Genomic DNA, 140,401 nt, shown 5'->3' on the forward strand with positions numbered 1-140,401 from the left:
AGCAGCTCTGGAGATTCCCTTTGGAAGTAGCAGACGGGGAGGGGAGCTGAGCAGCGCGGAGGTGAGTGGGGTGTACCCTCTCATCTGGGTGAGGGTTGTGCTTTTTGCTCCTTGCTCCAACTCCGCCCGCTTGCACACCGGTACCAGCAAACCTCCCGGGGGCCGGCGGCGCGGGGCTCGCCCCCTCTCCTCTGCCGGTGCGCCCGGGCGGGCGGCGTGGGGGGAGCGCCGCGCCCCCTTCCCAGGCGCTATTTTAAGCAGACATTTACTTTCCCAGCCTCTTCTGCGCCTGGATCCCTGCCCGGGGCGGGGAAGAGGGGGGGAATGTGTCTCTTCCCTCCTTCATAAAAGGGCCCGGAGGCGGAGGCCGGGCTCCGGGGGGTTATTTTTGGGAGCAGCTCCTGGGATCCGATGGCCTTCTTAGGGCAGCGCTGACCTTTCTGCCGCCGGGGGAGGAGAGCGAAGCGGGGCGGGCCGGGCCGGGGCAGCGCGGCCGGCTGGGGACCCCCCGTTCCTCCTCCGCGGGGTTCGGCTCCCCGCGCTCGGCTCCATGCCCGCGGCGGGGCCGCGGCGGCGGGACAGGTAGCGGCGAGGCTCGGCTGCCCCTCCTGGGCTGCGGGAGGGGGGGGGCTGGGACCCGCCCTTCTCCCCTCCCTCCAATTTCTCCTTCCTGCCGTTCCCTCGGCCGGGCGAGGCCGGGCGGGAGCGGCCGCTCCCGGAGCCCAGCCCGGTTCCCCCGGGGATGCGGTGGCCGGCCCGGAGCTCAGCCCCTGCGAGAGCTGCCCGGCTGAGGGGGCACCGGCGGGCGCCATGAGCGGCGGCAGGTTTGATTTCGATGATGGAGGCGCCTATTGCGGGGGCTGGGAAGGGGGCAAAGCCCACGGGCACGGCATCTGCACCGGCCCCAAGGGCCAGGGCGAGTACTCGGGCTCCTGGAACTACGGCTTCGAAGTGGTGGGCATATACACGTGGCCCAGCGGCAACACTTACGAAGGCTACTGGTCCCAAGGCAAGAGGCACGGCCTAGGAATCGAGACCAAAGGACGGTGGGTTTACAGAGGCGAGTGGACCCATGGCTTTAAGGGACGGTACGGCGCAAGGCAGAGCATGAGCAGCGGAGCCAAGTATGAGGGTACCTGGAATAACGGCCTGCAGGATGGCTACGGCACCGAGACGTACGCTGACGGAGGTAAGGGTGGCTCTGGAGGGGCTGGGAGGGTGGTGAGCGGTGCGGTACCCAGCCCGCGATGGCCGAGGCTGTGTACTCTCCCCAGCGAAAGGGTGACCTGGTCCTGTACCTGCTAGCGAGGTCTGGACAGGCACGATGGTCTGCAATGAGCCGTTGGGGTGCTCCAGTCAAGAAGCGGGGCTTGGGGTGCAAATGCCTTGTGAACGCGTGTGCGTGCCCTGATCCCTGCCGTCGGGTGCAGCGCGTGCGGCTCGCGGTCCGCAGGCACGAAGGAGGAGCAGCAGGAGCATTGCCCCCGCCATCCCTCCCTCGGGAGCTGCTCTCGAGTGTCCGTGTCGATAGTTAACACCAACCAGCTTGGTTTTGTGTAGTCTGTGGCTCCCAGTTCCCCACGGACTGGTTGTTGCCATTCATTACTGAACCAAACCAGAAACTCCTCACTGGTGCACAGCCGCAGCGAGCCGTCCACTGCCTCACTCAGCAGCGAGTTGTGAATGTTTTCACATCAGATACAAGCCGCCCACAGCATCGTAGCACGCTGTGCCTATGGATTAAACGCTGCTTGCGTGCCTCTGACGGGCTGCCTGGACATCTGCTTTGCTGAACCGTTTTGGTTGAGTTCATCTAAGCTGTTTAGAATACGGTCACACGCCTTTCCCTGAAATAAATCCCTTCAATTACTTGGAAGCTCTCAAGCCCTGCTAGTACACAAATGCACCGCGTAGTCAGATATTTGTCGTGCTCTGTAAGTGCTCAGTCTAATTGTGTTCTTGCATTAGTGGTCATTTTGGGATTAGAAACATTGCAGGAATCTCTGTGCAAGTAATTCTGTAGCTCTTCACTACTGTGATGTTCCAGGCTGTCATATTTAGGATAGCTAAATAGAGAGGGTGATTTGAAATAAATACTCTTCAAAATGTGGGTCAGAATTTCATCTATATTTATCTGGGACAGTTTGTAAAGAAAAGTAAAAGTAGTGGTATAAATCTTCAGAATGAAAAGCATCATATTTATAGAGACTAGAAATAGGGACTAATTCAGGACTGGCTGTCAGGGCTGTGCTTTTACATGCATATTTTTCTGTGAGTTGCCTAGGTACATGGCCAACTTTAAGCCTGGGAATATAGTCTTGAAGTTGACTGATTTTGTTTGTGCCCTTTAAGGTTGTAGGTACAGACACAAACTGATTAATCCCTCCAGGTTCTTAAAGTTCCTCCCCCTCTGCCCCATGGCTGTGGAACGGTTAAATGTTGTGCAGGTGGCGCAGCGGCGGCAGGAGTTCAGGCTAACGCATACGTGTGCACTTGTGCGTTGCAGAAACTTCATGTGCAGCGTAAGATGTGTAGGTTATGAGTAAGCTGTGCTCTGAGGAGTAACGAGCAGCGATCAGATAACTTGGCAACGGCTGCCGTTGGGACTTTCATTATGGAGATGTCAAGGTCTCCTATGAATTTGCACAGCCGCTTCTTCACTGCTTCCTAAAATGCATCTTCTAAGGGTGCAGGGCGACTGGATTTCGAGTTAATGTTGTAGAGAATTTCGAGAGGCAAAACTTGACGTAGAGTTTGGATTTGGTTAGATCTTGGATGGAAGACTTGGGACAGAAGAGGGGGAAAGATGAGCCAAGGTTGTCTCCTGTGAGGATATACAAGATATTGCTTCCGTCAGCATAGTGCTCCCCGGGGTCTTGTCCCGTACCCAGGAATGTGCCGTCTGCGTGATCCCCGGTGCCACCTGAGGCTGGCAGTTTAGCCCTGATCCGTGAAGATGTGCCCTGCCACAGCCACCCTGGGCAGCACTGAGCTGAGCCCCCCAAGACCTGGCCAGACGCAGCTCGCGAGGACTGTGCCGTGGTGTCCAGCGTCCCTCCTTGTGTTGGGCCACTGCATCCCAGCTGGCCTGAGCCGTTCGTTCAACATGTGAGCTTCTCTGATGGCACGGGAACATGTAGAAAGTTGTGTCTAAAGCCACGGTGGGGATCGCCAGCCAGCATCACGTGCGTAGGACTTGCAGGACTCACTCCTGTTTTGTCTCCTCACCTGCACCCAGTAAACATCTGCAAGATCCAGATGTGACCGGGCTAATTGGACCTGTTAATATTTGAATGTGAGGTTGCCAAGATAACCATCTGGAAAGGCTTTGGAAATCTGCTGTCCCTCAAGTAGGGGACGTGATTCCCAAGCCCCCTGGAAGCCAGCCACGTGAGGAAGAGGGCTCTGGGAACATGCGGCTCTTGCCAGGTCCTTAGAAGCTTTAGGTCATGGCTGGGCTGCCTGCAGATTTCAGGGGATGTAGCCGATTCTAACGTTTTAAAATATACTTATATATACACATAAAAACCTTATACTTTAAAATACACTTACAAATCCCTTTTATCTCGTGGCTGGCTGAAGTTGGTGGCTAAATAAAGCCCAAATCTGCAGTGAAGCTTTTGGAAATCATGTGTAGATTTTGGGTGTCTAGTAAGAAGTGGACCCATGGTATGGTTTAGCCCAGGCACTGCGTGGGTTGTTTGCTTTTTCTCTCCACTTCCAAGTGCCCATTCTTCTGAAAACTGTGGGGGACTGATGGCTTAAAGAGCTTGCCTTCTGTAGTGTCAATTGAAATAAGCCGAGGGTTTCAGAGCCCCTGGTGTGGCCAGGCACAGGCAGTGATGCTATGATACATCTCCTTGGGTATCCAAGCTGAATATATGTGCGTGTCTGCTGCTGTCAGCAGGGGAGAGCTCGGAGCCCTTCATAGGGACAGGATGCTGAAGCGGAGGGTGATCGGGGTTGTGGAAGGCATAGCGCGAAGGAACTCATTATGTTGCAGCCTAAGCAATGAGTAAGCACCGAGTTATTTGCCTTCCACCTGTAAGTTTTGTCTCCGCTGCAAGGAAGGTCTAATTTTTTGGAAACTTTTGTGCTTTTGACTCCGAGCGCTTGACCCAGTCAAATCCCACTGCAGAAAAAAAATCTCGCTGCTAATGCAGAATCATGCTGTGTACACAGGATCCTGGCTCAAAACCAGGCGTTGCTAAACAGCGGTTTATATCTGTCTGTGTGGGGAGGGAGCTCACCTGCAATTGAAGCAGCCTAAAACCAACTTATTTTTGACGCTGCCGTTTGGTCTCCAGGGCGCTAAGAGAAACCAGCGGTGTCGATTAACTGCGTGTGGAAACCATTAGACCATTCAGTGATCACGAGACCGTGACAGGGGAATAGAAGTGCGCGTTACTGGGAGAGATGAGACGGGGTGATGTGGAGCAGCGCCGGGTCATTGGGTGCCCGGGGCAGGGCGGGGGCCTGGGCTGGGGCAGGAGCAGCATCTGTGGGAAGCAGGAACAGGCTCTGGGCGAGCCGAGGTGGTGCTGGTTTGTGTCTGCTGCCTCTGTAGCAACGCTTCTGCGTGGCTGAATTTGACCCATGAGAACTAATGCTGTGAATTTTTTTTTCCCTTCTCTCTGGTTGGTTTTTTTTTCCCAACCCGTTTTTTTTTTTTTTTTTTACAACAGAAACCATCAGATAATACTGTTGGCACCAAAAAGAAGTGCTAGGTTTTTGCTGGCTTATCTCGCACGTGGTGCTGTGCATTGATTTAACATCCCTGGCCTCTTACACCAAGTTCTTCTAACGCGTCTGTCATCACAGTATCTGCGTAACAGCAGAGGATCGCAGGGCAGTGATACGGTTTCAGTTGTTTGCATTATTTACCTGGTTGGTTGTAGTATTTACATTCATCGCTAATTACACAAGAGCTTAGAGGCGGGCTGGGAAGGGGAGATGTGAGGCTGCTGACAGCGGGCTCTCGCTGCCGGGCTGGGTGCGCACCAGGAGCTGACGCTGTCGCCTTTGATGCGGTCGGATGTTGTCCCGTCCCGCTGCCAGCTGCTGGCAGGGTAAACAGAGGGTGCCACCCTGGTCTGCGGGGAGCTGGTGTGAGGCGAAGGCTGTAGGGATACCATTTTCATCAATCCCACAATTTAATTCTTCCCACCCTTTGAAGATACCCAGACAGGGCCACCACTTCCCTATTTTACTTGGGGATGGGAGAGGTGATGAAGCAGGTTCCTGGGGGTTGCAGAGGAACCAGCATTTTTCATCATTCCAACAAGAAAAAAGGCAGGCAACAAAGGATTATTGGGGTCCTGTCCCCCAGTTATCGCAGTGGGGTCAGGTGGCTCTGTCCCACCACCCTGGTGAATCAGGGAGGGCTGAGGAGGCAGGGAAGTGGGGCTCTGTCCTATTTTCATCCTAAATAGTGATTTTTTTCTTTTTTTTTTTTTTTTTTCCATGTCCACTGCTTTTTTTTTGCTACAGAACCTCAGAGACGTGAGCATATGGCTTACAGCTTGTAGCTGTGCATCCTGCCTGTCCCCCCTTGCCCAGGCTGCTTTGATATTTGGGGGTAGCGGTGGTTCAGCGACGTGGAGCCCTGCCTGCACTGCAGAGGGGCTTCGCACAGCCCCATTCTCTCTTGAACCGTCTGTGCTGGTACACATTGGTGAGCTGGGGCTCGTCTCCGCTCAAACCTTGCGTGCCCCGACGCGCAGCCGCTGGCTCTGCTCCAGGGGTGGTTTGTGGCTCTGCCCTGGCAGGAAGCCTCAGGCAGGCACTGAATCATGGCGTGACAGGGACACGGCAGTGCCTGCTTGCCCTGACGTTGGGCAGCCATGGACAGTGTGGTGTGTGGGTGCCCTACGTTGAGCCGGGTGGGATTGGCAGGTTTGGTCACACCACGTGCCAGAGGGAAGACGTTGGTTGTGCAGCTGTGGGCTGAAATTAGGCAGCCGAAGCCAGCCTGAAGAGCTGGTGTGAAACCTCTTGGTGAGGGTAGGCACCAAGAAGTGGCACCCCAACCTCTGCTCCCTGCAGACCTGCGGTGCCACATGGCTTTTCCCATCCACGTGGTCCCAACACTGCACGGGGGGGACAGAGGGGGCCGGGGACTCTCTGGAGGGCAGTGGGTGCTCCGACCTGGCCCTTGAAGAGCAATTGAGTCCCCTAAACCTGTGAGGCTTTTCCAGAGTTCTTCTTCCAGGGGGTTGACGCGATGGCACTATCAGCTGCAGCCTGCTGTGTGCGAGGCTGTCCCGTCCTAGGAGGAGGTCTCAATGTCACCCCGATCATGTGTCAGCCCTGCTCGCTAGCTGGGCAGGCAGGGATGGAGCGCCCACTTCACTGGCTGTCAGTGGGGAGGGACGTAGGGGCACTGGGGGGGTCTCCGTAACTTCATTTTGAGCTAGGAAGACTCATCACCATTTTACAGAGTGGGATTTGGGAGCACAGTGAGGAACGTGCCCGGATGCCTGGACATCTCCAGTGATGGTCCTTGGCTCCCCGCTCATGCCCAGACTCCTAACCCGTGCTGCCCACCTTATTTTTCCCAACGGAGATTCAAGCTCTGCCAGGAAACTGGGCGATGGCCCCTTGCTCTGGCAGGCTGCTCCCCACGCCTGGCCACAGCCCTCAGATGCTCTGCGCTACCCGAACCCTCACGTTTATTAGCAGGGGTGACCAAATGTTTGCAGGGAGCCCGAAATCCCGTGTGCCACAGGGTGGGCAGGGGCTGGCGGGGGGCCGCTCACCCCGAGGCAGCAGCTGCTGCCCGCTCGGGCACTTCTTGTCTTTCCTGGCCCCCGGTGCTGTAAGTTAACACCCCACAGGCGGGTCCAAAGAGGATTTCGACGAAACCTGAAGCCTGGGAGGAGAGGTTATGCTGCAGAAGTGGCCTGGGAGACCGTAAAATATGCACTCCCACCATCGCCAAAGAAGGAACGGGATTTGCTCCCTGGGGAGCAGGGTCATCCCTGGTCTCAGTATTGGCATCTGAGGGGGGAGATGAATGCCTTGAAGATAAGTCACCCCCTTCTTTCTCAGCCTGGCCCCGAAGAGCCTGCCTGGGACCCTGGGAGTGTTTGGTCTCCCAAAATTTGGTGCCTCTTGGTAGATCGCTGCTTAATGAAAACCAGGTTTGAGAGATGCCTGTGAAAATGCCTCCAGCGTGGCTGGCCCTTTACTTGCATGAAGCCGCGCCCAGGAGAGTAAAGGAGTGGGGTGGCCTTTCCAAGGGTGTTTCTGTTCCCCCAGCACCCTCTGCCTGCACCCCTGCACTCCGGGAAGGAGGGCTGCCAGCAGCCTCTGCCCCGCAGGGTGCTGGTTTGAGGTGAGGTGGCCCATCCCAGGTCCTGTAATGCCAGCAGCGTTTGGCTGGTTTGGTGGTTTCTGAGGCAACCTTATCTAAAGGGGGAGGAGAGCTGGGCTGGGGAGATGTCCTGTCCCATCCCGCTCAGCGAGGATGCGCTGACCCTTGCAGCCCCCTGTGCTGGCATATGAGCATGGGTGCTGTAGGCGAAGGCTGCCCCACCAGCCCTCCTGCCCTAGGAGCTCTTCTTGCAGGGTGCTTTGATGCTACTAATTTAAGTCTCTTGACATCATGGTGAGAAAAATCAGAGATGTCTCCAGCTCACTCTTCTGGAGCCTGCAAATGTGCAGACCTGGAAGGAGCCTGGAGAGGAGCGGTGTGCTTTTTCCAGTCCTTCAAGGTGTCACTGCCAAGGTTCTGCTGGCTCTTAGCCGGGTCCTGTACCTGGGGTGCAGCCATGGCCATGGTCACCACAGTCCTCTCTGTGTCCCTCATCATATGACACCACGTGCCCTCTTGAGCTGGATCTGGAGGAGCATGGTAGGGCAGTGATTTTTGGGGCAGATCTGAAGGAACCCCACACAGAACTGCTCTGCTCCTCCCTTTTTCACCCATCTCTTGCTTCGTGCAGTGTGGCACAAACCTTGGTGTTGGGACCGTGGAGAAGCTGTATGTCAGTGCCAAGGAGATGCTGCTGCAGGTACAAGGGCAGCCCTGCTACGGCCAGGCATGTGTCCCGGGGGTCTAGGGCTGGTCCTGGCAGCCTGCGAGTGACAAACTGCAGAACGGGCTGGCAGGGACTGTCGTCGAGCTGAGGAGTGCTGGGCCACCACAGCTTGCGTGTCTGCAGGGCTGCTGCCGCCCTCGGCACAGCCCTAACTCCAGGCCTGCGGGGCTGTCTCCTGCTCCCTCGTCCGGATGCAAATCCAGACCGTGTCTGTTGAGTGGCTTTGGGTTTGCACCAGTTCCCCTGGAACCCCAGACCCTTTCCAGTGAGATGTCACCTGCCAGCAGCGGCTCTCGTTCTGGTGTCCTCTGCTCCCTGGGGACTGTGGCTTTTGCGCGTGGGTGAGCACCAGCAGACGTGGGGCTCCTCTCCTCGAGGGAAGGTGGCTACATCCCCTCTATGCCAGCGCTGCCCCACAGCCCACCTTCGTTTGCTGGCTCACCCGGGAGCGAGCTGCCTTTTCACCCCATCCCTCTTCTCTCCCACAGGCACGTACCAGGGCCAGTTCACCAACGGCATGCGGCACGGCTACGGGGTGCGGCAGAGTGTGCCCTACGGCATGGCCTCTGTGGTCCGCTCCCCACTGCGCACCTCCCTCTCCTCCCTGCGGAGCGAGCACAGCAACGGGACCCTGCCCCAGCAGGACTCCCCCGCCGCCAACCCCGAGAGCCTGCCCCTCTCGCCCACCATCACCCGCGGGGGCTTCGCCCTCAGCCTCTACGCGGAGGCGGAGGCCGGCAAGCCCAAGAAGGGGGGGCTCTTCCGCAGGGGCTCCTTGCTGGGGAAGCTGAAGAAGTCCGAGTCCAAGTCGTCCCTGGCCAGCCAGAAGAGCCGCGTCAGCTTCCTCAAGAGTGAGAGCGGGATCAGCTCGGCTGCCAGTGACGCCACCTCCACTGTCAGCCTGGGTGAGGGCGCCGAAGGCGAGGAGTATCCCCCCTTCGAGTCCGACATCGATGCCACCACCACGGAGACCTACATGGGCGAGTGGAAGAACGACAAGCGCGCCGGCTTTGGCGTCAGCGAGCGCTCCAGCGGGCTGAAGTACGAGGGCGAGTGGCTGGATAACCTGCGACATGGCTACGGCTGCACCACGCTGCCCAGCGGCAAGAAGGAGGAGGGCAAGTACCGCCACAATGTCCTCGTCAAGGGCATGAAGAAGCGCGTGATACCCCTCAAGAGCGCCAAGATCCGGCAGAAGGTGGACAGGAGCGTGGAGGGGGCTCAGAGGGCTGCAGCCATCGCCCGGCAGAAGTCAGAGATCGCGGCATCCAGGTAGGTGCTCAGGGCTCCTGCGCGCAGGTCCCCATGGTGGTGGTCCCCATCCCATGTGTCCCTCTGGAGCCGTGCTGCATGCCTCCTCACCGCGCAGCAGCAGTGGGGTCATAAGAGGTTCCCTGCAATTTCTGTTTAATTCTTTTTACAAAAGGCTGGCAGAGCAGGGCTGAGGGCCCTCAGGACAGCCTGGGGGTGTTCAGGACCTGTCCTCCCTCTCACCCCGTCTCCTGTCCACCTGCAACCCTCGTCCAGGGAGGAGCAAATTTGGGCCAGCAGGGATGCTCAGAGGGATGGGGAGCATGAGTCGGTGGGATGGAGAGCACGCTGGTGCTGTGCCAGGCTGCCGGAGCTGCTGTGTCATTGACAGGGCAGGGTGACAAATAGTGGGGTTTGACTGTGGTAAATCCACCGGGCTCGTGAGCAGCCAACGGTACGTGTCCCAGACAAACCAGGTCTGCAGCAGGGCATGACTCTGCCCCAGGACCCCAGTGTGGCTCTGTGGGGAGTTTATGGGGTGCATTAGGGTTGCCGCTTAATTTTAGTGGCTTGGTGTAATGGACTCTCTGGGAGAAGCACTGCTCTGCTGGGATGCTTTGAACTGGGAGGCAGGACCTGCAGCGGGTGCCAAAACAAGGAGAGGGCTGCCTTGGGGAGCCCTGTCTGCCCTCAGCCAAGTTTTATATGAGTGTCTCTGCCATGAGCGAGACTGTGGTCAGAGCCAGGGCGTATGGCTGAGCCCACAGTGGATGGCTGAGCCCAGTGCCGTGCCCCACAGCATAACCCTGCAGCCCGCGATGCTCTAGGATGCTGGGAAAGGAGGAAGCGAGGAAGGCTCAGCTGGATTTGTCTCCTTTTTCCCCCCCCGGTTTGTCCTGGCCAGACCCCGGGGTTGGGTAGGGGGCTGCGGCAGACGGCAGCATGTCTGGGGATGTGTGCGCAGGGGTGTGCACGGGAGGAGCGTGCGAGGGGCTGCTGCGAGCGCGTGGCAGTGTCTTGTTGCACTGGTGTCCCTTGTGCCGGCAGACACACGGGCACCTCTGGGCACTGTGTTGCCACAATACCGCCTGGTATGTTGGGACCAGACAGGTGGGCTCTGCTCAGGATTGACTGTGTTAGGAATTAGCAGGAGAGGAAAGTGCTAATTGCTCCGTTGTCTCTTCCAGGGTTGGAGGAGGGAGGAAATAAGAGGGGCTCTGGGGTCTGCCTGGGAAGGGCAGGGGAAAACCTCCTTCCGCTCGTGTTCCTGCCTGTGTCCGAGCTGTGCTGGCAGCACACTCCTCCTCCCGCAGCGCTCCTGCCAGTCTCGGAGCCAGCCTGGCAGAGACCAGAGATCAAGTGAGATTGGGGCCTTCGCTCCTCTCCTCTTCCTTGGGGAAACATGGTTGTGACAGACCTCGAGGTTTCACTTTGCCTCTCCATCAAATCCTCGCCCCGCACAGGCGTTGCTCAGCTGCTGGGCAGTGGCTGGGACTCCATGGGCGTCCTGCCTTGCTGCTTTTCACTGCTGTTTAATTATCAGCTACTTCATTATCAAGCAGAGATGGGAAATAACAGCAGTGGGGAGGGCGCCTGTTCCCAAACCCCATCCCTCCTCTCCGAGAAACCCTGGCTCTACTCTCCTGGCAGCTGTTTCTGCTCCAAAGTTTTGCAGGGAGTGTAATTGTTTTTTTAGCAAAACCCAGTTGCCTCAGAAACTAGCAGAGGAAAAACCGGCGGGATTGCAAGTGAAACACCGTGCAGGGCCAGCTGGGATAAAAATAACAGACTGGGATGGCATGCGTCCCGCTGGAGCCTCCCCGCGGGGCCGGCTCAGCCCGGCACTTGCTTCACCGTGCCCAGGAAAGCATACAGCCGTGGCGCTGGGTGCCCGTAAATACGGAGGCTGGAGCTGCAAAAGCTGCTCCCCGAGAGCTCAGCCGGTTTACACAAGCCGCTTTTTATTATACACTATTTACACTTTGGATCAAAAGCGGCTCTGCAGTGTTTTCCATCAGGGGCTGGAATGCGCCCGCTGCCCTGACGGGGGACCGCATCCCTCCCAGCGCGGCTGGGGAATAATTTCCTATTAAGGAAACCTTGGAGCCGGAGGAAATAAGACGTTAAAGCCGGTTTCCTCCAGGGAGTCCTCGCCTCACAGACCCTGCGATAGCGGGGCTGTTGTGGCAGGAGAAGAGCACACCTCTTTCCCCGGCAGTGCGATGCCTCTGGTCGCATTCCTGCGACGCTGCCTGCGGCTGAGCTGGACCTGCTGCAAGAGCGGAACTCGGGCTCCTCTATCCTGTAAACTATAGCTCACCGGTTCCATCAGCGTTTATTCCTGGCGGATATTGCTCCGGGCAGAGCCACTCTCTCTACCTGCTGCCTGCTGACTTGTGCTCTCCTTCCTCCTCCTTTCAGCTCAGTTTTAGGGCTAGAAGTAAATATAAATAATTTTGCCTCGTGAGGAGCCTTATGTTAAATATCAGCTCTGCCACTGACTTTTTTGCTGGCCTTGAACCTTGCCTCAGTTTCCACAGCAAAACAGAGAGTTATTGCAGACAGATTGTGAAAATCAGTTATTGTGGTTTATAAAAGGGCTGTTTATAAAAGGGTTTATAAAAGGGTTTATAAAAGTTCATAACTATGAGGTGGCATTTTCTAGATGGAACATTTCTATTACTCCTCAGATGGCAGCGTGTACCTTACCTAAAGAAATGTCTTTGAGACTACATGGATCCTTTTTTTGGGGAAGAGGTGACACATCTGTATATGAGATTATCACTGGGAGCTAATTAGTGGGACCCAGCGGCCAGGCTGTGCAGACGCCCGACGAGCTCTGTGTGCCTGTGCTGTTGCATATGGATGTTTGAGTTTCACTTGCTTCTGGCATGTGGGGAACCCCTTGCAGAGCTGAACTGCTCTTATCTCCTGCTGCTGTCTGGAGGTGAAACATCAGGAGAAGACCAGATTTCATGCTTTTGCACCATAAAAGGCTCTTAAAGGCATAGAAATCTTGAGGAAAACAAGCCCAAGCGCTGGAAGCTGCCTCGGCCAGTTGCACCGCAGGAATCCCACGCACGGGCAGGAGGCTGCCAGCGGTGTTGATGGGCGCCCTGCCTGTGATCTGCCCTGCAAAGACGGGTGGCGAGCAGTGACAGTTGGGGTCGATGGTCAGCAGACCTTCCTCATCCTGCTCTCTGCTGTGAGGGCATCCAAGGGACGGGGCTGCTTTGCAGCTCCTGTCCCCTCTGCCCGAGCGACACTCCCGAATCTGCCCAAATGGGCAATCCAGCCGCTTTCCCCATTGTGCAAGAGGCTGAGGACAGAGCTGTCATCACCACGCTGCTGGCTGAGGGAATAGCACTTTTTTTTAAATTATTTTTTTCATTATTTTAGCGAGAATCATTTGGCATGGGGTCACGCTGTAACGTGGCTGTTCCTGCATTGCCAGGTGAAGGCATGTCTCTCCAGCCTCCCTCTTTCCCACCCTCTGTCTCATTTGGGGACTCCTTTGGAAAAATGTTGGAGTGGATGGAAAAGGCAGTGAGATTTTTGGGATCGCAGCTGGGACGTCATCTCCCCGGTGCTTAAGTAGACAAGCTGGCTCGAGGACAGGCAGCAGGTCTGTCCCCCGCCAGCCCCTGTGAGGAGGGGAGAGCTGCCACCAAGCCATGAGCAAACCAGTTAAAAACCATCCCAAGGTGTGTAACGGCTGCCCTGGAGTTTTCTGGACACGGAGGTTGGTGTTAAGCAGGGTGCTCTGCACCCCTGGGTGCTTGGGGAGCAGCAGCACCCAGGGGTGCTGCCTGTGCATATGCGCTCGCCTATCACATGGAGAGCATGGTCCCACTGAAAGCAGGGAGGAGGATTGTGGAAATGTTTACCTTTCATCTCTTCAGAACACATTAAAATAAAATAAGAAGCAAGAGGTAGGGCAGGACGGGCTGCAGGGCAAACTTTTGATTTTTTGAAAGCTGTGCGTTCAGTAGCCAGGCAGCTCGTACAGGTGATTTCCTTTTCACTGGTGCCTTTGATGGACAAAATGAGTGTAAATACTGTAAATCCCACCTCCATCCTGCTGCAACAGTGTCTGCCGTGGTCTGCCTCTGCACAGGGTTGTGCTTCCCAGTGACTTGGACCAAAACTAATGGAGGGATTTGGCCATGCGTCCTGCAAGGCACGGGTCTGGTCACACTCTGAGATCGTTTGACAGGCGTATCTGCCGTTAATAACGCCTCAGGGTATATCTGCCAGATGGGATCAATAGGAAAGCAAGGTGTAAGAGGCAAGAATGGCTGCTGTGCTCCAGCTGTTTGTCTTCACGTGCCGACCCTGAAGCCTCTGTGCAGTTGGGTGTTTTATGCCTGGAGGGTACAACTGAAAATGAATACGTTTTGAATGTGGTTTGGGTTTTAATGTAGTATCTATAGAGGTCCTGCAATACTGCTGCTTGGCTAGGTACCTGTAAGGATTTCTAAACTGCCTTCTGTTAGGCATTCATTCCTGTTAACGAAGGGTATATACATCGCGGTGGGCCTGGGCTGTGTTAAAGCAGTGTAGGGCTGCGGTGAGCGCACAGAAACCACATCGGTGCAGCCTCTGCGGCAGCGCTGTGTGGGCATCATTCATAGCGTGAGCTGTTGCCTTGTCTTGAAGCCTAAGCTGTTTTTCTGTCTTTAGTGCATGTCTTAACTCTCCCTTCAAATAACAAGAGTGCTTGACGGCTCCCGTATCGCTTTCCGAACCTCCTCTGCCCGGCCGCATTCCCGGCAGCACTGCCGATCTCCCTGTGCTCAGCATTTCCAGCCGGCGTGGCCAGGCGGCAGCGAGCGTCTCCTCGGGGAACGCGGGTGTATGGTGCAAATGACGTCCTGAAATTGCTGGAGTCAGCAGAGCCTCCTGACTAAATAAGGGCAGGCAGAGCAGGGCTTTATCAGCGCTGCCCGAGCACGACAGCTGAGAGCTGAGGCCTGCGGCAGCCCACGCTGCTGGAGCTCGGCTGCGCGCTTCCACCGATAAGGTGCTTTATTTCGCATGACTCTGCCTGGCGAGCCGCCCTGCCCTCCCTCCCCGGCAGTCTCGGGGGTTTATGCCACCAGTGGGGAAGGTGGGCAACCAAAGTGATGTCTTCCCCGTGCACCTCTTTGGTGAGGCACGGCGTTTGTCCAGAGCTGGTCCGGTGAACATGGTGGCCTCGGTCATCCTGAGGCCGACAGTGCAGCTCAGCTTCTCTTAGGCCAGGTAGGGCCTGGGATTTTCAGGTCTGTTGCACCCCTGTGCCCAGACTCGGAGTTTGCCCTGAAAGAGATTTAGGATTTTTTTTTTTTAAATACCCTTTGCTTTCTGCTTTCCTTGGGTTTTTAAAAAGCCAGAGGCGTGGGCATTCCCAGACTTTCAGGTCTGAAGCCGGAGGGCAGGATGCTCATGGCCACCCGAGGAGAGCGGGTAGCGGTGGTTCAAGGCAGTCCCTGCCAGGTGAGCTTCTCGCTTGGGAGAACAGCTGATCCTCATCCTCCTCTGCTGTCCCAGCTCCACAATCTCCTTGCTTCAGTACTACACACCCTGATGTGACAGATGGACATGTAACAAGGAGGCAGCAGGCAGGAGGTGGGCAGAGCTTGTCCTGGCCCCGGGTGGGACATCGTCTGCAATTTACCTCCGAGTGGGAGCTGCCAGGGAGGGACACGGGATTTGGGAGCAGCATTTCTGCAGCTGTATGATCGGAGACCAAAGATGCCACAGCCTGACCTCTCAGGGGACTTAAAAGATAGGTGGGTGCAGGTGAAGCAGGGGACAGGACTACCCCAGCTTCATTAAAATCCCCCCACAGGGGGAATAAGCATCTCGGTGTGTCCACAGGCAGGGCTCGAAGAGAGCCAGCACACACGTGGGCAGGGAGAAATGTGGGCAGCCGGGCAGCTCCTGCCATAGCTGGGTGCCAGGACACAGTGGTGAGGCGATGCTCCTTGGTCCTGCTCTCCCAGCAAAGTCGTTTCTCACAGAGCTCGGTGTGTTTATAAAGAGGATAATCTTGTTTCATTCGTTCTCGATTAATAGAAACTCAGTTGCTGGCATCTGTTTCTGCACCGCCCGAACCCCGGGGCTGGGACTCTCACACTTCCTGCGTGATGCTAGTGCCAGCAGTGCTCCTCCTTCCTATGAAACCAGACGAATAAAGATGTTTCCCCCTTGCAGCTCCTGAGCAGGCGTGTTCTCCTCCACGTGGCTTATCAGCACAAACTGAGGTCAGTATCCAGGAGAACCATCCGTGGGGATGGCAAGGGGAAACCTGCCTGGCCTGTGCCACCATGGCCAGGACCGCTTCAGCTCGGGTTTTCCCCAAAGCTGTTGGAGCAAGAACACCCTCAGCTGCCTTGTGCCATGGCGTTGTGTTGTCACCGCATGTGGTTTGGTTAGGAGGAATACTTCCACCCGAGCCTCCCCGCACCCTGGATCAGGAGCTCGGGGACTTTGTGACAGTTGCACCTTGAAGATGGGAGAGAGCCAGGCCTTGGTTTTTACAGCCTTGTGATCAGGACTGAGCAGGGCTGGTTTGGGCTTGGTTGGGCCATGTTTTTGTGGTTTTGCTGCCCCAGCACACCAGTCTCCAGCTCTGCGGAAGTATTGCCTGTTTCAAACCACTGCCTGGCCCTCGTCCCACCCCAAAAGGCCCTTGGGCTCACCCCTCCTTCTAGCTCACCCTCACTGTCCTGGCTGCTGGAGCCGGGCAGGGAACAGGCCGCTGTTTGGGTGAGCTGCTGTCTGTTCCTGGTCCCGCGCAGCCATGGGGACGGGAAGCCCCAGGGTTAGGGTCCAGCACCAGGATCAGACACCTGCCCCTGTGGGACCCGCACGATGTGTCCCCTCCGTGTGCAGGGCTTTGCACACTGGAGGGATTTGGTGCTGTGACATGAGTGGTGGCGTGCCGCCTTCACCCCTTTCTTCCAGCCCTTTCCCGGAACGGCTTCATCTCCAGCCCAGGCTGGCTGCGGCTCCGGCACTGACACATTTTTGGCCCACTGTCCTTGTTACGCTGAGATGCGTTTTGACTCCAGAGGAGAGTGCGCACGGCTTTATCTGTTTTCCAGCCACCTCGCATGAATTTCCTTAGGCACTTTCATGCCCTATTAGGGTAAGAAGGAGCATGGACTTTCAGTAGCTGCAAGGAAAAAGCGTCTACTGGGCAGCAAAAGGCTTTCTCCAGGGCTTCCCAGATCTTTGGGGTTGAAGCAAGCGGGGCTGTGGCTTGCAGGGATCCCTGAGGAGCAGTAGAGTCGGGATGGCAGGACGTCAGTCCCAGCGATGGGTATGGCTCAGATAGCCGGCCAGGCAGGGAAAGTGGAATTAATGGGCTCTTCAGTCTGACCTTGTGGGAAATCCTTATCTCAACAGCTTACAGACACAGAAAGGGAAAAATGAAGTGTGACTTTAATCTGCAAAAAAGACTGTAGAAAATGGTAGTTTCTTGTTCAGTTCATCTGCTGGAGCAGGAAGGCTTTGACTCTCATCCAAGTGCTTGAAATCAGCTGGCAGGGAGCTAGACTATAAAATCATCTGATTCAGTCAGGCTTTGCTGAGAGGTTATCGTCATTTCAGTGGAATGTGAAATAGGCTTATCTTGAAAAAGAAAAAGTATTTCAGTAAAATGTCCAATTTAAATATAAAGCCTGAGATACAGAAACCCTCCCTACTTCTGGAGAAGGTGCATTTTTTTTCAGCTTATCCTAGTGCCAAGCCAGAGCTCTTTGGCTTTCTGAGTCCGAGTTTTTGCCGTTTTGCTCCTACGAGCCCTGCTGAGCCTTCAGCGAGCACCAGGGCGGACCTGGTGTCCCATTCGCCTGGGCGCCCTCGGCAGCCTTGGGTGCAGACGTAGGGGACGCGGGTGCTGCAGCCCGGGCGGCAAGCTGGCAGCCCTCGCAGCTCCCTGTCCCTCTCTTGTTTCTCCTGGACCTCAGATCTGTGAATGTCAACTCGAGACACCTATGGCGCTGGGAGAAAAATGCTTCTGCCTTAAATTTTGATGAATAATTGGGCTTCTGACCAAATGCAATATTTTGAGAAATCTGCCTGCTTTCATTTTCTCAAAAAAAAAACATTTCCTGCTTTTCTTTTTTGACTGGGGGAAAAAAAAATCATCACAAAACAGATACTGCAGTTCCTCACTCTTTCTATTTGGATTACTGAAATCTGAAAAATATTTGAGTTAGGAGTTGCTAAAATTTTTGGTTGAAAAAACTGACAATCTTAGAAAGAAAACACATTACTTTCTGACCCGTTTTAGTGCTGGCGGGGCTGGCAATCGGGTAAAACATGCTCGGATTGTGAATGCTGTCCATTTGGCAGACCTTGGGGCTGGACAGGAGCTCCTGGGTCAGACTGGGCTCCCTCAAAACAAATGACTGCTGCAGCCCTGGTGTTTTTGTGGAAGTGGGAATTCATTCCTCTGGGCAGGGCAGGGAGGCAGGAGCACGTGGGGGAAGAAGGCTGGAAGACCCTGATGGCGCTGTGCTGTAAAGGAATTTTGATGCACTTAGCGGTGGGATAACCTGGCTGCTTTGGTCTTGCTGTGGTGGCTGAGGGTCCCCAGAGCGTTAGCTGAGCTTTGTTGTAAAGGTGTGGTGGAAGCTGGAAAAAATCAGTGGTTTTAGTGCATAGTCCAAGGCTGTGCTGCTCTGGGACCCTCACTCCTCTGGGCTCTGCTTGATCTGCACCCAGGGCAGCACGGTGGAGAGTGGACCTGAGAACCAGGGGGAGGAGGAGGGAGAGTCCAGTGGGGCAGCTGCAAATCCCCCTTTTTTTTTTCCCCGAAGATATCTCTGTGGATGCTCTCATGAGCTGCTCCCAGCCTGGCTGTACCAGCAGGATGGGCTCTGGCAGGGCGATTTGCTGCCTGTCCTACCTGCCTGGGGCCGATGTGGCAGCCCTGGGGCCATGCTGCTGTACCGGTGGCCCTTTGAGCTGGCAGGCTCTGGCTTGCATCGCTCCATTTAGAGCTGGCTCCAGGCAGCTGCTGGCTGGCATCCGAGCGCTGCGGGGCAAATGGAGAGCAGCTGCAGTCTGCGCTGGCCCCACTGGCTCGTTGCAGGCCACGGGCTACCATGCGGGCTGGCATGGCCAAGCCCTGCCGGCTAGCTGCGCACCCACCCCGCTCAGCAAGCAGGGCAATCAAGGCGACAGAGATTGATTGACCACACCTCCCATACACAGGACCAGCGTGCGTAGGTTGTCGTCTTACTGCAGACAGCTGCAGATCTGTCTGCTGTAAGATTAATATCACTTTAACTGTTCCGAGGGGAAGTATCCCTTGGTGAAAGATGCAAGTGGCTCTGAGCTATTTAGAGCTGAGGATAACATTTCGGTATTTTAAAAATTCACCAAGTAATCATAAAGGTTAATGCTTGCTGAGCTCATTAGGTGGCAGGGAGCTCTGCCAGGCCTGTGCTCCTGAAGCACTGCACGGAAAAGGATGCTTTGCTCCCGGCTGAATGGCCTGTTTGTGCCCTTTCTGTGGAAGGAAGGAGAAAAGGTCCAACTTATCCGGCTAAGTAGCCTGGGCATGTACAGAGTGCCACTACTTCTGTGTAAGTGCTGGTACGGTGAGTGAAAAGCCTGGGGCATCCTGTCAGCTGGCTGCAAGGAAGATCAGGCTGGAGGGCAGAGATGCTCTGCAAGGTCAGGATGGTTTCTCTTTTTGGATTTCTTTTACAGTGATATGGAGGTGTTTCCTTTAGGAGCCAGTTTGTCTTGATTTATGGTTAATTCACAATTGAGATCACACCTTGCAGATGCAGAGTCTGTAATATAAGCCAGCAAAGACTCATGGCCCCCAGGGATGTCAGAGTCTAAATTTGAGTGGGTACGTGCACACGAGTGATGGAGCAAAAAGAGCAAAAGCACGGTAAAAGGTACAGCTGTCTTCCAGGGCAGGACACTCGTGGGGTGGGACACACAGATGGGTTTGAATGTGGACAGGGAAAGTGTCGCAAGCAGTGAACTGAAAAGGGATTTGGTTATGGGCAAACGAGGGTAGCAGAGCTTTGCTGTTATCTCCATGCACATGGAGGCAGAGGCACAAAGGAGATGGATTGGGACTGAGCAGGGAGAAAAGGATGCTCCAGCTGTAGAGGTGACACAAGTCCAGAGATGATCTGGAAAACGAAGAAGCTGGAAAGTGTCTGTCCTGGTCAGGTCATAGAATTATAGAACGGTTTGCGTTGGAAGGGACCTTTAAAGGTCATCTAGTCCGACCTCAGCACAGGTCTGTGTTGGTCAGGTCTGTGTGTCCTCGCCCTTCATGATTTGAACACAGAAAGGACCATGTTGCCATCAGTAAAAGCACTTCTGCAGCTTTCCCTTTCAAGTGCTGCAAACATTCCTGCCAAGATTAACCGTTATCTTAAGTTTCTTCAGAAGGACAAAATTATTTCTGCTAGATACTGGAGCAGGAATTTGGCTGGGGGTGGAAAAGCCAGTTTCCAGGAGAGGGGACTTTAACAGAAGTCTTCCTTCCTAGAGCTGACTGATGAATTTTAATTGCTTAATAACCTTTTTCTTTGCAGCTTATTATATTGAGAATGGCAAGAAAAAGGTGCTCAGTTGATCCTTCCTCAGGGTTTGCTGAATCAATGGGATGAGGCAGACCCTGGAGAAGGAAGGACGGTGCTGGACGGGTCTGTCTTTCCCTTAATAAGCAAATGTGCAAAAGCTTGGGCAGAGAGCTGAGCTCTTCCCCTATTTCTGGCTGCAAGGTCATCGCTGCACCTGCAGGCGCCCCAGCCCTGTCTGGTATTTGCAGTATTTTCTGCTAATTCCAATCTCATTTACAGTCTAATCCAATGTGGATGTGCAAAACCGCATAAACTGTCCAAAGAGACGGGCATGCTGGCTCAGCTTTGGGTCTCACCTGTTAGCGCGGTGCTCAGCTGCGGCTCGCGTATCCACAGGGGATTTCAGTAGCAGTCGGAGGAATGATTCGGGCAGTGTTTCTGGGAGACGGCCAGGCAGGACAGGAGTGGTGCTCTGTCCTGCACTGGTACAAAAACAATTAGAGTATTAGAGCCCTGCCAGAGGAGCAAATAAAATAGCAGAGGCATTTAACCCTCCTTCTCCCACCCGTCCAGCCAGGGTATGAAGCCTCCCTGCCCAGGGCGGTCCCAGAGCAGACACTGTGACCCAACTGGTGCTGCTGGGAGGCAGCAGGGCTGGGGTGGGGGCTGCAGACGTTGCCTGCAGACCTGCCCTCGGCTCAGCGTGGGACTGCTGCTCCTCCTTGCAAAGAATTCACCGGAGCTATTTTTAATGGTGCTGCCTGGGGAGATGGCTCAGGGTGAAATTGGGAAGCGCTCATCCCGGACGGTATTGCCTTGCTTGGGACAGGGAGTGCTGGTATTGGTTTGTAAAGGACCCTCTTTGTGTTTGTTGCCCTCGGCTGGGCATGTTTAACGTTCATGGTTTGTTTCTGGCGCTGCTTTGAAAAAAGGCTTTTGAATTTTGCTACTGGGTGCTATGAAATCTGTGGGCCTCTGCTTCAGTTTCATCCCAAGAATTTTTCCTTCTTATGTATTTCCCTATTATATATTTCATGTCTGAGGTTCAAAGATCACCTTCTAGCCTCCCTCAAACCCCCTGCGCTTTTTTTCTCCACCACTGCACCTGGCAAACCCCAGGCCCTGGGCTGGGAGAGGTTTTTGTGCTGCCGGTTGCGTGCGCGGAGCTCTCCCAGGGTGGTTGGTATTTGTCTCGTGCTTTGCAGCCAGGGCCAAGTTTTTCTCGCCATCGAGCACACAGGCACTGGTAGCCCTGTGGATAAATAATTAATTCATAAATACTCTAGGCAAGTTAGATGTTGTTGTTATGGTGGGGCCCTTTCTTCCAGGCTGTGCTTTGTCACAGTTTTACTAAACCCTCAGCGTAGTTTTTTGGAGGGTGCGAGCAGCAGTGCCTTCCCTTCGTGCGCCAGGGACACGTGGCACAGCCAGAGGAGCTGGGGAGGACAACTTCAAACACCATGCTGTGTCTCTAAGACAGATGTTCATCATCTGGCCACTGCTGTAATAAGTGATCTCAGTGATGGTGGGACCCAGTGGGGTCCAGGCTGCTGGCCAGAGGAGAGCAGTGCTCTGCCTTGCACCGTGGCATCCCTGGGACACTGGCAGGGCCAACACGTGGTGTGCCAGTGTTGCCAGATTTGAGGCTGCCACTGCGTTGGTCTCAGCCCTCCCATATCAAGCACTTGTGGGCAACTTTGCAAGCAGGGGTCGGGTATGTCCCACTGGGGGATCCCAAAGTCAGCTTGGTGTCACAGCTCTGTGCGTGGAGCTTGTTGTAAAGCCCTGGTACCCTTGGGGCCATGATGGCCTGCAGTGGTGGCTCAGCCCAGCCAGCTCAGCTCCTCAGCACCCACAGCATCCTTGCTGCAGCCTCTGCAAGCCATGTTGGGGTCTTCCTGGCGTCACCACCTCTTTACCCCACACAGCAGCCCCTCCAGCATCTCTGGACGAAAGGAGATCTCCATCAGGAGATGAGTGTAATTGGGAGCTGTCTTGTCACCCCCAGACTGTCCCCTTGCATTGGCCTCAGTCGCTGGAGGAGAGCTGAGCATGTGGGAGCCGCCTGCACCCATCAGCATGAGTCTGGGTATGTCCCTATTAGCAGAGGGAGCAGACCCCACATCCAGTCCAATTCCAGACTACTTTTTTGGAAGTCACCTTTAGGAAAGATTGCCAAGAGCTGCCTGCTGCTCCCGCAGCTGTGGCCAGCTGGCTGGTTGTGTGGCTGGGAAGCGGCCGGGATAGCCTCTGCCTGGCTCAGCAAGCAGCTGAAAGGGAGGATTTTATCTCTGTATGGTGAATCCCGTCCTCTGAGAGCAGCAGGACAAAGCCAGGGCTCGGAGCATGTCCTGCCGGGGTGAAGAGCTGGATCTTTGCTGTGCAAGCTTCTTCTCGGGGCTGGCGCCGGGCAGGCTGTGTGCCCCACGCACAGCGTGCTCAGTCCACTCTAATCCCCCAGGCATGGAAAGCATAGAAACATCCCCCTTGGCCTCTGCCAGATTATAGTGGAATTAATCATGCTGATTATATGCTACTAAAAAAGGAGGTGCTTTCTCTGTTCAGAGCTGCCTTAGACCTCCTGCTTGCAAGCAGCAGCTTAAAATTGCTGTTTTCTGCCTCATCATATCCTGTCTCTGTGTTTTTCGGGAGCTGTTATAATTTTGAATAAAAAGACCAAGAATGACAGCAATCCCAGGCAGCTCGGCCTGCAGAGAACATGGGGAGATAACGTGTGAGTGTGGGCAGGGAGGTGAATCATGGCTCCAGTGGAGTGGGATGTCATCCCAGGGAGAGACAGGCTGGGCCACAGCAGCTCCGCACCCTCTTCTCTGTCGCAGGGCCCTGAACAGCATTTTCAGCTCCCCATCAAGTCACACTGTTGCCTGTATCAGTTGGGATTAATGCCCTACACCTAATTATTTCCCTGCAGCAGCTCGTAATGGGGGGTGTGTGTGTATATATCTATATTTTCTGCCTTTCAAGGGTCTCAGAACAGCATTTCTATCCCCTTTTCATTGCACCTGTTGAGTATTCAGACTAAAGCTAGCCTTGTCTGCATACTGCGTCTCAGTTTAATGGGAAGGAATTAATCCTGATTTCATGACTGATAGTCCAAGACTTCCTCTGAAGCATTTTCACTGCAGAGATGAGAACTATGTCCTTCCTCATTTTTTTGTCCTAAAACATGACCAGATACCAACCTGAGTCTGCAAAGGGCTCATCAGACACTGTAAGACCACATTAAAGGTGGTAATTCATAGTGAATTGGTGTTTGAAGGCTGATAACTGCTTATCTAACTGGCCACACAAAAAGATGTGGTTTTGCCTGCGCAGCTCCGTTACATGCGGCAAGGGAGATATGGGGAGCCTCGGCAAATGTGATAGTGAGAGCGTGGGGAAAGCAGCTCTCCGTAAGCCCCGGGTGGAACAAAGCAGCTGAACATACGGTGCTTCACCCTCCCTTATTTTTAAGGTGTGACTTTGCTGTTTGAAGTCAGCTCCTTCCCAGACTGTGAGCAGCTGGGCTATAAACCCAGCCCTGCTTTTAGCATAAAGATCGCAGGGCCCTGAGTGTGAGGCATGCGAGGAATATGACAGCCGGCCAGCGAAATAACTCTGATCGCCCTGTAGGCACATGGAGCAAGGAGGAGATGTGCAGGGAAGGAGTGGAGAGGACTCCAAGCTGCGAGGGAGTGAATAGCTCTGCCTTTCCTAGCACCGGTGAGAGCAGCGCCCTGTGCTGCGGCGAGTAAAGTTGCCCCTTGGATGAACTGTGCTGTTTGCTGGAGAGCTATGGGAGAAACATTTGGGGTAAAACGTGTCCGGCACGCTGGGCAGGGGCACGCTGGCAAGGTGCAGCAGCTCAGGGCTGGTGACAGCACAGCAGTGTTTAGCCATCATGTTACTGTCCCTTTATGCTCCAAAGATGCCTGCAACAATGCTGTAGGCATTCCTGTGAGCTACGTTTTCAGTGCTTTGCAGCACGGCGGCAAGCCCACGTGAACGTGCTTGTGTTTGCAAATACACCTGCCCTCTTTCCTCACGGGGCTAAGTGCAACCTTCGCACCTTAGCCTTGAGCATCTTTGCCCCTTGTTGAAAATCTGGTCTTTTCTCCTCGAGTGTGGGGGTTTTGAGTCGTTTTGGGCAGGCTCTGAGTGCTACGTTTAGGCCAGATGGGCTGATTTGATTTTGTTCCTGGACAGGGTCCAGGCTGATCTCGGCTCGGACAGTGCTCACGGCTGTCCTCTCTTCTCTCCGCAGGACAGCTCACGCCAAAGCCAAGGCTGAAGCGTCTGAGCAGGCGGCTCAAGCAGCTAACAACGAGTCGGGCATAGCCAGGATGATGGCCAGAGAGCTCTCCCCAGACTTCTACCAGCCAGGTGAGACCAGAGGCATCTTTCAAGAGGGATTTTGCAATTTCCTTGGGGAATCTGTTCAAGTGCTTCACTCGCTTTATAACTCTGCAAGTTGCCCTCCTGTCTATCCTAAATCCTCTTTTGCACAAGTTCAACCCCAGATCCTTGTAGTGGGTGATGTGCTGTCCTCCTTACACTGGTTACCATAGCCTGGAGGAAAAGCCCACAACCCCTCAGCCTCCCCTTGTGTTTCTCCACACACTGAAGCCCTCCAAGCACCAGGCAGAGCAGATAGCGAGCTCGGGTCTATGTGCAGTGCTACTGTAGATACATCCCTCTTGGCTTTTTCTCGGAACAGCTTTGCACATTGACTCACAAACCCACATCATGTGGGGTCCCACACCGCACCAGGGTGCGATCAGACTCTGCTAATTAGGTGCTGTAATAGCCTGTAAGAAATTTGCTGATGCAGAATACTACTTCCTTGTTTCTGTATGTATTTGTTAGCATCACTGCTGATTATTTGGCAGGGAGAACACTTGGGAGGTTCCTTCTGTGAGACCAAGCACTGAGGATTAGTAGATAGGAAGTGTAATATGAGAAGCAGTATTGTAACTGCCATTACCTTTCCCTAGGCGGAGTTAGCTAGAGATAGGTTCTTCCTGGAAAGCTTTCCCTTCCAGAGAGGGAAGGTACTAGCAGAGCAGAAAACAAGGATCCATTTGCCTACATCTTCATCCTATCTTTCTTCTTATCTGGCTGTGTTACCTGGAAGAAGTGCCCCACAGCTGCCAAGGCAGGATTGCAAGGGACTGTCACAGTGGCAAAACTGAGGGTAGGAGCCAAACGTCAGCACCTGCTCAGCAAAACCTGTTGCCATCTCCTGCTCTGATTTTGGTGCCGCCAGGTCTCTGGTACTACACCCTGGCACAGGGCATACAGTGGGGAAGGGGAACAGCTCATACCCGGCGCTTGGCTGGGGAGAGTCATGCTGACAGATTTACCTATATTCCCTGTACTCCCACCTTGCCCTGCACCTGGAGAGACTGTGCTGGAGGGCTGTCTGTTCCTCCCCGCAGCCCAGCGAGGTCCGTCACAGCTGGCTTTGAGTGGGGAAACACCACAGCGCCCAGGCATGGGCATGAGCCAGCATGTGGCACTTCATTTAACAATAACTAAACGTCACTTGATCCTGACATAAGCCCCGGAGCTGCCACTTACAGCTCCGCATTCACCCTTTGCACACTGGGATATTTATAGCTCAGAGGCAAAGGAAACTGGAATTCCTGATGGGAGCTTTTTGACATCCAGCTAGATTATTTTTTCCACCCATGGCAATTGAATGAGACAACTGAAACAGTCTCTGCAAAATGCCTGAAACAGCCTGTCCTCCACTCCTGGTTCCTTGGGTGCTGAATCCTCTTGCTGCTTTTACATAATGGCTTTGCTTGGGTCCTGGCCTCTCTCGATGGCCTTGTAAACTCTTGATGCATGTTCTTCTTCTATGATTCTTTTAAATCTCTAAATTCCTGAAGTGCACAACAAGGTCTCTTCTTGCATGGTTGCACTGTCCAGGAGCAAACAGACAAAAGTCCACCCTTGGATTTTGCTAGGTGTCGGAGCTGCGGATCGCACAGTCAGGAGAACCTGGCAGTGTTCAGCAGCTGCATTTCTCCCTGCTATCCCTGGGTTTGGCACAGGGCAGTCTTGCTCAGCAAGCCTTACCTCTCTAACAAGTATTTAGCCCTGGATTTCGTTTACAATATCAACCCTAATAGCTTAGAGGAGAGGGATGTAAGCCAAAGCCCTTGCTGAAATGTTGTGCTGAAGGTCGGGAGGTGAGGAGGATCTGGGGCTGTGCGATGCACTCCAGGCAGTTGGGTTTTTCTGGTGTGAATTATTCAGGAGGAGAAGAAAGCAGCAGGAGAGAGCAAGGAGCCTGGAGCTGCAGGCAGCCTATTTTGAGGAGTCTGAACAACTGTTGAAATGGCTTCCAAATAATCCACTTGCAGCCAGAAATAAATGGCCCTGAATGGGTCAGTTGCCTGCTGAGTGACAGGAGTGTGCAGGCAGGGCAGAGCAGCTAAAATCAGTGCCCTCTTCCTCCCCACCGTCCCCTCCGAGCGGAGGCGTTGCCTGCGTGGGCAGGAGGTGGAAGCACGCAAATCACACCACTGATTTATTAGAGGGAAAGGAGCACCAATCCCAATTTCCCAACCAGGCTCAATTCTGCATTAGTCCTTGGGGTGGAGGAGACGAGGGGAGAAATTGTGAGGTAGCTGGGGATGGTGGTGTTCCAGGGCCTGTGCTGTTCAGGAGCACTGAGCAAGCCCTGTACGTCTGAACCCTCAGCGTCACTTGGATTCAGCAGAATGAGCCCAAAGCCACTCTCTAAAGCAGGTGCGGTGATGTGCGGGGACCCTTGTCCCAGCACAGGTCCCAGCATGCGGAGCACTGTGCAGGGTTGTTATTCCAAAAGATATTCCCCATTGTTCAGTGGTGGATTTTGCTCAGCCAGCCACCCAGCACAGTGGTTATCTTCGGTGCCAGGCTCTGGCTGACTTCCCCAGACCCTAGCTGGGCTGCAGTTTGCTTGGCAGACAGGACATAGGGTTAACAAGAAGGAAAGATTTATTGATAGGTGAATAATAGAAGCAAGGGATGCCTTGCTAGGAGCTGACAAGTCAGCACGGGGAAGTTGGATGGGAGCCGGATCCTCTTTAGCCCCGAGGTAACCCGTCTGTGTGACTGCCAAAAGCTGGGCTGCAGGTTTTTACAGTTTCTTTACCCTCATCTGGAGCTCCCCACCTGCTCTTTGGGCTCTTCCTGGCCAGAGAGCACACATTGGGGCTCCTGGGGGAAATCTCTCCTGGAAGCAGGCTCTGGTTTGGGAGCAGCTCCTCTCGCAGCTCCAGGGACTCCTCTTGCAGTTGTCTGCAAACCCGTCAGGGCTGGGGACGTGGCTGTTAATGGTGCCATGGTGCAGCTAGGACAACCTGCCGTCCCTCCAGAACAGCTCCTCACACTAATCCCTCTCTCCGCAGGCCCCGAGTACCAGAAGCGGAAGCTGATGCAGGAGATCATGGAGAACGCCGAGCACGCTGTCAACATGGAGGAGGAGGCACCACGGCCCGAGGCTGCTCCGCCACCCCCCACGCCCCCCGAGAGCCCCCAGCTCCATGAGCAGGACGAGGCCCGCCGCCGTGCCAGCCCGGCCCCCAGCCCTGCCGCCACCCCTCCTGAGGCCAAGCGGGCCAAGGCAGCCCCTCGCCAGGATGGCGCCCTCCATCCAGGCAGCTGGGCCGAGGCGGGTGGCCGGGCGGGAGGCAGCAGCCCCGTGCCCCCTGAGGGTGAGGGCCGGCCAGCCTCACGGGGCTGGGGCCGTCCTGCCGAGCAGATGGAGATCGGGCCGCTGCAGAGGATGGCACACGAGCCCGACGTCGAGCTCATCAAGGGCTACCACAGCTACGCCGTCCGGACCTCCTCGGTCTCCCCCACCATGGACTATGAGGAGGAGCAGCTCCCCGAGCCCGAGCCGCCCTCCCCTGAGCCCCGCGGGGACCCCCAGCACCGGGGGGGCACCCCGGCCCCGCTGCAGGAGCGGGAGGAGAAGCCACTGGCCAGGGTGGAAGCCAAGCCAGAGCTGCCCCGGCCCAAGGAGCCAAAGCAGCGCCTCAGCCCCGAGCACAGGGCCGTGGGCCGGGCTGAGCCCACCGCCGACAAGAAGACTGAGGCCAGGGCGCCGGGGCGGACGGAGCCCAAGGCTGGGGCCAAGCGGGGCCCAGCCCCAGTGGCAACGGTGGCAGCAGCAAAGGAGGCGGAGGAGTGCGAAGAGGTGACGTGAGGGCAGCCTTGGAGCCATCTTTGCTTTTTTTTTTGGCTTATTGTTCCCCTAGAGGTCGGAAAGGGCCCAGAGGGATGCAGAGCCCACGGCCTGGGGGCTACAGCGGGCGCTGAGAGGTGTCCAGAGGCTCTTTTCCAGATCCCAAAGCCCGCTGCAGGAGGGCCTTGGTTTCCCCTCTCCTGCCACTTTGTTAGTCCACCCTGCCCCAGCTACCCAGGCTGGTGTCCATAACCCTGTTATTTTAACTTCTTCTTTGTGCCAGGGTAGATATGCTTTTCCTGTTTCAAAATCTGAGGAGAACAGGCTTTTTCTGATTCATTTTTCAACTTTACAAACATGGGTGCTGTGGGTGGAGAGAGGAGTTGGCGGGGAGCAGCTTGACATGGACCTGCCAGTCTCAGTGCCTGTGGTCAGTGTCCCCTTTAATCTGCTTTAGCCTTAGAGGCAGCCTGGTTTAGCCTCCTTAGAAGGAGTTTGCAGAGGAGAAATAGGAATAAGGATTGATAGATATTCAACCAACCTGAAATTCAGGGTTTTTATTAAATGCCAGATTTTTGTGCTTTGGGAGGGGGCGATTCCGGTGGTTTTGAGTAGCAGAATCAAGCTGTATCTGTCTCCTCACCTGGAATTGTGGTGTGTAATACTCTGTTCTGGGTTTTCCTTTCAGGGACCTAACACAATCGTGATCTGCATGGTCATCTTACTGAACATTGGTCTGGCCATCCTATTTGTACATTTTTTGACATGATGTGCCCCTTGGACAAGGTAAGACAAGCAATGAGATTTTATCCTCAATTTTTAGACTTCACTGTGGACAGTTTAGGGTTGACTGGCTTTACTGCTGACACTGAGGGATGCCTGGGTGATGGAAATGCATGGACGTTTATTCAATACATGCAATTGCCTTGCGTTGAGCGTTGAGATTCTCAGTTACCCCTTGTCTGTTCCAAGAGTATTTGTGCAGTAATTTCAGGGGATAGTTCTTGAGTCTTTTCATAAAACCATTTCCTCAGATTTAAAAAATTGAACTGTGTTGACTGGATACAGTCCCGCAGTATAGTTTTGCTTTCCCAGTTGGAGGGACATGATTCATGGAGACTTTCCCGTGCAAGAATGTGTGATGTTAAATTTGAAATTTGTTTTCTGCAAGAAACACTTTCAATTTGCTGTTCCGTGGCTGCTGCTGCCAGGTAACTCGTGCTTTGCAGTATTTCTTGGCACTCAGCCCAGCAAGAGGCAGGAGCACAAAGAGAATGTGAAACTGAAATTTGCAGCTCTGATTGCACCCGTGCTAGTTCTGCAGCTGTTGTTATGTAGCTGTGTTACTAAAGGTAGATACGAGCTGAGATGCGTATCTGACTAAGGTTAAACTGGAGCTCGCTCTGGTCTTCCAGTTGAATTGGGATGAGGATTTGTGTTTGGATTTGGTGGCAACAAAATTTTGTGAGGTTTCTTGTGCCTGTGGGTTCCTGCACACAGGAATGTGTCATGGGTTTGCACAAGATTTCTGTTGCCTTGGGCTCAAATATTGCAAAAAAAAAAAAAACAACCATCAAGGCTGAACCTGACCCTTGGGCCTCACGTGAAGATAATGTGAGAGGCTTCTCCCAAGCCCCCGTGAGGGTATCAGGCTGCCTTCCCAGTGCCTCCTGGGGATAAAACTGCTCCTCTGGGCACTGTTTTCTGCTTGATATTAGTCCTCACTCAGCTTGCACAGGTGAAAGCCTTGCAGCCAGCCATGATTACATGTTGGTTGTGTGGTTTGCTCCCCCCTGACTCTCCCGTTCATCTCTGTTTGGGACAGGCATTGCTGCTGATGGAGACCACAGACCTTAGTGGGGATTAAATCTCAGCCACCTGGAAACACCTAAGAGATCCCAAGGTTGCACTGCAAACGTGAACTTTAAACAAAAGTGCCTGAAGATCAGTTCAGTCTCCCTGCTCCCAGGCTGTGACTGGCCTCTGCAATCTACCAAGGAAAAGCCAGGGTTTCTGCAATTCAACCTCCTTCTCTTCTTTGTATAAAATAGCGGTTGCCTTAAATTGTTCTCACCAAAGCCATCAACTGTCCTGTCATGCCAGGGATGAGGGATTTATCTGTAGCTGTAGGAAAATGAGTGAGAAGGTCTCATCCATGCACACTGATGTTTTGTAACTTCCTTGGTTGACCTGGTGTCAGAGATTTCCCAAAGAATAGTGGAGATGAAGCAATACACAGCAACTGAAATGACTCATGAGAGCTGCGCCGTGGCTACGGGTGGACAACATCACCCTCCATGCTCGGAAGTCATCCCAAAGGGACAAACAAAAAGTCTTTCCTTTCCCTGTTGTCTGGAGTTGTTTTCCGCATATGGAGGACTGAGAGGGGGAGCAAGTTGAAATTGGGCTTGTTGAAGTGTAACCAGAGTCCTGCCCATGCCTGCCGACGCGCCACAGATGGGGGCTTTGGGGTGGGGTGCAAGGGACTGGCTGATCCGAGGCTGTTCATGCGTGCGGGGGGTGCTGTGGGTGGAAATGGTGCCTCTTTTGGGACCAGGCACCATCTGGACGCTCGCCTGCCACCAGCAGTGCTCTGCACAGAAACATCTTGCTGTGGGAGACTTTCCACTGTAACGGCAAAGGAAGTAGGTGTGCTGAATTTGTCCCTTTCCCCCTTTTTTTTCTAACAAAATGGTGCGAGTTACAATGAAAAGGAGGTACTTACTGAAAAATACCCCCATACGCCTGCAGGTTCCTCCCCTTGGTGCGCTGGGCTGCAGGGGGGCTCCTGGGCTCTCTCATTGCAAAAGAGTGAACAGACTTTCCAGGCAGAGGATGCAGGGTGGCTGTCGTGGAAGAGGTTACGTTATTTCTGGAAGGAAAAAGGTGCAGAGACCTGAGTGACTCCAATGTGTTTGAGTGTTAGGCTCAAAAATACGCAGCAGCCAGACTTTCAGCAGTGATAGAGTACGGAGGGGCAATTCTAGCTGTTGTTCTTGTGTGCGAGGCTTAGAGGCCTGAGCGGTTTGCACTGAATATTCCCAAAGCTGCGACAGAGAGTGACCTTTGGAAGGAGATGTTTCCACCATGATCTGCTCTGATCCTTAGCAGTGCGAGCTTAGAAAGTCAGCACAGATGAAGTTACAGTTTAGTGTGAGGCTGAGCGCTTGGATATATTTCTTCCTTCTTTTAAGAGCAATATGTATTTTCTATCCCTTTTTAAGATAACCGGAAATGTTATTTACAGTTGGTTGTGCACCTCTGTGTATCCTGAAGTCCCACAGCACAGGACTGGGTGGGAAACCCCGAGGGACTGGAAAGAATGGGAAAAAGATGGTTAAGGAAAAAAAACAGATGCCCAGTCTGCTCCAAAGGTCAATCTGAAAGGATTTCAGAGGCAGGGTGGCAGACAGGCAGAGGTTTACACTGACTGGAGACACAGGGCAAAACCTGCCTATTTTATCTGCTCTAATTATGGCGTAAGAGAGTGAGAATAATTCAGTACTTTTCTTTGTGAACCAAGTTTATTTTTTAACCTTATTAAGCTCAGGAACGTTGCCACAGTAGCAAATACGTGGTGTTAACTGTGGGAGAAGTGAATGTGATCCCTTCCTAAAAGCCATCTGGCTGTACCAGTCCTGAGAAAGCTGTGCAGCATCATCTACACTTCCACAGAGCATAGTTTAGTAGCAATTTGCTTCTTTCTTTTTTTCTTAAGTATAAATGTATTGCAAACCCCAGGCTCTGCTGCCTTTGACGTTTTATCTCTGTTTGCTGGCGCTCACTTGCCAGCTCTGCAGTTTTGATATGCCAACTGCTTTTATTAACCACCAAGACAATTTCCGTTGAGAGACCTGAGGGGCTTTTATTTATCACTAAGCACAAAAATTGATCTTTTTCAACAGTGCTAAGGTACTTTCCCCCCCCGCCTCAATTTTTTATGCATGTGATGTGCACTCAATAATGTGCTTTCCTCCTAGTAATCTTCTGAGAAAAGTAGGTAGATTTGCTTTTATGTGACGTATAAGTATATCCATATTGCGCTGAGGTATGGATATATACACGTATATATATAGCCCCTTAGGGATTTCGTTTTCTTAGATGCAAAAATTACAGATTTACCTCAAACTGCATGCTTTCAAAACTGACTAGGATATTGTGTTATACTTTTCAGGTCTTACAAAGATGCAGATACATTTCACTCTTCACACAAAAATACCTTCATCACAAATTTTGCAAGCTGTTTACTACAACCTGTGTACTACTGTCTGGAGTTTTGTCGGTTGTTCTGCTGGATTACGTGCAATAATAAACAGTTATCTGCTCACTGTATCCATGTGGATCTTTGCAGGGGAGGCTCCAGGCTTCTTTCCACCTTGACACATTCACTCCAGTCTTAAAGGAGAGTTCATCAACAGGTGGTGCAGAATTTCACAGGTGGCATCTGGATGGTTTTTAGCATTTTCCCAATATCTATTTCAAAATCTTGGATTTTTTTGTTGATGGGGGGTACTTTGCAAAGAGAACTGTTTTCACTAATTCCTTTTTTAAAGTTTGGTACCAGATGTTTGAGGACACCTCCAGGTCTCCAAGCAAGCTCTGTGTGCTACCATCACGCTGACCCCTTCCAGAGGTTGCACGAGGCAGGGAGGAAAGGCGGGCTCGCTGGCCCAAAGCCTGCCTGGGCGATGCAGAGGGCTGCTGACAGGTCCCTTCGTAGCCTCCTGACCCCAGGGCTGCTGCCAAGTTTCTTCCAAGCTGTGAGTCACTGCCTGCACCTCCAGCACCACGTTCCTGGGTTTGGAGAGGACTGATTCTCCTCTGGCCTGTCCTCTCGCTCAGCCTCTCAAAATGGCCAAAGTGAGAGGAAAGCCAGGCGGGAGGGACAGGGAAATGGCAGCTGGGGGAAGAGTGAGTTACAGAAGAGGATGGGAGAACGGCCCAGCACCAGCCAGGGGCAGCAAGGCCTGGGGGCCTGAGGAATCCAGAGTAGCTGAAACCTTAAATCCCTTTTCTATTTCTGGAGTGTCTCACATGAGCAAAGCTGGGCTCTGCAGAGGGGCTGGTGGGACGCAGGCTCAGCCTCCACAGGCAACAGGGCCTCCTCTGATTTCTGTGGGACACAAGGGGTCTCATGGCAGAAGATTTCATGTTCTAGTAGGGACTTAAGGAGCTGAGTTTGGTGAAATGATGGCTTTACTCTCCTCTGGGTTTGTTTTGCTTCTGATATGGGAGGAACCAGCAGTGCCTCATTCATCCAGTCTCTGGGAGGAGGCTGGGGGCAGCAGTGTAACCAGAGCCCTTTGCACCTCATAAATCTCAGGCTGATGAATGGAGCAGATCTTTGGCCCGTGTGTGGCAGAGGCAGCAGGCCGAGGGGGTGGGTCTGCTGCTAAAGCAATGATGTATTGCTTCAAAAATATTAATAAAGGCAAAATGAAAAGCCTACCCCTTCCCCAGGGTAGTGGGAACAGTGCTGGGTCTGCCTCAGGAGCTGCTGGTTTCAGAGGTAACATCCCCCACACTGCTGCCGGCCGAGGGTCCCTGGGTGTGGGCAGGGAGGTGTCTGATATGTGAGAAGCAGAATAAAGACACTGGCCTGATCCTGTGACCGAAGGGCAGCAGCCTTGGTCTCCATCGGTGGGAGGGAAGGTGCAATTTGAGCCCCGGTGTCCTTTGAGCATGACCTGCCCAGGCGTCCCAGGGACGGCCACGCTTGCCATCCACCATCCTTGAGGGGCATCAAGGCTCGCGGGAGCAACCCCCTCTCTTGGCCTTCATCTTTGCACAAGAGGAAGGGCCAGAGCTGGGGCCAAGGCAGCCCCAACAGTGAGTGGGTGCTGGGAAGTGGAGAGCGGCTACTGTGCTCCTTTCTGGGCCAGAAGCTGGGAACAGGGCTGGCTCCACGCTGCCACCTTTGCTCCAAGACCCTTCCTGGAGGAAGCCAAAGTGAGTCCCAGGAGCATTAACGCATCAGGGAGTAGCCACTGTTAGCGACTCCAGCAAAAATGTTTTCTCTTACCTGGTCACAGCTTAGACCCCAGCCCAGGCTCCGAAGGCACTGGCTTTCCCCTCCTGCCTGGCCAAGCCAAGGGCACATCTTACCCGGCTTGGGACCAGCAGCAAGGGGCCCCTGGTAGCCACTAGCTCCTGTCCCCTTCTGCCAGAAGCACTCGCACTGCATGGCTGGAAAAAGTAGTGTTTATTTTATTTCCTCTGAGCAGCCACCCACGCTGTGCCCGTGAGGAGGCAGCAGCCAGCATGGGAGGACAACGGGCCCTCACTGACCATCCCAAAATCCTATTAGCACTGGGACCACCCCAGGACCTTCTCCTTGAGAGGGGAAAGCTTGTAAAAGCTTCGCAGCTCATGGTTCAGGCGTTCTCTTTTGGAGGAGCAGCGAGTGGCCCGCAGGTGCGCTTACAGCATCCCCTGTCTCTATAGAAACAGCACACTTGGAGCACAATTCAGGAGGTGGTTATTAAAGAAAATTCAGCAATTATAAAACACAGATTTTACTTAATAATTCTGCTCATCACCCACGGCACAGGGGACCTGTGGCACTGCAGTCACTTTCCCTCCCCCAGGCAGTAGCTGGGGAAGTGCCCCTGATCTGGAGCATGGGTGATGCCGTCAGTGTCCTCCCGTTTAACCGCTGGCAGGGCAGAAATGTGCAGGGCCGGTCAACTGCTAAACAGAGGGTTTTTCAGTAAATGAGAGTCAGTCCTGCAGGACTGGTGAGCTTCAATCCACTGTGCATCACAGTGTGCTCCCCAGAATGGATCCCTTGGTTTGAAGAGTGATGAGGAGCAACTCCCGAGTGAGCAGAGAGGAGGCAGGTCCCAGGGCAGCACTGGCCAAAGAGCCAGTGGGAAACATGGATTGCAAAATAAACAAATAACTGCTGGGTGATTACATTAATACTGCTGTAGGGCTCTCCCCCAGGCTTTATTAGCAGCTCTGTAATTGAGGCCTGCTTGAACTAATTAGTTCAAAGAAGCAGCCAGAGGCCAGACCAGATTGAAAAGGGGTTGTTATCAAATTCATTCCCTAATGAGTGGTCCACCCTCTCTTGTGGCTCTGAAAAATGTAAGCAGTTGTTCAGTATTCTCTCCAGTGACGCGAGCATTACTAATTTAACGGTACCACTGTTTTAGTTTTAGTAATGTGTTCTTTGCAGGATTGTACCACAGAGCCAAAGCCGAGCTCTAATAGCCTGCTCTGGTTGCTGGGGAATGCTGGGTGCCCTTGTGGTCTTTTCCTCCCTTTTTTAGGGAACTGCTGGTGTTTTGTGGGTCACTCTCTAAATTGGCTCCTGGGACACCGGCCAGGATGGCAGGGAGAGGCTCTCCCAAAGAGCCACCACATGGCCTCACTCTCCTCTGGCGCAGGCTGGCATGGATGCCCAATTTCCACCCCCTCCACCCAAAATACCTTTTCCACCACCTGAATCTAGAGGTAAGGTAAGAAGACAGCCTGACTGGGGCTTAAACTGAAGATTTTCATAAGTTATTTCAACTTTTGTGTTTAGCAGGAGTAAATAACCCTTGCTGGGGACCCATCCATGCACTGCACAGAGGTGATTACTGCGTGGCCTCGTTCACCAATGCATTGGGACCGGCCAGATTGAGGTAAACGTGCTGGGTATGGTGTCTCCTACCCTGGGTGTCTCTGATGAATGCTATGAGCTTCAGCCAACCCGTGGTTCTCCCTGCCCATAAACCTCACTCATCCCTTTCCTACCAGCCCTTCCCCAAGCTGCTGCCTCCTCTGTCACCCTCTCTGCACTGCTCACAAATTCATTCTCCTCCTTGAGGCTCTGTGGCAATGCCAGGTCCCCCTTCTTCTGCCAAGGGACTTGTCTGCTGTGTAATCGAAGAAAGCAGATGGCATTTTACCAGGTCAACAATCACTGGAAGGGCTTCACTTAAGAAACTAACAGGTTAGATTAAATTGAGGAGCTTCAATGGGGTAAATTGTTTTGGAGTAATAGGTTTTCTATTTGGTGACATATTTATAAACTCACAGCCTACACTCATGCTGTTGAGAGTAAATAAATGCTGAGGGTAAAATGCAGCTTCAGACTTTATGAGCAGTGTGGGGTGTTGCAGGGTACAAGGTCATCCATGCTCAAGCTTGAAGGAGGCTCTTTGATTTCTTAAAAGCAATTAAGGTTTTTATTCAGACCCTGGATATCCAGAGGAAATTACAGTGATGATTTATTTGTTTCTATTCCTTTCTGCTGGTGATTTGTTTCCTGACAGCACACAGGTGCCTGTCCTCTCAACCAGCTTCTCCTTAGCATGCAGAGTGCTGACCTTCCACCTCCACTTCCACCTAAAACTCTCTCAAATCCTCCTAAAGTGTCAGAATACGTGCGGGAAGAAGGAGTAGGAACTCATTCCTCATCTACAGAGTTTAATGCTCTGGTGCATTTGCTGGAGATCTCGTGGTGCTGGGGGAATTTATCTGCCAATTACTTCTCAAAAAAAAAAAAACAAGGGTCATGCAGTAACTTGGCAGATAAGGGCAGAAAGGGGAGAAGAGAACTGAGTTTTAATTGAATCCCAAGTATGTTGAACAAAAAATTTCAGAACTGTCAATTAGCTGTTGGCCTGGAGCTGAAATTTAATTAAGCGAATAGTGCTTTTAGGATGTCTCTGTCTCTGTCTGGAGGAAAAAAGCATAAAGAGGAACAGTGAAGACTGGAAATGTGATGGGGAGGCAGAAAAGATCCTGCTGGAGGTGCTTCAGAGCTGAGCTGCCACTTGAGTTTGCAAAGATCAAGGCTGTCTGCCAAACTGCACAGCCCATGCCTGAGAAATACCTTTGGTCAGGATGCAGGTGGGTTTCCAAGCTCAGACAATAAATCCTCTTCCCACATGGCCTCAGGACAAAGCTGGCTTTCCTGCTGCTCTCTGCACCCACAGAAAAGCCCAGCACTGAGGAGATGCTGCCTGTGCTCGAGGTCCCGGGGAGGCACCATCCTCCACAGCCCCCCAGCATCGAGGGCAGCTGGGCTCTGCTTTGCTGCGTGATCTAGTTACTGGACCAAAGCAAACAGCAGGTTAATTTTCTCCTCTCTTCTTTCCTTGCCATCCCCTGTCCCCTTATAGCTGTACAGATTAGTTGGCTGGAGAGCAGGGAGGGAAAAGGGAGAGCAGAGGACGGGATGCTGCTTGCTGCATGTCTCTGGCTGTCAGGGCTGGTTGTGGCATGTGCACACCCAAACGTGCCTGCGAGCTCAGGGCCCTGCAGCCCAGGGAGCTGCAAGCCACAGTTGGCTGTGAAGATGAAGAAAATTAACTCCTATGCTAGTTAGACAGCGTGGAGTGGCTTAAGGGGAAGAAGCTGTTATATTTTGAGGAGATAACTCTGACACCTTGGAAGAACGACTCATTAGCACAAGACCCCAGCTTAGGTCTGCATAAGTTATTCCTTTTAGCCTCAGCTCAGCCTGCGTGAGAGCTGATGGATCCAAAGGTAAGAGTTGACAACCTCAGCCCTGGATTTCACCAGGTCCAGGAGACCTTCCTCCTCCTCCGCCTTACCTGTGTGTTACTTCAAGGCACCCTGATCCTTACCGCTCTGATTTGTCTGCAGATGCTTTTATCAATGCCTTGTTCTGAGCTGCTAAGGAAAAAAAAAATCTGTTCTAAGGAGGGAAGAAATCAGTACTAGGGAAAATATTGTTACAAGCAAATTGTTTCATTTCCTAGTTTCTTTTGCTAAGAAGTGGAACAATTTTCTCACACTGTAGCAAAACAGTTCCATGTTCTTCAAGAAGCAAATCTCTGTGTAGAAAAACCTTAACAACAATAAAGAGCAACTTCGTTCTTAAATTCCAATATACACAAAAAAGCACCAAAAAAATGGCATGAATCCTTAAATTCCAAACACATACTGTTTCAAATAATTGCAAAAAACAATGTGCTCTTACTTCATCCTTCAGTTATTTCAGGGGCAAAATCCATAGCTTAATAACTCACACTATAATAATCATACATGCAAAGCCACCCTACACCAAAATGAAATCTGTCCTGGCCAGTTCCAGCACATCAATGGGAGGTCAGGTCCTGTTCTGACTCACCCAGGGAAGAGATTTCCCACAGACACAGAATGGTTATTTAACATCTTGTGCTCTTAAAAATAACACACCAATCTTTTTCAAAGTGAATGCAACATTCTAAGATCATTTAACACTACAGTTTGGTGAAAAATGGTGTTGAAGGGTGAGGCTGAATTAGCTGTTCAAATAATTTTTTACAGTCACTGCAGGCTCACTGGTGGCTGACATTTGCTTTATTTGGCAAGAGCCTTAGCGTTTGGCACATGTGCAATCCTAGTCCAGATAGTTTCTTGCCAGTCCGGGGCAAGTGTCCTTGGGCTGGTTCCTTGGATGCCTCAGGTTATGAACATCTGCTTTGCTCACGAGATGATAGCAGCAGTGATTATAGTCAGTGTGTCACTTATCACAAAATACTTGATGGACTTTCACAAATTATTTTCAGGAAATAAAATAATTGCTTCACCTGCCAGTGACATGCAACTGTAGCTGGGACAGAGAGCAATGCTGCTCGACAGTAAGAAGCTACACAACACTGGGGCTTGCCGGACAAGGCTACGGTATCCAGCTGAAGCAACTAGAGGAATCTGGACAGAAAAGGTAAAATTATCCAAGAGAAACTTAGACCACAATGCTGTAAGCATTACTATTACCTTAGGGGATGCTCATTATTAGCATGTTCATTTTTCTGTAACAAATCTAACTGGTCTGGGCCTTGGGTATATGTGGTTCCAGCACTGCAGTATTTCCATAAGCATGGGGTGAGGACCATGACACCCAACTTCAGTCATTCCTAACACAGGAGTCTCCACCTGAGAGAGTCCCCTTACAGACAATGGACTGAAATTGTCACATCTCAGGAGGCATTCGTCTCCTTCTGAGGTATGTGTCTTCCTCAGAGAACTATGCTGAGATGAGAGGAGCCACTTTCTGGAAGTGCCTGATTGTGCCCATTAACTCTAAAGGTACTCCAGAGGGGCACTTTACATAGGGTGTCTGTGTTACAGGTGTGTAAATTTGGGTAGGTGAATCTCAGCCTATAGGAAAACTGTTCCAGCAGAAAGAAGCTGCTTCTTTTCCTTGAATGCCCTTCTCTTCCTGGATTTCCTTTCAACATTCTGGCCTAACTCGACAAGCAGTTGTACTTGCACGTAACACAGAATAGCGTCGCACTACCATATTTAACGACACAATCTTTAAAGATGCTAAACATTGACCCGTGCCTAACACTTCACCAAACAAGAATAAATTAGCATTAAGGAAAAGCAAATTAATTTGTTTTTAACAATCTGTTTTGTTAAATGCTCTGGAGAGCCATTAAATTAAGCTTGCTGCGATGCCAAAGCAATTTCTGTTGGCACTTTCCCAACACAGTGCATACAGCCACATAGCTCCCACTGCCTGCATCGTTTCAAGGTCCCGGGATTTATTTGGCGGGCTTGTTCTTCTTTGCAGGTGCAGGGAGACGGTTCAGATCCTCCTGTTCAGTGATGTTGTGATCGGAGCTGTCATGAGAGCAGTCCTTCATAACGCTGTAGTACACCGGGGCGGTGTACAGCGCGGGGTTCTCAGCGCTCTTCTCTTTGCACTTGCATAACTTCCTAAAGGCAGCCCTGAATTTCTGTGACATGAGGTTGTAGATGATGGGGTTGATGGCACTGTTCAGGTAGATGCACATGCGGCAGAAGAGCAGAAACCAGATGTTCAGGTACGGAGGGTCCATGAAGGAGTTCACCACCACCAGTGTGCGATAAGGCATCCAAAGAAGGGCGAAGAGGACCACCACGACAGCCAGCATTTTGGTTACCTTGCCGGTGGGGATATGCAAAAAAAAGAAACAGTCAGATGATGCTAAATCTCCAGCGGAGCTTTCCCACGTGGAGAATTAGCAGACAGCTAATTCACTCTACATATTGCTTCTATCTCTGTTTAAGTGTTTAAAATAGGCACACAAACCATTGGGCTATTCCTCTCTGAATCCATTTTCTTCATTAAACAATCTTACATAAACAAACCTCTTAAATGACTGGTTTTCACCTGCCACTGCAGAGCCTTTAAAGCTCTTTAAGGCAAGCATCCACCAGCCTGGAAATGTGATAATCATGGGAATTTCTGTACCACAAAGCAAATTTGAAAATTGCACATAACAATAAATCAATGGGGAAGATAACTTGTGCAAAAGTGGGGTCCTAACTTTTGGAGGTGCCATGGGGTATATTTCAACTCCCTGCCTAGGATATTCTGGTTTCCTGCGCCAGCTATGCTGTTCCCAGGGCCAGGCTCCCGGTACAGAGCAGCACTGAGAGTAGAGGAGGCTGCCTGGAGTCTTACACAAATTCCTACTTGTGCTGATATGGGAGTTTCTTAGCTAATTGATGTGGGTTATTTTAATTTGCAGCACACTAGGGAAGTACTACATTAACATGTTAGGAACAAGAAGATATTGAGAATTCAGAAGCAAGCAGTGATTATCCTCAGCTTAACTCAAGCTTGTTTAAGAAAGTAGGATTTTGTACTGAAACTCCAGTGATCCTAATAATTTCAACAGCTATTTCTGGTAGGTGACAATTATCTTCCAACAAATACTTACAGAATACACATATTCCCAAGGAGGAAAGTATGAGTAAACACTGGTGTCGTACGAGTATTAAGGCAGTGGCTTTTCAAATGTCAGAAGGGGAGTTGTGCAATGACTCCAGTTCTTAATATGGGAATAAGCCCTTAGATTACATTCACAGTCTCTCAGCTTTTCTTTGAGTGTTTTTTTTTACTTAGTCACAAGCAACTATGCCTTCCTGTAATGCTTTGAGTAGAAATTGAGGGTGGTTGGTAGTGGCAACAAAACTTTCCCTACAAGAAAGGGACTATTGTCAAGCTGAAGCCACAATAGAAGTGTTTTGCTGTGTGTGGTTTAATGGGAATATGAGGACTCTTCCCAGAACAAGATCTTGCAGTGATACAGTGAGTGCTGAGGCTGCTGCTAAGACTGCAGCATGTTTGCTGCCATAGTTCATTGTCTTTTGAGAAAGATCTGAGAGATTCTACAAGCTGTGTCAGTAAAAGATAGCTTCAGAGCTTTTCAATGTCTTTTACAAGGACTGGCTCAATCCAGAAAAGCAAGAGCCATCTCACAAGCTTTTGGTTTCAAGCCACCTTATCTAGTGTGCAACTACCAGGGTGATAATCTGGTTTACAGAAATACTCCTGAACAGCTAGGCTGTGAGTGGAGAGCAGCTGCTTGGCACACACTGGGCCATGGTCAAATTCTCTGTGTACCAGCATGGCTGTAGCCGCTGCCTCCGCCGAGGCTGGCAGGGCAATCCAGGCTCCAGCACCCCTTGCCAAAGCAAGGAGCGTCCTGACAGCAATGGCGAGACCATATCGCTGTGGTCTGCACTGCAAAACCTAGGAACAGAGAGCTCCCCATACCAGATCAGCCCAGAAAGGCACAGATTTTACTTCATCACTGAATGCTACATGAGCAGTGTGTATGCATGAGACGTGCATTTTCTATTTCTCTGTATATTGCTATAGCAAATAGGCACAGCAGTGATGAAGCATTCAGCCAGCCTGCTGCCTTCCACGACCCAATTCTCAGATTTGTGGAGAGAATTGGTTTTGCCATGTTTTTGATGCATCTGAGGTTTATTTCCCAAGAACCTGGATTAAGCTGATCTGAACAAAACTGTGCTAATAGCTGAACCCTACAGCAAAATGCAACCAACTTCTCAGCTTAAGTCATCCTAAGTACAAATTCAGTCAGATTTTAATTCCCCTCTACTAAGCAGTTTATTCAGACTGATGCTCCTGGGAGATAAGGGCAGGCTCTGCGCTCTATCCATCCCATGCAGAGACTGAACACATCCCGGTCCTGCCTGGAAGGACCCTGGTTAAAGGGCTGTCTCGAGGGTAAGGCTGGTGGAAGTCTTTCTATCACCTTCAGCAGCCTTAGGCAGAAGGACCGCTGCAAAATATATCCTGGGAAAGTGAAATACCACACCTCCGCAGGTCCTCACTGAGACGCAGACACTTCTCACCCAACAGAGCGGTGGTCTCAGCTCCTGAGATGCAAAGTTACCCACCACAGGGCTACGGAGAATAAACCTCTGAGCTTTTATACACAGCTCTGCTCTCTGCCAGGTGTTCCTTCTGCATGGGAGGGTTCTGAATGGCTGAAATGTCTCCTTTAAAGTGAACACATGGATACTGCTCATGTGCTGTCTCCTGAGACTGAAGCATCTTTGGCTTTTCAAATGGTATAACTCTCTGCCTTGTTTTACTGTTCGGGAACCCACAATGGTTGTGAAGAGTGAGCTGAACTCTGCATCCAAGTGACAACACCAGGGAGAGCGTGCCCTAATAAGGCTGAAACATAAGCTCATTCCGGTCCTTTCTGAGACCAAAAAAAATGTAGTCTGGAAAAGAACCAGTGATTCATCTGCTTTTTAGCCATAACTGCCACTGCTTTTTGGCTGGTGGTTATAGAAATGCTGGCGGTGCCAGCAAGCGCCCAACACCTCTCTCCAGACCACAGGAGACCACCAAGTGCTGTCACCTGGAGAGTCACGCCTGCTCTGCATCCTACAGCCCTGCGAAAAAGCTGTCTTTGTCCTGGGAGGGGAAACCGGCTGGAAACAGCACCAGGAGGATTTATTACCTCTGTCGCACTAAATGCCTGCAGTGCTCCCCGAGGACGCTGCATCCAGACCACAAGCTGGGACAGGCAGCCCTGCCCTGAGCGTGCTGTAACATTAAATTTGCCTTTTAAAGCCAAGTGTCCGTACGGATTGTGTTCTCCTGGGTCCGACTTCAGCAAAGTTGTGTCGACATAGGATGTCTCCTCTGGATAAAATGTGAGAGTCTATCCCAGACTCACTCTCATAGCTCCATAGTGGGGAAAGAAATCTCCAGTGTTGTCTGCATGCATGGCTGAAACCTGTCTGCGGGCCTCTCCTCACTCTGCCTTGCTGAGATGAGTAACAACAGCACACTTGAGGTGCTCTGAACTTACGTCTGGTGCTTATGTGAAAAATGAACCTAATTGGCACTAAGAAGGGTTTGGGACATTGTTCCTGACTGGAGTAGTCCTGAATTATGGCCCCCAAAAAAACAGCTGCCCCCAAAAAAGCCAGAGCTTTGCTGTAGCCTCAAGGGATCCCTCAGGGAAGCACCAGCTCAGGGACAACAATTTTTCCAACAAGTGTTTTGCAACAATTCTGTTGTACACAGTGTGTGCACACAGCAGCTGTAAAGGAGCTATGGAGAGAAGCGAGACCAGGGTTTGTAGACAGAAGGGGATGTTTTACTAGAACAGTTGATATTTAGCTGAAAAACCCCTTTTGAGCACGTAAGCCAGTGTTGTTGTTGGATGGCCAAGGATATCTGCTGTTCAGAGCCCCTGACTACATCCTGGGTCCCTATGTCAAAGCTAAGGGACAGCTCATCTTCCACCTCCACGAGCCAAGCCTGGTGTAAGTCCTAGAGCAAACCATCAGTGAGCATCGTTCTCGCTCCATATGAGACAATCGGCATCTCGCATCCCCCACAGCCCTTCCAACACATTCCCTGTAGCAGCCCTTTGTCCAGCCTCTGCCCCTGTCCTGGAGGCCACAGAGCTTCTCCCCAGCCACTGCCATCCCTCCTTGTCCGGGCACCACCATCCTGAGCTGCAGCATCCTTTTTTCGGAATCCCACTCCCTCTAGTGGTCCCTCTCCGGCAGCTGAAATACGTGCTTGAAGGTGGCTGGTGTTTGTATCTGTGACCCTTCTGCAGGTGCTAAATACAGCAAAACTCACACCTTGCGTTGGTAAGGAGCTTCTGCTCCTCGATCCATCGCACTGCCAGCAAAAACCTCCGGCTGGATTTCCGTGCCAAGGTAGATGCTAGATGCTCTGACAGCACCTGCATTTGTTATGCTTGAAGCACGCCTGTATGCACTGTCTGAAACAGTCATCAGAAGAGCTGTGTGGTTTTACTCAGCTTCGGTGCACAGATAACTTATTTCTACACAGAGCATCCAGCAGATCAACCCCTTAGCAATGAATCAAGTCGTTAAAGTTGAACTCACAGACCCTGGTTTCTCCCCCTCTGATTTTTACGGACAGCCGTATACATTTCCCTCTGATTCTCTCTAAAAGGAAGTGATCTTGTCCTATGCCACATGCTGCTTGTGAAAGGTGTTTATGGAAAAATCTGGACTGCAGCCACCTCTGGGGTGCAGCCCTGCATCCATCTGACAGCCACCAACCCCTGTGTCACACACTTGCCCACATGCCACCCCTGGCACGCCTGGGCTTTCTTCCTCCATCGCTCCCAACACAGCCTGCTTTGAAGAGCTGCTGGTGGGAAATCAGAAGGAAGCATTCAACAAAACATAGCTGGAAGCCCTGGGAAACTGCTTTACAGTTTAAAAACTTGGTGCCACGTTTATTCCTAACGATGCCAGCTCTGTGATGTGAAGCCAGCCAGGGGAAGTCTTTCCATCCTAAGATTATTTCAGGAGGTAATGACAATCTTGCGAAAACTTCCAGTATAACAGAAGAGAGAGCACAAGATGTTTCCAGGAGCTGAAGCACCTGGCATCCAGCCCCATCAGGACTAACCGCCTCAGCCACTCATCCTAACGATGCTGGAGCATGCTGTGTGCAGCCCAGCACCATGGGGGGAGCAGCACAGCCCCTGCAGCGGCTGATCTGGAAGAAGGGGTCCATCGACCCGTGCCTTTAAGTACTGCCTTGTAGTATCCGAGACCTCGCTGCCAAACACCCTGCCCGGGGCTCCAGCAGCAGCCAGGGACCCTGGGAGAGCGGGCAAGTACTTTTGCAGAAGTCAGGATTTGCTTTAAATCTTTCTCTGCTGGAGCAAAAGGGAGAAAAAGTGGAAATGGGTAGACTTAGAAGTTTGTGAAGAAATGCACGTTCTCTGGGCTGTTCACTTCCCTTCCACAACTGAATCATCTCTCCTGGGGAATGGAGCTTCTTGTGCAGGTCAGGCAACAAGATACTGAGTTGGAAACATGAGGACTTTAAGACAGGCTGAAGCCTATTTCAGGCTGTCTGGAAATCAGTTCCTGCTCCCTCAAACTCGCAACAGAACCGGTGATTTCAGGGGCTGAAGCCAGACTCCCGGATTCAGGACTTTCCTTTAAAATAGCACACGTCTCTGCCTATGCAAAGTTTGAAACCAGAATGGGACAGTCTCCTGCAAGTGTCCCATGTCCAGATACTGACTGGTCCGGGGAGATGGGGCAAGAAATAGTAGTTGTCCATGTGGACAGAGAAAGAAGAGGAACAGAGGCAGGAGGAGAAGGAGCTGGGGAGCGAGCAGGCAGCTGAATGACAGAGGAGTCACCGAGCAGCATACACACCGCTGTGACACCTTCCCCAGCTGCCAGGACCACAGCTGGGCTCAGAGGGTCTCCCCTCCCTTTGCTCCCCTAAATCCAAGGTCACCTGCCCAGGACCCTGCCCGATAGGCAAGTCCCACTGGCATAACGCGACCCAGCACTCCCTTCCTCAGGGAGGCAATCAGTCATCAATTATCCAGCAAACATCCCTGCCTCTCCCAAGTGATACTGGAGGCACTGTCCTGCTCTGTCAAGCCCAGCCAAAGCAGGGGGAGCCCATCTGTGCTGCCAGACCCCAGCTGGGCTTGGAGGGGCCGGGGGCACTTCTGTGCAGCAAACCAACCCTCTCCACTCCCCCCACAGAGGGAAGTGAAATACTAGGGCACCTCATCCCCTGCCAGAATGCCCCTCAAAGCACTGAGCCCCTGACAGTGCTGCCTGCAGCCCAGCATGTCCCAGCCCGGTGGGGAGCCCCTACCTGCTTGCGGGAGCTCAGGGCCCCCTTGTTGCCCTGGCCGGAGAGCTTGAGGGAGCCACCCTGGTGCACGGAGCCCGGCCAGGAGTGCTGTGGGGTGGCGGGCAGGGGGCTCATGAAGAGGATGCGGGCAATGAGGCTGTAGAGGACAGTTGCCAGCCCCAACGGGATGACATAGAAGACAGCAAAATCCAAGAAGTAAATGGGCATGTAAAGGCTTCTGGAGACCCGGTAGCCACAGCTGACCTGCGCCCCGTCGGAGAAGGTGACCTGGGTCGTGTCCACCAGGAAGAACCACATGAGGCAATAGAGGGAGGTGAAGAGCCACAGCGAGGAGATGATGCGCTTGGCACGGGACACGGTGCACAGGAGCTGCGCTTTGATGACATGGCAGATCGCGATGTAACGCTCCACTGTGAAGGCAGTGATGGACCAGGCGGAGGTGTTGATGCCCAAGTACTGCAAATAGGTGATGCAGAGGCAGCCGGCGTAGCCGTACACCCAAGAAGCCACCACTTCCGAGATGTTGGGCAGCCCGGCGGCCAGCAGCACGATGAGGTCGGCCACCGCCAAGCTCACCAGGTAGCAGTTGGTGGGGGTCACCATGTGCTTGGTGCGCAGCACCACCAGCACCACCATCACGTTCCCCGCGATGCCCACTCCGCAGATGAGCAGCACCAGCAGGATGGTGACCACCTGCAGCTCCAGGGGCTGCCGGGGCATCCTGCCCAGGGTCTGGTTGCCGCTGCTGTTGTCCATCGGCCCCCGGTGCCGTCCCCGCCACAGCCCCGCGCACCCTGCGGCGGGGAGAGGGGGGAGCCGGTAGCGGAGCCCCGCTGCCCCCCGCGCCCCTTCCCCGCCCTCCTGCCCGGCTCCTCCCACCCCCTCCCCCCCCTCTTTATTTTTTTTCCGCGATTCACCTCAAGTCTCGCAGCCGCCCGGCTCCTCGCACCCACCTCCCATGCACCCACCGAGGGGAGCGGCCGGGACCACCCCGGCCACCGAGGTCTCTGGGACCCTCCAGCTCCGGGAACCCCGCGGGACCGCCTAGGACCCCCCATCCGCCTCCCACCCGCATCACCCGCCAGCGCCCGCCGGGTCCTAGCGCACCGCTGAGCCGAAGAGGAGGAAGAGGGGGAGGAAGGAGCCCAGGCAGGGGGTGAGGGTGGTAGGTTGCAGACCCCGCGGGCGGAGAAGCTCAGGGGCTGACAGCACCCCAGAAACGAGTGCGTCAGCTCCGGGACCCGGGACAGCCGGTGCCTTGTGTGCCCAGCCAAGCCGTGGCTGCACCGTCCCCTCCAGACAGCAAAGCTGAGGATGAGGGGTCCTTCCTTCCTCATTCTCAGCAGGGTGGGACCAGGACAGCGCCACAGAGACCCATGGCCTTTCCCATTTCCCTTGGGCTGGGGCAGAGGAGCTCCTTCCCTGGGGGTAGTGACCTCCTCGTGCCATCTTTCCTGTCCCAAACAAGCACTCCCTTTGGGGAAAGGCTTACCCAGTCCTGGGCTGGGAGATCCCCTATCTCCCCAGTGATGAGGCTGGGATATCTGGAATCTCCCTCATGGTCAGGCAGCGAGGTCCAGCATCTGTCTGATGGTCAGGTTGGGAGATCCAATATCTCCATGATGGTCAGCAGTAGCCAGAATTTGCTGCCACCTCCGTGCTTGCTCCTGACGTCTCACAATCTGTCGGAAAATGCATCTTCAAGTTGAAAGAGCCATCGTGTTTGCAGAGACAAAGTGCTAAGGAAGGGTCCCTGAATCTTTGGAGTGGATGAAAGGACGAGGGGAAAGCTCGCTTTTTTATTAGATTATATTTCAATTTAGAGGCAGAGCTACCCCATTAATCCCAGTCCCTGAGATGCATATCCAAAATGTGAAGGATTGTCCTGATGCTGGGTGAGTCAAGTCCAGGCTTTCACAGGCCAATTTCTAAGCCTGAGCTGTCCGGGTGCATAAAACGCCTTTTGCCTCACTCTGTGCTCCAGTGGTCTGCCCCAAGGCTCTGGCTTTTTGTAGCAAATAATGTTTTCCCCTTTTCTGTGGGAAAACTTGTGCCTCCCTTTGCCCTTCCTCTCCCATTCCCCTTCGTCCCTCCTTTTTACAGAGGATTTGAGGTTTTCCCTCCTGTAAGTCCTGTGCTCCGTAAGTAGGTGGACTGGCTGGGAGCTGGAGGTGTTCACAGCATCTCCCTGAGGGAGAAGACCCCCCCCCGTCCCTGGGATACAGCTGTACCTTGGCCGGAGCCAGTCTGCTCTGTGGGAGCGCAGTGTGACCGTCCTGCTTGGGTTCATGCCCAACAGGATGCTCCGATTCCAAGCACAATTCCACTGTGCTAAAAGCTCCCTCGGGTTTTCAGAAAGACACCAAAAGAGGTACAGAGAAATACCTCCCAAGCAGCAAGAGGTGAGTCCTTGCACCTAATAAATTCAGCTCTGAGGGGACAAGCACTTGCAGGACAGGCACATCCCACGCGCTCTCTGCTTTCTGTTGGGATCTGAGACCTTTCGATCTCTCGAGATCTCTCGGCTGAGCAGGAGCAGAGCTGAAAATGAGACCCAGCTTGCAACTTAATCCTCTGCTTAGACCACGAGATGATGTTTCCCTTTTCCTCACCTTTATTTGATGCATCAAGGCACTAGACGTGCCGTTCAGCAGCATCATGGGGCCCACAGCCCCGAATCTGATCCCTGTCCTTCAACTACTCTGCTAAAAGCTCTTTCCTGCAAGTTGTGCTGAACAGCAGAGCAGCTGTTCCAGATGGGCAAAAACCTTACTTGCCCTTACCCCCTGCCTGAAACGTCAGGGAGGAGAGGTCTTAATTTTCCTGGGAGTTCCCAAATGGGAATGGCCATGTCCCGGAGTGCTGGCTGTGGCAGGGCTGTTTCTGGGAAGGAGTGGTTTTGTTAGCAGCACCGTGCCAGGGCTGGGTGCTTGGGAAGTTCAACACCAACCTCGGTATCTCCCTGCGATCCCCATGCAGTTCATCCCTCTCACTCAGCCTCGCTGGGCAGCTCATTTAGTCCTATGAACAGAAAAGACCTCTGAGGCTCAGCACATTTAATAAACAATGCTGGGAGAAAGCAATTCTCTTACCCAGATCCCTCATAAACACCTCTCCATTCTCTGGCGCTTCATAAACTATAAATATTAAACTCATAAAACTTATGCTATTAGAGCTGGGGCACCGAAGCTGCATCCGCACGGTGTGGGTGAACGTGGAGATGCTGAATCACAGAGGCCACAAGTGGTTTGGGGGGGTTGGTTTACAGGATTTGGGGCTCTGGGGAACTGCTAAATTTTGACTTGGGAGTGATTCCCACCTCTGCACCCCTGCAGCTCAGCACAGAGTGGGCAGGAAGGTGCTCATGGCTCTGCAGAGCAGCCTGAGGGCTGACAAGTACTGATAGTGACAGGGTATGAGTCAATCTGTTAAAAGCAGCAGTTATTGCTTACTCAGAAAAAAAAAAGGAGGGACAAGTTCTGTCAAAATTGCCTTCACCTGTTCCAGAGTCACAGCCTAGAAGCAAATAGCTTTGGGGCTTTATGGGTTAATGCCCTCAGAGATCAAACCCAGGCAAAGAGGCAGCTGTGATGGAATTAAAAAGATGCAAAATCGACCTAAGTATGTTCTATACATACATAAAAATTACCTAGCTGGTGGTTTTCTAATGATTCCTGTGAGCAGGGAAGCATCCCTGGAGGGATGCAGCTCCTGGAGAGCCCCACAGGGACCAGGTCACAGACTTGGACTGCATCACATCCATGCCAATGATGTGGAAGGGAACAGCAATATGGTGCCTTTGGAAAATCTTGTGGATGAAAAGAAGACTGGAAAAAGATTAAGAGAAAGGCAGTGATATAGTCTTCTGTAGATGAAAGCCAATTCAGGCTTGAATATAAAGAGGAATATCTTTAGGTTCTTAGATCCAGGAACGGGGCAGAGGCATCTCCCGCGGGGGCAGCGGGTGCCTGACGGATGGACGGGAAAACCCATCTGGTGGTGCCAGGCTTAAGGCGCTCCGACCGCATATTGTAGTACCAAGCTTTGGGCAACGCTGTCACAGGGAAACAGCGCTTCCCCAGCCCCAAATGAGGGCAGAGACGGTTTGTTGTTTCCGGACTCAGTGAGCACAGGCAGCTCTGCGGGTCATCTCAGTCTCCGCTCTTCCCTGCCTGGCTGGCGCAGGGTTGCCTCCTGGCTTCTGGGTAGTTTTCTTTCTAGTTTATATAATCTCTTCTAAAGATATGTTGTTAAATCTATTATGCACAAGGTCTTGGAAATACCTTCAGGGCACAGAGGAACTTGGTGACTTTTCTTCAGCTAATAAGTATAATTCAAGTTTTTAAAGAAAGCAAAGTGACGCCACTGTCACAAATTATGGGAGGGGAAAGCCCTTCTCCTCTCCTGTGCTTCCCTGCTGCGTTCAGAGCCTGGGTCCTCAAGGGAAAAGCCACTCACTGCACAGAGATTAGTAAGCAGAGGAAAACAAATACCACAAGCTCTGTTGTAAAAACCTGCATTTCTGAAGCAGGGAGCTGCTGGCAGGGTAGATCGTCCCACCGGTGGCACAGGCGATGGGGAGCAGGCTTCAGGAGGTGTCTTACCAACAGCACTAGGCTTTGTCCTGCTGAAGAATTAAAAGGAAATAATTTTTAACACACTAATAGGTGATATTTTCTGATCTTTCCCCAGAAACATCACCACATAGTCATTGTAAAACCAGATTAATCCCCTGGAGCCTGAAGGAAGGAGGCAGCCTGCTACCCCACGGAGCAGCAACCACTTCACCTTCTCTTGGCCAGCATTAGGCAGCTGGCTTTTAACCAAAATATTGCAAGATAGACCAATGCAGCAGGCGTTCTCTGATGCAGGAGCCCATGAGGTCAGCTTTGGATCATAGGGGTAAATTTTTAGTAACAAAGGAGGAATTAGCCTGCTCTTTGTGGAGTTGTAAGTGTGTGTGACGGATGTTGCCTTCCTGCACTGCAGGCTCAGTTGCCCACGTCCAGCAGCTGCCTTGTACAGACAGGAGCATCCCAAATTAAGTCATTGCTTCTGAGTATCCCTTATTTATGAGCTGTCTCTATTAGCTTTTTAAGAGGTGCGTCCTTCAGACTCTGTTCCAAGTAGCTCCTGAAATGGCTGAGCTCTTAGATATGCAGCCTGAATAGTAAAAAAAAAATCGCTCCGCAGTAATATGCATGGGACTGATTTGAGAAGTGCAATGAACCAAACTGCTGGGAATTTACACAGCTCTGCAGAGAATAACAGCGTGGGAAAGGATGCTGTGTGCACCTCTTGGGGTGCACCTTCCCCTCACTCTTAAACCCCCATTGCTGCAGGAATCTGGCTTGAGTGAGGCCATGCGAGCACAGGGCACGGTGTGTCTTTACACAGCCTCTGAAAACAAACGTGGTCGTCCTGCATGGCAAGGGACTCCCTGCCCTGCCCCATGACACCAGCAGTGCTGGCTCTGGGAGTTCAGCCATGGGAGAAGGAGCCCAACGTCACAACTCCTGCTGCCCCTGACAGCCGTCCTGCTGCTTCTGGTGTGCCCAATCCACCAGAAATCCTACCTGGGAGAGCAAAAAAAGCCAGAGGAGCAGGTGGAGGTGTTGGCTTTCAGGGCAGCACAAAGGGGGAAGCCCCAAGAGTCACTGGCTTTTCCAGATCTCCCATTCAGCACGGAAACCGATGGCTGCAAGAGGAAACTGTGGTTTGGGCAACCAAAGCTGAACCTCGGCCAAAATTGGTAAGGCTTGAAATGGTGCTGAGAGTGAAAAACAACACATCTTCCCATGCACCTTTTGGGCACTGGTTGTGCCATATCTGACCTGAATTACCCACCCCAGCGCTCATCCCAAGGACAACAGATGGGGTGGGACATGTCTGGGGCAGGGACAGAAATAGGCAGCTCCCAAAAAGAGTCAGCAGGGTGGGTGAGGTGCTGGAGGGGCATCCTGGGGGGATAATAACGGCGATAATGCTGGGGGGAGAGAAAAGCACTGCATGCAAAATTGTGAAAGAGGAAAACTCCGGCAAAATAATTTGGCTGTAATTACAGGTTGTTTCAGATTCTGCAACATCTGAATGTCAACCCCGTAATGCTGTAACAACAAGCAGCAGGTACAGCACTGTGCTTTAGCTCTGCTCCTGTTCCCCTTCCACGCAGCACGCAGAGCCACGATGGGCATCAGGAGACATGAGGCCACCCTGGCTTGGCATCCAGCCCCGGGGGGTCACACCGTGACTGAGGGGACACACACTGAGCACCGTGCCCTTCATCTTTCCCAGCAGAAGTGCCCGGGCAATGACAGTACATCCACCATGGCGAAATGCTCTGAGTCCTTAGTCAGCGCCGATGCAGATAGGGACTCACTGGAACTGGTGTTCATAAAGTTCTCCATCACTGAATTCCATCACTGAACTCCATCACTGCACCCTGGCTGAAGCTCATCTCCCTCAGCCTGCTGTGCCAGATGCTGTCCCCAAACAAGTGTCTCTAATCCACCCACCTTCACGCCTCGGTGCTGCACAGATCATGCCCTAGCCACTAATTCAACTGATATGTTTAGGTTAGTCCCAAAGCACAGCGAGCGAAATTACAGCGCTCTTGCTGCTAGGCAGCCTCCTCCACCCAATTGGTGGCTTCAAAGAGTTTCAGTTAATTGTGGGGTTTGATCATTTTTTCAGTTTTTCCTGCAGGCACTGCTCATCAGAGTGTCCAGCCAGAGGAAAAAGCTTTCCCCACTCTGAGATGAATTTGTTTTAATGCCAAAAGAAGCTACTTCCTCCTGGCAGCCCTGTTGGGAGCACTGTGGTCACTTCCCACAGAGCCCAGGACCTCGCGCACAACATCAGCAGCTCCTGAGATAGTAAAAGCCATGCTGGCTTTAGGCACCTTTTTTTTTTTTTTTTTTAGAATAGGGCTAGATGGGACCAAAGTTCCCCCCACCCCACATACTCACGTAACTGGGGTTATAAACTTGGTTTTGCCAATGTCCTGGTAGCGCAGAGCACGAAGCATCGGGTACATGGAGCAATTTTTTCTCTCCCCTGGTAAAAGGAAAAAGTGACTCAGCTGAGCCCTCAGCTATGACCTGCTCCTTCCTGTAATTTGACTGGTTCCTGGTTTATTATCTGAACAGCCACGGCATATTTCCAGCTAAGGCAAGAGGAAGCCTTCAGCCATTTCAGTTTCTCAACCTACTTCAAAGGAGAACCTTCTATCCAAGCCATGGATCATCCCCAACTAGTCATACTGCTGGGCTTTTTAAAAAAAAATCTCTTGGGAAATAAATTCACAGAATTGGCTTCTCTCCCTTCTCAGATGTGAAAGCATCTCCCCAGCTATTTCCAGGTAGGATGAGGAATTACAGAAAGTTCAACTGGAACAGCATGTAAGAAAGAAATGTGTGGAAGTGTGGTACTGTTTTTCACCTTATGTTTGCATGTTGAAAACATCTCTCCTGGTGATTTCATTTCCTCAGTTGCTCATCTGCAAAGGAACCCAGAACTGCTTTTGCCCCATCCTTGGGAAGGGCTGTGAAGTGATGGAGGCAAACCCCTGGCTAACTCTATTTCCTCAGCATCTCCTCAACATGCCATGACATCTCATGTGCCCCGCAAACTGCTGGAGTTGTTGGCTGAAATCATGTATCTCGAGGCTTCTCCTAGTGCCTGAAGAGCGAGCTGGTGGTCAAACCTCCCATCACCTTTGGAAATCAGCGATGCGCACATAGTCCTGGAAATCAGAGGGCTGAGAAAGGTGCCTGGAGGATGGGCTTCTGTACCGATATCCCAGCTTTTAGCAGCCTGCTGGGATAACCAGCATTGCTTCTTCCTCATTTCGACTCCTTTTTCTTGCAGGCCGAAGGCCTGTTACAACAAATTTGGAAATTTTCTGTTGCGAAATATGAGGCAGTGAGTTCAGAGTGAAACCCTGACACAATCGGCATCTGACAGAGCCAGGACTACGGAACCTGTCCCTATGAATTGCAAATCTCTCCCTTTCTCTCTGCAATTGTCTCATATCTCCAACTAATTTTGACACATTTTTGTTCCTCCTTGGAAAAAATGTTGGTCTCTAAGAGAATTTGCTCCAAAGAACAAGAACCAGCTGTGGTGCCAGCTCCCACATGCTGTATCACATCTCCTGGCAGTTGCTTTGACATCATTATCAGGCATCATTTTGGGAGCGGTGGGATGCCTGGTCATCAGCCACTGGTCCTGATTGTCCTGGATTGCATCCGCCAGTCCAGTGCAGGTGCCAGACACCGCAGGAGCGCAGCGGTCCTGCAGGTTTATGAATTTGTGCTTTCAGCTCCAAGTCAGGAAGCAGTCGCTTTTCACCAGTACAGGGCACCAGTTCAGGATAACGTGGTGCTGACACCTCTTTGCTGCTATGAATCCACCTCTGGTAACCTTTGCACTTAGATAGCAGTTTGTTTACCACCTCTTACCTCTAAAGATAATCTTGTCTCTTCTTCCTACCTCTTGTTTTGGCACCAGCACCTCACAGCCCAGCCAAGGGCCTGCAATAGACCGTCCTTGAGGAAAAGGCAGGAAAAACCCCATCTGAAAGAGGTTTCCCCCCTCACCAACTGTCTTTGAGGAATTTTCTCATCTCTTCCACCCCTGTCTAAAAGGTAAATGCCTTGGGCTGGAGCTGCCCTTGCTGGGTGGTCATCCAGAGCTCAGGATGGCGGAGCTGCCTTCAGACAGGGCTTCTCGTGCTGAAAGCACTGCCTTAACAAAGTGCTAACTCAGTCATTCCCTGCCTGTGCAGGGGACAGCTCGCCAAAGGCTCAGGCTCACCCATCTCAGTGGTCACCAGAGATGCAGACTCACTGAGAGCGTCGTTACTGACTCATGGCTGGGAGTTTTTGCGTATTTCTATGGAAGCTGCAGATGGGATTGACTATTTGGGACCACCTCCTACCGGGCAGCAGCGCTGCTGGCAGCACCCCGTGGGCGCATGGTGCCGGTTGTCCTGTGCCACCGGCCCCGCTGCCAGGAGCAGATCTGGTGACGCGGTGTAGCTCTTTGTGGTCAGCCGCAGCATCAGCTTCTGCAAAGCAAGAGATTTCACTGGTCAAATCAAAGAAAGAGAAGATCTCCCCTTCTAGAATACTTCTCATCAGCGTTTTTTTTTTGCTTTCCTTTACTGAAGTCATGTTTCATTCGACATTTCTGACCGTGGTACAAATCACCAGCACCTCACATCCTGGGAGGAGGCTTCCTGCAGAGACAGATGCTCCAGGTATTCACTGATGCCTCCTCTGGTACGCTGCACGGCACTGCAAGCAAGGGCAGGCATCCAGGGCAGAGCAAGCACAATGCTGTGAAACAGCTTTTACTTACGTTCATTAATATTTCCTTTTCTAAAGTTTAGTGCATTTAATTGTTGCTTCTTCATTGCCATTACAGTGCAAATACTATAGACAGGAATTGGCTTAAAAATCAGGAAGTACTTCTGGAGAGAGGTTTTTGTTTGCTCGATTGTCTGCTCCTGTAGCTGCAGATTTGTGGCTGTGGATGAGATCTTTCCTAAAGCACTGTCTTAGCTGAATAGTTTCCGCTTGCCCCTCAGTATATTAAGGCCATTCATTCTTGCCTGCCAGCCAGGCATAAGCAGGAACTTAGCATATATTTTACCCATGAAAAAATGCACAAGAATAGAGCACAAAACCTCAAGGGAAGCAGGAGCTTCCTGTCCTAAGTGTGAGGGTCTTTCTGGAAAAAAAATGGCCTCAGGGCAACTTGGTGGAGGAAATAACTCCAGATAGGGCCACCCCTGTGCCAAGGCCAAAATAAAGGACTTCACGCCCTCAGCAACGAGCCCCACTCCAACAGGAGATCCAGGGAGAGCTGCCAGCTGCAGTTGTCCTCCAGAAACCCCTCCGGTTCCCACGCCTGTGATGGGTTACTGCAGCATCCAGCTCTGTTACAGCAAGCAGTGGGGAAGGGCAGCTATGGACAGAGCAAGCTGCTCCAGCTCCCTCAAAATCAATGGCAACATTTCCAGTGGTGGCAGCTGAAACAGAGTTGAGTGACGACGACAAGCCACGACAGCAGGGTCAAGGCTGGCATCAGCAAAGATGTGAGCTGGCATTGGCACTACTAGGCAACACTGCGGAAGTTCAGTACCTGGTCTTGAGCGGAAGTGGGGGTGGGAGCATGCAGGGGCTCTGAGGGATGAAAATCCCTTAGCAAATAACGAGGCTTGTAAATTAGTCCTACTTAATAAAAATGTGTGAATAAGTTAACTTTGCCTTTATCTGTTCAGTATTTCTCTGTTGCACCACTAAGCAAACTCTGGCAAGGCAGCCTACCTCTCGAGCACATAATACAGCACCATCTATAATGGGTAACATTTTCTCTTTTGTCATGCCTTTATCTTGCTGAGGAAAACACCTCACAGGAAAGCAAAGCCATTTCCAGCAGCTCTGCCTCCCGCCAGCCCCCCTGCGCAGGGAAAGCATCGCAGCCCAATTCGGCACCAGGGACTACGTGCTTGATGTGCTGCACAGGCTGTTCCTGCCAAAGGAGGGACCATCAGAGCATCCTCCGCTCCTCAGGGCCTCCCTTTTCTGTTCCTAGGGTCCTGCTGACACCCCCCAGGAAGTTGAAAAAGCATGTTTTCTGCAGGGACTAAGCTCCTTCCAGGTGCGCTGGCAGGTTCCCTCTGCTCACCCCATGCAGGCTGCCCCAGGTCTCACCTCTGCCACACACTTCCTTTCTAACACCAGTACAATTTCACCTCTAAAATAATTGTAATGGGAATCAACGTGACTTTTTCTTTCCTATATTTAAAAAAATCCTTCTAATACTAGTGAGATGACACTTCACAGCACAGGGTAACACTTCATAATGTTTATTACCATCCTTTCTAAGCAGCAAATCTCAGCATCACCGTGACAAAAGCCAGATTTTTTCAGCTACCACCCAGCCCTCACCTCCTCACCAGTGTTTTGCAGGGTGTTCACCTTCCGAACCCAAATTCATCCCTTACTGATTTCTGCCCAGCTATTCAAGCAAAAACCCGTGTGTGAGGGTCAGGAGGCCGTGGAGACAGATGGCACATGGGGCACAATCCATTGCCTCCGAGGGCAGATGTCCAAACTTGGCAGAAGACTTGACCCCTAAGGGCAGGCAGGCAATAGGGGCTCGGCTGCCCATGGCTCCCTGTCACTGAACCCGCTGAACCTCGCATGATACCCACCAAAGAACTCTATGAAATCTTGTCTTTAGCCTCTTCTGCAAAATGGAAGTGGCAGCACATCTCTGCTTCATGAAGGGTTTATGAAAGCTGCGGCTCTGGGGGCAGAGGCAGAGCGGCAGTACCTTGTACTGAGTATTATCCTTTCAAGCAGATGTAATTATGCTAATCAAGGCTTGTCTGATGCTGAATTTCACAATCTAAAAGTGCAAAGTTCCCAGGATTAGTCTTTAGTGGTTAAAATTCAATGGGAGCTGAAGGAGACTCTAGAGAAGATGGGAAGAACTGCTATGGACCGAGATCAGTTTTTCACAATAGATGTGACTTTTGAGGTCGAAATTGCATGTTTCAGGAGCTGTTTCACATGCTGCTTAGCTGCCTTGGCTGGGAGCTGGGTAGCGCCTGTCTGAAGGATGCATTGGGACACTCACTGTGGTACTTAATCCTCTTAGTCCACCTCTGTGGTCTCGTCCGCTCTGAATCCCCATCTGAACCTGGAGGGCCTGTCTCTAAAGCAAAGCCAGTCCCGTGCTGGTCCCCAGCACCTCGCCATTTCAGTCTCCTCTCCCCGTGCCCCAGTCTTCTCTGAAGACCTCCCTCAGAAGGCAAGGAGAGGAACTGGACGTTGCTCGGGATGGTTCCCCAAATGCTGCTGGTCATAAAAAAAATATTTCTTCCAGGTTAATGAATATCTCTTGCTAAAAAGATGAGTCTTCCCAAGGAAAATCTTCTTTTTAAAGATGTCCTTGTTGGAAAGCAACATGCTGCTGGGATTATTTGCTGGCTAAAGGGGCTTCTCTGTTCACCTCCCAGCTATTTTAACCCCTGGCTCCAGATAATTTTGGCTACGCAGTGGGCATGTGGAAATCTATTTGCTTTCCCCAACAACAACACAGAGCATTTTCTACAGAAACCTCATGACAAAGCCCCCTAGTTGCTGTAGAGGCAGAAAGGTAGCTGGATTAATCATCATAATAGCAGGGAATTAAGAAACCTGGGGAGATGAATGCACCAGGGTTTTGTTAGATAGATGCTTAAAAAAAAATAAACCGGACCTACTTTGTTTCAAGCACCTTAAAAGCTGAGAGAATTCAGTGCATCTGGCTGCAGCTGCCACTTCACTTCTGTAATTTAATCTCATTGAGGTGCATTTATGTCAAATAATTACCTTAATGAAGACTCTAATGGGAGAAGGGAGGAAAATAATAGAGATGCTTTAAAGAAAGGAAGCTGCAAAGTTGCTTTGTTTTTAAGCAAGCACTGATTTAGCTCCCCCTGCTCTGGCTCTTGCCCTTACAGAAGTGCCCGATCTGTCCCCTCTTTCAAAAGCAACATGTTTCAGATGCTGCCTCGGAGATGGATTTTTGCCTCTCTGATACACCACCACAGTTTCTGAGTTTGAAAGAACCCAACACGTAAAACCAGCTCTCGGTTCAGGCCAGTCCAGCCCTCCAAGCCCTGCTACTTTCTTGTTTCCTGCAGAGCACTGACTCAAATGTCAAGTTTCTATCTACCACTTTTGAAGTCCTCCAGGATGTTGGCCTAAATCAGAATCAAAGAATTATAGAACCATTTAGACTGGAAAATACCTTTAAGATCATCAAGTCCAACCATAACCCTAACACTGCCAAGTCCACCACTAAACCACGTCCTTAAGGGCCACATCTACACATCTCTTAAATATCTCCAGGGATGGTGACTCCACCGTCTCCCTGGGCAGCCTGTTCCAATGCTTGATAAACCTTTCAGTGAAGAATTTTTTTGCTAATATCCAATCTAAACCTCCCATGCCACAATTTGAGGTTGTTTCCTCTCATCATATCACTTGTTGCTTGAAAAAAAAGAAACTGACACCCAAACTGGCCTTTATTGGCTGGTCTCATCCTCTTCTGAAGCCTTTCAGCTATTTTATTTGTATTTTCTTTTGAACAGCTATTGGGAAGCGACCTCATAAAGTTCTCATGTGCTGATTTCCACCACCACCCATGCCCAGGATGTGCATCTCATGGTCATACTGGCCTTGAATTTATTTCCATGGGCTGAAGCGACGCTTTCTTCAGTGAATAAATTATCTTCTAAAGGCTAATATTTGTCCTGTCTACCCAGGTTTCTCTGCATGAAGCCTGAAAGAAAAATTCCCTGAAAACTAAATTAATCAACCCAAATGAGTTTCCTTTCTTGCTTGGGAAAGAAAGGAAGCATGTACTTCTTCCAGCATGAATGTGGTGGGAGAGGTAAATGAGCTTTTCCCCCACCCCAGCTCCGACATATTTCCCAGTCAGCCTTGCCTAACACTGCAGATATCTTCCAAGTCATATGAGCTGTTTCCCATCATTCCTGGAACAGCTGACTCCAGACCTTCTAGATAAAAAAAAAACAAGAATAAAAAAAAAAAAAGAAAGAAAATTTAGCCCATTTTTCTCAAATTAATGCAAAATGTGACTTTCACTTTTTTTTTTTTTTTGGCAAATATTTTTCTCCAGACTCCAAACACTTTTCTGACTCAGGAAAATCAAATGTGTGACCCCATTGCAGAAGCCTGTGCCCAGCCACTGCAACAGGTCCCAGGCATCCCCTGTGTTTCCAAAAGCGCCCTTAGTTCCCCACGCAGTTTTGCTCTTTCTCGTGGCTCCTGGACAGCTTCTTGTAGAGGTAAAGCGCTCGCTTCTCCTCCCAGGTCTCAAAGAAGGAGCCTGCGATCTTTCTGCAGAGGCGGTGTGCGTAGGTTTCCAGAAACACAGTGACGTAGAGGATGAAGGAGAGCAGCCCCACGACGAGCAGCACAGAGGGGTTGGGAGGTGTCGGGGGGCTGATCTTGCAGCGAGCAGAGCTGAAGATCAGATGATGGTGGTAGCTTCGTTCAAAGTCCTGAAATGGCTGTAAAACTTTGAAAAGAGAAGGCAGGATCCCTATTTCAGCCTGAAATAAAGAGAGTGAAAAGTTAAATAGAGTATGAACAAACAAAAATCAACAGGTTGCTATAAAACCATCAGCCTGGGGGGTGCAATCACTGCTGCAGCTGGTTTGGGTGCATTAGGAGAAGGACACTGAAGTGCCTACACACTTCGGGCTGAGTGACAATAACAGCGTGACGTGTAGGTGCTGAGTATTTGGCACGGTGAGACCCACTCATCTCTGTCATCTTTATCTGCTGCTACAGAGATCATAACAGGTATTCATTGTGTGAGATTTAAGACGAAAGGTGCAATACAGACAGCAGTATTAGTGGCTGCATATTTAAATATTTGAGGTTTTTTTCTAAACCCTGTTATTTTACTGGGAATCCACCATAAACAGGTATCTGCACTGAGAAGCGCCAGGGCTGGGGAGGGAGGCAGGCTGCATGGTAGACAAGGAAAACTAAAAAAACCTAAACCAGAATTAGTCCAGATAAATAGTATTAAAATAGACAGAAACTGGGGAGGATTGTGGAAAGGATTGCACGGGATGACAACAAAGCAGTGAGCAGGGCTTTCTCCATGAGGAACAGCCAGTGCAATAAGATGAGGAGACATCCTCACGGCTGCTTCCCCATTCCTCTTGCGCTTGTGCCCACTCTGCAGCGGCGGGACGGTGCCGCAGGGAAGCCCGTTCCTCCACCCTGCCTGGAGAAGGGCCCTGCAGATACAGGGACATCCAACTGCCACGTGCTAGCAGTGGTTTTGCAGCATGAGGGACTCTTTGCTCCCCTCCTCACTCCCAAGGAGCTGTGATTTGGAGCGGGGTGTACGCTGCTGCTTGATGCACTGGAAGGAGTAACTGAGGCTGTGCCTCTACCCCCCCTCCCCGCCCCAAGCCTGTGAAGGGAACTAAAGATTGCATAAAAAAGGCTACAAAGACTGCAATCCCCACCGCCACCTACTGTAGTCCCCGTGCAGGGAAGGAGAGGCGTCCCCAGCACTTACTCTGTACTTGATGCTGAGAGCGACGGGCACCTCAGAGAACTGATCCGCCTTTCTCACTGCCGTGTCTGCCACGCTGAAGGCAAAGTGGTCCATCGCCACGACCACGAGCACCAGCATCAGGGCAACAGTGAGGAGCATGGCTCGCACGACGCACAGCATCGCTTCTTCCCGAGACAACCTCAAGCCTGTTGGTCGAATGAGGTTTTTGGATGGGCCCACCAGCAGATGAGCTGCTTTTCCATCCACAGCTAAACGCTCCAGCTTCTTGGTGATGTAAAAATTGTCAAAGCGGAGGTTGGTGAGGTAATTTTTCAAATACCAGCTGGACTCAAAACAGAGATAGAGCATGGAGAAGCCAGCAACTAGCTTGTTGCCTGTTCGCACAGAGTCTTTGACCAGTACCTCAACAGCCAAAAAGTCCCTCCCAATTTTCTCACCAGCAAGGTGCATTTGTTGGTAAACCAAGGAGCTGTTCTTAAGCAATGAAAACTGAAAATGTCCATTCATAGGCTTATAAATATTAATGAGATGAGCAGTTTCTTGGATTGCATTCCCAAACTCCCAGGAAGCTGTCTCTAGCAGAGCAGTTGAGTTCAGAAGACTCTCAGAGGAATTCTTGCAGATGCATTTAATAACCTGCAGGATGGTTTTAATGTTGCTGATGATGTTGGGTGTGATGTTAACCACTACTATCATGACGCAGGTCGACAAGAGCAGCTTCCGGCCTTGTTTGGTACCTAACGTAGGCATGATCATACTGAAGACACAACGGGCAGGATGCACCAAGAAAAGGGTGAGGAGAAGGAACAGACTGAAGGAGGTGGCCATTGCAACAGAGAGATGCCAGGAGTACTCCAGGGAAGCAAACATCCAGTTGTAAAAGAGTCCTCCTATCACCGTTGTAATGCAGGAACACTGCAGAAATAAGGTCCACAGCTCTCTGCTGTTTGCTGGGACAGGTTTGGAGTAAACTGACCATAGGTCTGCCGCAATCCTGTGCACCTTTGGGAACAGAGAGTCTTCACAGTAGACGCGGGTTCTTGTCCTGAACAAAGAACAAATACCTGGGTGCTAGCAGAGGAAGTGCACAAACGCACTAATGAGGGGGTTTCCTCAAGATGATGACTCATGGGCCTTTATAATGTCCTTCTCTGAGGGCTTCCACTCTACCTCTCCGCTAACCTGAGTAGCTGGGACTGAGAGCTCCCCTGGAAGCTCAAGGCTTTTCTTGAAAAGTCAAACATCAAGTACAATGCGACTGCTCCTCCTCTAATGCAAACACTCCCTGGCAGTGGCTAAGAGTGGCTTTAGCAGTTATTTAGAGGATGCTGGAGGAAGAAAGTGGAGGCTCCTGGCTGCTGTGGAAATCATTAGAACAGCTCTGTAATTACAAGGTGTTAAATGGATAAGAAGCATCTGAGTGGGAGTTTCTGATCTCCCTGCCTCTTAAGAGGAGACCAAATAAAAATCTGCAGGTTTAAAGGTGACGAATACAGAACTAATCAGAGAAAATGGTTTCACACTGAGGCTTCAATGCCAGAGGAAATCTCCAAGGATAAGGATTTGGCCACTGCAGACAGGATGAAATGTCCCATAAGGCTATTTAAATGTCTAACGAAAAAAACGTTTGGGAAGGAATATAATTTCCCAGGCCTCACATCTGGAGTGACTCTCCAGAGACCAGAAAACCTGGTGGGGAGAAGGAGCCTCTCCCCAGGACTGAACCCAGCTAGACAATTCTCATCTCCCACCACCTGACAGCAGCCTCAGTTACCCTTTGAGGAAGAATTTTGATGAGCAAAGGAGGTTTTTCAGTGGAAAAAGGCCATTCAACAGCTATCAAGACAGAGGGAAGGAGAGGGATTAAAGCAGACGCTACGTACCCAGTGGCAGAGAGGTGTCCCAGTCTTGCCCAAAAACTCTCCATGCTCCGGTTCTTGTTGCTTTGAGAGAGGATCCTGGATGTAGCTGCTGGGAGATGCAGGATAGGAAACCAAGGCAGCTGGCATCAGAGAGCCAGGACTCAAAAAAAAAAAAAAAACAACAAAAAAAGGCTATTTTAAGGCAGTTCAGATCAGCAACACTGGCAATTCCTGAAGTGAGTGGGCAAACCTGGTGCGTGAAGCCTGGGGAACAGCCACACTACAGGACAGAGCTGGGATGCACGGCACTGCTCAGGCTTTACACCTCTTCTGGTCTCACTGTTATTGCAGAGAAGGCTTATTTTCATGACACATAGCTGAAAAAAAAAAGTGAGTCAATGACATATGGACTGACGAAGACGGAACAAGCATCACATGGAGCACAGGGTGTCACCATCCCTTGTGGGGAAATCAGCTGTCTCACCCCAGCTGACTTCTCCCGCTGCCCACCAGCAAGCAGCAAGGTTGAGATTTCTCTCAGAGAGAAGGGGAGCTTTTCCTTTTTCAGAGGTCAGCCATGGCACAAAGGGTATGGTAGGATCCAGCAAACCACGTGCTGATAACTGTTCATCTGTTTCGGCAGGCTGCCGCTCCCCGCTGGAACAGTGAGCTCGTGTGCAGGGTACACGAACTGCTTAAAGGCTCGTCTCACAGTCCTAGCAGAGGAAGATGAAGCTTCAAACTGGAACCAATTCCCTATAGGCAGCAAATCCACTGCAAAGAAAGCCCTGCCACAGGCAGGATTCCCAAAGCGCGCAGAAGCTCCCAGACAAGTAACCCAGGACTTCTGGTCCCCATGGGACAGACTCGCCTGACCCCTGGGATGTGCAGGGCATGGAGCTCCAGCCACCAGACCCACTCACCAGGAGAGGAGGATCAGCCCGTGGTGCTTGCTCCTCGGTTATGTTTCCAAATAAGAGGAATCCCCCTCCTCCATCCAGCTGGCACACAAGAAACGCGTACCACCACTGCCTAGCATAGAGTCATGGCTCCCATCAAACCTGCCCCTTCACCAGATGCTGTCACATTAAGCCACCGCTTGTAGACAAAGGTGACACAGCTCACCCAGCCGCTGCTGACCCCACTCATTACAGGGATCCGCTGTCCCGTGCAGAGCCGAGCCAAGCCCTCCCACCGGCTGGGAACCGCTGGGCCCCCGAGATGTTCTCATGCTCCCCTGGGCCGGCAAGGGCAAAGGGCTGGAGGTCAGCCCTGTCCCGGCCGCCCCCAGGGACCGAGCACGGGGGGGCTCTGCTCTCCGGCAAGCAGTGGGAGAGCAGCACCTTCCCCAGGGAACATGGCTGGGTCCCGCAGCAGCGTCAGTCGTCAGAGGACGCACAACCATGAGCGCAAGCAGGCAGAGCAATCCTCAGTCCGCCCCCTCAGCCCTTCCTGCAGGTAGCAGACAAATCCTTTCCGCCCTTGCCGCTCCTGCTGGAGTTTTTCTTTTTCCCACATGGCTGGTAGAGCAAAGGTTTCCTCCTGGTGCCCCGGAGCACAGACACTGAATGGGAAACCCTGGCTGGCTCCAGTTGGGATGAGGCACCAGCCAGGTGGGCGTGAGAGAAAGTGCCATTTGTTTGGAGCATCCATAGCAATTGCTTGCACTGGCCACGAATTCAATCTGCAGACTATAAAGGATCCCCCCAAAAGGCCCATAGCTGTATCCTGAAAAATTCAGCAGGCTCTCCTCAGTCGCTATTCTGAGTTAAACTTCTTTCTCGCTGTATTTCTGAGCTGATTTCATCAGCCCCCAGGACCCCATCCAGACTAAGCAGGTAGCTTTCTGGGCCACAAAAAAAAAGATATTAGCAATAAAGAACAAACAAACCCCTCAAGTCCACAACATAGTGATGAGTGTTTTCTGAGTCTGCTGCATCATCTGGCAAAGGGCAGCTGAAGTCTGTGGGGGAGCTGTGCTTGACCAGTAACTCCAGGCAGCACCGAGAAGTATTTGTATGCAAAGTCAAACCTAGATTTTCCTCCGGCTCAACTCAGAATTGATCTCTGGAGGCTGGACTATCCTAAGTCTAGGATATCTTCTATTTTATACCCTGAACTGATAACTTCTAAATGAGCTGGAACCATCAATGCCTAACTTTCCCCAGGGCACAATGAACAAGCTTGGTTTTTTTGGGGGGGGGGGGGGTGGGGGGTGGGAATCAGTGACAAGTCTTTATAGACGTACAGGAAGAACCGTGGGCGAAGGCTGGGGAGCGGGACATGGGCAGGACTGCGCATCTCAGCAAAGCAACTGTGACATCTTGCGGTCACATTCTGCTAAAGTACCTCCAGGTCTGACCTCATTTCAGCTCAGAAACTCAACAACTCTGTGAGTGGGAGACTTTTAAGGAAAACTGAGGAAGCGAAGGAGGAACAGGAGGCTGGCTGTGTCCCTTCGGGATGCTTTGAGGTGCCTGCTCCCACCCCGCATCACATGGCCCAGCTCTGAGGTGGTGCAAAGGGGCTTTGCTTTCTTGGCAAGCTCCAGCCTCTGTAAAGCTGAAGCTCTAGAAATGTTTAACATCCCCGATTTAGACTTTTTAGCACTGCGGTAGGAGACAAAGAAGAGACCCACTTCCCTAGAACTAGCTTGCTGTAACTATGAGAAGGCAGAGGATTTCATTTGTATCTCAGCCAGAAAGCACAACCTGGCTTTGCTCCGATTAGGGACAGGGACTGAGCTTGTACCTACCGGGACGAAGGTTTTAAATCCCTTTCAGCTTTGCAGGCTGCGGTGCTCGCAGAGTGGGTCTCAGGGCAGCCCAGACACGAGTCTCTTGCCAGGACACCTGCAAGTCCAACCTGCAGTGACAGGGTAACGCCGCGGCGGTGGCGATGATGGGAGGGGGCGCGACCTAAAGGAGCATCTGTATCACAGGTGGGGCGAGGGGTACATGGACTGTACAGCTGAAGACTGGGTAAAGAAGATGAGTGGAGGGCTAAAAACAGGATGGTTTAAGACTGAAGGAGTTCCTCCATGGCAATATCATCAGCACCTGTTGATCACATTATTCTGCTAATTGAAGAAATTGAGGGTGTGGGAAAGATGAGCCCATTAGTGGTGACCCTTCGCTTGTTAAAATCACGTGCAAGTGAGCAACTTACAGTGATACAGAGCCAGGTCGTGTCTGCTTAGGTTTCTGTTACAGAAATACAGAAAAATCCCAGCAACATCCTTTCAGCGACTGATGAGGGATAAATGTGGCAAGGAGACCAAGGCTATCTACCCCACCAGAGCTGAATTTTCCCTATCAGGCCAGGCTTTCATTCGTTTCAGGAATCTTTCCCTTTCCCTCCTGAACTCCCAGCACTGCTGTTGCGCGCAGGTTGGCCAAGCGCAGCCCCAGAATCACTCACTGTAGAGCAGCTCTTCCCTGCAAACAGTTTGTAAAGCAACTCGGATGCTACTAGGACAGAAGACACTACAAAATGCTTTCCTACTGTAAATAAACCAGAACGATTTTCCTCCAAGCGTCCCAGGAGAACACGCGGAGGTTGGTCCAGGATCGGATGGGGAACATCAAAGGAGTAAAGCAGAGATAGTCTGGATGTTGAATTTCAATGTGTGAGCGGCATTTCCTGCTAATTAAAATTCACAAGCGGGCTGCCGATGTGAATGGCTTCTGTGATGGCTCTTGGATTTTTACATTCCTAGAGAAACGGTGCATAGGCGGGCAAAGTTCCTTCAAAATAACACAGCTGAAGTTATAGAAGATTAATATAGCGCTTGAAATGCTCTTCCCTGGGAATTTTCATATCTCTGCTCACATCACAGACCCTTCAGGAATACTGAGGTTACCACTAAAAGCTGGTTTTGGCAAATTTCAGTACTAGCAGCAGCAAACGGAATCAGAAATTATTCATGCAGGCCAGTTCACCCTTGAACCCAAGAAATACTAAATCTTAACATTTCTGCCAAAAAAAAAAAAAATAATTTAAATCAAGCATGCCAGACTAGTCCTGCTCTGATGGATCCCTGGATATGAAAAAGCAGAATCAGGTAATGCTGTCATCCTTTAAACCGCATCCCCCCAGGAGAGCCCTGGGAAACACAGAGGCTGCTGGCAGAGCTGGCAGAAGTCAGGTCTTTGAGGAAAGTAGAGGTTTAGGATGCAGGTGCTCCTCACGCCTTTCCCAGCCCTGCCAAGGCCCTGTGGTGTGACCCTGGGTAAGGCACTGGTCCCCTCTCTGCCTCAGTTTCCCATGTGGGCACAGCGATAATAAAGCTCCCCTGGCTGCGTTTGTGACATACCTTCTGATCTCTGGACACGGGGCCACAGACGTGCCAAGGACGCTGATTTTTGGAGACTTCCACACAAACTTTGTTGTCTCCGTTCTGCTTTCACGTCCACGTAAAACCATCCTCCTGGACTCAGCTAGGACGCACCAAGGCAGAGCCGAGACTGTAGGTAAACCTGCAGTTCCTGTGTCTGCAGCGGAGCTGGACTGGACGTTACCCTTTGAGTCTCAAACTCAGTGGATCCAAAGCCTCTCACTGCCTGTCCTCACGCTGCCGGGACAGAGGCAGCTCTGTTCCAGCGACCGGCCCTGATCCCCCGCAGCAGCCCCAGCCGCGGCGGGACAGCGGGGATCCTTCCTGCGGCTCCCAACCACACAGGGTACAGCGCGTTCCCTGGCCCCGGGACAGCGATGCTGTGCCGTTTCACGGGACGGCTGGCTGGGAAAGGGAACTGCAGGGTGCAATTTTCCTGTCCCTGTTCAGCCCATCTTCGCTAAGGCACGACAAGGAGCGTCCACGCAGAACGATGGCGCCCAAACCCAGTGCGCAGCTGGCACAAAGCTGCCCTGGGGAAGCAGAACGGAGATTCAGGGTATCCCATATCCCCAGCAAAGGGGCTGCTGGGGCCCGAGATGCTGGGCAAGGAGCCTTCCCAGTCTCGTTGCTCCTCTGCTTAACAGGGCTCCGTTTTGGCTCAGACTGGGAGGGAGACCTCACTGTCCTCCTGGGGAACCACTGCCCAAATCAGGGGGTGAAGCTAAGGGAGAGGGAGGCTCAGGCTTTGCTTTTCTCCTCTCAATCTACAGAGCAAACAGGACGATGCGACATGCTAACAAATGCGCTTTATTGGATGTTTTCCACAATCATTAAGGATTTTGTTGAACATTAAGGATGTTTTTTGAACCTGACCGATAAAAATTCCACATTCAATTGGTTTTGGCAGTTTCAGTTCAAGTCCCCACCTACCATGCAGCCCTGGGGTAACCCCTGCAGCCGCTGTGGCTGGCGAGCGTCGCCCTGCCAGCTCTCCCACCCGGCCCCAGGGTTTAGCAGCAGCACAGGAACAGGGGGGATGCATGGGATCCCTAGCCCGGGCCAGCTCCACCAGTTTACATCATCAGAGAAATCTGTCCTAGCACAGGGATCCAGTCACTCACCTTCCCTAAACCAAGAATCATATCCTTCATTTTCCAATCCATCTATTTCAATGACTGTTCTTTTAAACTAAATATTTCAGATTCTTACAGGAAATTTAAAAAATCAGATAAAACGGTGATTAAAATCGCAGTCAATTTGCAATGCTTTCATTGAAAGTACCCAAGCAATCTGATTTTAAAAGACGTTAAGAATCAAGGCGTATTTTTCAGAAATTTCAATAATATTCCAATGCAACTTGTCCAGTGACCTGTGACTCAGCAGGTCACTCACGAGTGAGTCAATCTGACAAACCTACACCACCAATGTCCAAAGTTACCTCAGAAATTAATTTGGTCCCAAGCCCACATCTGTGTACTCAGTGCAAAGAACCAGGCAGCAACTCCTGCCCAAGGTTTTCAAAACACTGAACATGTTTGGAAACAAACTGTCGCCTTCCTGTTTCCAAAGCTTGGAGTTATGCACCGAGTCCTACCGACACATCTCCTGAGTCATCCCTTCATGCACAAACCTGAAGAAATAGTCTTCATCCTCCATGAGAGAACTACTCATGAGATGGCAATGAGATCCCATCCTTCACATCCTGCTAGAAGCACCCAGTCACGCCGCCTTCCCCCGGTCAGATTCTGATACACTCACTCACATTGGGTTGTACATAAATAATCCAGTTGCCTCCACCCCGTTCCCAGGGCTCTTCTCCAAAACGAGGTAGGGTATCAGAAGCCAGAGCAGCAAAGCTCGCGAGCTTTCACGAGGGGAGAGGCATCTACCTAAAGACGCTCGACGCTTACAGGGTTGTCCAGTTAACAACCACCTACGACAGATGGACTCTGGGAGAGTCTGACTGGTACCTGTGGAAGGTGGGGAAAGATCTTCAGAGAAAATAATACATGGATGTTGTGACACTGACCAGTATTTCTAAAAATAAAATTAAACCAGAGGGTCCCATACAGTGTGAGCAGCCATGTGGCTTTCCTCCTGCGCATGCTCTGACGATTCCAGTGCCCAAGTCCTAAGTGAGTGAGTCCTTCCCCAGGGGTGCCTTTGTTCATATTTTATTTAGTGCACTTAAAGTGACATTTTCTACAGATGTCAAGAGTGAGGTGGCATTTTCTGCATGGATGTTGGCCCATGCAGGGAAGGTCCCCAGCTGGAAGATGCTCTTGGCCCATGTGTTCATAGCCAAGCTAAGAAGCAGAACTCCCATAAGATTCATGAGCAAGCCAGTTCTTGCCTATAAAAGAAATACAAAGACAACTGTTGAGTTTAGACTGGACATCTACAGCATGTGAAGCATGAAGCTATTTGAAAATAAACATTATAAAAATGGAAGGCTTAATTGCCGTTAATATTAGCAACATCTTAAGGAGGCTTTCTTAAGCCATGAAGGCCATTCTGCAGATGCTTACCAAGCTTTGATCCACCAAAAACATTAACATCTGTTTGGCCTCAGGAATGTGAGCAGGAACTGAGACCAAGCTTAATTTTACTCAAAAGCTTTTTTTTCACTGAGCTGGGGGACATTTCCTGCATCCAGAAACCTATGAAAATTGAGCTGCTGACACTAGCAGGAACAGGAGCAGGGTCTGGGAGATGCTGAGCATCTCCAAGACCAGCTTTGTCACCATTTGGAGCCATGGTGGCTCCAAATTTCACAGCACCAAACATCATACAGGCTCCTTCCATATCCCTGTGCCTTCAAACACTTCTGAGAAGAGTATCAGACTTCTGTCTTTTCACATTACTACAGATTGAACTAGTAACAATCCAGAAAATTCCTTTTTTAAATACTCTGCTAAGGCTGATTGTTTTCAGTATTTTCTATATCTAAAAACTTACCATATCCTTGACCATCAAGTGTCCAGAAGAAAATGCAATTGAGTTAGGCGGTGTTGAGACTGGCAGCATGAACGCGTAGGAGCATCCTATAGTTCCTGGTATCATTAAATAGAGTGGATTTACTTTCAGACGAATAGCCTTGAAAAACAGAAAGGAAGAGAAATTGTACCTTGGGGCTTAGGATTCATAGGCAGACAATTAAAGGATGCGAATAGCTAGTGCTCTGTGCAGAGCTGTATCCCACACTCCATGATAAACAACCGCATATCTCACCAATGTCTGAAGGATTATTATCCTTCAGCGCCCACATTATGCTACAGGCACTTGCTTTGCTGCTTGCAAGGATTTCAAAGTGCCTGAGGTCCAGAAGCAGGAGAACCATTATGGTGCCTGTTCCAATATGGACACAATACAAACCTGCCCGTCCAAGGGGCAGAGCAAGAAGGGCAGAGGAGCAGCTGGTCTTGCCATGGGACTATCTTACCAGCTCTGCCAAGACGGGCAGAAAGATGATAATAGTAGCTGTGTTGCTGGCAAACTCTGTGAACAAGGCAATGACAATTGTGATGAGGATGACAGCCACGGGCGGTGGTACACCCTCCAAGGGATGCAGACGGCCTCCAATCCAGACAGACAAACCGGACTCCTGCAGAAGGGGAGAGCAAACGAGCTGGAGAGCGAAGCTCCTGCATCCCTGCAGGTGAACTGACCCTCTCATAGAACTGCAGATCACACATGGACCTTCAGCAACCCACACAAGCACCTACGTGCAGTGTCTTCAGGGAATTTAACAGCAAGCAGTTTGAAAGGAGTTGCAAGATCTCTTAACGTCCTTAGTCATCTGCTGTGCACTGTTACCCCTTGGAGTTGAGAAACACATCCTTCAATTGTTGTGACCCCGCAGATACAAATTTCCCAGATCCAAATGAGAATCCCAAGTGACACCCTGATAAAATTCAACTCTGTTGGGCAGGATGACTGCAATGTGGCATCTGCAGTGGGCCTCACCTCACATCCCTTTGCCATGGCAAAGCCTCCTCCAAGCAGCAAGATGATGTTCCAGGGCACCGTCTCTTGGGCCTTCCTCCAAGTTAGCAAGGGCTGCGTCTCAGTGTTTGGTGCTAGATGAAGAGAAAACCCGCCGTGTCAAACACCCACTCAAAGAGGAGCACATCAGTCATCATCTGACAGAGTGATATCATGATCCTGACATCAGTGCTGAAGCTTACTGACCATCAGTTGCTGATGGCGAAAATATACATATGGAGTCTCTTAGGCTAGACAATTAAAAGATCATTTAACTTAATATTAGATCTTTTTAAAAAAGGAAAAGAAATTCTAGCACTTAAAGTTTTCTTTGAGGCTTTCCTGAGGGAACATTTAATATCAGGTTAATATTCTTTCTGTAACAGACAAACATTGTCCTCAACAAATGGGAGTCTATGGAAGGAGGAAATTTTCTACTATTTGAATTACGAAGATATTATTAATTTTCTACTTGCTGTTCAAGGGCCGGTGAGTTTTATAGCAAAGAGCTCATTTCCTCTAAAGGCCATCTCTTAATACATGATGAAGTGAGCTCTGTCATACGGAAGGATGCACTAATGGGACTGTAATTTTCTGTTGAACAAGAGCACACATATTTTATCCAGAGAAGGCCTGATTAAACATCTTTCTGTTTATGGACAGCACAACAAATGTGCATGCCCCAGAGTAGCCGGTATTTTAGATCCCAGACGGCGCTGCACCATCCACAAAGGGCCTTCATCAGCTGCATCTTCACATTAAGACCGTTTCACATTAAGACTTACTACAAGTGGCTTATGAATTAAACTTTGTATCTTATTGCTACTCAAGAGGATAGACTCAAGATCTCAAAAGACTCCTGGAACCAAAACCTGCAGGAGAGTTTGGGCTTTAGAAGTTTAAATTCTCAGTCATTCTGGGAACTGAGGAAGGGCCCCTGTTTTTGAGTGTGGACAACTCGCCCAGCTCTGCTCGCTCAGAGGCTCATGCTCCCCCTCCCAGGGACAGGAGCTGTTTGGGAGGCAGCAACCAAACCTCTGTTTCACAACCAAGTCTGCTGCGGTAAATCAACACCGATTTCAGTTCGCTTCAACCCACCATGGCATCATTTCCAACAGCTACATGAGCAACTGAGTCATTGCTGCCATCTGTACCAGGGCAGTGACTGCTAAACCTCTTCTGGCACTTGAGGAAGAAGAAGCCTCTGTATGATCACATTGCACCTTCAGGCCACTCTGCTCCAAACAGCCAGCACAGCTGCTGTGGGCTGGTGCAGGTCCAAGGGGGGACAGTCCTGGCTCTTCCTCTGTGCTTGCCCTCCCAGAGCACAGGCAAGGGCTGAGTCCCTGCCCCAAGGGGTCTCCTACTCACCTTTCAAGTCAAACCACCACCTGAAGGAGGGTTTTTGCGAAGGGAAGAAGAACAGTACAATCACAATGGTGATTCCTGTAACCGCATCGGAGATAAACCTGTCCAAAAGCAGCAGAAACACTTGTAAGAAGCACGAGCCTGTAGAATTACAAAGTTTATGAGAACAAGGATTTACCAAAGAAGCTTACAAGTTTCCATCAGGTTTGAACAACACTCGCTGTTCCCAGTTCTTTTAATTCCCCACCGAGCTACATTTCTGCATGGGCTGTGAACCCCCCAGAAAAGTTGCCCTACAAATGTAAAAACCAAGATCTAATCCCCACCACACTGATGCTCCAGCTACCCTGACTGCAAATTCGTGGTCAGTCCATGAGGGGCTGTGAGGACAAGTTTCCTCAGCTCACTGCAGGGAGGAAGAGAGGCAAAACCCAGCCCATCTTATTTGTTTGAGCTCTTTGCGAACTGCTCAAACTCTGAGGTGAAAGGCAGGATCCATCCAGTAAAGAGCTTAAGCATGTGTTTGATTGTAAGGAGCTATGATGAGGAAAAAGTCCATAACTACTTTGTTGTATTAAGGAATCATTTATCAAGCTAGGGCTTTATTAAAAAAGAAACAACAATGAAGGTCTCTTCTGTTAAGAAATAACAACACCCTCTCTGAGCTTTAGCATTCCTCAACTGCTATATCTGTTCATCTTCCCAAGGTATGGATGTCACAGGGGAGACAAACTTGCCAAACAGACAGGATAGCACTCAGGGTCAGCTCCTGTCACCTCTCTTCAGTCTCCAGACCTCCAGTGAAATCAGTGGATTGCATAAAGAATTCAGCATTTCACTGTAAATGTACCTATAAACAGCATCCCCAACATTAAAACCCTAGGGATGGCCTCAGATAGACATATGCCAGCTTCCCACCAGGCTTCATGCACCTCCTCCAGGAGACAGAAACAATAAAGCCGGCTCTGCTACTTGAAGCTCAGTTTAATTTATTCCAGGAAACCTGAGTAATAGTGTTAAGCAATGCAATCAGAAACCCAGGAATCTCAACAACTTGGAAATGCTTCTGAAAAATGTCACAGTGGAATGAAAATAAAATCTTACCCTGGTGCAAACAAGCTTGCCCAACCTGGAATGAATTTGGGATCCCTGGAGAAAAGCATGATCGCAAACATGCAGAATAAGAAGAAAATTGCCTGTTCTGCAAACCTAAAATGAAAAGAAATACAGTTAAAACACTGATGTGCTACAGGGGTGGATCCAAGCTAGGAGAAGTATTTGGCTTACGCTGCAGCAGCTTGGGTGAGAAGGTAGGCTGGTTTTCTAAACATAACTACAGTGAAACATGGGAATAGATTGTAAATCTATTTACAAATATTGATATTTGCCATCAATTATCTCTTGTTGGAAGACATTAAGGAGCAACAAAGCGGGCATCAGGAATGCCCAGACCAGATGTCACAACCGGCACATGCAAGGTTGATCCTCTGGCTGCGGCAGGGAGGAAGGGCCAAGCTTCTCCTGGTCATTCCTCTCGCCACTGCCCTCTGGGATGTCCCTAAGGCACGGTCAGCTAGAGATGGCTTCCCTCCAGTTCAAGCAGCGTAAAAGGATGGCTGAGATGCAAATCATATATGAGACAGCAGGAACAAACTTCAAGGTCAAAACCTAAACAGTATCCCTCAGCACATGACAAACAGCAGAGTAAATGGCAATATCATTCGGTAAGATCAGGCTTGACTCCAGTGGAGTCAAGATTTAACCAAAATAAGGCCTCAAAACACTGTCTAAAATCTCTCTGAGTGCAAGGAAGAGCATTTAAACCATTGGGAAGAGGCACTTGCATTGATTTTAAGTTATGGGGTTGCTAATCAAATTGGTAGAGCACAGCTTAATGGACTTTCTCACTCCTAGACCTCAAAGTGGGACTTTGATTCTTTCAGAGACATTTTGCAGGCTGCTCGATAATGTACTGAATGGAACAAATAAACCAATTTCTTTCATTTACAGCACAGGCACAGACAACTGTCTTTGAAGAACCACTCCATTTTCCACACAACAGCAATAATTACAATGTAGATAGCATGACATGCATCACTGCATCTTCACAGCATTGCCCTGAGTATGAAAATATTATTTTACAGATGGAGAAACACAGACCATTTAAGGTTAAGAGCTCCAGTTTCAAAAACCTTCATTAGCCCTGGTTGCCCAGAATATCAGTGGCTGCTTGGACATACCTAGGGTTTGATTCTTGGAGACACTCAGCTTTTCCTGCTTCCCCCTTTTTTTGGCATTTCTCATAAGCCTAAATCTCATGTTTCTTTCTGCTGGTTCCTTTCTCCAAAATACGATCCCCATCATTGCAATTTGCAACAAGGTTTTTCCAGAAGACAAGACCTTTGAGACACTACAGTAAGAAGCTAAAAGTCTCTTGTTCTTTCTCTACCTAATACAATTGAAGGAATTACACAGAAAAAAAAATTATGTATTCCATGACATGGACCTGACTTCTTTCCATACAGTTTCTTTGAGCAGCTATTAAGACTTCTTAACATATATCCACAATCCATCTGATTCATATCTATCAGATGACTCATCAACATCCTCAGCAAATGCTTCCTGCTCTGCAGAACAGGTACGCACAATCTTCAAAATTCAGCCTGTGTTGGTTAGGACACAACACACAGGATTGGTTTTGTCCCTGGAGTAGAAAAATTACAAACAGTAATTAAACAACCCAGTGTGAATTCACTCAATAATACGGACTTTGTTCTTGAGAAGATTTGAGTACAAGCTGCTGTTTGCAATTATTCCTGTTAGTGAAGGTGGAGAGACAAGAGTGTGCAAGAAGTAAACTTCAGCAGGTTACAAACACTCTGAGTGGAAACATCTAATTCATTTTCTTCTCAAAAACTCATTTTCCCTCAATTCTCCACTTTCAAGACAGGACATTCACAACCCACTTCACTTCTTTTTCATTTCAGTCCCGACTTTATGACTCACTTTGTTGGGCCCAGTTTCTGATAGTCCTCCTTTATCACTTCTCTGGCTCGGGCTTCTGCATCCGCTCTTATATTTGACTTTTTCATTCTCCAGCCCCTGTCAAGAAACACAGTTTCATCTTTACACACCTCTAACATAACTGACACTTGGCAAATGCTGCATTTACCACTGCAGCATACGCACACATGATGCAAGTTTCAAAGAGCTGCCCATCTCTGGTGGCTCAGTTTGCATTATCTTCAGACCACGAAGACTGATGATGAAGGTCTCTGGTGCAGACACAGGCAATAAGGCCCTGTTTTATACACCCTTTTTCTCTGCATTCATACAAAGGAGACCCTGCAGAGGTTAGGAAATTTCCTTTCATTTATATTCTGAACTGTTTCCTCCAGCATGGGCTGTGACTGCCAAAAGAAAGTCACTATAGGATTTCCTCGTCTCTCACGGATACCTCCTTGGGCAGAACAACTAGGAAGAAGGTGACATGGAAAATAAATCTGTTCATTCCTCAAGTTACTTGCAATTTCCTGCGTGATCCCAGGATGCTGCTGAGGATCAACAAAAATGTGAGGAATTTCTAACTAGCCGGGAATGTTAATGTGCTCCTGGCTAAGCCTCTTAGCCCAGCTGCACTGACCGCACACACTGTTCGATCCTTTGTAGTGTGTGCATACAAATGCTATGTTCATATCTCGCACCCTATCTCCCATCACACCGCATGCCACTGAACCTGGTTTCTAACCCTGCCTGTGACCTTGATTACCTAAAAACCCCAACTTTCTGTATCAGATGCATCCATCCGGCCCCGCAGTGCCTGTGCTTCCTTAATTCATTCACTGATGCAAAGGGATATTGTGGCTGGGTCTTGTATGTGGATGAACGGTTGATCATTCAGAAATTCCTGAACCTTAAGCAGATAGACTTTGCTCTTTAATTTCTTCATTTTTAGGGAGAGTGATATTGATGGCAGCATCATCTCAGCTCAGCCAGCCTGTAACCAAGTCTTTTAATATCTTTTGGATTGAAGCAAAGCCGACCTGCTATATCAGCGATGTCCATCTGCCTGTACTGTGCTGCAGACACCGAGGAGTTGCCCACACAGAAAGTCCAGTCACTAAGCCTGAGTCGTTACCGCTGAAGCAGCCCAAACTCCTGCAGACACTCAGCTGTACGCGTGCGGCTTTGCAATGTCTCTTCCGAGACACTTCGCCACTGGGGAATACTGGTATCTGCGCTGGCCCAGCTATCCCAATAAAGCCAGCTTCGTGCTGACAGAGACAAGCCAAACAAAACAAAAAGCATCACGTTCTCCGAGCAGAAGAGCAATTTTGTATTTGGCCAGGGGCTTTGGCCAGCACAGCCACCTCCTCCCTCACTCACTGTAGGACACAGGAATTCAGGCTCCGCATCGCACAAGCCGCGGGCCTGCCATGCAGAGCAGTGCAGGCCAAAGCGGCTGCGAGGCAGCAGAGCATCCCACAGCAGCAATTTAAGGACCACTGTTTGGCATTTTCTGGATTGAAACTTTCCTATCAATTCTTCCTGTCTCTAAGACAATCTAAATACTTGGACACCTGTTCTCTCCCCTCGCCTCATTTGTATTTTGTACTCAAAATAACAATTAAAGACTTTTCTAAATATTAGAAATTCTGTATGGTCCCTGGAGGAAGCAGTACTGAGTTTGTTACTATCACATATGAGAGTATACAGGGGGAAAAAGGGCTCCAAATGAACCAGCCTGGCGATGCTGCAACCGTTTTAAGTAGCGTACACTACGGGCTGCATGTATCCAGCAAAGATTTACTGGAAAAACATGTTATTCTCAGTTACAGATTAACATGCTGTTGTAAAATTAAGCCCTCTTGTGAAGTAACCTGTTCCAAACCCAAGTTTATGCCCCAGGAACGAATCCTGGCTCTTTTATGTTCTAGAAGATTTTTGCTACTAATTCCAGGGGAACCAAGATTTCATGCTCATCTTCAAAGACTGATCCCACTTCCCCTTCTGTCAACAAAAATCTGCCACTGACCTCCACAGACCCAGCACAGGCGGTAAAATAACCTTGAAAAATCATATGTTTAACTGAATTAATATACAATACATATTCTGTACAGATATGCGTTTCAGTTAGATAAAGTATATGCAGCTATGAGATATCTTTCAAACCCTCCTGCTGCATAACAGCTTCTTAAAAATAGATTATTTGATAAGCATGAACATCCTGACGTTAGTTATGGACCCCCCCCTCCATTCACAAGATGATCCTGAGTGATATCAGTAGATTTATTACCAAAATAATGATGAACGTGTATTTCACAATGCTGGTGTAACCACCCAACATATATGTATAGGGAATATAAACGTACCTCAGGTTAATTCCTCCATACAGGAAGGATATCCATAGCCATCCCAGGAGAAGAAAAATCAGCATTAAAGGAAATGCAAACATAAACCAAGAACCAAAGTTCACCACATCACATTCTGGAAAATAACTAAGCAAATGGGAAAAATCACGTTAATGCAAGAGGGGAATACAACCCTTCAATTTAAGGGTAAACAAACATCTGAAATCAGCAGCAGAATATCCCACAAACCTGTCAGTCTGCATTTAGAAACTATTTCTCTGTGTGCACTAGCAGTCATCTAGGCACTAGGATTTTTTGGGGAGTGCTGTGTTGGGACAATCCCCAGGCCACCCAGCCACCCACCACTCGCCCAGCCCAGCTCTGCAAGCCTCCACGGGAAGATCTGGAATTCCCTCTCCAGAAGGCTGATGCTTCCACACAATGATACTCCTGAACACCCAGGATTAAACCCCACTACAGTAACTGCTGGGCTGTCTGGAGATGAACCGCATAGGGATGCTGTACGTGCCAAGGAGAGCCTGAACGCACTGCTTGTAGAGGCCAGTAAATAAATAACTGTGGGCGCTTAGGATGGCACAACTCTCTGTTCCTATGCACATAGGAGGGATCTTTTATGACTAAGAAAACAGTAGTAGCGGGTTCCTTATTTTCCTTTCTATCACACAGCAGTAGATCTAATTGCTCGTAAAGCACTACACAGCCCGTTTCATCAAAACGGTTATGAGATTAATTGTAAGCATGTAGTCAAGTCCCATTAAACTCAATGGGACTAAGAGCATCAGTAAGGTGAAGCACAGATGCACCGGACTGGCTGACAGCCTGCCTGGGTATGCTGGGAACCTGCTTATTACAGCTAAGGCTGAGGCAACCACTCTCTGCTTTCACCTGCTCACAAAGTTTCCCAAAATGTTCTGGAAGGGCATAAATTTTCCAAACTAGCTCTCAGCACAGATGAGAATTTCCTACAGGGATGGAGAACACAGCTCTGTTTTCCAGGATTTGCAGGGCTCTCCAGGATGGCCTGCCATACCTCTTCAGCTGTCCCAGAAGGATGAGGTTTGGTGCAGTTCCCGTCAGCGTTGCTGTACCTCCAATGCTGGCCGCGTATGGGATGGAGATGAGGAAACCTTTCCATATATTCGTTTTGTATTCCTCCTCCTTCTTTAAGTCTGAGAGCGCATCGCTGGCAAGCTCCTTCTCCTCCGTCAGATCTTTGCTTTAAAATAGTCCAAAAGAGAATCCGGTGAAAGCCCTGGTTTAAATACAGTGCAACCACTTCAGAGCCTTGACAGAACGAAAACTCTCAGTTTTTAGAAATCCAAGCTAACACTGTCCTCAGGGACACCTCAGCAGTTCAGTGCAGCAGAGGGGTCTGCTTGGTGAACTGCCACGCGGGACCAGCAGCCTCGCAGAGGGCAGAGCACCCTCAGCACCCATCCATAGGAGCTGAGGGTGCACATGCCTTGCCCAGCCCCTCAGCAACTTGTAACACATAGCATAAAGTCCACAGGACCACTAAAAGGAGAAAAAAAAAAAATCTGATAGCACCGAGAGGAAAGAAACATAGATTCCTTCCCATCGCTGTTACCAAAGCAGACCATCACCAGTGCGTAAATCCTGGTGGGTTTTACATTATCGGCTTCCCACATTCAACGTTCCTGAGGAAACCAAGGCACAGTTCCCCAGCAGGAGACACCTCTGGCTGCCATTTCAGAATGGCTGGAAAATCTCTGCAGTGATTTGACCATGCAGAGGGATGCTGGACACACAGAGGAGGGTTGCTATCATCAGGCTGCTAGTGATTGGGATGTTGGGTATAATCAAAATATTGACTGAATTTAAATTCCTAAAACTTGGTCTAGCTCAGGGGATAATTCTCTCTCTCAACTCTCTAATACAAACTTTATAGTTAACTTACTCCTCAGTACTTGCCAGAAACTGCATCTCAGTTGGTACAGTGTAAAGTTTATTCTGCTGTAAAGATGCTGAAAAAGAAAGATTAGGACTTTAAAACAGTTCAAAGCATCTAGAAAATCCTCCTTGAAGCAAACAGAGGGATGAAGGAAACAACCGCCATTTACAGAAGAGGGCCTGTGCAAATAACGGGTGAGCTCACGTCACAGGGATGGGAGTGCCTGGCAGGGATGAACGAGCCTGTCTCCTGCCACCGCACCAGTCCCACTGCAGCACCCAGCTTCTCCTCTAACACCCAGAGGCGCTTGGTCCTTTCACTACTGCCCCTGCTTGGACTCTGGGATCCTCTAACATGACCAGGAGTTTCAGGTTGTCCCTTATCAAGTCATGAGTTTGGGGTGGGGGTTTTTTGGGGGGTAACCATAGCTCATTCTTAGGAAGAGAAACTATTGGGCCTGATGTATCTGTAAGGCACGTTCCCCAGGGTACAGCAGGAGCACTCCCTGCCATGGAGCTCCATTCCCAAGGGATGAGAATTTTACCCCCTGTAGACACCTAGCACAAAGTCACTGCAAAGCTGTAATTTGCTCTTTAAAGACCAGAGTGGGGCACATTTGGGGATTAGGCTTCGTACCAGGTCCTCTGAAATCCACCCCGACAGCAAGGACCATTCCCAAGCCCATCAGCCTCTCCATAAATGACAGACGCTGCAAGCTGAGTGACCGGTCCCCAACACACATTTAGGGCCACCTCAGGGGGGACTCTGTTGCACTCCCAACTCCCAGGGACCCTCCTGCATATCTCACGTGGGCTCTGCCTCACCATCCTCTTTATCACCAACCACAGGGAACATGAGCAGGGCTCAGGAGCATTTGGGGAAGAGTATATTTTGACCAGAACAACTAATGCTCTCTTTGGCTGTTAAATGGGAGGTGCTCACCACTCTACCACACACAGACATCAGGAGAATTCAGAAATCAAGACAGAAATGCAATACAATTGCTCTTGTTTGAACCAGATCTCACACTAAGCCTTGCCCATTTGTAGTCCTGGCTCATGGCTTGATCTCCTGAGGCTGGGAGTAGAGATGTGCCATTAAACCCCATTTTCCATACTCCTTAGCACTGGAGCACTTGTGAGTTTTATACATCTACAGCCCAGGTCACCCTTCCCTGTTACCACTGGCTCTGCTGCCCTTCCTAGGGCTCTCTGCATGGTTTTGGGTCCAGCAGCCTTTGTCCCCGCACCTCCCCAGGCTCTGCGTGCAGAGCCCATTTTCCACCACCGACACCCCATCAGTCCCAGACTTTCATTGCACCCCTCCTCAGTCCAAACCATGATCCTTTTCTACCCATACATGTACTGGAGACCAAAAGCAGTGCATGGAGAGGGGCCAGTGGTCAAAGTCTCAAGTCACTCATGTGTGCGTTGAAGACACAGAGCTCGTTCCAGCTCAGTGAACCAGTGAGTTTTGTAAAGTCATGTTTTACACATCGCTAATTTACAGAATTGGAGTTAATTGCCTTGGACACACACATGCTGAGCTTTCATCCCATCAACGATGCGATGGAGGGGTGTAATTAGGACAAACATTAACCCATGGCTGACTGTTGCTCCCCGAACACATTTAGCCCACTGCCTCTTACCACTGCCACCCCACTCAACCCTAGTGCTGGCTCTGCAGAGAGACATACTCCATTCCACTTCTCAACATTTTTCAAATTTTTTCCCTGCTAAGCCCAAACTCCCATCCCATCTTGCCAGGACCATCTGTGAGTTACCTGCCAAGGAAGGTCTGGCAAGAGGCAACTGCAAAAGAAAGCTGGAGCTGCTGCACAGTAAACTTTTCCTACGACATTTGTAAAAAGGAGTTGAAAATTTTTGCAAGTCTATAAGTCGGAAGGGGCCAAAGACCACTGAGGTAGGACCCAGCTGTACCTCTCAGAGTGGTATGAGAAGGATTCAGTGGCCAGCTCACCCAAATACCTTGTGTACCTTAAAGGCAGAAAGACTTGTCCTAGAAAATTTTTGCTTTAATGACATTTTTATTGTTTCTAAAAAGTTGAAAAGGCCTGAGAAGGAACATTTCCATCCACTGAGACGTGCAGGCAGCAGTGCCGGGGCCATACCCTGCCAGCACAGGCTGGGGTTAGGCAGCCAAACCAGGCAGCGGTGCCCAAAAATGCACGTTTCCCACCTGCCCCTTTAGAGGCATCATTTCCACGTCTACGACCCAATGAAACACCTCAAGCACTGACTGCAGTTTATCTTGAATTTGCAGAAGATATTCTTTATGCAGGAAAAAAAAAGATGGAAATATTTTCTCACGACTTTTACCTGGAGATACTGAAGCTGCTCAGAGAAATGAAATATTGCCAATGATGGGTTAGTGGGCAGAGAGCAGGAGGGATGGCCAGGCTCACTAGCACAGTGGTTTCCAGCTTGTCACACACCTATTGCTGGAGATGTCAGACAGAACTGCAGAGAAGCTATAACCCACCTCCAAAAGGATAATTCTGGAAGCTGAAAAAAGTCTGTTGGTGTTCAGCTTATAACCCTGCTTCGATCAACCAGAACCAGCTGAGACTTCAGCTGCCAAAGCTCATCGTTCTGGCATCAGTAGCCAACGACATCAAAGTGATCAAAACACTACACCAAATTTTAGCTATCAACGACACAAGCATGCAAATATTTACTGATCTGTAAGATGCTGCCCACGTGGTTAAGCATGGACATAAGTCATTGCAACCTTGAGGTTCTTTCACCAGCAAAAAAGCACGACCATCTGATTAGAGACATCACTAATTCTGGCACCGTGTGTGTAAGCAAAGCCCTGCACAAAGCTGCTTTCATACACTTGTTGAGATGTCTTCAGAAACTCAAATGCTTTTACATGGCACCTATTCTTTAATATATTTTAAGGGGGTTTTTTAGCCACTGAAGTATTTTTCAGCCTCCCGAACACTACTACGACGTTATTAAAGCATATCCAAGAAAGCGTGCAAACTGATCACGTGCCATTGTAAAAGTTTACTTCCACATACAGTCCCCTTCACAAACAAACCTGCCTGTCATTTTTTGACTACAGATTACAATTCAGTCAGATCATAAAAATTAAGTAAACTACGAAGTAAGTATACCTTTTTCTCAAATGCACGTTCCTTACATTCCGTCAGGTTTCATCAGGCTGTGAAAATACTAACGGCAGCAGCCCCACATGAGATGTGCCACCAGCCCTGACTGCAGATGATGCCCGACAAAGAGGAACCCCCTGCAGAAAGCTCACCTTCACATCTCCGCTCCTAGGTGTAACATCAGATTCGTCGCTTTTGATTGACTTCAGGGTTAGGGTTTCCTTCAAGCTTTTCTCATCCATTCAGCAAGATTACAGAAAAAGGATGAGTCTACCTTGGGACACCAAAGTTCAAATAAAAAGTCTACAAGAAAACCTGCATTTCCATGTTGTACCTTTTAGAGACGACTCCTCCTTCACTTGTATTTATTACTGTTGTAAGTCTCTCCCTCAAAAGAAAAATACATCATCACGCGACCACATGATATTTGCAAAGTATCACTTTATTCATTCTTCTACTTGCATGCCTCTCCCTTTGCTTTTTCTGGCTTCTCTCACCACCATAAGCATTGTGAGCCAAGGATGTTAATTTTGTGCTTGCCAATGTCTAGGACAACAGGGGTCTTGATTTTATGTGTCCCTAAACTCTACTGTATTTACAGCCACAACTACACAGTCAAATCATTCCAGAGGATGTGGTCAGGAAGGTTAAAAGCAGACTGACAAAACACAATGATTCTATAGAATAAGAAATTATAGCAATAAGGTCAGTGCAGTTGATTTTAATAGTCGTGAACAGTAAAAATTCATAAAGCAAATGTGATAAAGCAACCTGGAGTACAGATATCTCATGATTGCTAGACATTAATGATGAATGATTAATTATATCTTTATTAGAGTATGCACATTTATGAGTCTTCTTCTGTGGACTCATTTTTCTGCCTTAGGACTCAGTGGGAACCAAAAAGCCATTGCTTTTAAATCACAGGAGTAGAACAATTACTAATTAGTGCAAGAAAGAGAAGCTGTGACTACTGCTCCAATTATCAGTGACAGCTATAAAGGGGACTTCATTACTTCATGTCTGTTTTTCTGTTTCTCACCGCTGTCTGCCGGAGGCCTAAACCTCTGCCAAACGATTTGTGAAGACAGGGCTGGGGGAAGAGCTTATCTGACTGCATCCCCCTGACCCGACTTGTCCACGATCTGCTCAGGAACACCACCAAGCAGTAGCACAGGCTGGGAAATCACACAGCACTTTATAAACAGGTATTTAACCTGCCAGCCTTCCTCCAGCTCCTCCAGCTCAGATTCCAGTTTCACGGGGGAACAAACAGGACAGTGAAAGGAGAACCCACCTGCCCACGAGCACAGGGCAGCCCGTGTGCTGCCACGAAGGGGCAATTGTCCTCACCCCTGCGCTGCTCTCACTGCCTGGCCCGTCCCTTGCCTGTCCCTGCGGCAACGCACCGTTCCGTAGCGCTCATCCGCCCAGGTGTTACCATCTACAGCCCTCCCTGGCTCTGCCTATCCCACAGCGAGGCACCCCTACGAATCCCATCACCACTGTGCCCAGAAAGCTGGGCTTTCACTTGTGTCAGTTCATGGAGCAGGTTGGCTGGGCATCACCACTTCTTGGCTTTTCCAGACAACTCACAAGGATTGCCTCCTGCATGACACGAGGAAGGGGCAGGATAAAAGGGAGTTTTATGCCAATACTCTTCCACTGTAGCTATGAAGTGTATATTGAAATGGGACCAGCGTTGAGATCAAGCTGCAGCTAGGAAACCTGGCACTCGTGCTAGTGAAGTCAATAAAACAGGGCGTATTTGACAGCAGCAGCGCAGACCCCAGCTGGCTTATACTACTGCGCTGTCTCAATTACCTTGGTTTTCTTCATTTTCCCTTTTCATATCCTTAGATGTGTCTTTCTCCCCAAAGAGGCTTTTTAAAATTGCATTTGCAATTGGAAGCATCATAGCAGTGGAGGCAGTATTACTTAACCACATGGACAGGAAAGACGTTGTCAACATCATCCCTAAAATTAGTCTGGAAGAGAGAAAAAATGAAATGTTGAATTTCTTCAGTTTGACAAGTTCTTGGATGTATTATACCTATTGGGGTAATAAAACTAATAGGAAAAAGGACTTCTGTGACTATCCTGTAACTGGATGGATTAGAACTATGGGGCTGAACCAAATGATTCTCCCGGCACTCCACCAGCCTCTGCGCAAAGGCAAACAGCTGAAAAAACTCAATAAGCTAGAAAAAGCTGGTAGGGACAGCCCTCTGGCATGAGAGACACTGCAGCTCACATCCCCCATGGAGATCCCCCTGCTCCCATAGTCACCTGGCTGGCTGGACTCCCACCAACATGAGGACGCGGAGCGCGATCCGGCGGTGTAAATTCCACTCCTCAATGGCCGATGCCATGATTAAACCACTGAGGAAGAGGAAATTGGTGTCTAAAAAATATTGTGGGCAAACTTTGTTAGATGGGAGGATCCCCAGGAAGGGAAAGAGGACAATGGGCAGCAGAGCCGTCACGGCCAAGGGCAGTGCCTCTGTGCACCAATACAGGGCCATCAGCAGGATCACGTAGAGACATCTTCCTTCCTGAAAAAGGAGGAGAGAGGAAAAGTAAGGCAGGTGGCTTTATAGAGACATCTTTTCACTTGGAGACACTTAGACAAGCAAAACACACCCACTACTTCTTCAAGAATACAGTATTTCTCCCACATTATTTCCAGGAAATGCAACATCTTCCCCTCTACATTGTGTAGGGGTTCAGGACTTACACCAGTCCTCTGGGACACCGTAAAACCCAAATCCTCCTCGATTGCCTGAGCTTCCCATGTGCTGCAGGGCAGCAGTGCACTGTGGCATCAACCAAGGATGCTCTGCGGAGCAGGAACCTAGTTCTCCACACTGAATTAGGGTGCTAATCCTCAGCAGGCACTGCTGTAACATCCTTATGTGTCCCAGTATCTGACTCTGCTACACTTAATACTATTGTGCTTTCTCTCCGACTTCCACAGGCTGTGCTTTGCATGCCTATGGAAAATCAGCTCCGAGATGGATGTATCGAGGCCCCACATTTGCAGCGGGAGGCACACAAAGGTTTCTTTTCTTGGATCAGAGTCTCCTGAGAGATCTGTGAGAAACCATTCCACAGTAACCCACCCCGGTCCCTACGGAAATCAGTAAATCAAGCGCCCCGGTGTCATGCCGCTTCCTGAGGGCAGGGAGCTCGCCCATGGCCAGCATCGCCCCGGTCTCGGCCAAGGCTGGCAGAAACCCAGTGCCCCCACACCGCACCGTGAATTCATTCATCCACCCAGCAGGCACAAACCAGACCAAAGCCATTTGTCACGACAGCCAGAGTCGAAATAACGAGCAACAGAAAGGAGGAGGAGAACGGCTCCAAGTCCCGGAGGGGAGAGCCCCAGGGTGGGCAGGGGGGAGCCCAGCTCAGCCACGGCGGGGCTGAAGGGGGATATTGTCAGCGACCGTGGGGCAGAGTGCCCGCAGCGTTATAAATAACAGCTGAGAGCCATTTGGAAGCCACAGAGCTATTTATTTCACCACTCTTTTCCAGTTTGTTGAACAGGTTGAATTGTTACCCAAAGGCACCTCTGTCCCGCTGCTTGGGCCTCCCTCCCCGGCACCCGGGGCCGGGCTTGCTGGGGGTTTGCGAGGGAGATGATGGCTCTGCTCCCCACCGCGGCTGGGTCAGGAACAGGGTGGGCTGCGAAGTGTGCGGAGCTGCGTTTTGGGGATAACGTGGTCTCAGCTGGAGCACACAGCAAGGCACCGGAGCAGCTACAGCGGAGCCACGGCTTGTCTGGCCACCTACAAAAAACGCACTCCAGGCCTCAGCTGAACGTGGTCATCCCCAGGCTGCCAGAGCAGACACCAGCTCAGCAACATGCCCATAAACTGAGAATAAAAAATAACTGGGTTACGGAGAAAGCCAAAGAGCAGAATCTACCCCGACATCCTGCCGGATGCATACAGCCAACTGTACTGAAATCAATACGGATTTATCGTTCAATACGTCTGCAGAGAGTGACTGAAAATTGGCAAGAATGACAGAACTTCTGACTTGTTTTTAACACTCAAGCTTTGCATTTTCACAAGCAATTCTGCTAGTACAGCTCCAGTGCACATGGAAACACAAATACTGTAGAACAGAGTAATTTGCTTTGATTTTTTTTAATACATTAATCGCAGCAGAGCCTACACCTCATGTGAAGCTCCTAAGATCTGGATTTAAAGACCACTTGCAGTCCTCATTTTAGCTCCCAGTAAAGCAACACACAAGATCCTGTGAAGTCAACCCTCGACATTCCCAGGGCTCAGCCTCGGCACCTGGCAGTTCCCATGAGCTCCCACGGCTTCACTTCCTCCAAACCAGCAGGACCAGAGCAACAAACCTGGCAGTGCTAAATTTTGCAAAAATAAAGAATCGTGGTTTAAAATGTTTGCACACTGGATCAGTGATTTCATTCCCATGGTAACTGATAATTTCCTCTTTACTCTGGTTCCTTTTATACACCAAAGAAATAGCTTGGCTCTCATCGAGTCCTTTTCCATTTGATCTCTAAAGGCCATATAAATATTTTTTTTTTCCTCCCACTGGCAAAATATTCTTCAGTTTTCTGCAAGGGAAGCTGTACCAAAGTGAATTTCAAAATAAACACACTTAGCCTCTTACAGGGGTAAAGGAACTGAAAATATCCAACAACACCTTGATATAACAGCATATCCGTGAAGGCTTTAATCAACTTGGTGAAACAGATAAGTACAATTTAGAAAACCAATTACAAGCAAGGGATATTTATTCTCTGGTGTATGGAAAGTGTTCTGGAAAACACTGCAACGAAACACAGTATGAATCTAATAACAACCTTCATTGCAAGATCACAAGAGAGGGGGTAAAACTGAAACAGGGCAGAGAAGTACTGCATGGAGGGTTTCCCCAAAGTTTAGAGATCTATATGGATCAATAGCAAACCACTTCAAAAAGGAAGCTGTAGTACTGTTTATCCAACTTATTCTACCTCAAAAGAGGACAAACTGCACATCTATTAGACAAGTTTTTCACTTAAGATGATAGTGATAGGACAATCATTGAACAAAAAAGGAACAAGACCACTTCAGAATAACGTATATTGGGAACAAGCGCTCCTCAGAATAAAAAAATTTAAACCACTGATAAAATTGAACCAAACTAAATAAAACTGAAATGTGTTTGTTTTCAAGGTATTTTGTAAATGTTAATTAACGCTTCCAGTGCCCAGCAAGTTTGATAAGTATGCAAACAATAAATGCTAACAGATGTCAGAAGAATGGTCTTGTAGAGGGAGATGACCATGCTTGCCCAGGGACAGCCCGGGCTGCATCCACTGCTGCGTGCAGCGCCGTCACCCCACATGATCTTCATCCCTCAATCCCTCTGCTCTGCCACTGTCAGGCTCCCATTTCTCCTACCTCCACGCAGCTTTGGGTTTGGTTTGCCTTTTTTTTTTTTTTTTTCCCCCAAAACAAGTCTATCAAAGTTCAGGGGGGTGAAATGGTAGCACTTACAAACTTTAAAATGAGTCTTGTGATTGGGTTAATTTTATAACCATTTAATGATTTCCAGGGAAGTGCTTGGTGGCTCTGGACCGCAGAAGCTCTCTTTCCTGTTGCTCAAGAGCCTTGGGAGCGACCTCTGCCCCTCCAGACACAGATCCTGTCTTTGCTGCGCTGAAAGCACTGGGGATTTTCCACACTGGGAGACCTGCTGAGCTATGGCAGAGGAAGCCAAGCCACGGGGTAGTCTCCCGAGGGCAGGAGAGCTGGAGGGAGCAGGAGGCCTCCTAGAAGGACAGATGAGGTGCCCCAGGCAAAGGAGGTGCCAGCAGGGAACATGGGTCAGATAAGGCGAACCGGCTTGCCCAGACATAGCACCAAGGCACAGGCATGCATGAGCCACCAGTCCCCACCAACAACCTGACAGGGGACAGCAGGAGCTTCAGCTGGACCTTGTCCTCCACCAGCCCCACGTGGGTCCTGGGCAGCCCAGTGCCCACACCCTCCCCACCAGCCTGATCCAGCACTCGAACAAGCCCTACCCAAAGGCACTGCCAAGCTTTGGTTTTTCTCCATCACCCCTGGCATGTTACATGGTCATCACAGCCTCACCACCCCCACACAGCCTCCCCCCATCACCCTTGCCTTATGACCAGGCAAACAAATGGCAGACAGGTGACAAGCCTCCTCTAGGAGCTTGATCCCAACACCAAGAGAGATTTTGGCTGGAACTGGAGCTTTTCAAGCCCTTTTATCCCACTACCATCACAAAGGAACATCTGTGATATTCAAAACTACTTGGTACAAAAAAGTACCAGTGGCATTTAGCATCTCGCTCGCAAACTGTTCTCACGTTGCAGCTGTGACTGTGCTACTGGCCATCTCGGTCCCACTGCGGGTTCTCCGATGCGATGGATATGTGAACCCGATCTCTACTAACCCAGCTCCTGCAAACGTTATGTAATCTGGACACAAACCAAGCCCTGTTTACCAGCCCTCCTGCCAGCAGAGCTGTTTTGCTCCCACCGGGTATTCGCAGAGTGGCTAGAAAGGGTACCACAGCGGCCCAAGCTGCAAGGAAGATATTTTTCCCTGGAGTTATACTAAAAAAGACAAAGCTCATTAAACACTTATTTAAACTTCTTGAAGTGTTTTGTAGTTGGCAGGAAAACAGAATCGTTTCCTCTGTTTTACAACTGGGACAGCTGTAGCTCAGAGAAAGTGGGCAAACTAACCAAGATCACATAGACACTAATGACAAAAATCAAATGGGCATCTTTGGAAAATCTTCCCTAGCTCAGAGGTCTGAGGCTCAACCCTACAGGCAGCAATCAATCCTACATTTTCAAGCATTCATGGACTGTGAAGCTGAAACAGCAGAGTGTGATGATTTGACACCCTGGCTGAGGTTAACAGGGCTCCCCTTGTGAATCTCCATTTCAGCATCAGGGTTTGGTTTTGTTTTTAAGCTAGAGCCACCACATTTGATTAGAAGAAAAAAAAAAAAAAAAAAAAACCAAACCTGTGAGCCCACCACAAGTTTAGTAAGCCAACTCTATGATTAATTAACCTCACTGTTAAAATTATGTTGTGATAATCTGTATTTGCCAGCTTTGATCCTCTGCATCTTCTTACATGCTCCTCCTTTATGCATCAGCCTGGGCTGCCCTTATGCGAACTCTGCTCATGATGGATGCACCTTCAGCAATCACATTACTCCTCACCTTTTGAGCACAGAGCTGAGTTCCCACAGCCTTTCATCACATGGCCTGTTTTCCAGTCCTTTAATCATTCTAAGACTGAGCTGTAGAAGCCAGACTGGAAGGATGTTCTGGTGAAAGTCCCAACCTCAGCAGACAGCAGCCTGGTAGATCCTCACTGCTCTTGCTCAACTTTCACATGTCCATACCCACAAATATGACATTAACCCTCTTGGCTGTGGGAAGCCAGTCTGGTAGCCATGTTCAACTAATCACATATTGCCATCTCAAGCCTTTTTTTTTTTTTGGAATTTGCTTCCCAAGAGGGAATTCCAGATCCACCTAACCTGCAGCCAGTGCTCCCAGTGATCTCCATCTTCCCTTGGGATTCGTAGAAATGCACTTGGTTTACTGATTCACAAAACTCCTCTGGTAGCTCTTATGAAATTCTGGTATGGAAGTTCTCTAAACCTGTAGATTTTAAAGTAGCCAGGTTGGATGCAAGTATTTTAATTTCCCTTTAGTTACTGTCACAATAAAAATATTTCATTATCAGTCAACTTCTTATGATATAGGACTGTACTACGAGCACTTTCCTGAGTTCAGAACAAAAATGATTCCTTGAATATGGCTTTTTCTGCGCTGTCCATCCGGCAACTGAATACCATGGGCCAGATTCCTTTTGTGCCACATGCTTGAAACACTACTCATCACCCTCAACACCCCGCCCAGGGATTTCTTCTTCAATTCTTTCACTTTTTATATGGTTCTTAGCTTCCAATTGATATTGACTTTTGTCAACTTCCCTTTTCCCTCCCCCAAGTATTGCTGCTTTCACTTCCTCTCTGTGCCAGCCTTCTCTTCGTCATCTTCTCACAGCACACATGGTAAAATGTAGTCACCCTATTTCCAGTTATCACCCCTCTTTCCTCAGTGAAGTTCCTCCTCTCATCTCATTTAACTGACCACTGCTTCCAACTTCATGAAATTGGCCTTCCTACATCACCCAGCACATCCATAGCAGAGATGGACTTCGTGCATGAAATGTATGATCAGGCTGCAATCACTTCTTCCACCTGCCAGGCTGCTCTCCTGACCGCTACCCCTTTGCCCACCCATGCTCCTGCCACGCTTTCCAGTCCAGGGTCCAGCTCCCCTCCACCTCCTGGGACGCCCCACTCCCAGCCCACCACCCCACTTGCCTTTGTTCGTGTTCTTTGCTTTCGAGTGCAAGCAATGCCATTTTTCTTCTGGAAGTTCTCAAAGTCTCCTTGTTCTAACCAGGAGGACTCACTACGTCCAAGTTAATTTTAAATTGCTCTATGGCCACCAAGGAAGTCAAGTCTGTTTTCTGGAGGCATTGGGCCCTATTTGCTTGCTCAGAGCTCCTTTTAGCAGATTTGGCTGCCTCAGCTGTTCCCAAGCCAAGAGGCCGTAGACATTGAGTTCATTAGAAGCTGTTGGAACAAGCTCTTTGCACAGCTCATTAAAAGTGCCCCCCATGCCCCTTCCAGCAGAACAGTTCCTCCAGCCCCTCCTGTCCTGCCCGAGCTCTTTGCAATCATTCACAGCCCTGCAAGCAGGGGGGTCGCAGGCACTTCCACTCACAGGACAAATATTCAGCCATTTCAGCAGCAACCGGAGCAGGAGGTGACACACAGACCCTTCCTTGCACGGCGAAGTGGCTCCTGGGAAGCAGCTCCACACTGAGCATTTCTTTCTGTTGTTTTGTGTGATGGACACAAGTCAGTCTTCCAGGCACGGTTTGCAGAGCACACCCTGAGATCTCAGCAAATTCATCCACAAAGCAGAAATTTCATTTCTCTATTTAAGAGAAAGGAGATTGCAGACAGAAATCACTTATGCAAGTCTCCCTCTCTATTACCGTAACCTACAAAGGGCATTAAATGAAAACAAGGGCTACCAACGTAGCGCCAGCACCAGTGCTGGTCCTGACGCCGTCCCTCTGTGAAAGGACTCATGCAGAGATCTGGAGAACAACCACTGCCACTGATGAGAGCTTTCATAGAAGCTTGCAGATACAGATGCTGCAGTTCATCAGGAAGAAGCGAGGCCAGACTTGACAGAGGCTTTTTCTCAAAGGATTTTGCCTCCAGGGAGATGTCACCTAGATGCAGGTTTCACTGGAAAACCCATTGCACCCAGACCACAGGATGTCACTCAAAAGTACACACCAATCCAAGGAGCCACATCCTATTTGTGGTTCTCTGTCCTATCAACTTTAGGTCATGATTTCCTGGTCTCCAGATCCAAGTGAAATGCTGCCCTTGAAGCCAAAGATCAGGAGGCTCCTTATGGCTCCAGTTCCTTGGGAGATTAAAATTGCTAGGCGTGCCAGTGGGGAGAAGGTAAATGGTGACAGATTTTAGCATCCTCAGAGGAGGAAAGGACGGTGGAGGTGCCTGTAAGATACCTTCTCACAAGGGAAACCTCATCCTGAGACCAGGAAGGGCTGAGCCTCACTGCTTCTCATCTCCTATCAGTTTCTATAACAGGGTCGCACACCAACCATCCCAGCAGGAACATGGGCCTCTAGCCCATCCAACTCTCCCATAATCCAGATGTGCAAGTACTTAGCAGCATCAAGGCTGCTGTAATGACTGCACTGCACCCAGGAGCTCCTCCTGCCCCAGCCTGCTTTCCGTGGGCATTCCAGTAACACCAGCAGCAGCCCAGTCAGTTGAACTCCTTCTGAGATGGAGCTTGCTGAGCGCTGGCAGCAGCTCTCATGACCTGGCTGCCCAGGAGAGCACGAGGCTGGACTCGAGTCCCGTGTTAGGATAAACCACCCGACCCGAGTGGTGCAGCTGAGCGCAGGCATTTTCCATCACGCGCCAGGGTAACTTCCAAACTCCACCACCACCAGATCCCCCGCCTGCTGAGCCCTTGCCTGTTCCCCCTTGGTGTTTGTACAGCGCGGTCAAAAGCATAACCTGCTGCCCTCCTCTCCTGCAGCCCCCTGCGGCTCAGGCTGCAGAGAGCGGCTCAAGCAAGCTCCAGACGTCAGAACTTAATCCCCTGTTGATGCAACACCAAGTTTCCTTTCTTGCTGAACAAGTGAGAGACAATTAGGTGTTGAAATTGTAGATGAATCACTGACCTCTGAACATGAACAGGTACAATTTTGTATGGTAGCTATAGGTTCACCCCTACATCAGACTTGGGGAGATCTCGGTGAAGCTGCAGTTGGCTTGCCTGAAAAGTGGCACTGGTTAACAGCCACGCGAGCATCAGAGTTTTGACAGTGGCCAGTGCAGATACCGGCCAGTCTCACTGCTACCAAATGTAATGGACTCAGCGCCTACGGAAAATGAACAGAACGTCAAGGCGAGCGGGCCACTCAGCTCTGCCTCTCCTTCCCCGCCCACAGTTGCCCTGCTGCTCCTTTGCCCTCTCAGCCACAAACACTTCCACTTTCCCATCACCAGTTCTTCTTTAAGAAAACAGCATTGATCAGACTGCACTGTGCACAAGGTGCTGCGAGAGTCGCACCCAGGAGCGTGCTACCAGCACAGTGCAGGAGTGGAGCAGGTGGGAACAGCACCATCACACCAGCAGAGATTTTTTTTTAATTCTGTACATGTAGAGAAATCCCTTTCTTGAACACCCAAATCTTTACACAGCCTCTGAAACACTACACACTTCCACCAGTACACAGAGCATCGGGACCGAAGGCTTTCCTGCAGCGCAGCGCCAGGTTCTCCGTGATTTATTCTCACGGTTAACTACCACACAGCTCAGGCACAAGCTTGCACTGACCGTGCAGTGTGTCTCCTCACCCTCCAACCATATCTCACGATTTTACAAGTGCCAAAGTCAAACAAGATACTATTAAATATAATTGAAGTCACTAGTTCAGCTACTGTAAATGACTGTACAAATATAATTATCTACTTATGAATCTGCAAAGGAACTAAGTACAACGTGCTTTCTGCTCTTCGAGGCAGACACTTAGTATATTCCTCTTAAGAACTCATACAATAATACAAAATAGAAAAAAGGGATATTAAATCCAAAGAATTTTGTCTTTTAACATATGGTGTCACTAAAAAAAAGCAATGGTCATTCTATTTTATTATTATTATTTGGGAGATTCATTTTCCTATCTTGAACATACAGGTTTCACCTGACAAGCACTATACAGGCAGAAGTAAATGCCACCTTCATGTCCTTACAGCATCTAAATCACTCTATAACAACTAAGTCTGAACATCACTTATCTTCTGATGTAAACAAAGTCATTCTCAAATGGACCTGAGTCAGAACGCAAGAGTGAAATCCCGTCCGTACTCAAATCAATGGCACAAAATTTCCCAGTGACTTCACTGCCCCATGGATTTCCACCCAAGGCTCAGACCTTCTCATGCCGTGGAACCATGTACATGGGACAGCTGCAAAAATCCTCCAGTCTCCAAAATTTTGCCACAGATTGCTTCATGTGCAACCTAACACACATGCCAAAGCCCAAACCTTACCAGAAGACCAGTTTTCCCACATCTACAGATCACCACAAATATCCTACTCACAGAGCCTCTTCGGACACAGCACAAAAGGTCCCTCCCCACAATCTCCCGCAGTGGTGCAAGCAGTACTGGTGGCTCCCGTGCATTTCCCAGCCCTGCACCACGAACCCCGCTGCACGGCCACCTCCAGCTCTGCAGCCTGCCTCTCTCCCTGCCCACACTGCTACCCGCTGCAATTCCTGTGGCAAAGCAGATGGGAGAGCAACACCAGGCACGGGGCCCTGGGCACTTGCCTTCCATGCCAGCTCCACAGACACCTTGCTGGGTGATGCTGGCCGCAGACCTGCGTTGCCTCAGTTTCCCTTGCTCTCCTTTGAGACCTACTGATGAGAACTACGACAAGGCAGCTAGGTATCAGCAAGAAGTACTAGTTAGTGCCACTTAGCTCAAGCTGATTCTGAGCCATATGTTCCTTACACCTCCCAACATCTACAGAAGCAACAGAAACACAGTTCACGCTACCTATCCCTTCTTCTCCCTAAAGTTCATGAAAGTTAAGATAAAAGTTAAGGTAAGTAAGGAAGAAATTCTTTACAACGGAAGAAATTTCTTTACAGTGAGGGTGGTGGAGCACTAGCCCAGGTTGCCCACAGAGGTGGTGGATGCCCCTTCCCTAGAACCATTCAAGGGCAGTTTGGATGGGGCTCTGAGCAACCTGATCTGGTTGGAGATGTCCCTGCTCCTTGCAGGGAGGTTGGACCGGATGGGCTTTAAAGGTCCCTTCCAACCCAAACCATTCTGGGATTCTACAACCCCAGGATGTGCCCTCCAATTGCACCCTAAGGTGGCTGGGGATGGGTGAGGAGCTGCGGTAAGCCGCGGGTTTTGGCGGTCCCCTCCCTCCCCCGGGGGGACCCTGGCCAGGGCCAAACACCACTGGGGTCCAGGCGAGAGGGGAGCAGCCAGCCGGGACAGGGTAGGGCAGCAGGGCTTTGCCCCAGGTCCGTAACGCTGACCCACGCGCTCCGTCCATGCCCTGAGCCAGCGCCCCCAGCCCCAGTCCGTGCCGCTGCTCGCCGGCGCCCCCCGCCCGGCGGCCGCGGTGCAGCCCCCCGCCCCGCGGTACCTTGGCGGGCAGGCTGAGCAGCACCGGCACCAGCGCCAGCGGCGCGCAGAGCAGCACCGCGAACCGCCGCACGCTCCACGCCTTCTTCACCAGCGCCCCCAGCGCCGCCATCCCGCGCCCGCTACCGCCGCGCCCGCCGCCGCTCCCCGCCTTTATCCCGCGGGAGCGCAGCGCCGCCGCCTCGCCCCGCCCCGCCGGGAGGGGCCCCGCCGCCCCGCCCCGCCACACCGCCCTTCGTCCCCTTATCCCACCATATTACCCTTCACCAAGCCATACCGCCCCGCCAAACTGCTGGTCATCCCCCTATACCACCCTGTCATCCCGCCCTTTGCTCCGCTATACCGCCCCACCATCCCGCCCTTTGCCCCGCTACCACCCTTCATCCCCCTATACTGCCCCGCCATACTGCCCTTCACCCCACTATAGGGCCCTTCACCCCGCTATACCACCCTTCATCCCCACACACCACCCCACCATATCTCCCCGCATACCACCTTTCATCCCCCTATATCACCCCACCATCCCGCCCTTTGCCCCGCTACCACCCTTCATCCCCCTGTTCTACCCCACTATACCGCCCTTCGCCTTCCTATACCACCCCACCATACTGCCCTTTGCCCCCCATACCAGTCCCCTATACCGTGTCCGTCCCCCACCCCATCTCACCATTTTCTCACCGCTTTCGCTGCCCACCTTTTGCAGTCCAAGGGGTTCGGCAGCAGAGGTCAAAACCTGTTCAAAAACTCCGGCGGCAGGAGAGCTCATTCGGTGTGACTGTCTGTACACTGCAGGCCGAAAAATAGCATCTGGTTGGGCTAAAAACTCAGGCTCAATACCTCTAACTATAAAGAAACAGTACAAGGGATTGCTAGAGCAAAATCCCACCCAAATCCAGCAGCTTAAATATCTGGTTCCATTCTCAAACATTTCCCCTCCACGGACAGAAACAGTACAGAAAAGCACATCATTAAAAACTCAAAACCATGAAAAAATAGGGAGCTGTGATTGCTTTTGACAATTCAGTTTAACCAGCGACTCAGAGGCTTGACAAGTTACTTGTGATGCCATGGGAAACACTATTTTTTTTTTTTTTAAGTGAACACAACCAAACAAAAGGCCAGCGGTGCGAAGCGGGACGGAGCCATGGGAAATACCGGAAAAGCAGGAGGCAAAGTCTTGGCTCACACAGATGTGAGCCCCAGCAAGTGAGCAGCATATGACTACACCCTGGCTGCTCTTAACACAATCAAGCCAGACCCGCGCAATTAAGGATGCTTCAATCATCAGTCAAAAAAAAAAAAAAAAAGAAAAACAAACCACAAAAACTGCCCGGTTCTAACTCTGAGGGCAGATTTTCCTGCCAGCTCTGCCCTGCATCAGGGTGATCAGAAAGAAAATGGGCGAGTATGTGGGGCAGGACAGGATCCCCTTCCCTGGACCAAGGTAAATCTCAGCGAGTGCTGCGGAGGTTGCAGTCTGACCGCGGGGAGCCCAGGCGACAGCCACACATCACAGGAGACCGAGCTGATGCGCTATCAAGATGAGCAAGAGATCAAAGTCAAGGGAGCTGGATTTTCTCTCTGCTTTTTCCATTGCCTGGATTCTCACGATTGGAGGCTAAATAAAGCTGAGTAGTGAGGAGAAAAAAAGGGAAAGCAAAATAACCCCCTTAGTACCTCACCAGCATCCTTTGAGTGTTTTAAAACATATTCAAAACCCCATATATATGAAAGATGTATAAAAACCATGTTCAGTGGAGAAACCATTCCCCTCTCATGATTAATCAGCTCTCTGGAGAATTACTACTGCCAGCCAGGTCACTTCTAGAGCATCAAAGAAGTTGCAGTCAAATGCATCGGATAAAAAAAGCAGACCCTACTGAGGAAAGCTTTCTCCAGCTTGTAGAAACCACGAATCGCTGGCACAGAGGGAACAAGAAATTGGAGGGGAAGAGTGTAGTAATACAATCAGCATCAGAGACAGGACTGCACCCCTGTCTGAATGGACTCTGCTCCAGGTCTGGATCCACCTCCTCTGTTCCCCTCCCTCTCCTTAATGCCATATAAAATTTTGCACAAATAGTAACAAATCAGTTAATCCCCGCACCCATCCTGGGCAGGGGCTAAAGGGTGACAGCATCACCACTGTGGCTCTTTCCAAACAGCAGAACGGACACAAAAGCTTTTCCTGGGCACTGCCGGGAGCCGCTGGCAAAGCGAGGATCCGGCATCCGCCTGGCTCCCGGCCGCGCGGCTGCCCAGCCCCAAAGGCACCTTCTCTTGGGGCCTAGAAGAAGGCACAGAGCTGGCTGAGAAAAACCCATGGGGATCTATATCTTGCTTTTCTTTAACTGCTAAATGACATGAATAAAAAGTTTTCATTATTAAAGAGTAGGAAATTTCTGTGCCAGATTAACGCTGCCACAGTGGGCTGTGGTTAGCACAAAGTGCTTTATTGCTCGGGTAGTGGTGCATCATGGAGAGCATGGGCAGATGGGTGGCTGAGGACCTGAAAGCAAAATACAGGCCATCAAAACAATGCAACTGCTTCAAACAGGTCCAGCTTACCCCACAGACCGTCAGCCAGAGAAAGCGTGCACGTGAATGAGTCTGTGCCACGTGCTGGACCAAAGGAGCTCTACAAAGCTTCTTCTCTCAAAATCAACCTTGTAAGTTAAAAAAAGCTTCAAAAGAATAATAAGCCATCAATGCCACAATCTGTTCTTTCTCTTACAAAGACACAGACTTCTGCCAGTGTGGGGGGCGAGGGGAGCACATTTCCCCTCCGAGCCGTGAGCCATGTCCATGCCTGGGCAGCCCTTTCTCCGATGCCACCGGCCCCTCGGCTCCGCTGGCGGACGCTGGGCTCAGCCCTCAGCGCTTCCCAGCTGAGAGCATAGTGCAGGGGCTACAGGCCGGTTCACCCAGCCTTCCAGGACTTCAGCTGGGAATTAAGACTTAATTTGTTTCCTGGTAAACTCCATCTTCTACCGCCTCCATTTCCAGTGCCAGCAGCAGCTGCCCTTGCCGTGCTCCTTGGCCATAACTGGGATCAGACCTCTCTCCACTCCTGGGCCGTTACTCACCCTTAATTAGAGAGTAAATTTAGCTTAGCACAAAAGAAAGAGGTGCTGCCCAAAGGGACCACTGTGGGACCCTGCTTGTGCTTGGGCCAGGGAGAGGCTTTATTTATCTGCAGTGACCCTCAGATGGTGGACTCTGGGTTACAAACGAACTTTTATGCTTTTATTGCACTAACTCGGTTCCCTGTCAGCACTGATGGGAGAGGAGGGTTGCAAAAGGTTATCAGTGTTTTGCATCTTGCAAAACTGGAAAATATCAACTTCCTGCAGACATCAAGGTCTAAACTAAAAAAAGTCAGCTCGAAAAAAACTGCACCATATGGCTTGTATGCACAGTTCTTACATATCCACACAGTAACCGCGGCACAGAGCAGCCACTGTCCAAAAGTCACGGTAACAGCGCACTCAGATTATGCAACTGTGTTTTCACTCCTGTTTCTTACCATTCTTGTATGTGTTCTCTTTCATGTCTGTTTTTCCTCTTAGTGCTCCTGTAGGTATACAACTCAAATCTCTCTCCAAAAATCCCCTTATTTCAGTTCTGCACTTAGGGCACCAGCGGACAAACCAGAACTTGTTGTTATTACTGCAAACTAAAGTCAGGCTGGTAACCCTGAGCTCGCAGGCTGGCTGCCTGCTTCATAAGAGAAATCACTGATGATGGTCAGACACCAAAATAAACAAAAAAAAAAGGCAACTCCATCAATAACCAGCGATTCCCTCGGAAATCCTAACGCTGCACACTCTGCTGATGAAACACCTCTATTTCCGTTTCATTTGTCCTGCGCTCTTTCCTTTCATTCCTCTTTTCCCGGCTTATCCGCACACTCCTTGTGTTCATGGCACTTTGGGTGACAGCTGGGTGTGGAGCAGGATCACGGGTGCTGGGAAGCCCCTGGAAATGAAGCGGTTCCTGGCAGGCCTGGAGCTGGATCCCTGAGACAACAAATCATTCTGAACGGCAGGAAGATTCAAGTGGTAGAAAAACCCAGAGCAATCAACTCTCCATCCAGCGCACAGTTGTAAATATTTTCTGAAAATATTTTATGAAAGAACATTTTTCCCAGATATAAGGGTTTTTCCAGTGTTAGCGATGGTGGCAGAGAGACCTCCAGTGGCTGGGTGCAACAGAAGCCATCACCCTACACATCCCCACCGCCTCCCTGTGTCCCCCCGGGGAGGCAGACAGGAGGGGTTTTGGGGTGAAGGCCAACACAGCCCTTGGGGCTGGTGAGAACAGCCCCTGGGGTAAGCTGGGGCAGGACAGCATCGCTTCTGTCAGCGTCATGTGGAACTGGGACCGTCCTCAGTGTCCGGCCGCATACTCTGGAAGGCGGGGGGGGCTGATTGCTGGGCTGCTTTCGCCAGCGCTGGAAATACAAGACAGACAGTTGCTCTGAGTTAAAAAGAAGTTTAGGATTCTCGGCTAAAAGATAATCTACCTTTTTCCAAAAATTACTGTTTCAATTTCACTTAAAAGAGTAGTTTTTGTTGTATTGGTCTTCCTTTTAAACTCAGTTGAGCTAAACTAGGTTGCGAGGACTTTTTACAAAGTCAGACCAAACGGAAAGAATATTGGTGGCTAGAAACTGTATTTGCAGCAGATAAACCATTCATGTAAAAAAAAAGACAAAAACCAGGAGTCCCATTTTCCTTATGAGAACGCATGCACGTGGGACACAAAGCCTGAGTATTAATAATGCAATGGCAAATTATATTGATAATAACAATAACAATAATAATAATAATTTTCAGTGTTGCTTATGACCCTGCAGATGCACTGAGAGCTATCAGAGCAGCAAGCCGTGCTATCCTCAGTCAAACCAAGGCTGGAAACTCCACCTGCCTGGTTCACCAGGCAGGGAATCAGTGGTTTTCACCCAAGGACTGCTGCCGCAGGCACAGCCAGAGATACAGCTGAGGCGGCAAGATGCGGGGCGGATACTTGGCAGGTCCAGAGCGTCCCCGTTGCTGGATGTGCACCTGCTGAGACTTTCCACCCTCAAACAGCAATAGCTCAGCATTCACTACAGCAATCCATATAGACGCATCAGGAAACATCAACAAGCGTAACACAGATGTGCAAAAAGTGACACTTACATAACGAGGAGGAGTTTTATCACGCAGTGAAAAAGCAAAACATTTTGCTTTTCATTCCCAGCAATGTTCTGCTTTGTTTTGAAGCTCCATCGCAGAGCAGATTTCAGCAGAGGCCCATTCAGCAGTCCCTGCTAGAGGCCAGTCCCACGCAGCAGCACCCTGGGAGGACCAGCCTGGCCGCTGACCCCAACTCCACTGCGGGGCTTCATCTCGGAGCACCGCACCGGCCATAAAAACTTGCAGTGATCAGCTTTGTTTCCACGCCGCGGTCCCGCAGGGAGAGCAGCATTTTAATAAACATAACGATAGTTAGAAACAGACTTCTTCAAAGGACTTCACAAACAGAACTCAATCCTGGCATCACCAGGAGACAGTGACCGGTGTTTGTACAGATGGGGGACGGCGGGCAGGGAGGTTGGGCGTGCTGCCTCCCCTCAGTGGGTCCAGGATTCAGGGCTCTGATCAAGCCTCCGAGGGGCCTCGTTAGCTCACATCCATCTGCTCCCACCACGCCACAAGGCCCCTCTCCAGCAGCCTGTGGGCCACCCCAGGAGCACCATTTTAAGTGATCGTGCACTGCTCGGGCTGTTGCCTTTTGTCCTCCAAGCAGGCAGAAGGGCGTGCAGCAGCAGCTCCTAAAGCCCCTCTGCTCCCTGCATGGAACCGTTACAAACTCTCCTGTGAGGACAGACTGAGAGAGCTGGGGCTGTTCAGCCTGGAGATGAGAAGGCTCCGGGGAGACCTTACAGTGGCCCCCTACCTAAAGGGGGCTGATAGAAAAGATGGGAAAAATTCTTTAGGAGGGCCTGTTGTGATAGGATGAAGGGTAATGGTTTTAAACTGAAAGAGGGCAGATTTAGATTAGGCATAAGAAAGAAATGTTTCCCGCTGAGGATGGTGGAACACTGGCCCAGGTTGCCCAGAGAGGTGGTGGATGCCCCATCCCTGGAAACATTCAAGGCCAGGTTGGCCGGGGCTCTGAGCAAGGCGGGGTTAACTGGATGGGCTTTAAAGGTCCCTTCCAACCCAAACCATACTGTGATTCTACAGCTAGTCCTTCTTGCCCCCAGGCCCAGCACGCTCCACGAGGGGTGAGCACGGCTGGGGCACCCAAGCAATAAAAACGAGATACATGCCAGGGGCTGGGCACAGAACAGGGGGTCCTCGGGCCCCGGAGCCAAAGCTGTGGCTGGGCGGTGGAACCCGGTGCCCCACGCCGGGGCCGGGCACTCGCCCAGGCGGCTCCTCTGGCAAGAGGTGAATGCGCGCCGGGCACGGGCAGCCCGCAGCGCTAGGACACTTGCAGCAGCCGCGAACCGGCCGTTATAGGACTGCAAAACGGCCGCGCTGCCGCGGCGCCACCGCACAGAACGAGCCCCGTTCTACGGCAGCGCCTTGTGGTTCGCGGCGCCTCCCCCCCCCCCCGCCCCCCCCCTCAGCCCGCCCCCCCCGCTCCCAAAACGCAGCCCCGTGCTGGTGCCTCGCTCCTCTCCCTGCCCGGGGCTCCCAGCACCCCGCGGGCTCATGCACTCACCCAGCACACAGCTTAACACCCCGTTCTGCTTGCAACACAGAGGCCCGATCATCTTCTAACCCATCTGCTGCGGGGTTTGTAAACTTTCCCTCCGGGCCATCCTACATTGACGCTACTGGACACAGTAATCCAGAAAACTAAGTAATACAGAAAAAAATGCTACCAAACCCCCCCCAGTATTACTGCCTGCCTCTGCCAATCGCCTACCTAGGCACACAATCCCAATAAAAGCAGTCCCCCTTATAAAGCTCCAAAAAATGCGGATTTACAGCAGACTTTTTGCATCAAGTGGAAGTTTCTCAGCAGAAAACTGGTCTTGATTAACAATTTTTATATTTGCTTAAGGAAGCACTATGGACTCAAAGTTAAAAAAACCAAAATTTCTACTGGAAGAAAATGAACGTGTCTTATGTTTCGCGCTGTATTTCAGCATTGGCCATGTCCTGGAATTCAGTCTTAAAAGTTTTCGGGATGTGCACAGCCATTTATAATGGATTTAAACACTCTGTTGTAAAGTCTTCCAAGAAAAGGAACACATTTGTTTTCCTTAATCACCTTTTGCAGATGCTCTGGTATCCCTAGGCTTCTACCTCCCACAAATCCATGGTCCACAGGCTGAGAAAGATTAGTCGGTACGATTGTAACCACACGAAGAAGAGGCGAGTGGAATGACACTGTAAACTACTTTTTAGAATAAATATTTAACATTTAGGAAAGAGGTGACCTTTAGTTATTTCTCTCGTCTCCCATCTCACAATAGCTTTGGTTACTTTATGACACTTAAACTCATTCAAATTTTTTTATTTGAAGACACAGTTATCAAAATAGTGATCTGTGAACTAAAACCCAACCGGAAGTATAAATATCCACATTTGCAGAAACAAAGTAGTAATATTTCTCCATCCCTAAGCCTGCTCTCTTCTACCCAACCATGGATCGCTTCCTTCCCCTCAGTCGTACCTCATCCAGCCTTTTGATCACAGGACCGGATTTTTTCGATGTAGCTGCATAGGTATTCAGCAGAGCCTTGAACATCGTTTCAGTATCTGGATGAGTACTAAGGAAGGCTTTTTCCAGAACATACAAATCAACTCCTTTATCCTCCGGAAGACCTGAAATAAAACTGAGTCCAAAGTCTATCAGCACCAAGTCCAGCTTCTCCGTGGGAGGCCGCAGAAGTATATTGGAAGTTGTAAGATCCCCGTGTATGAGATCTTCATCGTGCATTCTTGCTAACAGCTCACCCATCTTCTCTGCTAAGGTAAGGAGGCTGCTGATATCATTTCCCCTCTGCTGTACAGAATAAATATGATCTTGAACAGTAATTGAGCCTACAATATCTTCAAGATATATGGAGTTGGTGACGTAATCCACAAAGTAGACCACTGGAGCTGGAATCCCTATTTAAAAAAAAGAAATGAAATGCTAGCTATTAATTTATAGGATTTTTGAATTTTAACAACAAAACACAACCAATACCAGAAGTGCCAGTTGAGGTCACCCCCTGCCACTGGTAACTCACATCCAGAAATGCCCCCTGCCAACCCCCAGCTTCCAACCCGTGCCTTGAATCCAGCCGGCAGCATGCGCTTGGTAACAGGATCAGCCCCTCCTCAGCTGACACTCCCCAGAAAAAGAGGCAGAGGGGCTTTCTGGCCGAGGACAAGCTGCGTTTTAGGGGCGCACCCTGAAAAAGCTGTGCAGGGCACCCCAGGATGAGAAGAAAACAGCTGCATCCTTCAGGATCAAGTGGGAAGGCCTGCAAGTGTCTGTTATTTGCCCCGGGGGACGCGCAGAGCCGGAGGGGTGCTGGTAAGCACGGAAGCACCCGGCGCGCCGAGGTGTCTGACCCGTCAGGGCAGCCCTGCCTCACGGCGACCCGGCCCGGCCCCGCCGCCCCCGGGCCCACCTGCCCGCCGGCACCGCAGCAGCGACCGCGCCTCCTGCGCCATGCGCCGCCGGCTCAGCCGCTCCTCCAGCTCCGGGTGCCGGTATCGCTTCGGGATGCGGAGCTTGGCCACCGCCGGCCGCCCGAGGAAGAGACCCCGGTAAACGCGGGCCTCGGCGCCCTGCTGCACCAGCTGCAGCCCCGGCAGCGGCGGTGGCGGCGCCTCGGCCTCGGCCACCACAGGGCCCGCGGCGCCCGCCTCGGCTTCAGGCCGCTCCATTGCAGAGCCTGCGGCCCCCGCCTCCTGTGTCACAGGGCCCGCGGCTCCCGCCCCGTCCACCGCAGGACCCACGGCCCCCGCCTCGTCTGTCACAGGGCCCGCGGCCCCGGCCCCGGCCATGCCAGAGTAGACGCCTCCCGCCTCGGCCTCAGCCGCCGCCATCACAGGACCCCGCCGCCACACAGCGCATGCGCGTCGCGCCTCCGCTTCGGCAATCTTCGGCGGCCCTTGACGGAAACTGACGAACTCCCCGAGCGCCAGCCCCCGCTGTACCGCGCCCGCTGTGCTCGCTATAGCGCGCTGTGCCCCAGCGCCCCGTTCTTGCTGTTTCTGCTGCTGCCTCTCCCAAAACCCCTCTTTTTTGCCTCCTCCCATAGGTTCTGCTGCCCTCTGCCCACCTCTGCCATGCTGGGGGATACCGAGTAGCTGTGGGATGGTAGGAATGGTGCCCCAGCCTCCCCCAGCCCCAGCAAGGGCATTTTCCTGTGTTTCTGCCAGTACAAGAGCAAGACCCACAGCTGCCCCAGGGCCTGCAAGCGAGGTGCTGGATGTGCACCTTGCCAAGGTGGCAAGTGAGGTCTTACGGTCCCACTGAGGTGCTCCCAGCACCACCTGAGAGCGGCCTGCCAGGGCATCACCCCTGGGACCCCGTCCCCGGGGCATCACCCCAGGATGCTCCACTACCAGGGGATCATCCATGGCGCTCCGCCACCCGGGCATCACTCCCAAGACATCACCACCGCTCCACCACCACCATCACTCCACCGCTGGCTGTCGGCGCTTCAGGTGCCAAAGGCCTTTGCTGGAGCCCATGCAGATCCATGGCAGCTGCCCAGTTTGTGGCTGGGGAGGAGAAGGGGTTTGCCCCTAAGCTACAGTGCATCAGCAGCCTGCAGCTGGGCGTGGTGTGACCCCAGGCCCCCACTCCGAACAGCACCAAAGCTTCTGCCCTGCATGCTGGCGTGAGCTCGGGTCACTCCCTCTTCCTTGAGCAGCCAAGCCCCGCGTTTCCGCATTAGATGGACAAACTTCATTATCTTGGGAGCAGGATTTGGGTTTTCACAGCACACTGAAAACCCGCTACTCCACTGGGTGATCTGCACACATTGCAGTTTATGCTCCTCGGAAGATACAAGGGTCTCTGCCCAGTCCATGTAAATACGCTTTCAGTTGTTTCCTTTGGAGATGCCACAAGTCCATTTTGTCCTTGTTTTCTTGTCCACAACATTTGTTTCCTTTTCAGAACATTTATATTTTATTAACACATTCCACACAGCTTACTTGTCATTGCATGGTGGGATCATGCCTGGCAAATATTTATCTTGCTTCAGTAACAACTTTTAAACTACCTTCCCAAGTTTTCAATGATACTGGTAATCCAGCCCATGATCCTGCCCACTCGTGGCCTCCTCCTTCAGCTGCCCTCACCACGGCAGGGCTGCAGGAGCCCGACAGCTTGGCCAGGGAAAGAGATGTGTTCCTGGGCTCCGTGGATGGAATTTGCAAATGCCACAAACAATCAAACGAAGAGGTTTTCCCCTGTTGTGGGCAGATTTTTTTTAAGCATCCGTGCACAGTCTGCACACACATACCTATATAACCGGTGAGCAAGTGCACACAGATGCCCTCCATTCATTATTCTGGTAAATATGACGATATTCTCTCACATTGGCCAAAACCATCCTCCAGAGCTTTCAAAATACAAAAGAAAATATTTTTGCTTTATTTTTCCCATTATTTTATTTATTTAAATTTTGTCTTCCTTGTGATTTCACTTATTCTTTTCTCTTTGAATGCAATAAACAGTTGACATAGCCCTTGGAATCCATCTAGAGCCATTTACAATATTTATGCTATCACCCAGTATTTTTATTGGAATATTGAATCGCCCCAGAGAATTGCGCTGAAGCCACAGACTCCCTGTTAAATTGTTTAATTATGTAACTTTGTTCTCCTGGCGACAAGCATTTATAAACTCCCCTTTAACAAACAATGTAATTGAGTTTTAAATTGCAGAGCAGCAAGCCAAGTTGGTGGAAACTAAGGCAGATCCCACGGGCTGCTCCCCGCTGTCCCCCTGATCCCTCGGCATCGGGCAGGCTGCAGTGCTGTGGGCAGCTCTCCCCTCGCCCCCCACCTTATTTGAGGATGGAGGCTGCCATCCTCAGAGCTGGACAGACTGGAAAAGGGCTGAATTTGGGCTACATGAGGTGGCTCCTCATGCCCAGCTGGCTCTGAGGTTGCGTCCTCAACCCTCAAAGTGCCAGCACAGGGATAAACCCTCCTGTGCGTGACTCCACAGCGCTGACCCCCATCACAGCCCAGAGTTATGGATCTTGGCCAGTTCCCCAGCAAGAGGATGCTACGGGCAGGGCGGGCAGTGGGAGGAGGGCTGGGGGGACTGGCCATCCAACAGAGGGGTGCAGGGGAGCACCTCAGGTCACCACAGGCTGCCGTTCGCAGGCGTCCTTCAAACATGCAGGAAACAGGACCCATGGGGCGACCCCCAGTGCTGACCAGCACTGCCAGTGAACCCCCAGGGTCAGGATAACAAAAAATGTGTGCAGCCTGGTGTTGTAAGGAGAAAGCTCTCTGGGCTGTAAACAAGCACGCGAAAAATGCAGGTGGCTGGCAAGCTGGCTCCATCCCAGCCAGCTGTGACACTGGTGCCTGCTCCTGGGTTACAATTTTCATCATTAACTGAATTGGGCTCGGTCAGTTTGGTCCCCTGAATCCCTTCCTAAGGGCCAATTGTAGCGATGGAAAATGTGCTTGAGTGTACGTTGAGCATTGCTGAACATCGTGTCTTCTTTTTTCCAGGACAGACTCCTCTCTCCTCTTACATTTTTATTTTCATTTGTGATTTTCAAACCTCGTCTAGCTGCTCTCACCCTGAGATAGCGAGTAACATTTTCAGTAACCCCAGCCGGTTTGCATTACCAAACGCAGGCTGCCGGTTCAAACGCCGAGCTCTTCAGGAAGCGCATTCCTGCGGCTCAGCCCTGGAGATGTGCTGTTCGGCTGCGACGCAGGAACGCGCCCTCGCACCCCGCAAGTCCCGCAGCCAAGAGCGAGATAAGGATCAGATGGGGAAATGGCGCTGCCAAGACACACACTCTTGTGAGGAGGAGGAAAGCGTCACAGGAGGGAGCGAGGCCAGGAGCATGCCGGCAGACACGAAGCTTGAGCCGGTCCTGGTGGATTCAACCCCTCCAGACCTTCTCATGTGGAGCTTCAGGACCAAAGCTACTGACTTCAGTGGGCCCAGAATACCCATTAACTCAAATGGCATGATAAGAAAGATGTACTTTAAAAACTGTAAAGGAAGACTTTTTTTTTCCTGCAAATGAAAAAAGAAAAACCCGCAAAGGAAGAATTTTTCCTGCTGTACATCATAGCAGGTTCTCATGTTTTTTCAGAGGACCATAACCCCAGAGATGAGCAGCGCTGACACGGCAGCCACGTTTCTGTACATACTGATGTCATCTTTCTGGCCGCCTTTTGTAAACATACCATGCAGCTCTGCCTATACGCCTCAGGACCTCGCCTCCTTGCTGTGTGTGCTAATAATGTTTATCACCCTGCCAGAGAACAGGAAGCCTTCAGAAAATATCAGGATGGCAGATAAATGAATGCTGAGTGGATATGGAGGAAAATACCATTTCTTCGCGCACTGAAATAATTTGAGAAGGAAGGAATTGCTCAGGTGAACTGCTGATCACGTAGCCAAGAGCGGGTTTGCCCAGCGGCTGCCGAGGGCTGTAGGTCCCCTCTGGCTCTGCGCCTGGTGTGGTGGGTGACATCCCCTCCGGTTTGCAACACAATGCATCCAAAACACCTAGGCTTGAGCTCTGGGGATTAGCTGCAGGGGCCAGAGGTCACAGGCAGGATCACGCTGCATGCTGAGCATCCCCCCGTGTTCCCAAAACACAAGCCCAGACACAGAGCTGTAGCGTCTGCTGCCCACCATGAGCTGGCCTCATATGCAGGGTCTTGGGGAAGAGAGAAAATTGCAGCCATTTCTTCCTCTGAGTGTCATGAGAGCTAGTGGTGGTTTCAGAGCCATTTAAACTACTTTAACATGAGTTACAAATCCCATTGAGAGGCTCCTTCCACAAGCACCACTAGGTTCTGTTGGCTGGTGTTCATGTTTGAAGTCGTTCTTCCCTGAGTGTGCGATCCCTCTACAGCTGTCTGTCCATATCAGGTCAAAATTTTCAGAAGAGGTATTTTAAAATACTCTATTTTCATTTAAACCAGAGCATATGAATAGGAAGCATTTATTTAGTCTATAAACCAGACAGATTATTTGAAACACTTTTAATATTCACTGTGATTTTGAGAAGAAACAAAACAAAAATCTTTGATCAACTGCTGCCCGTGTTTCAGGTCAGCTATCCAACAGACTAAGCCTGCAAGGACATGCATGATTCAGTATTGTCCATCTCAAGCATCCCAAAACTCTGAGTCAAAGCAAAAAAAGAGTTGGCATCACCGGTCTCCAGAGCAGAGATGTGGCATATACTCCCCTACATAGAAGAATAATGATTCTTTAAATATTTCTCTTAAATGCCCCATTAAGTTAACATGTGGAATGACTGAAAAAGCTCTTTCAAAAAAATATCACGTTCCTCATTCTTCACCCAACCTGTTTGCTCTTGCCTGTGTCAAAGGGTGTGCCTGCACCACAGGCACAACGGTCACTCATGCAGATCTTCCCCAACTCAGCCTCCTACTGCAGCAAAACCTTCACCAGCATGGGCTCCACAGGGCGCTGGGCTGGAGCTTGTGTTGTTATAGCTGTGTGATTAAATTAAATATTACCTGCAGTCCCATCCCAGCTCCCCGTGCGGGTTTACGGTCACTGCGCTCACCCTTCAGCGGCAGTCCCTGTTGCATGGCTCTGGCAAGGCTGTGTGAGCCCACCCTCAAGCCTGCTGCAGCGCATCTTCCCTGCGCCGGTCCCTGCTCAAGCCGTGTTGTGGCAAATTGCTGACCATCGCGTGCGCTTCACTGCACACACACGTATTTACCGCAACGCAACCCGCCCAGCAACTGCAGCTGGCGTGAGTGGCACCAAGGGAGAATGTTTGCATTGTGTTAAAGAGTTTTGAAAGCACTTCTAGGCATATCAAGTTTGGTAAAATCCTTCTTTTACAAACTGGGATACAGGAACTTAGCCTCAGACTCTGAAAAAAAATCTTGCATCTAAGTGCAAGTACCAGCGCCTTTTATGCAGTAGCCAGCAGGAAGGTTTCTGTTCCGCTGAGCAGAACAAGAATGTTAATTGCCAGAAAAGTTGAATACTCAAATGCTGTGCCTAATGGAGCACTGTGCTGGGGAAGGAGATGAGATCCAGAGCCTGGTCCTTTCCTTCCCACACAAGAGAAAGGTAAGAGCGCGGACCCAGTCACGCTGCTCTTTCCTTTTAGCTTTGAAATGGTCACTCCGGTCCTAGCAGGCTTTCTTTGCCTTTGCGGCCGAGCTACCTAAAACCGATAATAAACTGTCAGTCTCCTGTGGGCTTTCTAGAGGCTTTCTGGTGTAGAGGAGCGAAGCTCTGCACCAGAGGGTCTGCGGCCAACGAGGAGAGGGGATTTCTGCTCCCGCTGAAGGGAGAGACTGGGGACAGAGCTGTCACTCCAGCAACCGCAGCCGCACCCTGCGGCATCCCCGTTCCCACGCCGACTGGCAACCGCGCACCCCCGCTGCAACGCCCCCAGCTACCCTGCCCGGCCAAACCGGGACCCGCACGCCCAGCCCCGGCCTCCACCGCCCCGGAGCTCCTGCCGCGCATCCGCTCCCCGCCCGGGACCCCGAGGGGGCGGGCAGGGCGACTACAAGCCCCAAGCTGCTCGGCCGGGAGGCAGGGCGGGAGCGACGTGGCGCTGCGCGGCTCCGCTCCGGCCGCCGGCCCCCGCTCCGCCCCGCCCCGCGCCCGCCGCCGCGGAGCGCCGGGGGCTCAGCTCCGCCGCGCCATGGGTGAGTGCGGGCAGGGCCGGGGGGCGGCGGAGGGGAAGAGGCGGAAGGGAGACAGCGAGCCCCGCTCGGGACCGGGCAGCCGGGCTGGGAATGGGCGCGTCCTGCCCCAGGAAAAAAAGTTTTCCAAAAAAGTTTTCAGCTTTTCCTAAAGGTTGGGATTACCCCCCTCCTCCAGCCCCCTTGCTGTCTGTTTCTGGAGCGCTCCCAGCAGCAGACGTAGCGCACAGGGCGAGACAAAGCGGTTCCTGTGGCAGAGCCCCCGGGAGCGGAGCCCGGGAGGAGCGGGGCTGCCTGCGGGAGCGGGGCCGGCGGGGTGCGGGGGGAGCGGGGCCGCTCGGCCGGGGCAGCAGAGAGGAACACGGCCGGGACCGGTCCCAGCCGGGTCAGAACAGACTACATACAAAGCTAGATTTCAATCGACCTTCGTTAACTATTTCTGCTCATTAAGTTAACTTTCTTGTTACAGCAAAATCTGATGGAACCAGCTGCAGTATTTACAGCGGGGCTGTCTGTGTCTGGTTGAGTTCGTGGCTTGAAACTAACGGCATGCCCGCTGTATGCAAAGCCTTTTTTTGCCTCAATGAGCAAATATTTTTTTTTCTAATCTGCATAACTTGATAAAAGCAGAGCAGGTAGTCACACAGAGCATGGTGCGTAGCTGGGATGGCATAAGTAACACAAACAAAACACAGAGGGTTACAGAATAAATAAATATAAATATAGCCATCGCTGAGAAATAACCTTTATTGCTAGCTGCAATTAAAGGCCGAATAGAGACACTTCCTATTAAAAAAGCCCTTAGGCAGGATGAGGGAAGTTTTCCATGGTCTGGTGGTTGTGTCCACATTCTTTCCATGTACGGTCTACTGAAACTGTGAATATTTCTAATTAAATAAAGCCAGTGTGAGACTACAGATAGTATTATGAGCTGGAAACCAGTGCAAACCTCTAAGAGAATGCACTTTACCTGTGCCTTCAAAGTTGTAACTGGAGGAGGAAGGTCACTGTCACTGCTGTTGCCCAAAGGTCCCTACATCAGCACTGCCTTTCAGCGCGTGCAGTCCGTGCCATAACCTGTGTAATGGTTCACACATGGTCACCCCTTCATCCTGTCACCAAGCACCTTTTTTTTTTGGTTTGTTTGTTTTTATTTGGTTTTTTTTTTATAGAGTTGTTTGGAGCAGGTTGGTTTGGATTTGGTTTGCTTTTGCTGTTGTTTTTTCTTATTTTAGTTAAGCTGATTTACTTACTAAACTTGCATGCTCAGCTATATGGGAATGGCAAGGTCAAAGAATCGCTTCTTGTATTTGGGGCAGGCAAGAATGAACTTTTCAGCTCATGATGAAGTTTGTTTTGTAGTCCTGGAACAGCCTGAGAAGGTTGTGCCAGGCTCAGGGATCCTGGGTGCTGTGTGCTGTAGAAGGAAAGATGAAGAAATCAGGGCCACCTCCACAAAGTCATGCTGGGAGCGCAGGATTAACTAGGAGAAATAAACTTTCATGAGCAGTGTTTTCAATGGCAAGGTAAGAAGTGAGCATGCAGTGAGAACTGATGGTGCCAGATGGACTGAAGCATGAAAATGATAATGCAGAACAATTCATAAGCAGAAAGCAGAAGCTGCGTTTCCTGCCCAGAACAGATTTTGTAAATTAGAATCACAGGAGACCACAGAGGATCCCCCTGTACAACTCCAGGCAGTACAAATCACTGTCCTCCACTTAAATACAAGTCTTAACTTTGTTAACCAAGTCCTATTTTCTCAGTTCTGCACCCCAAACGAGTACCCCTGCAGTTGGTGGACGTGTGTGCAGGCCTGGTGTGTTGTGCGAATATCTGCAAGTGCCTCTACACATGACCTGGTGCCTTTTGGGGAAATTCAGCATCATGGCTTTGTAGATGGAAAACTTTGGATGTCTGGGGAGAGTTTTTTCCCCAGCTTGTTCATGCTGATAGCTTGCCTGCCAGCGCGAGAAAACTGAACCTAGCGTTGCTTGCTTTTTTTCCAGGTCGTGCACTGCTGGTCCTCCTCTTGTCTGCAACAGTCTCTCTCCTGGGTGGGCTGGTATTTGGATACGAGCTGGGGATTATCTCTGGTGCACTGCTGCAGTTGCAGATAGACTTTCACCTCAGCTGCCTCAAGCAAGAAGTTCTTGTGAGCGCCCTCCTTATTGGAGCTCTCTTTGCCTCTCTGGTTGGGGGGATCCTCATTGACCGCCACGGACGGAGGAGAGCAATCCTGGTCAGCAACTTGGTCCTGTTGGTTGGCAGCCTTATTCTCACACTGGTGAGGTCGTTTATTGGGCTGGTCATTGGGCGCATGACTGTGGGCTTTGCCATCTCTGTCTTGTCCATGGCCTGCTGCATCTACGTCTCAGAAATGGTGGCTGCTCATCAGCGAGGGCTGCTGGTGTCTCTCTATGAAGCGGGCATCACCGTAGGCATCCTACTGTCCTATGCACTGAATTACATCTTTGCAGACGTGGATGAGGGATGGAGGTACATGTTTGGACTGGCCATTGCCCCAACAGCCATGCAGTTCCTCAGCATCCTCTTTCTCCCAGTGAACCCTGTTAAATTAAGCTCGTGGGACTCAGACTGCCAGAAGAGCCTCATTCAATTGCAGAACACTGAGGACAGAGCAGCAGTAAAGCGGGAGCCCTATAAGGAGAAGCATTACTCATTTCTTGACCTTTTCAGGACCAGAGACAACATGAGGCGGCGGACTCTGGTGGGCCTGGGACTGGTGCTCTTCCAGCAGTTCACCGGGCAGCCCAACGTGCTGGGCTATGCCTCCAAAATCTTCCACTCCGTGGGGTTCCAGAGCAACTCCTCAGCGATCCTGGCCTCTGTCGGGCTGGGGGCAATAAAGGTGGTAGCCACGCTTGTCGCAATGGCTTTTGCAGACAAGGCTGGCAGGAGAGTGCTTCTCATGGCTGGCTGTGTGGTGATGGCCATCTCTGTCACCACCATTGGCCTCACCAGCCGCGTCGTTCCGCTGGCCATGGCCAGGGACTGCAAGGCAGCTGCAGACCCCAATGCATCCCACAGCCTCCCCCAGCACCCCATGATGCCCATATCCTCCCACTCTGCTGTGTCACCCAGCCCGCCAGCACTGGGTGCTGTCAAAAGTCAGGCAGGCCCTGGTTTTGCTGCCATGAGGAGCAGTACTCAAAGCAGAGAGGTTGTTCCCAATTATTCTCTCAGTCACAAAAGGGGCTTGGTAGGTCAGGCCAAAGAAGAGCCGGTGGGAAGCACAGGCCCTCCTTTCCGTGGTGCTCCCTGGGCAGAACATATGGTCTTAAATTGGATTATGCTGCTGAGCATGATGGCTTTCGTGAGTGCCTTCTCAGTTGGATTTGGACCAAGTAAGTATGGTGTTTATATACCTTTGCACTAACCCAGAGAATAAAAGTAGGGCTGATCTTCACAGTCTGTCTGAAACGTTCATCATGCATCTGCTTTACCAAGCAGCTCCATGTCTGGGAACGTCCCCTTCTGCCCACTGAATCGGTTTCTAGCTTTGCAGCTCTGTCAGCTATAGGGATGGTACAGCACTAGAATAACTTTCTCTTCCATGCTGTCACTGCCCTTGTAATGTTTTTTTTTTTTTCTGTCATGCTCATCACAAAATCAGAGCATCCCACAAGAACTACCTAATCTTCGTAGCACCCTGGTGAGGAGGAAAATAGAGGGCTGAGGACAGAGGGACTGAGGGGCTTCTGCTCTGTGATAGAGAAAGTCAGTGGCAGAACTGGCAGTGGAACCTCTTTGAAAGGTTCTCTTTTTCTGAAATCATTATTTATTCATCAGATGAGAATAGAGATTAGTTCTTGCTTCCATGTGAGCTCTACTGTTTTCTGGCATTTATTGCTTTAAATGCCCCGGTGGGAGAAAACAGCATCTAACTCGAGGGAAAACAGAAGTGCACAGCAAGTCTCATGGTTTTGACAGTGACCCTGTAAATTATTTCAAGCAAAATAACCCTGGAATTTAAGATATATATTTTAAGATATATATATTGCTTTAGCTCTGATTGTAGCCCAAACACATAATCTCCCTAATCCTACCCCTTCCTCATATCTTTACAAAGAGCACATCCTGACAGCAGGTATACCAGACTTTTTCCATCATCCCTGAATGGAATGACCAACTCCCCTGCTGTCTTCTTTGCACCGTGGACCTGTTCATGGGTATTTCATGAACTCCTGGGAGTTTTGAAGTGTTCTGCTGTGACCTGACACCGAGACCGACAGCGGCTGCTGGGTGAAGCCAGAGTTTAAAACCCCTGCTGAAATCTTCCTTGCCCATTTCCCAAATAAATTGCTTAACCTCTAAAACTGTCTTTCTGATCTCTCTAATCCATGCAGTGACCTGGCTGGTCCTCAGTGAGATCTACCCTGCTGGGATAAGAGGAAGAGCCTTTGCCTTCTGTAACAGCTTTAACTGGGCTGCTAATTTACTGATCAGCCTCTCGTTCCTGGACCTTATTGGTAAGTGGCCGTTCCCCATCCCTCCAACTCCCGTAGCTGGTTAGCGAAGGAGCCGTTTGGAGATGAAGTGGCATTTTGAACCCTGAGGACTTGATGCTGGAATAGGTGTGACCCTGATGCCTCTGAGAGCAGAAAAACCAGGCACCAGTGACACTGGTCTGAGCCCCTCTGCCACCTGTTTCGTAAAAACCACCCATTGCCCACTGTGTTGCAGTATTAGGAAACCTGGAGTTTGCAGCTTTCACACCAGTAGCTTTACGATGTTTTTTGCTAGCAGAGCTCTCGGCTGAGGCACTCAGCAGGCCCTGCTGGGCCCTGGAGCTCAGCTGCCTTCTCCTTCCCTCTGTGGTGCTGCTGGCAAAGCCTAGCACAAACCATCCTTCTCCCTTGCTGATTCCCAGTCCAGGCCTTGCAGATAAGGAGCTTTCCTTGCCCTTTTGAGGGCTTCTCAAAATAAGATGCCCCTGTCAGGCACCAATGACAACCTCGCAGTAAGCAACCAGCTTTGTGTCCCATGATGTGACCTACCTCCAACAGACCCTTAATGCACTTGAATCTTTCTGCAGATGCCATTGGTTTCTCTTGGATGTTTCTTCTCTATGGCCTGATGGGAGTGATGGCTGTTATATTCATTTATCTTTTTGTTCCGGAAACGAAAGGACAATCCTTAGAGGAGATAGACCAGCAGTTCTCCAGGAAACGGTACGTGTGCTGTTGTACCAGCGTGAGTTCTGGCTGTGGGTGCTTCCCACCAGCAGTCCCTGAGGTCTGTGACACTGGGCAGCTCAGGGCTGTTGCAGAGTCTGGTCAGTGCTGCCGAGAAGATCTCAAGTTTGTGGCGGGACTGTAGGAGGGCGTGTGAGAGCTGCACCGTGGTTCATCAGCAGCTCACTGCCCTGAGCCTTGTGGCCACGCTGATAGAGGGCACTAGTGACATTTCTGAGGAAGAAGGCTGAAAAATTAGGGCTTGTGGACGAGGGGAGGAGAGCAGGACCAGAGCATGGCACAGGTGGGTCAGGTCAGTGAGGTCCTTAGAGTAGTCCTGGACTGATCCTTCTCGTCTGGGGCAGAGACATCTCGGTGTAACAGATGCCATGTGCTCTCATCCAGTAATTTCCATGCAAAGCCTGTAACTTGTAACGGGCTAGGAAGGATCGAGGGGTATTTGTGCAGTCCTGGTTGTGAAGGAGGTGGCAGGGCAAACATTGCTGGAGCAGAGGGAGCTTGCGCAGCCACACGACCACGATGCCAAGGGGACGGAGCACACACCCCACGGTGGGATGACCGGGGAGGGGTAACTGCTGTAAACCCCTGCCTGGCTCCTGGCTCCCTGTGAGCAGCAGCTGCTGCAGCTGACCTTCACCATTGCCTGGCAGGGTGTGGGAAGGAAACGTGTTTAAGCAGAGACGTGGAAGAGGAGCGAGCTGCACACACGCCCAGTACCAGAGAGTGGAGCATGGCAGCAGCACGTGAAACCAGTGGCGTGCCCGCAGCATCGCCCTGAGGAGAGGAGCAGGCTGTGCCAGCCAGCCAGTTCTTTTCCATGACCTCTAACTGGTGACCTCTGTTCAGAGACGGTTCTCACCGCAGTGCCTTAAATCTCGGGACATGCTGATAGCTGTCCTTAGGGTCCTTGGAGGATCGTAGGTCCCAGACAGGGAACATGTTCTTCCTTTGATATCTTTTATTTTTCATGGTTTGTATCTCCTGTCATTTAAGAGATTAATAGTTTTGTATGTAGCAATTAAAGCACAACTTTTACTGACAATGCTTTCCTTCTGTGCAGTTCATTTGTGAGCAAGGTATCTTATTTTCCAGTTCTTTGAAATACTTCATGCTTTACAGAAGGGGACAGTAGCGCAGGACGAATGTATCAAGCACTCAGCAGCATACATTAATATCATCACCCACTGTAACATCTGTGTAGGAGCCTGGAGCCTGAGGTGGGAGCTAACGCAGATAAACGCCCTGTTTCAGTGGAGGCAGGGCTGCTATTTCCCACTGTGTCAAGGCCCAGCAGCTCACCTGCCTGATCACCCAGGGACCGTGCTAAACGAGTGTAGAAGTACATCTCACATGTGTGTCTGGCTGCCTTCTTTTGTACTTGGGGGCTGCTTTGCCTTTGTGACCAGGGTTTGCACGTACAACGTGCACTATTCTGGAACCTTCTACAAGTTTTCCACTTGTTGCAATTGTACGTTCTTTGATTAATTCATTCCTCCTCCTGATGCATGTGGATTGTAAAAACCCGCCCTACTAATACCGTACTGACTCCCCAAACCTTGTGAGAGAGGAGGAGCTGGTATCCTGCTGAACAGCCCCCCTGAAGGAACAAAGTCCTAAAGCTTAGGGTTTTCCACTCCTTGGGGACCAGTGACTGCTACCCTGAGCCACCTAGCTGGCACCAGGGCACAAACACAAAGGATGTGGCCTTGTCACTCAAACCTCCATCTCAAAGACATGCCACAAAAACTCTGGAAACTGACCTGTCCTTGGCTGTAATTCAGTCCATGGCTGTCAGGTGTCTGCCATGGAAGTGCTTTTCTCTTCCCACTGCGTACAGGGGGTCACCCGTGACCTTCCTCACCTGCCTCAGCCTCCCTGCCGCACCTCTGCTGTGGCTGGAATTTGGTGTTCCTGAAGCCCCTCCTGTGCTGCAGATGCTCAAGGCACACAAGGACACCTGTAAAGCAGAAAAAGCATGCTCTCTTCCTGGAAAAAAAAAAACAAACGTGAATACTGAGCTGGATCAGGGGTAACTGATTTTCCAGGAGGGGAAATAAGCATCAGTGCTGTCCTAGGAGTTAAAGTCAGCCTCCAGATGATGGCTGCAGGCTGTGGCGGTTGGTAGCAGGGTGATTATTCAGTAGGAGATCCCTGACCACCAGGGATGGGGTGGAGGGGGGATGCTTGCATGCACCCCTGTACCTATTTAGGGCGCAGGGGGTATCGCGAAGGGGCAGCAGAGCTCTGGAGCCGTTTTCCTTCCTGGGCTGTGCCCACTGGCCGCCCGCCCCAGCAGCGCCGGGGGGACGCGGCCCCTGCCCGGCCCGGCCCGCCCCCGGGAGCGGGGCCGGGGCAGCGCGGCCGCCCGCACGCTCGGGGTGCAGCGCGGCCGCTCCGCCGCGAGGGGACAGCGCGGCACCGCCACACGGCCCGGCCCCGCCTGCGGCTGCACCACTGACGGACCCCCTCGCCCCAGACGGCGGGGTGCTGCTGCCCTTCCCCCGCCCCTGGAGCCTGGAAAGGAGGGAGATGGGAACGGGAATTCAGGGGCACCCCGGCACGGGGGTGGGCAGGCAGAGGGGAAGGGATGGGGACCCTGGGGACCAGATCAGGGGGCAGGTTGCTGGGGTGGCAAGCAGGGCTGGTTGGGATGGTAGGGGGGCAAATTAGCTTTTGGGGCAGCAAGCAGGGCCCCTGCCATTGCCAGGCTCTGCGGGTGACGGCGCAGGGAGCTCTAAGCCTATGGCAAGGGGGTTTAACAAGCCCGGGGTAAGAGGGATGCCTTCCCTGCTTTCTTCAGAAAAATGCGATGCAACTTTGCAAGCCCAACAGTTTCAGCCTGTGAGGCAGGAGGCATCTGCAAGGGGCCGTGCAGCTCATCACACACAGCCCACCCGTTTCAGGCATCTGCGCTTCCACAGAGTGCAAGGTGATGGGAGAGCCCGGGGCATGCTGAGAGCAGAGTCCAACCTCCACTCTTGCGACCCTTGCGATGAGGGGCGTACGCACCCAGGAAGGGCTTCGTGCTCCGGACACAGCCCTGAACCTGCCAGGCGGTGTCACAGGGTCCTGCACCTCCATCGCTGCAGAGCTGGGCTGGTGGCACTGAAAAATGGAAAGGCCACAGAGAATTCTTTAAATGAGAAGCTGAAGAAAAGTCAGTGGGTGTAGAAACTCAGGCTTGTACCCCTTGTGAGCAGGATGTTGCAGTATCCAGGGAAAGAGCAGCAGGGAAATAAATGGTGCAGCTGCAAAAAACAAGGTGAGTTTGACCATGTGGAGCTCTGGCAGACCCACAGGAATATTATTACACAACGAAGCAAGGGCAAAACTTAGAGGTGCTTCTGCCTCTATACTAGAAGCTTAAAAAAAAAAAAAAGGTAATGCCAGGCTTTCCCATTGCCTTGAATGACAACGCCAGTATCACTATGGATTTCTCGAGATGGGGAATCCCAGATTCCACTAGGAAAAATGTAGAGCCCGGGCTGTGTTACTGACCCCTGATCAGGGTAAAGGTAACGATCAGCAAATATAAAATGAGATTAGAGAAGCTAGTCAGCTCAGTGATGCATCAGGGAGAAAAAAAAAAAAGTTTTTGGATGCAACAAGGACTCTCCTGGAAGAAGGAGTGCTGGAAGCAGCGAGGAGGGCTGCTGCTCTGGGTTTGGTGGGGAGCGGTGCACAGGACCTGCTTCACAAGCTGCTCTCTGTGAGCGACCGCAGAACAACCAATTTAATGCTGTAGTGGGATAGAGCACACCAAATAAATCCAGCATGTGGCTCTGCAATTTCAAGAAAGGGAACTATGAAAAAAATAAGGTTATTAGTCAATAACAACAAAATGAACTGGAACAGACAGAAAGCAAGGAGCCTGCAAGCAGTCTGGAGGTGATTAAACAACGCTCTATTAAAGCCCAACTACAACATGTGCTGCAACTCAGAAAGAGCTAAGAGGTCCTAAAAAACACCCTGCCTGACTCACTGCTAAGGTTAAGGAGGTATCACAGGGAGAAGGTCAGCGTTTTAAAAGTGGAAAGGTTTCCCACATGAGGAGAAAAGGAAAACCCGTAAAACATCAGCATGCGCAGGGATGAGGAGAACCCAAAAGACAGAACAGATAGACATTTTCAAAAAGATTTTGGCAAAATTATTTTTAAAAATTTACACTGCCACGGGGTTGAAACAACAGTCCTTTTATGAACTGAAACCTAGTTAAAAGATACTCTTGTCCTGTAGGTAGCAAAGAGCAGGGTTTAGCAGGCAGTTTTTGAGGACAAATGAGATTCAGCAACAGCGTTGCCCAAGAATATCTGCTGGGTCTGGTTTTATTTAACACCTTCATTTGCAGCACTGGGAAGCTAAAGGACAGTGAAACCTACAGGGAAATAGTGTTTTGCCACTGACAAAGGGCTCCAGAAGAGCAGAAGTGAGTGAGTGGGCAAAAAGGGCACCTGAGATGGACGTGCCAGAGAAAGCTGCAGACCAGTCCAGAGGCCTCTGAAAGCCATCAGCAGTTAGCACGGACTGGAGGAGTCCTCGGCCGTGTGAGCTAGCTCCCTTCATCATCATCATCTAACTGTACAAACGTGTCCCCACTCTGAATTTGTGACCCATTAACGCAGCAACAGGCTGTTTCTCTTTTTCTCTCCCTTGAGGCTGAGAGCTCCTAAGACTAGAGGATACAGAAATGCTTGAGGCAGTGATAAATCTTCTTTAGTGGGCTTTTATTTCCTTTTCTTTCACAATATTTTCTTTAGTTTCCTAGCCAAATTTTTTCTAAGGAAAGATTTCTGACTTCCTTTGAGCCACAGCTCAACATCTGTCCACATTGGGGGCTGAAGTAATACACTGTTAAGGGGTTTTGATGTCAAGCCCAAAGTCCCACCAGGGATTTATGCAGCTCTCCCCTTTCCTCCCTCCTCCTCTTCAAACAGCCTTTCATTTGCTCTCACTAATTGTGCTGTCATGCCTTTCTTTTTCCCCCTGGTTGTGCAGACAGCCTTTCATGCAGACAGGTTTCGGTGACAGATGCCTGTACCACGAGCTTTCCGAGGAGGCGGGTTGCACTGCAGAGCGTGCGCATCGTCTGAACATGCCGAGCCGCGCTGAAATGATCCAGGCACCCATCCAGCCTGGGGACGGATTAGGCAGTGGCTTCCCTGGCCCCCTCCCCAAGGAGCTGCTGGATAATCGCTGCCGGTCAGGAGAGCCCCACCAGCCCCAGCCCACCCACAGTCACCACTTGCTTCTTTAAGTGGGCAGGAAAAGATTAGCTGAACATCTCTTGGGAAATGGAAGGGGAGAGTCTTCAGGAGGCTTCAGGGTGGGGACAAGGACTCTGCAAAGCCCCATGTCCAGGGGAGGTGGCTGTGGGTAAGAGGAGCACAGCCAGGATGGGGAGGCATGCATAGGGGGAACAGAGCTGTTCTGGGCTTTGCCCCCTTCCTTGAGCATACACAGCCAGTCGTACAGTGGGTGTGATGACCATTGCTTTCGACGACTTGCATGAAATTATGAAACAGGGCTCAGCCCTGGGGACCATGTAAATCAACCTGCTCAAATGGAAACCAGCTCTCAGGCCTTGCCCACAACAGGAGAATGACACTTGCAAGCAGCTACCGGATCTGAGGGCATCTGGGGTACAACCAGAAGCTACTTCTGGAGAGGCTCAAAGCTTGAATTTCCTTAAAGTTGTCTTTGTGCCCAGGGAAGACTTTGTCTTTGGCAGGAAGACTGGGATATAGCAAGCAGGGCAATGCCCAACTGAAGTACACAGATGATCCTTATCCTGTTATCCAGCTCTTCTTTTGGTCAGAGGATAGGGAGGACAGCAAGGGGCTAGCCCTGACTATCGGCCAGCTCAGAGAGCTCCTCAGAAAGGGCTGGGTGCCCAATTTGGGGACCTGTGCAGACCTGCCTGGGTCCTCTGCTGCCCCTTCCCCTCGGGGTCCCTGTCGGATGCTGCCGTTGGCAGGAGGAGCCGTGGCAGCCCATCATCTCTCCTAGTGCCCCCCCCCCCCAGGTCCCCATCTCCTTCCTGCTGCAAAGGCCACTGCCCTGGGGTCTGTACCATGGGGTCAGTACTGTGCCAGAGCAGGAAGTGAACTAGATGTTTATCCCTTTTTTATCTGATTAGGGTTTTTTTTCCCCTTGTGTTATAAATGCCTGTCTGCAAAGATTTCCAAGAGAGATAGAGAAGCATTTTGTCTGTTCCATGGTCTGCAGAGCCGCACAGGGACAGGCTGGGAGGTGGCAGGGTCGGGGGCACTCAGCACTTAATTGCAGGAGGTTTGAAGTGAAGTTACAGTGCACTGTCAGGGTGAACTTCTAAAAAGCACTGAGAAGCACCCCCCACCACCCCACATGCTCCCGTAGTGTGCCATAATCAAAATGTGAATGATGTAAGAAATAAGTACAGACCTTGGCTTGTTATTGCTGCTCCAGACTGACTTCAGACACCAGCTTGTACAGAGGCGATGTAAAGCATGAGGGGCAGCATGTACTGTCATCGAGTCATTGAGCTCCAGGCCATGCTATGGGGATCTAGGTGACAGACTGAAAACACAGGAAGGCATCAGTCCCTGCTGCAAATGCTCCCACGACTCAGCAGAGCAACACAGGGATGGGGGTCCGTGTCACTCTCGTGCGCACAAAGGCAGCAAACTCAAGGGCTGGATCCCGCTTAGGCTCTGCTTGGGGGGACACAGGGCTGGATGAAAGGAGCCAGGATACATGAAATATGATAACTGGAAAAAATACAAACCAGGAGATGGGCTGTTTAATGCACTACAGATCCAGCAAAACAACCAGATCCAAACAAAAAAAAACATTCCTTGCATAGGAACAAAGATACTGGCTCGACCCGAGGAGAACCTGGAAGGAGTAGGGTGTGCTGAGATATGTTTTCCCAGCTCTTGTGTCTCCAGGCACTGCACCGATCAGACCCAAGCCCAGTGTGCGGCGGGGGTTTTCTGTGCAGGAGTCACAACTGCCTTTACTGGGGAGGTTTTCCAGTTGTCCCCAGGTACTTTGGAGCTGCTGAGCTGAGCTCTCCCCACTGGGAATTGTTTTTTCCTCGCCTTGATGGCAGGAGCTGCAAGGAACTGGCAGTTGTTAGGAGCCATTTCCCCTTGGAAAGGTCCTCTGCAAGGGTCTGGGGGAAGTGACCATGCTTGGGCACCATGGTCCCACTGTGACAATCCCAGCACCACACCCGTGGCAGTGCCTGCGCTCAACCAGAGCTCCTGGGGGTGACAACTGTCATTGTGCTCCTACTGAAACTCACAGCCGAGTCCCGGTGCATGTTGTGACCTCCCACAGCAGTACAAATAAAAATGTCAGTACAATGACTATTAATAGTGTTTCTATTCCTGCTGCCATTACGGTCGCTTTTGCTACTATTAATAATAATAATATTTACATATGCAAAACCACAGATGCAAAACAGATGGTTTGGTTGGGACCTCTGAAAAAACTTGTCTCTGCCACATGTATTTATGACAAAGGCAGAGGGTTAACCACACAGAGTGCCATATAGAGACAAATAGACAGGGGGAAAAAAATGAAATAATTCCTTCCATATTCCCGACAGAGGCCAAAACTCATCCATTCCCTCTCTCTGCTTCTCTCCTCTCTCGCGTTTGACACTCTTTTCCAATACCAGGTCAGGGATGGTTTCCATATTTGTTCAGACTTGTCTAATTTTATTTTCCAGTTCAGCTATTATTTTTTCAGATGCAGCTTTTCCTGATGGATGGAAAATACAAAAGGAATTGCTCATCTGCTCACTACAAGCTTTTTCCTGACCGCTGGGAAGCTCAGGCACTATTCCAGGCCTGGAGTAAACCTTGCCTTTTGGAGAAAACTCGATCCATGTTTGCTGAGTTCACACGTCTGGGAATAATTTAAGCTAAGGGGAAAAGTAAAAGTGTGAAAGACTGCTACCATCCCTGAGCCCTTCTCATTCCCTTCACCCCGCAGCCCTGCCTGGGAGGGTGGCAGGGGCCATGCAAGATGAACAACCACGTCTCCACAACTGCCCAACACTGTAAAGCAAGGAAGAGGCAGCACAGAGCAGGGCAAGACTTCTAGCAGTTTTACCCAGGCTTGTTTCACAGAAACGGAAGGTAATGGAGTCTGCCAGCAACGCAGCCTCCCTCTCTGCTTTCGGTGGTGGCTGCTGTAGGGCTGGGCACTCTCAGTGGCAGAGAGCGGAGAGGCACGGCTTGGGTGGCCACCTCGCTCTTTGTTCCTGGTTTTCCGGCAAGGATGAGGAGGAGCAGAAGGAAAAGGCTGAAATGAGGACCTCTCTTGCTTGCATTGCATAATTCCAGTTCAAAGCTACTTATCAAGAGTCCCACCAGCACGAACAGCTTCCCTGTGGGCATGCTTTGGTCTCTTGTCCACATATTTACGGTTGTGTGAACACCAGAGGCTCCCCCACACCTCTGGGTGTCACATTTGTGACCAACGTGACTCCTCAGTCCTTTTCTGCTGACAAACACCTTCAGGGACACCCTGATCTCCCCAAGCAGCCCCAGGCCCAGCTGCTCCTTCCATGACCAGGAGGAAGAGGAGGAGGAAGGGTCTTTATGTTCTGCCACAACACAGCAATGCTTAAACAGAGAAAGCCACTGGACAGCACGCTAACGAGTACAGCGCAGTGTTCCCAAGCACTAATGAGTAATAAAGTGTTCCACAAAATAAAGAGCCCCCAAGTGCTACCAAGGACTAAGTAGTCCCCAAATACTCACATCTCTCTCAGGTCAAATTCCGCTCTTTAAACCAACCCCTGTTACATTTTACACATCGGGCTGTAGAAGGCCTCGGAGGGGCTGTTAGGGTCTATTGTAGGGGAATAAAGCAAGTGTCAAAAAGACTTTTAATGCCCAGTTAAAAATGGCCGAAATGCAGCCTGCAGTTACCTGATAAGCTGCAAGGTCTCTACTGGGAGAAATATTTTGGTTTTTAAATTGTCTCAACCCTTGCACTCTTACAAGAGGCTGGCCTTAGCTCTAAACTACAGCTTTGTCAAGTACACTAAAACAATATTAAAAGCCTGGCTTTTGTTCCATAAAGAATTTTAATGCTTGTTGGTTGGTTTTTGGTTTTGGGTTGTTGTTTTTTTTTTTTTCTCTTATAATGGTTATGACCAGTAATTATTGAATATATCGGAGCACCGCAGATCGCTGCAGGTCTGTGTGGTTTGCAGCATCCATACTTCTCCCACCACGCGCGTCTGTGCCATTGCCGCCAAGCCCGCTGTGCAGGTGTGGGAACCAAATCCCTCATGGGGGTTAACATCCTCAGAGATGTCTAACCAGGCAGCTCCAGAGCCCAAATCCCACGTCCATGGACTCTGCTCATTGCAAGAGAAAAACATTCCCCGTCCTCTCTCAGTGCAAATTACCCTCTTATTTTTTATGGGGAAACTTGAGAGATTGCACTCATTTACAGGTTCAATTGACCTTTTTTTGTGAACAACTACCCAACATCTATGGACTATGCCTGGGCTACGGCGTCCATCACCATGGCTCTGTTGGTGTTTTTATGTTAATATTTGGACATCAAAAAGTTAGATATTTGACCAGCTAGAGGTTGTTTTTTTTTTTTCAAAGCAGATCTGGAATTCATTCAAAGATTCAGTCTCGGAGCGTTAACAGCCAAGAAACCCAGGGTTCAAGCTGCAACAGGGCGTTGCTTACTGTCCCACATTGTTCCTCTGCACTGGAAGGGCTCTCCGGGGCGGACCAGCCACAGGGTGCTGTTCTGCTGCTGTTGCTGGGCTTTGGGAAGCATGTTTGCACAGCAGCGAGGCCGACACACAAAATTAATGGCACCTGAAGTTCAGTGCAAGTCTTGAGTGTCAGGAATGCAGCACTAAAAACAAAACTTAAAGCTTCCATATTGCAAAACCTATTAGCTGCTTTACCATTTTTGCAGTCATGCCAGTTCACTCATACTGGAGCTTTTACCAAAGCATGACAGCTCATTTGTTTAGCTTGGGCTAGGCTTAAAGTTCTGATGAATCCTAATCTTGTGACCTGTATTTACTTTGGCTGGGGATGCCTTTTGCACAGACGACTTCCTATCCTTCCTAATCTTTCCCGCAGGAAAGGAGCTGGGAGTTACGAGTAGGGGGAGGAAGGCAAAGCCAACCAGACATGCAGCAAAAGAGAAACAAGCGCCGCACATGTCAGCGAAGCGGGCCAGGTTCAGGGACCTTGTCTGTTAAGGGAAGGAATTAAAGGGGGAGTCAGCACCTCCGCTGTCATCATTTGAGATCCGTCAAATCCATCATCGTTTCTCTGGAATTTTACCCATCTGGAAATATGGCTGGCTGCAACTGCGACAGCTTCACGGCTTAAGGATGGAAAAGTCTCTGCCTGGCTCGAACTTGTCAAACCTCCCACGGAAACAGAGAAGAATTTTGTGGGTATAAACCCCTGGCAACCCCCTGGGATTTGTTGCTGAGGCTGCTCACCGGTCTCGGAGCGAACTGGCTCCCGGCAGCGCTGCAAAGCGCCCGCGGAAGGAGCTGCTCCAGCCTGCGTGACAACAGAGGGAGCACGGACTCCGTGTCAGGCAGCACCGCTGGATGCCAGCAGTTCCACAACGTGAACTCCCTTGCTCCTTGTCTCCATTCCTACAGCCTAAAACTTACTCAGGAGAAGCATGTGTAAATACCGGCCTTTGGCATCAGGCTTTTACCACCCCGCTAAAATCTGCCCCTTCACTTCCCCTACAGCCACAGGACACTTAATGTCACACTTAGATGTGCTGCAAATTCTCTGAAAGAAATCAGGAAAGCTGAAACCGGTTCCAGTCTTCGCCTTCTGCTTTGACACACAGGCCAACACCAAGGTCTGCAGAGAAACCGCACAGGGACCCTTCTGCTGCAATTACAGCTCGAGCTACACGCAGGAAACACCAGCCTCCCCCTTGGCCTCACCTCAGTTTACTTCACAGTCCCTAAACAGCAGCTGTAAGATTAAAGACAGAGGAAAAAGAGAGAGGAAAACCCAGCACACACACTGATTGTTTTCTAAGAGAAAGCCAGGACCTTGCGGTGGCATCTACCCGGCTCCGGAGGACCAGGTCACTTGGGATGTGACACCGTTTTTCCACAGGAAGCCAGATGCATGAAGTACTAAACTGCTTTCTAAAAAATGTCTGTCTTATTGTGTTTTGAAGTAACACAGTAAGCACAAACCTACCTTTCTAACACAGCAGTGAGACACTACACATTGCGCTGGCACTAGAAGTGCTGGTGAGCTTCACAAAATCCCTGCTATATGTTGAGAAACAGGAATCTGAATGCAGAGATGTAATAATGGGGCAGAGGGCGTTTTTGGAAGACAAAAGGCCAGTCAAGTTTGAACTCACATGCCTTGGATTTGACCAATTCCCATGAGTTGAAACAAAAAAAATTGAGTAGCTGGAAATATTTCCCAGTTTCATTCCCACAGAAGAGAAAGTGCCTAAAAGCATTCTAAGGTTAACGGGAATGTGATGAAAGAACCATTTCTGTAGAGCAGCATTTTGAGTAAATGCCTCCTTTAAATGCATTTTCCAAGCATTATAGCAGAGAAATTTGGGACAGGGTTCAAATCTCTCTCCAACTTCTGGAAAGTGAGCGGTAAGGAAGCAATCTATTGTGCTGCTTGCAGAGGTGCTCCTGTTCGTGGCTGGAGGGCTCTGCAGCGGCCAAGCCGGGGCTGCCGTGAGCCGGCACCCACGTGAGGAAGTCACCCACTAACAGGGTACCACATTTGCTCTGCTAGAAGCCCTAAAAGACAACGCAGCCACCCAAAAGATGTATGCACACTGCCTGCGGGGATTTGTCCCAGAATAAAATCTTTCCAAAGCTGACTGACACTTTTTGCCTCTGAGGGGAAAGCTTCCATCCTAAAGCTTCTCTAATTAAGTAATCAGGGGCCATGCGAGCATGCTGCACCCCTAATTTCCACCTAACCATCAGACTAAGAACTGCAGTTTGGAAATACAGTGAATTTGGTCAGTGGAGGGGGTAAGTTTTCCTCCTGGTGTAAAACAGCACATCCAAGGCTTTACAAACCCAGAAGCGCACTGGAGCAGTACGTGGTGCCCCACAGCAGTTCAGAAGCCGTTAATTACTAAATGAGCGACAGCAATGGATCTTCCTCCCCACCAGTGTGTGGTTACCAGCTCCAAAGGGGGCTGGGATTTGCAGAGAGGGTCACAGGAGGTGCACGTTGGGCGTTTTCCAGCACCGTGCCAGGTCCTTTCCAGTACTGTGCCAGCTGCCCAGTCCGCATACGCAGTAGCTGTGACCACATGCAAGACTTACTGATGCAATTACAGATACCTTATTGACTAGTCAGTACCACCACTTTTTACAAAAGAGAAAAAAAAAAGAAAAACTCCCTAGCATCATAAACAGTTGAATAGTTACTATTTAGTTATTAAATACTATTTAGTTAATCACTAGAGTGGTTGCAGAGATTTTGGTAAGAATGTCAAACCCACTAGCAATGTTAGGAGAAAGCCTGTACAGGCCACTGGTTTTTAAACTCTTATTGAGCTCTGCACTGAATTTAGTTCTATAACAAGTGCCTTGCAAGGTTACCTCTCAGCAAAGCTGCAGTCAGTAACAATAAACCGTAAAAAGGCTTCAGCACAGATATACATTTCAAACCAAACGGCTCCAGCGCAGCGAGGGATGTGCTTTATGCAGAACACACGCAGAAGTCTCGCAGGTGATTTGCTGAACCAGGACCTTGGTGTGGGAGCTGTTTTCTACCACTGCGTAGGGTTTTTGTAAGGCACTGCATTTTAAATGGCCCTACCCAAAAGGAATGCTGACCTCGCCAGCAACGTGCTCTTGTCCCCTCTGCTCCAGGGCCGCCCTGCCTGCCTGTCCAAGCGCAGAGGTGAGGGCACAGCATATCGAATCGATTGCATGCTCCCATGCGACGGATGTTAGCGAACAAGCTCCTCGTGACCTCTCACCTTTCCGCCATGGCAAAATGTTGGGAGCCTCATTTCCCCCTGTTTGCAGGAACAAACAGCAGCAGTTTTGCACCACAGGAAAATGTTATATTAACGAGCACGCTTCATCACATAAGCGACACTTAGCAGCCTAGCTAAGCGGTTATGCAAACCAACAAGCTGCCCCAGCAAAGTTCTCAAGATCATCAGACTGAGGAAATAAGAAGTTTTGCATTTCTATTGACTTAGTGCTACAGAAGGCACTGGGAAGAATGGATGGAAAGAAAGGCTCTGCTGATAGACCGATGAAGCCGAGTTAGCGAGACGCAATCAGACCAAAACAAAGCAAATAAGGCGGCTGCCTGCAGGCAGCGGAGGCCGGGAGGCTGCGCTGGCCTTCCTGTTTGTGTTTTCCAGGACACAGCTCCTGCCACTCAGGGCATTGTGCTCAGAGTGAGTGGCAGCTCCCGTGACGGATGGCTTCTGCGGAGACGCTTCGTACCTGCCAAGGGGGCTGAGCATAAACAGCCTGCGGCAGCATCCACTTCATTCCTTCACACCTTAGAGCGCTCTGCCCAGCTTTCAGACCATGCACAGGAGCCAGCTTGCAGTCGCAAAGCGTACGTGTGTCCAGACGATTACACACCAGCAGCAAGTTCCTGCAGCTCCCTCCATCTTGGGAGAGAGGTGAGGTATAAGGAGCCGAAAGCCAAAAGGAGAAGGCAATGGGTGCTTCATCGATTACCTGTGCATCACTGACCATTTGCTCATACAGGGTGCTTACGGAGAAAGGCAAGCCTCATCTCGCACCTTAGCGGCATTCCCGGCACATGCTTGCGTTTAGTTAGGAGGCTGTGTTGATGTCTGGGCATTGGATCGCCTCCAAGAGCCACCAGCCAGTCTCCCTGGCCTGCGATGCCAGCGCTGAGCACCACCGGTGCTGGAAGCGTCTCCAGGAGGCAGCAGGCACCATCCCACAGCTCCACAAGCTGTGTACCAGAGAAAGGGCAGGAAAGGGATTTAAATTAGCTGCATTCAAGCATTCACAAACCATCTTAATCCAGGGAAGAGAAGAGGCAATGTACCCCTGATTCCAGCATCTGCAGCAACATCCCTGCTGAGAACCTGCCCCAAATTTGCCCACTGTGACGAATGGGCTCTCTGCAGTTGGTATCCAGCCCGTAAGCCAGGACAGCTGGCTCTGTGGAGAAGCCCATGATCTTTAATTTAGCATTGACCTTGGCCTGAGTAACGCCCAGCAGAGAGTACCAAGGTGTGTGACCTCTGCCTGCCCTAATCCCTCAGCCGCTCCAACCCCGGGGCTCCTGCCAGCGGCAGTGGGAGCTCCGTGCACCGAGCAGCTCCATTCTCAGCCCCCAGCACTCCGGCTTGCCAGCGTGTTCGCAGAGCAGAGCGTGTCATACTTCTAAAGAGTGACAAATTACCAGGAAGGGCTCCCCCCCACACCCCAGCTCCGCTGTGCACAGCCAAATTCCCTCGTGCCGCATTAACAGCTAATAAAACAATAGAGCTTTTACTGGTGGACTTCAAAGGGATCCCAGGCAGATGAATGAATTTTGCATTTCTTAACTTACTGTCAGCACTGGGGGAGAAAAGGGCAGGCTGAGGTCGAAGGCTTCAGCAGGCAGCGGCAAACAAATACAGCCTGGTATTTGGGCTACTGCAGAAAAATGAGTGGTAAATCAGCTAAGCAATTGGCAAGTACCAGGTTTTTCCTCTCCTTTATCACCATACATCCACTTCATCTGCCCCATTTTCTTTTTTTTTTTTTCCCATTTTCTTGTGCTACATGTCTTCTACAAAAATAAAATGTCATCAAAATTAAAAAAACTCTCATAGTTACACCTAAACCACAGGCCAAGTCACCAACAGCTCATTACAGCATGGAGAATCTTTAGGCAGCCTGGCCCAAACTCAAGCAAATGTAATTATTTTCAGATGTAGCAGCACAATTGTACTTGGTAAATGTGCCTCGAGGTCTCACAGATGATTTACAACTATGTGTCCATCTACAAAATTATTTCTGCAAACCATTAGCTCATTGTCATGTACAGTCACAATAAGCATCTGTATGAATTAAACGTTGAATTGTGCAGTAAGAATGAATTAATATTTCTTAAAAGATATCTCCCTTTTAGGAGATTGAGAAGGAAGCATGAGAAAGAAGGAAAAGCGGGGAGAATAGTATTTGTCCCAGATAGCATAGCTCAGATCACACCTCCTCGGCCATGTAAAGACCCTCCAGCAGCTTACTCCCACATGGAGTGAGGGAAAGGCAGAGCTGAGCAGCATAAATTGCACCTATGAGGGGGGCACTTGCTGGTGGAGAAGATGGTCAAAGCTTCACAGCTCCCACCAGCGAGGCTGTGCCAGCCAAATCTTCACCAGGGACAGAGCCTACGGGGCAGTTTGGAAGAGATCAGAGATAGAAGAGATCTTAAGCAGATAAAGCATAATTTCATAAAACTGCCATAAGCAATATGGCTCAGTTCCTTACATTTCTCCTCCATTTTCTGACCGGCTCTTGTTAAGTCACAGCCTTTACTCCCACACAGCATCTGTGGAAGAAGAAAAATCTGTGCATATTGTTGGGTTTTTTTTTATCCTTATGTAGTACATGATACCCAAAACAACGGGAATGAATTATCCTCATTTTTAGAGTTGGCATGTCTTAGCCTCCTGAATACCATCATCTATATTCCATATCATTTCCAAGTCCAGCCCAAACGGCTTGTTCTGGAAAACAGCTTTAAAGGTTACCATCATTTATGTCGCATTCACATCTGCTGCCAAACCGTCAAAGCATTCTCCATTTGGCTGTCCCACAAAATGCTTCTGCAGAGGACACTTTCCAAGCATTCACAGCCACCATGCAGTGACAGAATTTGCACGCAGCCGGCTCATGGGGAGCTGTGGCGTTGCTCAAAAGCAGCAGGCTCGCAAGCAGGGAGGCAGACGGCCTCCTGATAACTGAGCTGACAATTTCTAGGTTCTCTAAAACCAGACCCTTCCAAGAATGCCCTTTGTTCAGCAGTTGCTCCATTCAGTCTCTCTCCCTGTTTGCTTGTAATTTATTCCTTCTAAAAGTCTTGCCCTAGGCTAGTAGAAAATTAAAACAAGGAGCCTGATTTTCTTTTTTTTTTTCCCCTCACTTTTGCTCTTTCATCAAGAACAGTGAAAATTTGGCACAGTTGAATATTTTGTTCAGCTCTTTCTTTCCGTCTTTGAAGTCCCCTAAAGCCTTGGTAGGAGTCTAGGCTTCCACTCACATCTGCTTTCCATGAAGCCGTTTACCGCACTTTATTTGTGCCATATTAGATTTTTCAGGACAGGGACAGAACTAACGAAGCATTTACATTCCTGGGAAAGTGGCATATATACAACTACCACGTTACTCTGATAGAAACAAACTACAACTGACATATTTCAAGTTCTCAAGCAAGCAGCCGTATCGCACTACGGGCAGCAAAGGGTCCGGGGTTGTTGGTTACTTTTTTTGCTTTTTAATGCCCACTTAAAATTAAACATCCTCAGTGCAGTTTTAGTTCACACAGTTATCAAGAGATACTCTGGCACATGTAAGAGAACGAAGGAAAGTCTTATAAAAGGGAGAGCTTGGATGAAAGCTTAATGAAAATAAATTGTGGCTGAACAGAAGCTGCATCAGAGACAGTATCAATGACACAGAGCACTGTCAACAAGATAATGGCATCACGCTGCTAACTAACTGCTAAGGCATTTCTTCTACAAGCAGAAGACTAATCCCCTGACAATGCTCCATTCCAAGGACTTTATTGCTATCAGCGCAGGGAACGGGTGTTGATTGGATCTCTTTATCAGATGGATCCTGGCAAACTGTAGGGACTATTGATTACCCTGCTGTTTTCTGTTTTGTATTTCTCTCTCTAATAACAAAGAAAAAAAACCCCCTAAGAAATATTTGTCCACTTCTCATATTGAGTATGTTGAGATTGCTCTAAGTCAGAGGTGATAAAGTAGCAACTGAGAAAAATATGCTTTGGAGGAATCAGCATCAAGAGCCCAGCAAGCTCATTCTTCAAGCATGATCTCCAGTGGCCTTCTGAGCTTAAAGAGGGGGAGTTTGTTAAAAAGCCAGCTGGAACTTGGAAAGTCCATCAGAGGATTGCCTATCCAAGCTCAGCACAGCTCCAGTCACTGAAGGTCACAGAATAAACTTTTTTTTTTTAATCCAGCTCTTTGCCATCCCAGCAAAGGACCAAATCACAGCCAAATGATGAAGTGTGAAACGGCCTTATGTTCATTCAGGCTTGGGAGGAAAGTCACTCACTGGTCAAGCTTGATCACAGGGGCCGGGCACCAGTTAGCGGGCAAAAGTCTTCATAATATTGCTTCACATTCTTAGGGCAGAAATGACCAGATCAAGCTCTTATATGGTGCTTTGAATAACCAAATACCAGATTTGGGTGTCTAAACAGATGTGAAAATCACACCCCACGTATAGCTGCAAGAAAGGTGATAGCACAGCCTCCTACCTCATTTTCTCTCACTGTTTGAAAGTGAGAGAATAACATCTCACTGAAGTGAGAGAATAACAGAGGTAGGATGATGGCTACATAGAGGAAGATTATCCAGGGTTTGATGGAAAGCATGGTGAGGGCACGTTACATCCCATCTATAAAGCTCCATTCAGTTTCCCCTACCCTAAGCTGAACAGTGCTGGTTCCTGGGCATCTGGTTTCCCAGGGCCCCCTCCCTCCTTTCTGATACATCTTTCTTCCTGACAGGTTCTGTTTCTCCATGTCTTTTCCTGGAAAATGTTTTCTAGTCTGCAGGGCATTGAAATAACCCATGAGACAATCATTGCAGTCCCCAAAAGATGACAGTCCCCGTCTCTTAGGTTGCAAGAGGTAGCACGTACTTAGCATCACCTTCACTACTGTCATGTATCTTCGCTATCGAATTGCATATCTTTTATGGAAATACTGAGACATGAATCAGGTGTTTAAAAGCAGCATGGATCCCGAAGCGTTCCCTAAACCTGGGCAGGAGATCTGGTCCTCAACAACGTTCAGGTCTCACCTACCACGGAGACACAGCTCGTGCTGGGAGGCAGTTGCAATCACTGGAACAGGGGCTGTGGTGGATGTCAGGAGGCAGGGGCCCCAAGAAAGGGATGCTTTTTCCTGCTGCTCCACTGATTTGGATCATTTCATGATGGCAAAAACTAGGAGAGGAAAAACCACAGTGCTATGTTAAAAAAAGAGAAACATGATTTACAAAAGTGCTGTGCCAGGTAAAACTCCTCCGCTTTGTTATTATGAGAGTTCCCAGTATTGATAATTTCTCCTAGCTGCTGGTTTGTAAGTTACTTCTGAGCAGAAAACTCAATTACATGGGCCAAGTCAACAATAATGTTTTTCCTGGCAACAGTTCATTTTGCCAGTGGAAACATTTTTTCCCCCCTTCTTTTCTGGATTCAGCTCTGCAAAGTTGCTAAATTCTTCCAGATCTCTGGTCTGGTGTGATCATAAATATCCTGATTGTATTCCTCTGATTGACAGACTGGGGATGGATTAAGTGGGGATTACAGCCTGGAATGATCAAAATGTGCTTTCATGGTCAGTAACTTCACAATAAGTCATAGTTCCAATGTACATTAACTATATAATCTAATTAACATGGCTGTTTATGTATTTAATATTATTCTTAAAACTTTTTAATAAAAGAGGTTTTAAGGATAATTATATGTTGTTTAAAATATAAGAACCTGTTCCTTGAATGTACGGTAGTTTGGGGGGTGCATTGTCATTAAAGTTAAGATGACTAATGAAACTCTCTCTTGCTGTTAAAATGTGATCTGAGCAGTATAATGGGCCTAATTCTGCCCTCACTGATAGCTGAGTAAACTCAGGCTCTCTGTTGTAGTTAAAGCTACTTTGGGTTTACATTTTAGTAATTTAGGGCAGAATTTAGTTCATTAGGATTAAGAAAACCTACCTTTTCAATAAACTCCAGACTATTAAATCCATATAGGCACGTAACTAAAAGCATCTGAATTTTCTAAGGTCCTCAACGCTCACAGCTCTCAAGGCTGTCATTATTTACCGAGTAGGAGCCGCAGGAATTAGTCTTACGGATACGAGCCTTAGATGTTTTACGGCACAGGTTCACACACACACATACATACCTAATGATATCAAACCAAATGAAACGATCCATCGAGGCGGAACTCCAAACTACAGCAATGTGTTCAGCAGCTGCACTTGTGAAAGTAAAAAGAGCTCGCTATTTGATTGCAAGGTCAAGGAATTATCGTGGAGATGTTATGCAGTTGTCCATAAAAACTGAAATCCGAAACGGGTAAGTATTTTGCGGGACTGTGGATTCTCTGCTGTCTCCAATCCACCCAGCCTTGAAGTCAGCACCTCAGAGCTGTGACTCCTATTGCTCTACAGCTACCTCTACTCCAAGATCTTTTTTTCCTTAGTTCTCAGGAGATTTTGCATTTTTACTTGCTTTTGTGTCTGCTGGAACTGCAGCTGGGTCTCCCTGAACCCGTGGCTCTCCCTGGGCCGTGTTCCTGCAGTGGATGGGACATCACAAACCATGCTGGGCATGGCTGGGGGCTGCGGCTTCTGCGTGAAGAGTTCAGGTGCTATTCAAGGTCCATTGGGTGTCTCAGGACTCTGCACTTGCTGGCCCAGGTTATGGGGTAGCAAGGAAGTTTAATATGGTGTCTGAGCAACATTGAGGAGAGCCAGGGTGAGAGGGAGCAATTCCGCCATGCTCTCTCACACTTATGTTGGTCTGCTCCTTCCACCATCCTCCAGCCTACATTCTTACAACTTTTCCTGACCCGAGACCTTTTAAAATAAAAAGGAGCTGAAAAGTTCCAGCAAGTCCTGCTTGACACCCCTGCTGCTCTCCTGGTTAGAAAATACGCCCAAGGGACTGCTTGTTCTGAACATCACTAAACAAGGAGCGGGATGGACATCACCTGACTCAGACTTGGGACCTGATCCAGAGATCAGAGGAGGGTTCAGTCCTCTGCTCACTGGACACCTGAGGTCCTGGCACAGATCTCACCTCCACTGGGCTGTCACCAGAGATTGGGTGGCAATGGCTTGCCTTGACACCGACCTTGTGCAGGAGTCGGTGCAGCAACCCCAGGATGAAACCCACTTCATTGTACTGCTGATCCTTCAAGTCACACAGAAAGCTCTGCCCAAAGTCCCTTAAATGAAGTAGGAATGTTTCAATTTAAAGGAATTAGAAGCATCTTTAAAATGTGAGGGTTCCCATCACACAAAGTCCGTGCACAGCACACTGCCCGACAAGCCTGATTATTCCCCAGCCGGCCAGGGGCTTAGAAAATATGTCGAGCACTCAAATCATTTTAGATCCTGCTGCACTGTACATACCCAGAATCCAAGCAGGGTTCACATTCGAGGGCTTATAAAAACTTGAATATGCTCCAATAACTTAAATCACTCAGTGAGGTTTATGGTGATTTAAAGCCATTGGAACTCTCAATGTTTGGTGTGCGAGGGCTCCAGCTTGGAAGAGAATCAAGGCATGTTCCAGCATGGCAGCTCCAGGCATATTGAATCAATTTCAGCATGTAAAAATAATTAACAATGATAAAAATACATTAATAATACTGTAATTATGAGGCCAGACCAAAGTTTCAGCCTAAAGAAAAAAAAAATGGCTGCACAAATTCAGCAAGGTTCGTGAACAGCTTGAACTGGGAGTAATGAGGGACTTCAGTGACAGGAAAATAAATGGAGGCAAATCAAGGGTAAGGAGCAAAGGAAGATCACATTTGTCAGTAGTTAAAGAGTTTTGCTGGCCTGAGCTGTAGGACTTGCTAAATTCTGCCCTGGAGCCATGCCAGCGCAGCATTGCTAGGCCAGGGATCAGAAACAATTCAAGGTCCAAGATCTTGCAAGCCATCAGGACTAGGATTAAATGCAATATGTCATGGAGTTGGCTCATAAATCTCTGCTTTCTAGTAGCATATAGTAGGAAGGCCAAATTTAGCACCTGTCTGGAAAGGATGCGACGCCATCTGAAGGATGCTTTTCCAGAGCTTCCCAGAACCAGCTCAGTCCCCACAGGGCAATGTCAAGCCCCAGGGAACAACAGGGCTTTGGCTATTTCTACACGAGCTTTCCAGCACCTGGTACATCAACTTCCAGCCTGGACCAGCACCAGGAAATGCCTGAGGCTGCAGGAATACACACCAACAGGGACAACATTAACTGCCAAATGACTTTGTCACATCAAAGGACTAATTTTTGTTTTGGTCAGCAGTTCAGGATCGTTCTTATTTCATCAAGACTGATGCAGCCATCCCAACTTGCTCTGTACCAGCCATCAAGCAGGTGCCTCCTTGAGCCTTTCAATAATACTATCCTAGCCTACAGAAGAGTCTGTAAAATAAATTAATAGCACAAGGTCTGCCCAAAGGCTGTGAGAAAAGAATACGCAAAATTTAACATAATTTCCCGTGCACATGGTGGGGAGAAGGTGGCTGGGCATAGACGGGTCTCCCTTTTTGTAGAGGAAAGACACATTAATTTTAATTCCCCTGGCAGAACGAAGATAGATGTTTTCTCATTATTCACGTTAAGGTGAGTTCCCGAGCACAGAAGATAGGAACTCTATTTCCAGAGCTACCAGCAGAAAAATAAAGCCTCATCTATGCCATTATATTCACAATTCTACTGTGGTTTTGAAATGAACCTTTTGCTTTGGAATGAATTCCCATCTCATTTTCTATGAAATACAACAGAGCTCAGGACAACTGCAACCAAGAGAGATTTCTATGAAAAAAAGCCTGTAAACTCTTTACTATCTTTAATCATGAAAATAATTCGGTTGCTGCAAACCTGATATTCATGGCTGGGGCCCAAGGACCTTGCAATTCACAAAAGCACTGAAGGGATCCATAAAAAGTGGCTGGCCATGAGGAATTTACACTTGTTTTTTAAAGGGAGTAAAAATGCGGCTATAGCAATTTAGAAGAGTTTATGTATTCAAGCCTTAGAGAGGCTTAAATCACTCAGTTAAGAAAGGTGCATTAGAGAGCTGTCAGGCAACGCAAAGAGCCAGAAGGAATTATAAGACAGAAGCATTTCTGGGCAGGGAACAGTGCTTCGAAGCTTGCTCTGCCGCAAAAGGGGTCCCTGACCCAGCTGCGTTGTGGGCTCCAGCTCACCGTGCCCCATCTTCATCTCCACTCCCCTCTGTGTCCCCTCCACCCCACTCACTGCCAGTCACGCTCGGGTTGCCTCGCTCCTCTTGAGCGGCCCCGTGCATCGCCAGCCCTCTCTCAGAGCTGGGGAGGTCCCTTGTCCAGTGCAGGTGTGGTCTCCTGGTACAACCAGGTGCCTTTGGCCAACAGAAGTGTCAGGGACAGCAAAGCCTGGGAAGCAGTGTTTTCAAAGGACTCAAGACAAGACAGGGTCTTTGAGAGGTAATGACAAGCCTCAGCCTCACAGCATGCAAGACTAATTGCAAACCCCATCTCCCAGACCCGGGTTTCCCACTCTAAGCCATTCTCCGTTTCTCATATACTTGCTAATTCTGTTCAAGCATTTTAATCCCACCTGCTACCAGGACAGAACAGTAAGAATTCAGTATTTGGGACTAAATCTAGTAAAAAGACAAGAAGATAGCAAGGGAGGAGTTGCTGGTGTGCAAGGGCTGTGATCTCTAGTTTTGGAGGGTCTCCAGGCCACTGACCCAGACACCTCGTGTTGCTCTCAAGTAGCTGGAGATGTCCTGTCCCCCTCTGCGGTGCAGGGTCAACACCACGAGGGTTCAAGCTGCCATCCACGGTGTCACACGTCTCCTATGATACTGTCGGATGCTGCTGACAGAGCTGCTGGCAGACTGCAAGAATATGAGGCACTGCATTTCCACTGCTTGCAGGGGACAGGGCTGTCACACCCCCTCACTGCTACGGCATGGGGTGGGCTGTGTCAGATCTGAAGACAAGAGGAAAAAAAGAAAAAGGCTGACACCAAGACATTGAACCAGAGGCAACGCAACATCAACAGAAGCAGCTGGATCTCAAGTGGCCTGTCCTTCACCGCTCAAAGGGCCATAACCTCACCTCTGCATCTCCTAACAGTGCAACCCCGGGAAAAGCTAGGGTGGCTTTGCTGGCTGGACACTCTCTTGGGAGCAAGTATGGGGAAAGGCACTTTCCTTGCTTTAGCTTCAGGCGTGCATTTTATTTTCCCTGCCTTGGTGCCCTCGGGGTGGTTGTTGGCTGCAGTAGACGGTGGGTTTTATTTTTCTAGCCTGTTGTACCCCTCTCGGGAGAAGTTGTTACAGTTGTAGTTGTATTTTTCCAGCTTTTCCAAGCTTACCAGCTCCCCAGGGTGCTGTTTGCCTGAGTGGTTTGGTACAGTTTTATTTTTACAATAACTATTACACTTTTTAATTTTATTTTTGTATGTTAATTAAATACTTTTTAATCACAATGCAGACGCAGTTGCAGGAGCCAAGAAAAATACATAAACAAGAAGAGAATCCAAACATATATCTGCCCAGCATGGTACAGAAAAACTTTCCAAACCCAAGTTCAATCTAGCCCAGCCCCGGGTCTCTGCATTAAAAATTTAACAGCACAACTCCACCACCAATAGTCTACTCTTCAGTTTGCTGCAAATATTTCGCTTGGATTATCAATGAGGAAGGTAAAATGCTCAGAGAGCAGCCACTAAGCATATGCGAGAGAAATGCTGAGCTGTGGCACCAACTTTGCCCATCCCAGCTTCATAGCAGTCCTCGAATCGGAGAAAGATACCCTCAAGTTCTCTTCAAATAGTTTTTGTTCGATCACGCTGAAGTCATGCTGAAACTGTACAGCAGGAAGGTGACTTGTTTCTCACCCCTGGAGCTGGACACCAGTTTGGGCAGCCAGTTCAGCCTACTGCCCTATGGTTTCTCCCAGCCCAGCATTTACCCCCACGAAATCCATAAGGAATCAACTTGTCCACCTATGCACAATGCGGCAGAAAGGAAGGAAAGAGACTGCAGACATCTGGAGTGACATGTCCTTCCCTAGTATGGCCAAAGCCACCTCTTTGAAGTGCTAGAGCTGTAAAATTCTTGCCATGCCAGAGAAATAAAATGTGAGATTTAATTTAAAATGAGAGATATTAGAATGGAGAGCTGCAGGTGATGAGGTGATGGCATTTCTTTGGCTCCGGGCCAGGAGGGTAGGAAAAAAAAAACAAGCTAGATGCGTTATATCCTACACACCTTGGCAGCTCAAAGCGACACTCATCCAGGGCTCATGAACAAGGCAATCGGTGACAGAGAAGTGGCATTAGTTGCAGCATAAGGAGCACTGTAAGAAGTTAGAGCTGAATTTCATTCGAAGCACAGGAGAGACAAGCCCAATTGAAAAAAAATCCACCAGTGGTGTGTACGTGAAAAGTCAACATACTAGGCATGGAACAGGAGTGAAGAAGATATTTCTTCTGAGA

General features: G+C 50.2%; 6 protein-coding genes across 7 annotated transcripts; 2 read left to right on the forward strand and 4 right to left on the reverse strand.

Annotated features, from left to right (window-relative positions):
* The first annotated feature begins 442 nt into the window (after positions 1–442).
* Positions 443–39,652, forward strand: JPH2 (junctophilin 2). 2 transcript variants are annotated; one of them, XR_015260356.1, is made up of 8 exons: positions 443–1,189; positions 8,531–9,314; positions 24,108–24,226; positions 27,247–28,037; positions 28,714–28,811; positions 35,557–35,656; positions 38,537–38,691; positions 39,547–39,652. XR_015260356.1 is itself a non-coding variant. In XM_086760949.1 (5 exons), exons 1-5 carry the CDS (start codon positions 811–813, stop codon positions 28,792–28,794), a joined length of 2,154 nt encoding a protein of 717 aa, XP_086617075.1. In that variant the 5' UTR covers positions 444–810; the 3' UTR covers positions 28,795–28,819. The 2 variants fall into 2 exon arrangements, 1 of the variants encoding a protein (XP_086617075.1); XM_086760949.1 differs by lacking the exons at positions 35,557–35,656; positions 38,537–38,691; positions 39,547–39,652 and having other exon boundaries at positions 444–1,189; positions 28,714–28,819.
* On the reverse strand, positions 38,972–46,672 carry LOC104478971 (thyrotropin-releasing hormone receptor-like). Its single transcript, XM_010119488.2, has 2 exons — positions 45,916–46,672; positions 38,972–39,898 (listed from the first exon to the last, which is right to left on the reverse strand). The coding sequence occupies exons 1-2, from the start codon at positions 46,669–46,671 to the stop codon at positions 39,518–39,520; spliced, it is 1,137 nt and encodes a 378-aa protein (XP_010117790.2). The 5' UTR covers position 46,672; the 3' UTR covers positions 38,972–39,517.
* Positions 46,673–59,731: 13,059 nt separating this feature from the next.
* OCSTAMP (osteoclast stimulatory transmembrane protein) lies at positions 59,732–63,255 on the reverse strand. Its single transcript, XM_010122991.2, has 4 exons — positions 63,154–63,255; positions 62,925–63,063; positions 61,042–62,086; positions 59,732–60,055 (listed from the first exon to the last, which is right to left on the reverse strand). The coding sequence occupies exons 2-4, from the start codon at positions 62,966–62,968 to the stop codon at positions 59,732–59,734; spliced, it is 1,413 nt and encodes a 470-aa protein (XP_010121293.2). The 5' UTR covers positions 62,969–63,063; positions 63,154–63,255.
* A 4,778-nt stretch (positions 63,256–68,033) lies between these two features.
* Positions 68,034–95,951, reverse strand: SLC13A3 (solute carrier family 13 member 3). Its single transcript, XM_086760497.1, has 13 exons — positions 95,841–95,951; positions 85,304–85,569; positions 84,839–85,002; positions 79,885–79,951; positions 78,997–79,182; positions 77,967–78,092; positions 75,601–75,696; positions 73,699–73,803; positions 72,598–72,695; positions 71,209–71,321; positions 70,685–70,846; positions 70,201–70,338; positions 68,034–69,595 (listed from the first exon to the last, which is right to left on the reverse strand). Exons 1-13 carry the CDS (start codon positions 95,949–95,951, stop codon positions 69,410–69,412), a joined length of 1,818 nt encoding a protein of 605 aa, XP_086616623.1. The 3' UTR covers positions 68,034–69,409.
* Positions 95,952–103,341: 7,390 nt separating this feature from the next.
* On the reverse strand, positions 103,342–104,896 carry TP53RK (TP53 regulating kinase). The gene is made up of 2 exons (XM_086760734.1): positions 104,466–104,896; positions 103,342–103,956 (listed from the first exon to the last, which is right to left on the reverse strand). The coding sequence occupies exons 1-2, from the start codon at positions 104,884–104,886 to the stop codon at positions 103,478–103,480; spliced, it is 900 nt and encodes a 299-aa protein (XP_086616860.1). The 5' UTR covers positions 104,887–104,896; the 3' UTR covers positions 103,342–103,477.
* Positions 104,897–110,597: 5,701 nt separating this feature from the next.
* Positions 110,598–116,964, forward strand: SLC2A10 (solute carrier family 2 member 10). The gene is made up of 5 exons (XM_086760631.1): positions 110,598–110,706; positions 112,713–114,071; positions 115,074–115,196; positions 115,763–115,898; positions 116,573–116,964. The coding sequence occupies exons 1-5, from the start codon at positions 110,703–110,705 to the stop codon at positions 116,667–116,669; spliced, it is 1,719 nt and encodes a 572-aa protein (XP_086616757.1). The 5' UTR covers positions 110,598–110,702; the 3' UTR covers positions 116,670–116,964.
* The last annotated feature ends 23,437 nt before the right edge of the window (positions 116,965–140,401 follow it).

The sequence above is a fragment of the Chlamydotis macqueenii genome, chromosome 16 (genome assembly GCF_036417535.1).
Source record: "Chlamydotis macqueenii isolate bChlMac1 chromosome 16, bChlMac1.mat, whole genome shotgun sequence".
In the NCBI taxonomy this organism is placed as follows: domain Eukaryota; kingdom Metazoa; phylum Chordata; class Aves; order Otidiformes; family Otididae; genus Chlamydotis; species Chlamydotis macqueenii.

Coding starts and splice junctions, on each gene's coding strand:
- SLC13A3 (XM_086760497.1), bottom strand. CDS start 95,951: ATGGCGGCGCTGGGGGCGCTGGTGAAGAAGGCGTGGAGCGTGCGGCGG. Junction 79,183..79,884: donor TTTCTGGCAAGTACTGAGGA/GTAAGTTAACTA, acceptor ACTATTTTAAAG/CAAAGATCTGACGGAGGAGA. Junction 73,804..75,600: donor CAGAAACTGGGCCCAACAAA/GTGAGTCATAAA, acceptor TTTTCATTTTAG/GTTTGCAGAACAGGCAATTT.
- TP53RK (XM_086760734.1), bottom strand. CDS start 104,886: ATGGCGGCGGCTGAGGCCGAGGCGGGAGGCGTCTACTCTGGCATGGCC. Junction 103,957..104,465: donor GCTGCGGTGCCGGCGGGCAG/GTGGGCCCGGGG, acceptor TTTTTTAAATAG/GGATTCCAGCTCCAGTGGTC.
- SLC2A10 (XM_086760631.1), top strand. Junction 115,197..115,762: donor CTCGTTCCTGGACCTTATTG/GTAAGTGGCCGT, acceptor ATCTTTCTGCAG/ATGCCATTGGTTTCTCTTGG. Junction 115,899..116,572: donor CAGCAGTTCTCCAGGAAACG/GTACGTGTGCTG, acceptor ATTGCCTGGCAG/GGTGTGGGAAGGAAACGTGT.
- OCSTAMP (XM_010122991.2), bottom strand. CDS start 62,968: ATGGAGAGTTTTTGGGCAAGACTGGGACACCTCTCTGCCACTGG. Junction 62,087..62,924: donor GGACACCTCTCTGCCACTGG/GTACGTAGCGTC, acceptor TTCTTTGTTCAG/GACAAGAACCCGCGTCTACT. Junction 60,056..61,041: donor CTCTCAGCATCAAGTACAGA/GTAAGTGCTGGG, acceptor TCTTTATTTCAG/GCTGAAATAGGGATCCTGCC.
- JPH2 (XM_086760949.1), top strand. CDS start 811: ATGAGCGGCGGCAGGTTTGATTTCGATGATGGAGGCGCCTATTGCGGG. Junction 9,315..24,107: donor TCAGAGATCGCGGCATCCAG/GTAGGTGCTCAG, acceptor TTCTCTCCGCAG/GACAGCTCACGCCAAAGCCA. Junction 24,227..27,246: donor CCCAGACTTCTACCAGCCAG/GTGAGACCAGAG, acceptor CTCTCTCCGCAG/GCCCCGAGTACCAGAAGCGG.
- LOC104478971 (XM_010119488.2), bottom strand. CDS start 46,671: ATGGACAACAGCAGCGGCAACCAGACCCTGGGCAGGATGCCCCGGCAG. Junction 39,899..45,915: donor CCCTGAGCTCCCGCAAGCAG/GTAGGGGCTCCC, acceptor CCCACCGGCAAG/GTAACCAAAATGCTGGCTGT.